General features: G+C 41.5%; 4 protein-coding genes, 1 long non-coding RNA gene and 3 pseudogenes across 8 annotated transcripts; 4 read left to right on the top strand and 4 right to left on the bottom strand.

Moving 5' to 3' along the window:
* The first annotated feature begins 12,487 nt into the window (after positions 1-12,487).
* On the top strand, positions 12,488-21,394 carry LOC125392366 (uncharacterized). Of its 3 annotated transcripts, XR_007229472.3 has the most exons (4): positions 12,488-12,979; positions 13,288-13,554; positions 20,238-20,319; positions 20,671-21,394. It is a non-coding gene; the product is annotated as an uncharacterized LOC125392366 (long non-coding RNA). The 3 variants fall into 3 exon arrangements; XR_015004829.2 differs by lacking the exon at positions 13,288-13,554 and having other exon boundaries at positions 20,671-21,393; XR_015004813.2 differs by lacking the exons at positions 12,488-12,979; positions 13,288-13,554 and adding an exon at positions 13,592-14,378 and having other exon boundaries at positions 20,671-21,393.
* Positions 21,395-34,565: 13,171 nt separating this feature from the next.
* Positions 34,566-58,568, top strand: Prdm9 (PR/SET domain 9). The gene is made up of 10 exons (XM_087896202.1): positions 34,566-36,177; positions 36,458-36,581; positions 36,795-36,902; positions 41,648-41,697; positions 43,507-43,663; positions 45,545-45,646; positions 46,082-46,353; positions 46,690-46,757; positions 48,012-48,205; positions 57,019-58,568. Exons 1-10 carry the CDS (start codon positions 36,109-36,111, stop codon positions 58,506-58,508), a joined length of 2,634 nt encoding a protein of 877 aa, XP_087752328.1. The 5' UTR covers positions 34,566-36,108; the 3' UTR covers positions 58,509-58,568.
* Positions 51,643-53,209, bottom strand: LOC146895763 (BRCA1-associated RING domain protein 1 pseudogene; annotated as a pseudogene).
* LOC125392061 (BRCA1-associated RING domain protein 1-like) lies at positions 54,157-56,830 on the bottom strand (annotated as a pseudogene).
* Positions 58,569-69,776: 11,208 nt separating the features above from the next.
* LOC125392210 (transcription initiation factor TFIID subunit 7-like) lies at positions 69,777-71,437 on the bottom strand (annotated as a pseudogene).
* A 9,462-nt stretch (positions 71,438-80,899) lies between these two features.
* On the top strand, positions 80,900-86,407 carry Pdcd2 (programmed cell death 2). Its single transcript, XM_048421982.3, has 6 exons — positions 80,900-81,244; positions 81,525-81,767; positions 82,519-82,650; positions 85,009-85,112; positions 85,936-86,049; positions 86,129-86,407. The coding sequence occupies exons 1-6, from the start codon at positions 80,968-80,970 to the stop codon at positions 86,297-86,299; spliced, it is 1,041 nt and encodes a 346-aa protein (XP_048277939.2). The 5' UTR covers positions 80,900-80,967; the 3' UTR covers positions 86,300-86,407.
* A 2,780-nt stretch (positions 86,408-89,187) lies between these two features.
* On the bottom strand, positions 89,188-105,327 carry Tbp (TATA-box binding protein). Of its 2 annotated transcripts, none has more exons than XM_048421698.3 (9): positions 105,224-105,327; positions 103,987-104,036; positions 100,479-100,647; positions 99,276-99,652; positions 97,194-97,281; positions 94,269-94,360; positions 93,202-93,369; positions 92,003-92,097; positions 89,188-91,079 (listed from the first exon to the last, which is right to left on the bottom strand). In XM_048421698.3, exons 3-9 carry the CDS (start codon positions 100,530-100,532, stop codon positions 91,000-91,002), a joined length of 954 nt encoding a protein of 317 aa, XP_048277655.2. In that variant the 5' UTR covers positions 100,533-100,647; positions 103,987-104,036; positions 105,224-105,327; the 3' UTR covers positions 89,188-90,999. The 2 variants fall into 2 exon arrangements, with proteins under 2 accessions (XP_048277655.2, XP_048277648.2); XM_048421691.3 differs by having other exon boundaries at positions 100,479-100,642.
* Positions 105,328-107,180: 1,853 nt separating this feature from the next.
* Positions 107,181-126,682, top strand: Psmb1 (proteasome 20S subunit beta 1). The gene is made up of 6 exons (XM_048421679.3): positions 107,181-107,348; positions 110,859-110,966; positions 111,821-111,902; positions 114,648-114,777; positions 125,136-125,242; positions 126,434-126,682. The coding sequence occupies exons 1-6, from the start codon at positions 107,239-107,241 to the stop codon at positions 126,617-126,619; spliced, it is 723 nt and encodes a 240-aa protein (XP_048277636.2). The 5' UTR covers positions 107,181-107,238; the 3' UTR covers positions 126,620-126,682.
* The last annotated feature ends 17,497 nt before the right edge of the window (positions 126,683-144,179 follow it).

Raw genomic sequence — 144,179 nt, 5'->3', positions numbered from 1 at the left:
TGCCACCATGGCTGAACTGTTCCCTCTTAAATGACGCTAGTCATTGTAGGAGGCTGTTCATTCATTTCCCGGCTGCCCAGACTCCCGAAATAATCACACAGAAACTATATTATTTAAATCATGGCTTGGCATATTAGCTCTAACCTCTTATTGGCTAGCTCTTACATCTTAATTTTACCCATTTCTATTCATCTGTGTATTGCCACGTGCCTATGGCTTACTGGAAAGTTTCTGGCTTGTCTGTTCCCAGCATAGTGTCTCACTGACTCTGCTGTCTTTCTCCCAGCATTCAGTTTAATTTTCCCTGCCTATCTCTATTCTGCCCTGCCAGGTCTAAGACAGATTCTTTATTCATTAACCAACAAAAGCAACACATTTATAGAAGGACTTCCCACACCAACTAGTGATTCTTAAAAAGTGAAATAACAATTCTTTCCTTTGTCTCTACAGTTTGAAGTTAATTTTCTTCAGAGCTCTGCCTGACCCAGCAACACAGCTGCTTTATGCTGTGTTTTCAGTTTTTGTTGTTCTTGTGATTTGTCTTATGTTTGGATGACTTGACAATCTGTGAAGATTTATTTATTTGTTTGTTATGTAAACACCTTTTAGTTTCTGGAAATACCCTATTAATCACCAATCTTCCATTTCTTATTTTTCTGCTATGGAAGAACTTGGTTCACTCATTGTAATCTGACCTTGTAAGGACCTGTGCACTGTGTCCCACACTCTCTGTTCATCTCTTATAGATTTTAATATTTTATTAACAATAAATTATTGGTCTATTCAATATCTTTATGATAGTATATATATTTATAATATGTATATATAATTTGGTATATATTTATCAACTTTCTTTTTCTTTTCTTTACTGTTTTTGGGGGGTTGAGCAGGATCTCATTGTGTACTGTGTCTCCCTGGCTGGCCTTGAACTCAGGGACCCACCTGCCTCTCTTTCCAAGTGCTGGAATTAAAAGCATGTGCTACCCTGGCATATTGGGTTTTTTAAAGAATTTTTTCTTCTAAACTCAAAGACTAATATAAGGGTTTACAGCAATGGGTTTCAGATTAGTTTTTTTTTCTTGGTATAACTTGGTTTTCCAACATAATACTTCTATTGATTACTTGGGAATTTCACACCCAATTTTTATTCTTCCCAGGTCCACCCTCCCACCTTGGTATAACTTTTATATGCTCGATATCACATTTTTAATAGTCACTGTCTTGTGAGGCATTATCTTGAAGAGTTTTAAATTGGGTGAAGTTTAATGTACTTTCAAAACTCCAAACCCAGCTAGAAGTTTTTAAAAAGCAAAATGCCGCGGGAACGTTCACGTGAACAGTCTGTTTTTGTTCAGAAATACTAAGTTGCAAGACAACCTCTGAACATTTTCCTAGTGAAAAAATTATTCAAAGTACTTACAATGCCAAATGCTTGGTTTTATACACCAATCTTAAAGAAGCCCCCACTCGCTTACTGTCTTTTCAAAATACTTTCTGAATGTCACTAATTACTTCCCTTTGAAATATAGAGGAAAAAATGTATTTCCTAAACTGAGTTTTCCCAATCTCATGAATGAAATTTTGAAGAACTTTAGCCAATAGTATGTTGTTTAGTCCATAGAGCAAGAGATAGCTAAGCTGAAGTTACTCTGATAGTTAAGTCCAGTTTCCCAGTGTGATGAGGTCAGTTGCTACATCAGCCCTACAAGGATGGCACAGGGTGGTAAAAAGTTATTTTATTTCTAGGCATAGCTTTTCCTGATCCATGTCTGTTATTGCACTATGCAGATTATTTGACTCATAATTTCTCAAAAAAATGACAAGAAATATGGAAATGTAAGATGTATTCAGTCAACTGAACATACGCACACAATGAGGTTCTCTATATACAAAACAAGATAATTTGACCAAAATCTTGGATAATAGATCTAATATTAAAGTCTTGCTATGGTCTTCTCACTACACTCAAACTACAGCCCAACCTCAACTTCCAGAGTATCTGGGATTCCAGGTGTGTCTCACCATGCCTTCATTCTAAATTGCGTTGTTTGAAGAGAGAACTAGGAGGAGACGTAGTTCCTGTTACCTGAAAACTCATCTTTAATTGGAGATGCAGATAATAGCCAGTAGCTGGGCCCACAGAAGAGACATAAAGTACCGCCATCTCTTTTCCTGCATCTGTCTTACAAATCCACTGTTTCACATTACACAGCACCTCTGTAGTGAACGGTACATAGTCTGGCATAATGTAGAGTGATGTGATGAGTCGGGACATAGCAATAGGTGTTATTTTTGTTCTGTTTGGCTTTGTTTTTCTTGCCTTCTACTTTTTAAATGCATTGCTGTGATTCATACCACTCTTCCTTGTGGTAGAGGCAGGCAGCAGGAGAAACAGGCTCACCTAAGAGACACTGATGTTTCTGTATCTCTGGGTACCATCTCTCCAACCCTAATCTTGCTCTTCCTCAGGTTTTCCCAATCCACTTATTTCCTAAAACTTGTAGTCACTACATTTGTGACTACATGTGTCAGTACATCTGCCTTCAAATAAACATTTGGACCAAATTTGTTCAATTTAATGTAGGAGTGCTTCCTATAAGCATTCTGGGAAATAGTCCTCCAAATGTTCTGGTTTGGACCTCATCAGCTGCTGGCTTAGTGTCTGGAAGTCTTTAGACAACAAAATGCATCTTGTTGTTGAGGGGATTAGACTCTAGTTGTATCGCCTGCTCTCCAGGGTGCTCACTCACTCATTTGCCCAATTTATACAACCAGAAGAACAATGTTTCTGCCTCCCGTAAAAAATTCTTCAAATTCCTTACACCAATGAAAGGAAACATGTCCTGTTTCTTGTAGAATATCTCTTACATGCTCAGAAGTAAAAGTCCTAAGAAGCCGGTCACAGAGTTTCTTTATCTCTTTGACCTTTAAAACCTAGTTTACAGCACTTTGGGAGATAAAACACAATTATCTACAGGCAACGTGCCTCCAGCGTGCTCTTAGTAATGAAGTAATGAGACCGATCTGGATGCTGAGACATTGACAAGCTGTATGACTTTGGGTGTTGCCTTCTGTCTTTTCATCCTCAAAATGAAACACAATGTTTAGTGTAATGTATCTTAAATAATATTTGTAATAGTAGTTAGCGTAATCTTTGGAATATATTACGTGTTTGATAAATATTAGCTATTGTTAACTGCCTGCTCCTCTTCTGATTTCATTTCCAAAATCTGAAGACTATTTTTAATTTTAAGAATTAGGATTATAAGCAATCTTGCATCTGCCATAATTTCACTGTTTGTAAAACTGAAAAGAAAAAATCCTTAGCTTGCCAATCCATAAAAGATGGAAGTTTGGGGGAATGGGCTGTCGCTCAATGGTAAAATGCTTGTCTTTGGGAGCCAGGGCTTGATTTCAGTACCCAAACAAAATCAGCCAACCAGTCAAACAAAATGAAAGGAATGGTTTGCCTCTTAAACATGCATGAGAAGGAGAAACACATGGATGAAAATATAAATACTGATTAATAAGTGGTTTTTCTTGTGGAGTCAAGTACATAAGTATGGCTGATAATTTTAACATGCATAAAAGGCTGGATGGATTTATTGATTCAAACAGCACCCTCATATTTAAAAAATGAGATACTATCTTTCCTGCTTCAGGAGGTGCACCCTAGCATTTATTGTCAGATCAAAAAGCTAGCATTATCTTCACTTAAAAATGGGGACCTGGAGGCATTCTCTCTCTCTCTCTCTCTCTCTCTCTCTCTCTCTCTCTGTGTGTGTGTGTGTGTGTGTGTGTGTATGTGTGTGTGCATACTGTTTCCAATTTTCAGGTGGAGCTATGTATGTTTTTCTTTAGGTTCACCTTATTACTTATCTTCTCTAGGATCAAATCTATATACTCAATATCCTTTATTTATAGATTGTAACCACTTATGAGTGAGTACATACCATAGTCATCTTTTTGGGTCTGGGTTACCTCACTCAGGATACTGTTTTCTATTTCCAACCATTTGCATGCAAAATTCAAGATGTCATTGTTTTTTACCGCTGAGTAGAACTCTAATATGTAGATGTGCTAGACTTTCTTTATCCATTCTTCGGTTGAGGGGCATCTCGGTTGTTCCCAGGTTCTGGCTATTACAAATAATGTTGCTGTGAACATAGTTGAACAAATGCCGTTGTACTATGATTGAGCATCTTTTGGGTATTGCTGGATCCTGAGGTAGGTTGATTCCCAATTTTCTGAGAAACTGCCATACTGATTTCCAAAGTGGCTGCACAAGTTTGCATTCCCACCAGCAATGGATGAGTGTTCCCCTCACTCCACATCCTCTCCAGCATAGGCTATCATTGGTGTTTTTGATCTTAGCCATTCTGACAGGTGTAAGATGGTGGGTATCTCAGTGTTTTGATTCGCATTTCCCTGATGGCTAAGATTATTGAACATTTCCTTAAGTATCTTTTGGCCATTTGAGATTCTTCCGTTGAGAATTCTCTGTTTAGGTCTGTACTCCATTTTTTAATTGAGTTATTTAGAATTTTGATGTCTAATTTCTTGAGTTCTTTATATTTTGGAGATCAGTCATTTGTCTGATGTGGGGTTGGTTAAAATCTTTTCTCATTCAGTAGGCTGGTTTTTTTTTATTTTATTTTGTTTTGTTTTGTTGTCTTATTGACTGTGTCCTTACTTTACAGAAGCTCCTCAGTTTCAGGAGGTCACATTTATTAATTTTGCTCTCAGTGTCTGTGCTACTAGGGTTATACGTAGGAAGTGGTCTTCTGTGCCCATGTATTGAAGACTACTTCCCACTTTCTCTTCTGTCAGGTTCAGTGTGGTTGGATTTATAGTGAGGCTTTTAATCCATTTGGACTTGAGTTTTGTGCTTGGGGATAGATATGGATCTATTTTCATTCTTTTACATGTTGACATGCAGTTATGCCAGCACCATTTGTTGAAGATATTTTCTTTTTTCCATTTTATAGTTTTAGTTTCTTTGTCAATAATCGGGTATTCAGAGGTGTGTGGATTAATATCCAGATCTTCAATTCAATTCCATTGGTCAACCTCTCTGTTTTTGTGCCAGTACCAAGCTGTTTTCATTACTGTAGCTCTGTAATAGAACTTGATGTCAGGGATGATGATGTCCTGGAGGCATTTTCTGAAATGAAGCTCCTCTTCCCAAATGACTCTAGCATAGATGACAAAACTTTCTTAAAATTTAAATGTAATGGATATTCATATGTTCTGTGATTGAAGAATAAGAAGGAATTAAAACCAGGCTTGATATATTTTATCTAAGGTGATAATATTGATAAAATTAAGAAAATCATTACAGACCAATAAAAAGGGGGTCTGGAAGCTGATCATGACAACACACCTGTACTCCCAGAACTCAGGAGACTGATTCAGGGAGATCTCAAGTTTGGATTTAACCTTGCCTACATAGCAGGTTACTGTCTCTGAAACAAAACAAGCAAATGATAAGTAGGAAAAGCTGGATAGTAGTATTTTGAAAAAGCACATAAACTTCGGAGGTGTCAAGGGGTCAGAAAGTTAAGGCAAAGAGGTAACTGTCGTATTTGCACCAGTGTGAGCGTGATAATGACCCCTGATGTGACTGCTTCCCAGGGGGTCATTTCTTTTGCTTCTCTTTTTCGTCTTATTATTATCTCGTTGTTAGGGCTGGACGAAGACATTTTATAGATAATTTAGGTATTCTAACATGATTTCTCTCTGGAGACCACTTGAAACATTTCAAATTTATTATTACTATTTTATTATTATTATTATTATTATTGTTATTATTATTATTAGTGTGAGGTGGAATGAATGAGTGCCATCCTGCACACATGGAAGTTAGAGGGTGATTTTGTAGAGTTGTTTCTGTGGTGGTTTGAATGAGAATGGCCTCCATAGGCTCATGTGTTGAATAGTTGGTTCCCAGTTAGTGGAACTGTTTGAAACGGATTAGGAGGTGTGGCCTTGTTGGAGGAGGTGTGTTACTGGGAGTAGTCCAGACCCAGTTTCTCTCTCTTTCTCTCTGCCTGCTGCCTATGTATCAGGGTGTAAAGCTCTCAGCTACTGCCTAAGTACCATACCTGTCTGCTTCCCTCCATGATAATGGGTTAGTTCTCTAAGACTGTAAGCAAGCTCCCACCTAAATGCTGGCTTTTTAAAGAGTCTCATTGGTCATGGAGTCTCTTCATAGCAACACCACAGAACTAAACCAGCTCTATTTGTATTTTTATATGGCTTCTTGATATTGAACTCAGGTCACCAGGCTTGCATGAAACATGGACTGGTGTCCCGCGCTACCATCTCGCCAGCAAGAACGACGCGGGACACTTAGGATCCTTCTGCAGTAAAGCTTTAATGCATCTTGAGAGGGAGAGCATCAGCTTACATGGCGGAGACCCAGAATGAGGGGAACCCAGCCCTTATAAAGGAAACAGTCCTCGCTTCTGACGTGTCGCTCTTGGATTGGTCCGCTGCCCATTATCCCAGGTGATGCCTCGGAAGTAGGCAGGGACGCAGCAGTAGAGAGTTACCAAGCACATGCGCTGGGATTAAAGGCGTGTGCTACAACACCTTGAATTCACAGAGATCTGCCTGTCTCTGCCTCCCAGGCATTGGGACCAAAGGCGTGTACCACCACACCTTGAGGTCACAGAGGTCAATCTCTACCTTTGTCCCTTGAAGCAATGGAGAATCTGGTTGCGGCCCTCCACAGACTGGCAAGTGCCTCTACCTGCTAAGTCATCTCACCCACCTTCTTGGAGACCACAATTAAATGTTAAAAGAACATTATTTTCTCAATCAGAAAAGAACATAGGACAGATTTTTTTTTTTCACGGCCCACTATAATAAGTAGTGTGAAACAATCTGATGCAAAATAGTATCAATGCTTTTTAAGACCCTCCTTTTTCTCTCAGTAACTGTTGAGAGAATTATAGTGTGCCACCTGTTGTGAAAGAAGTTGTCTTTGGGAAGTGTGTTTCACTTTAAGGATGAATTATATCTAGGACCAGAGGGAAGGGATTCTAACACCAACCTTCTTCAAACTTCTGTAAATTGAAGTTAGCATGTTTTATCACCAGAACTTTTATTGATCTAACTATGTTAAACCATTTATCTTACTGCCAGTATTGATGTGAAAAGATTAATCAATTTATACACTAATTGTTTTAAGATAGTATTTTTATTTGCTCTTTGAGATCTGTTATATATACATACAATATATTTTGATCATATTCACCCCTGCTCCACCCACTAACTCCTTCCACATCCACCAGCTACCTCCCCATCCCCTTCCAATTTCTTATCCTCCTCTTTCTCCTTCTCCCTTTCCTGCTTCTCCTCTTCCTCTTTCTCCTTTTTCTTTCTTCTTCTAGTTATGAAACCCAACTTGTACTGCCCATATACTCATGGGTGTGTGAGAATCCACTGGTGCTTGGTTGACCTACTAAGGACCATATCTTTAAAGAAAACTGACTCTCCCTCCCCAAGAAGCCATCAGTCATCAACAGTGCCTAGTTAAGAGTTGGGATCTGTGAGCACTGCCTATGCTGGAATATTGAATGGATTCACCTTTTGTAGGTCCCATGTAGGCAATCATAGGTGCTGTGAGTACATGAGCACAGAGGATTCTGTTTTTCTCTAGTTTTTCCTGGTCTCTAGCCCTTATAATCCTCCTTCCTTCTCCAATAGTTCCTGAACCTTTGATGGAGGGATATGGTGTAGGATGTCCTTCTGTATATGTGTTGCTTTTAGTGGATAATGAATAAAGTTCTTTTGGCCAATGACTTAGCAGAGTAAAGCCAGGCAGGAAATCTGAACCAAGATATATAGAGAGAGTAGGTGGAGTGAGGGAGATGCCACATAGCTGCCAAAGGAGAAAGAGGCCAAAAAACCTTATCAGTAGGCCTGATGATAAGGTTTATAACCTCATGGAGGTACATAGATTAATAGAAATGGGTTAATTTAAGATATAAGAGTTAGCTAGGAATATGCCTGAGCTACTGGCCAAGTAGTGTTGTAGTTCATACAGTTTATGTGTGATTATTCGGGTCTAGGTGGCCAGGAACAAAAGAGCAGTCTCTGTCAACAGGGGTATAATACAATGTTACATTCATGGCTGGGCACTGCACATACACTTATTCTCTGCACTTGGACCAGCTACAAGTTTATGAGTTAAGTGTTCATTGTACAAAGAAACTTTCTGGTGAGGTTTGAGGCCATGGATACAAAAATACAAATTTAGAGAGCAATTTGGTAGTGTGTGTCCACTCAGTAGAATAATACTAGTAGGTGGTATAGGAGGGTCTTCTTTCTGTGTGTTGCTTTCATTGTTTGAATAAAGAAAACTGCCTTGGCCTTTTGATAGGACAGCCCTTATGTGAGTGGAGTAGACAGAACGGAATGCTGGGAAGAAGGAAAGTGTAGCAGATGCCTTGCTTCTCCTGCTCAAGACGGACACTGGTTAGACTCATCCCAGTAAGCCACAGTCAAGTGGCAATACAGATTATTAGAAATGGGTTGAATCAAGATGTGAGAGTTAGCCAGTAAGAGGCTAGAACTAATGGGCCAGGCAGTGTTTAATTAATACAGATTTCTGTGTGATTATTTAGGGCATAAGCCAGTCAGGCAGCGGGACACAGCCCACCGCCGCTCCTCTTTACTACAGGTAGGTTCATGCATGGGGTCTATAAACTCTCAAAACATTGAGTTCTTGGCCAGATTTACAGTACCAGCTCCTGTGGTACTGACCTTAAATCCAAGCAGAAAGCAGGTGGCTGCAACATTTGTGACACTATTGCACCCACTGGCATATCTTGCCAAGCTGGTTCTTATTATATTTCTCAGTGTTCATAGCTGTAAGACTGTTGACCCCTGCTTTGAGTCTCTTGCAGAGCATCTTCTGGTATATGAAGGCTAGGCAGCAGGGAGAAAGGGTCCCACCCAATACCAACTTGATTTCTATATGTCATATGGCCAAAATATATGGTATCTTCAGTGATAGTCTCACAACAAATACTGGTGGACAGCCAAGAGCAATGGTAAAAGCCTGTATTATTTTGTTTTTCTCTAGGACACCCCTAAGAACTTGAGGGAAAGTATTCTTTTTCTCTAGCAACTTATGTCTTCTGGAAATATTATTATCCCCTGTATAGGGTAACTCATATTAAATTTTTGTAGGAATATATTGTATATAAATATGTATATGTATTTATTATACATATATTATAATACACATGTAATTATAATATATTATAAATGTATTTTATTATGCATGCTATTACATGTCTATTCTGGAAATTATAAAATAGTAATTTCTCATATAGTCTTTTCAAACATTCATATAGTTCATCATTCCTCCCCCTCCGCCCTCTCTTCCACACTACATTTGCATCCCCTTTCCTAGCCAAACCTTCCCCCACTTATTCTCTGACCATTGTCTTTCCCACTGTGGTTCTTGGATTCAATGGGTACTTCAAGTTAAACACACACTCTAAAGATTCAGTGCCAAAACCCATTCATCAGTGAGAACATGCGATGCTTGCCTTTCTGGGTTACCTCACTCAGTATGATGAGAAACAAAATTTGGAGTTTCAAAGTTATGAAATTGTAAATTAAGAAGAACTATTTTTACTGGTATGGCACATACCTGTAATTGTAGCATTTGAGAGGTAGTGAAATACGGAGGCTGAGACCAAGGCCAGTCTCAAAAAACAAGCGAATAAACAAGCAAGCAAACAATAACCAATACCCAACAAATAAATGTCTGACTGCTTTATTCTTTTGTGGTGAGTCACCACTAAACTTCAGTTAGTGTGTGACAGCCTCTATACCAAGGAATATACTTTCACTTCATATTTTATTTACAATGTGTATATATCTGCTCTGCATTATTGTTTCATAGTAACCAGTAGACGAGCAGCTTCCTGTGTTCCTTTCGGACTTATGATTTGATAAACTTATAACTAAAACTAACCTTGACTACACGTTGGTGAGTTTATTGGCCTGCACAGATGAAAGATAAGAACAACTTCGTCAATTTCAAGTTAATAAACATAGCTAGAACAGCAAAACTCATATTAGAATCAGTAATTAGCATCAGAAAAACATTCTCTCCTGCTGCTCAGCCCGACACTTGGCCTTTAGACTTTACTGACACCCCTGTGTGTGTTAGCATTTAAATGGTTATGAAACAAGTAAAGAGTAAAAGTTTCATTATAAACTAATATTCTAACCCCATCTTCTCCAATTCAATATATTTTCCTCCTTGAAACTCTGGCCCTGTTTTAAAATCCATGTTGTGTGCTGGTTGGGGGTTATATTAACTTCGTTTTTAATCTTATTTCAATTCTCTTCCACTTCCTGGTTGCTGCTATGTCTTGTCTCCACTGACCAGGTGGGTGGGGCAGGTAAGAGGTATAGTGCCCAAACGGGAGACAGAAAGGGACACTGTGTGGTATCACGGGCTCTGGAATGAGATAACTGGTGTGCAGCTTTCTGTGGCTATAACAGAATTCCTGAGACAACTGACTTAAAAGGAGGAAGTTTTATTTTTATTCAATTTCAAAAATTCAATTTATGGTTACTTGTTGCCTCTGAGCCTGTGGCATATCACAATAGAAATGTATGTGGTGGCAATGGTGTCTGTTTACCTCATGATAGTCAATGAAGCAAGATACAGAAAAGGCGAGGGGCCCCATATCCCCTTCAAGGACATAGGCCCAATAGCTTACTTCTTTCCACAAAACTTCATTTCCTTAAAGTTGTGATGCCATGGACTAGGACCAAGCTTTGAGTACACAGGTCTTCGGAAAAGACTTAAGATCCAAACCTGGGGTGAATTTTCCTCATCACAAATATTCAGTTATAATTTCATCTTAACAAATTTTTATGGTTATGAGTATTAAATGAGCTAGTTCAAGGCTCCACACATATTTGACAAGTGCTCCACTACTAAATGACAACCTCAAAATCCTTTTGTTTTGTTTTGTTTTAGTTGTTGTTGTTTAATTTTGCAGAGTCCCAGGTGGCCACCCCTAGTTCTGTTTACTTATATTATAAACAGAATGCCTGTATCTTTTATTTACTTATTTGTTTTTATTTTTATGTGCATTGGTGTTTTGCCATGAGTGTCAGGTCCCCTGGAACTGGAGTTACAGACAGTTGTGAGCTGCTATGTGGGTGCTGGGAATTGAACCCAGGTCCTTTGGAAGAGCAGTCAGTGCTCTTAACCACTGAGCCATCTCTTCAGCCCCTTGTTTTGTTTTTTAAAGACAAGATATTTGCAGACTAGGATGGCCTGGAAGGGAGTATATAGTTAAAAAATGGCCATGAGCTTCTGATCTTCCTGCCTCCACCTCTTAAGGCCTGGGCTCTTTACTTTGGCCAGAGTCCCTGCCAGTTGTCTTTCCCGGGACGAATTTGCATAATTTCAGCCTTTTTTCCCACCCACAGGCACTTATTCACAGTAATATCCCCATGTTTGCAATACAGTTGTTGATTGATGCTGCGCAGTCTCTTCCCCTATCCTAGCACTCATGAGCTTTGATGCCCTAGCAGACAGATAAATGAAAAAGACAAAACTCATGCATCCAGACCTAGTTCACCACCAGAAGAGCAGGCTACTCATTGTTGGTTGCACTGATGGCAACTTTTCTCTCTGCCTTTTGAGGCTATCCTGGATGTTCCTAGCTCACAGACTCCTTTGGATCACAATCTGTCCCCAGTCTGTACCTTCACATACACTTCTGCGTACCTGGAAGCATAGACCTTTTCTCCATGCTCTAATGAACATTCACATGTGGCTAAATTATTATTTAATTTGTGGGTCATTCTATTTGTATGTATCATGTCTAAAAATAATAATTTGGACACAAATTCAGAGAGTGACAGCTTATATGAGTTTATTGAAGAGAGGACAACTTTGAAATGAGTCTCCGGACCAATGTCACACCATCTTACTTAATCTGCTCTATAAGAAAGGAGACAAATGAATCCCAAAAGCAAGCCATGGAGAGGCCCTAAGAAGATCACACAGATGTATCAAGGTTCTCTGCTGGTTTCATTCTATAGGCAGAAATTGGCTGAGTAGCAAAAACATGTAAATGTTCATTAGAGACTTCTGTCTTCCCTCTCTCTCCCACCTGTCTTATCTGAAATCTAACTCATACTAAGACCAAGAAATAAGGTTTGGGGAAATTTAACTAAAGGAGAAGTGTATTATTTCTCATTTAAAAACAAGGTGTCAAGTAGCCTAGGCTTTCTTTGAACTTGCTATGCCATCAAGGATGACCTTGAACTTCTGGTCCTTCTACAGAAGTGATGACATAATTGAATTGATGTGTGTTACCAGGTTACTAAGTCCTGGTGACTGTATTCGGAACTTCATGCTTGTGAGGTAAGTTCCCTGCCAATTGAGCTACCAGTTTCAGCCCAAACAAAGGGCTTTTGTTATTTATTTTGTAAATATGTGTGTGTCACGTGCACCGTCGTTCACAGCTGGTTCTTCCACCATGGGTGTCCTGAAGTGGAACTCAGGTTGCAGCAAGCACCTTTACCAATTGAACCACCTTGCTGGCCTAAGATAAGAGTACTTTACTTAATAATGTGCCAGAGATAACTGAAAGGTGTTAAGCTTGCTATTGTGAAACAGTAATGGCTTCATACTGAGTATTTAAGACTGACAGCAGTGAAGGAACTTTTCCTCTGCTTTCTCCTCCTCTTAGCAACTGAAAATCTCTGGAGCAGCATGGCAGTGAAGTGTGGTGACCTAGAGAGGACAGCACAGACGGTGTGGAGTGGTGACGAGAATAGTGATCGTGAAAGTTAATATTATATCTCAACAACTTGATTGGACTGAGAAAGGCAGGGACTTGCCAAGTTCTCCTGGGTGTGTCTGTCAAGGCATGTGGGTAGAGAATAAAATCACCGGAGCGAATAGGGAGGTAGCAAAAGGAAGGTGAGTTCAGTGGGAGAAGCAGGTCACTGGTGCTCCTTGGAACTGTAGCTTCTCCTGGTTCTCCATGTATCTCCTCTCATTTCTAGCCGGCATGACTGAAGTGCTCTGCCTAGTCATGTCCTTCCATGGTAGACGGTCACTTCTGAAATTGTTAAGTAAGTCCTTCCTCCCCTAACTTACTTCTTCCCGACATCATACGTCAGAATAACACAAAAAGAACTAAGAGGTGATAATACAGAAGGCTGGAGAGGCTGTAGGAGGGACGAGATAAAAGACCCTCTGATAGAGAATTTTCTGTCTGTGCTTAGATTGGCCCTATGGAAAGGCTATAACATTGGAGGAGTTTGATGTGGGACCCTGAGTGGTTCTAACTACCCAACATTGATGTGTCTTACGTCGTCTCCAACAGTAAAAGTGGATATGAGTTATTATAGTACATAAACTTCTCCGTTGGCTCCATTGGACCTTCATGCCTAGCCTGTTGCTATGGTGTGGGGGTGTTCAAGCTACCCTATAAGCCGACAAGCAAGAAGCTGAGACCTCCTTCCAACACCCATGTGCAAAAACAGCTTTAGGTGAGTTTAACCTCAGCCAAGCCTTCAGATAATGATGCTGAATGATACTCTAATGTGTTATGAGACACCTTCAGCCAAACACCACCTGACCCCAAACAAACTATGAGATCATCCATCTTTGTTGTTTTAAGTTACCACGTGTTCAGGTAATGAGTTGCACCAAAGGAAAATTAGTACACGAGAAAGGAATTAAAAAGAGAATCTTCTGCAAGATTTCCCAGTTCTGGGGCTGGACATCTTGCTCAAACCCAAACTATTTGTTTCTTGTTTTCAGTTCCGTGCACCTGCTTGGCTTGTTCACAGTAAGACTTTGGGACTATGGACTTTACTGCCTCACCTGTCTATAACAAGGGGTGTGGTGTTCCAGTTAATTGTGGTGTTTGAGTTAATTGTGGTGTTCAGTTTAATGTACTGAAAGAAAACTATATAAGACACAACAGTCTATTGTAACTCATTAGCACCATTTACATATAAACACAACTAAATACAGTTACAAGAGACTGAAAACTGACCATATTAGACTCCACGGGTTTGCCGTAAAAATTGCCAGTTCATTTTCCTGCTGAAAATAGTTCCCCGATGCCACTGGCATTTCCTTTTGTTGTTAAAGACTTTTATTTAAATCCAATTGTATTGTACTTTCCACCATATTTAGTCTCCTCCCTCCTTTAAAAGCAATTTTTTAAAAGCTCTGTTTATAGGGCTGGTGAGGTGGCGTGGTGGACAGAGGTGTTTGTGCAGTTATGACAACCTGAGCTTGACCATCCCATCCCACTAGGTGGCAGAGAGAACTAATCCCTGAGAGTTGTCCTCTGACCTCCACAGTGAGTATTGTGGCATGAGCATACCTGAAACTAATACTCTCTCTCTCTCTCTCTCTCTCTCTCTCTCTCTCTCTCTCTCTCTCTGTGTGTGTGTGTGTGCGCGCGCGCATCTCTCTCTGTCTGTGTGTGTGTGTCTGTCTGTCTGTCTGTCTCTCTCTCTCTCTCTCTCTCTCTCTCTCTCTCTGTCACACACACATAGAAAGAGTAAATTGGGGGAAGAAAGTTTTTAACAGAGTGGTCTAAGATCTCCTTTGTATTTCTGCATCACAGCTGATTAGCACACCATGGTTTTATGTAAAATGTTGTTAATTTCAAGAAACAACACATGCTGATAAGTCTAATAATGGAAGTCATGGAGAGAGACAAAGAGAGAGTGAGAAGGAGAGAGATAATCATATTTAGCAAGGCAGTTTCAAACAGAATGACACCACTGCTTCTCTTATTTAGATGCAGCTGCTACAGAGTGAACAGTCTGAACCACTATGGAGAGTTCTACATTAACTAAACATTAGGCACAGTCAACACCAATCAGATTACACCTATTGCTTTTTATTTCCTCCTTCCATAGTCTCACCATACTGGGCTCCACAAATAGCATTTTAAAACGTTAGCTTCTTGCGCCCTCTGGTGGATAATTGTTAAGGGTGCTTAATCTTTCCAGTGGCACCTGTAACCACAGGCCAATCAGAAACAATGAATCATTTTCTTGTGTATTTATACTGAATGGTTTGAATTTCTGCAACACTGTGACTCACTAATTGTCCAGTCACAGAACGGAGGAACTGAGATACAGTATTGTGACCAGGAAGGAGAAACCAAGTAAAAGAGAAAAGCTAGACTTTTATACTTGTATTCCCTCACAATAAAATGAAGATTGAAAACTAAGAGAAACAAATCGCTCCAATAACTTCAGGTTCCGGGAGATCTGGGAGAGACTGAAGACATAGTCAGAGAACAGGGGACACCACACAGCAGTGACTCGAGTTTTGACTCTTACTTTTGTTTTGTTTTGTGTTTTTGAGACAAGGTTTCTCTGTAGCTTTGGTGCCTGTCCTGTTGACTCTTACTTTTTATCCAGGATGATGTTTCTATTAAGCAAAAAAAAAAAAAGGATGGCTTGGCTTGGCTGTTCCTTCTTCCCAAAGGCTCTTTAAGCTCAGATTTAGTAGCCAGTTCCTTTTCCCACTGAGCTATCTCTTCAACCCTTGGTTTCGTCCCCCCTAAAATATAGGGGTGCTATTATTGCCTGTCTTAGTTAGGGTTCTATTGTTGGAATGAAACACATGACCAAAGAAGAAGTTGGGGAGGAAAAGATTTATTTGACTTACACTTCAAACTTGCTGTTTATCACTGAAAAAAGTCAGGACAGTGCTCCGCCCGAATCTGCAGAAACCCCACTTTCCGATATGGGGCGCACTTCCAGTACCAAACCGCGAGCCTGGATCAATATCCTAGGAGTTAAACAGACATACACAGAGAGACCAGGTTCATTTGCCCAAAGGGTAAATGACAACTTTATTAAGCACATGTTGGGTATATATATACCTGGGGGCAGAAGGACGAGAACCTCCTCCCATCCGGGACAGGGAAAGAGGGTGTTAGGCAGCGCCACCGGCTTGAGAACTGAGGGGAGGGAGTGTCAGCAGCTGAGGTGTCAGATGTTTCAGGCGCCATGGTGGGAACCTTGCTTGCAGGTGGAATTACCATATCAAAAGAGGACCAAGCTCTCTCTAAGCTAATCCCCCAAACTGGTGCAGCGAGCAGAGAAGGCAGGAAGCTAGGAGAAAAACAGCTCAGCATAGCGCCTCGAAGAAAGGGGGGAAAGTCCGGGTACCAACAGGACAGGAACTCACACAGGGCAGGGTCCTGGAGGCAAGAACTGGTGCGGAGGCTATGAAGGAATACTGATTACTGGCTTGCTCTCATGGCCTGCTCAGCCTGCTTTCTTATAAAACCCAGGACCACCAGCCCAGGGATGGCACCACCCATAATGGGCTGGGCCCTTCCCCATTGATCACTAATGAGAAAACGCCTCACAGATGGATCTCATGGAGACCTTTCCTCAACTGAGGCTCTTTCCTCTCTGATGACTCTGGCTTGTGTCAGCTGACACATGCGTGCGCGCGCGTGCACACACACACACACACACACACACACACACACACACACCAGCTAGTACATTACCCACAAACACAGATGTGCAAGAAATACAACTTTTATTTTCTTTACCTGGAATTAATTTCCATTGTGGTGTTTAGTGTATGTATAGACTGAGTTAATTAAGGTTCACATATACAAAAGTCTCACTTTTTTTTTGTAATGCTAAGGTAAGGTGAGTCGGATCTTGTAAGATTTTGGATGTCATCATGTACCTCTACTGGTAGCAGCTGGGGCATTTCTTGACCTCCTTAGGGTTTCCTTATGTAACTAACGGTTTTTTCCTCATCCTAACTTGTAGTCCCCTTTAGAGACCCTACGCACTCTAGAGTTTATAAAAAGAATCATTGAAGAGGGACAAGATGGTTTCAGAAGGTCAAAAGACAACACCTAAGACAGACACTGTGTGGAAGTAGTGGGGACAGAGACTGGTAGATCTAACAGTGGAAGGCTCCGTGGGAATAACAATGGCACAATCTAAGATCTCAGATATGCCAGTAAGGTAAACAGTGGTGTGGGGGAAACAAAAGATACTATATAGTCTATGCATTTGAAAAATTTCAACACTAATTTAAGTAAAACATACACACTTGTTCACATTTGTGTTTATTTTATTTATTTATTTTTGAGAGACGGCCCCCCTTAGCCCAGACTGGCCTCGAATTATGTATCTGAAGATGATCATGAACTTCTGGTCCTCTTGCTCCAAGTTTTCAAGTGTGGGGATGACAGGTGTGTCCCACATTATCTGACTTATGTGTTGCTGGACAAAAAACCCAGGGCTTTATGCAAGCCAGGCAATCATACTACCAATGAAATTACATCCCTGGCCTGTGTTGCTTGTCTTTTAAAAATTAATCAGTTTATTTTATTTAATGTGTATAGGTGTTTTGTATGCATGTACATCTGCATACCTCATGCATACCTGGTGCCCAGGGAGGCCAGAAGAGGCCATCAGATACCCTGGAACTGGGTTACAGACAATTATGAGCTATTGTGTGGATGCTAGGAACCAGATCTGGGTCTACTGCAAGAGAAGCCAGCACTTAACATCAGAGCCATCTCTCCAGGCCACTGTACTGGCATTTTCTTTTTTTTTCTGTTTTGTTTTGTTTTGTTTTCAAAACAGAGTTTCTCTTTGAAGCCCTGATTGTCCTGGAACTTGCTCTGTAGATCAGGTTGGTATCAGCTTGAGACCCACCTGCCTCTGCCTCCTGTGTGTTGGGATTAAAGGCATGTGCCACCATCGCCCAGTCTGTTCTTGCATTTCTAAAAATAAGTGAGGCCTGTGAGTGTGGAAGGCTAATTGTATCTGTGCTGACTCATACTACGGTGATGTTTTGATGGAAATGTCAAAGCTCAGGACTGATACTAAAGTTTCAGGTAGAGAAACTCCGTTTGCAGGGGCTTCAGAACTTGTCCGGTAGTGAAGAACACGTGCTAGTTTTGAAGAGGACCAGAGTTTGGTTCCTGGCACCCATGTTAGGTGGCTCATGGCTTCACGTTACCCAGTTCAGGGTATTTGAGGCCCTCTTAGCCTCTGCAGTGCATACACTCCCCGCTGCATAATTAAAACAAAATTATCTTTTACAAGGGAAACTCCATTTGTGGACGGACCTTAGTGTCTTCGTTAGGGTTTCTATTCCTGTGAAGAGACATCATGACCACGGAAAACATTTAATATAAAAGAAAACATTTAATTGGGTGGTTCACAGTTCAGAGGTTCAGTCCATTGTCATCATGGTGGGACATGGCAGCGTGCAGACAAACAGGGTGCTGGAGAGGTAGCTGAGGGTTCTACATCTTGACAGGCAAGCAGCAGGAAGTGAAATATCTCAATGGATGTGGCTTGAGCCTATATTAGACCTTAAAGCCAGCCTCCACAATGACACACACCGCTCCAACAAGGCTATATCTCCTAGTAGTGCCAGTCCCTTCGGGGGTCATTTTCTTTCAAACCACTCCACTTAGCCAATAGAGGTATTGCAAACTTATCTTTAAGAAGCATCCTGAGTCTTCAGTGTTGAAGCATGAATTTATAGTAGATGTTATTCTTAAGGAAGATGCTTATCTACAGCTTAGTGGCAGCTAGTACCCACCAAAGGTTAATTAAGCTGAAGTTTTAAAATTTTAATTAGGATTTATTTATCGACATTCAATTTTATCATCTAGTGGATACTAGTGTGTGTGAATATTTTCTACTATTAAGGTTTTTTTTTAAGTATTAGGGCTGGAGATATTTAGAGGCTAAGAACATTTGTAACTCTTACAGATGACCAGGGTTCAAGTTCTAGTATCCATATGGTGGTTCAAAACCATCTATTACAAGTCCACTTCTAAATACCCTCTTCTGACTTCTCTGGGCATAGATGTGGTGTGTATATACAGGGAAAAACATTCATACACATAAAACAAATCTAAAAATATTTCAATTAATTAGTTAATTTGTATGTGTGTATTTGGGTATCTGCTAGGCCACAGTGCATTTATAGAAGTCAGAGGACAAAGTTGATTCTGTCCTCTACTCTGTGGTGGGTCCTGGGGGTTGAGCTCAGGTTGCCAGGCTAAGTAACAAACACCCTTACCCAATTGAGCCATCTTGCCAGTCCACATAATTCCATTTTTAAGTATATAGGCTGAAAAAAAAAGTTCTAATGTCAAATATTAGTAGTTAAAATACCTTACGTCCTTTTCAGAAGAGCATGGTTTGAAAACCAACGGCTCAAGACTGGAACGTTTTCCAGTCTTGGTGGCTGTGCTCTTACTATCAAGGAATGGAACATTAACTGACATTTGAATGAGGTTTTCGCTGTCATTTGAAATAAGTCAATAGGACATCAATAGGACAGCAAGTCAAGCACAGGAGAAAGATGGACAGACAATGACTTCAACAGAAAGTTCAGGTTCAGCCGGAGGCTGTGCAATCCGCAGGCTGGATGAATAGGGATGATGTCACTCCTGAGTCACATGACAAAAGTCTGTCAGAAGGAACCTGAAGGCTCGTGGTTGTTTTAACGAGAATATTGGAATTTGGAGTGATAGTCTGTACTTAGTATTATCTTTTGCTGAGATACTAATTATGATTTGTCACCTACTAAAATTTATCAAAGTTTTTCCTATTTCATGAGCTTTTTCCTAAATCTCAAAGGCACAAAATAGGGCTATGGAATACAGGACAACCAGGGTCTGGAATTTTCTACAAAGTTGGAAAATTCTCTCTCTCTCTCTTTCTCTCTCGTACTTTTTAAAAATAATTCAGCCAAAAATCTCACCATTCTTTTTTGTGCGTATAAAATTTATTGTTGCTATGTATTCACCATTAAGCTTTATGCCCTTGGGCTGCCCTCATCCTTGTATACCTTTGCATAGGAGGAGGACATTGCTTTCTTTGACACCAAAAGCAGGCTGGATATCAAAACCTGGATTTTTCTCAGGATTCTTCATCAGTTGGGTCCCAATGTAATTCCCATGGCAGGATTTAACGGACTTCCATCTTCTCCCCTCTCCCCTCACTCCCTCCCATTCTCCCCCGTTTCCTTTCAAGTTGGAATTGACCCTAAGGTTTCATGAATTCTAGGCAAGCACTCTGTCATTGAGCTATGTCTTCAGCCCAATTCATTCATTGTCCTGCACAATACACATAGAAAGAGTGGTGCCTTCAGGGCTGTGGGTGATTAGGTTTTCCTGTGTTGCTGATTGTAGAACTGTGATTCCCATCTGTGACCTCAGAAAATGATTATCCCACCACTTCTATGTGCTCCAGGGAATGGGGGAAATGGCAGAGGTAAGTTCCTTTTATGTTCTGTGTCTAGAACCAAGTCTTGGTTTAAACTCCTCCCATCTGATAAAGTTTGTGTTACCAGTCTTCTATTGATTAATTTTAGCATGTAGTTTCAGGAGATTTATCCTCTAACGGACTAGGATATGACATATGTGTTGAGTTCATCAAGAAGATGTACAATTTTATGTTCGACTTGTTTTGGCCACAGAATCTAGGTAGCATGTCTTAAAATAATATTTTTGATAATTTGAGATATGCATGCCATGTATTTTGATTATGTTCACCCCTATCCCTTACTATAACTCCCAGAGCTACTCTACCTTTCCTCAACTTTATGTCCTTTTTTTTTAACAGCCCATGGGATTCCACTTTCTGCTGCCCATACACTCACTGGTGGGGGGCCATCCACTGGACTATGGTTGACCTGATTGTCTTTCCCCTGGAAACCACCAGCTATCAAGAGCTCCTCAACTGCATGCACCAGGCTTATTGCTTCTTTTGCGGGTATTATAAATGAGATTTTTTTTTATTGTTGTTTTGAGACGGAACCTTGCTATGATCCCAAGTGCTGGGATCATAGGTGTACATCACCATAGGTGGTAAAGACACAATTTTGTTTTGTTTTTGATACAGACTCTAGGTATGTACACAGTGTAAGCTGACCTCAAATTCTTGGTGATCCTCCTGCCTCAGCCCCTCAAGTGCTGAAAATACTACCACACCTGACTCAAAGATCCATTTCTGAAAGCCTTTCTTATACTGGGATGATTGGTAATAACCTCAATATATTGAGGTAGCTGTAATTTACATAAACACACACCATAAAGCTCAAAATGAATGTGTCCTTGAGTTAACTCTTTCTTACCAGGTTCTGAAAACGCCACAGCTTCCCACATTGTCACTCTTCTGGAAGAGATATGCAATAGAGGAAAATTCAGAATGGAACGAGATCTTAAAATAAAATATATTATTTTTTACATTACCCAAAACTGCTTTGTCATATGAATATAGCCTTGGAAAGACCTCAGACAAATACAAAGCCCCCAAATAAACATTTCTGGCTACAACAGTTATGCAACAGTTCCTTTGCCCACTAAAAATTATGTTTTAGGGAGCTAGACAGATGTCTCGGTGGTTTAGAGTACTTGCTGCTCTTGGAAAGGACTCGGGTTCAATCCTAGAACACACATGGTGACTTGCTATTACCTGTAACTACAGTTTCTAGGTGTCTGTCACCCTTCTTGAGCCTCTGAAGGCATAGCACATGAACTGGTGCACATGTCTGCATTCAGGCAGAATAGACATACATATAAAATGAAAATAGATGCATCTTACAAATAAAAACTTACTAATGTATTTTCAAATAGTAGAGTTAATGTATGAAATTTTCCAAAATTAATTGTAAATATTTATATCATGAGCATGTAAACTGTCCGTGAATATTAAGTAAGGTACCCTTAATTCACAGACTGGCAGCAAAGATTTCAGAGTAGCTTAATTGAATATTGCATAGAATTTGGTTGTCATACAATAATTTCATTTCAGAATGACTCTTCTTTTTCTTCTCAAGAAGGGTAGGTGAAGCTACAGAAAAAGAGGAAATAGCGGGGCATAGTGGTGTACGTCTTTAACCCACCCCCCAACCCCCAACCCCCCACCCCCACACCTGGGAGTTAAAGCAAGTAGATCTCTTGTGAGCCTGAGGCCAATTTGGGCTAAATAGTGAGTTCCAGGCTAGTTAGGGCTATATGGTGAGATCCTGTCTGAAAAGATAAAAAGTAAAACTGCTGAGGTCATGTCAGAAGAAGGCTCTTCAAAAACCAAACACTTATATTGAGTCATTCGTAGTTAGAAATGATATAAAAATAAAATTACCATTGACTTCCAAATGTCAGTTTCGTGGGGAAGATGTGATAATTGTGTACTTGTCCCAGTGCCGAGGATGCTACTTCTGTGTTGTTAGACGAATGAGCATATAACCTATGGTGGTGTCCCAGAACTTTGTACTTCTGAGATCATAGTTCATCTATGTTTCCTCTGCTCGTTAAAAATGGTTGCTAGCGTTTCTAAACACTAACTGTAAGACAGGACTGTGCAGTCAGCTCAGTGTGGGACAGTCGAGAATGGCAAGTCGGGTTCTGTTCCGCTTTTGTTTTTCACTGGAGTGGAGATGCCCTCTATTAAGCCTTTCATTTGACATCGTCTTACTTGTTCTGAAGGAGGTTTGTACATGGACATGAGTCAGAATAAGTGGCATGCTGGTGCCTACCGCTGCTCCCAAACTTTCCTCTCAATGCTAATGTCTTCAGGAGATGGTACTACAGGTCACGTGACAAGTAAAGTTTTCCCAGGGTTTACACATTCAAGGTTCTTTCTTGAAAAACTCCAAGTGGAAATCCAGATACCTCACTGTGAAATGCTCTTGGTCCTATTTAAAGTTGGAGAAGATCAAAGTCCTTCAGTCAAGTTTCCTACTGGATAAGTCCATATGAGAGACCCCGCTTAACGCTACCTAGAACTGAACCACCCATCACACAGGAATGCAAAACCTAGCACATCACTGTGGTCTTCAACCCCAAACCTTTGTTACCCAAGGCAGCAATAGACAGAGGAAATTGAAGAAACATGCACTACTCCAGCCTGTGTGTCTATTGCTTGTTAAATGCCATTTTCAGGGCAGCTTATTTTTTTTAAGGACTTTACTATATAACCCTGGCTGGACTTGAACTCACAGAAATCTACCTGCCTTTGCCTCCCAAGTGCTAGGATCAGAGGTGTGCACCAAGAGAACATCTTCCTGTTAAACAGGTTTCCTACATCATCACAGACAATCTTGTTCAGTATTCTGCCGAGACAGCTTGTCTCACCTTGGGCAGGCAACTCTGGAGAAGGGAAGGATTACGGGAGAAAATGCCAACTACCCACTCCTGTCACTTCTATCCCTATAAAGGGTCACAGCCATTTTCCCACAGGTATTCTTAACGCGCATATGTGTTCCCATAAACAGTCTGATCTACCAAAGATCAGTCTGCCATCTCTTTTACTTCCTCCTGTTTCTTTAAGCTGCCTTAGAAATCTAGCATATGGTGCCAAAACTCAGGAAGGGAATTTGAAACCCACCAGTGGCCCAAGCCCTCCCTGGCTCTCATATGCTTGAGGACCTCGGGCCTAGTGGGCCTGGTAGGGCCACCATTTCTTAATACTCTCCGTTTATGACTTTCTGTCATTTACCTCTGTCCGGCTCTAGCTCAGTCTGACCTTCTATGTGGGAGGCCACACTCCATTTGACAGACAACACATGCAACACAGCCAAACACCAGGATGAGGTAACCATGGAACCTAACTCAGAGGCACCCCAGTTAGGTTGGGGCAGTGCTAGAGGAGCCCCCCTTTGTCTTGAGACTCCATACTGCTCTGGGATTCCACCACACCCAGAGCTGGAGTGCCTGCTAACCCTGGATAATATTGCTTATCTCGTTGTGATCCCTAGCTGAGATAGGAGAGACTTTTAGTTTTATGCCTTTGGCATGCCCTTATTTCTGTACCACCAAGCCTGGATATGTCTTTATAAGAGAGAAAAAATACTTGTTAAACTTTTTATGTTGCTTACTGTCCTCTGAAGACACACACAAACTGATTAAGGATATGAGATCACTGGATTCAGTCTTACAGAGATTCAAGAGTCTTTATTGGAAAGCTGTCTTTTGTTTAGGAAAAATAGACGTCTAAAAAAAGAGGGGTTGGAGAGATGGCTTATTGGTTAAGAGCACTGGCTCTTCTTTCAGAGGTCCTGAGTCCAATTCCCAGCAACCACAAGGAGACTCACAACCATTTATAATGGGATCTGATGCCCTCTTCTGGAATGCAGGCATACATGTGGATAGAGCATGCAGATGAAGCACCCATACACATAAATGAATAAATTTTTTAAAAAATCCCAGACCTTGGGAGGCAGAAGCAGGTGGATCTCTGTGTGTTCAAGGCCAGCCTGGTCTACAGAGTGAGTTCCAGGACAGCCAAGACTGTTACACAGAGAAACCCTGTCTTGGAAAAAAAGAAGAAAGAAAGGAAGGGAGGGAGAGAGGGAGGAGAAAGGGAAGGAGGGGGGAAGGAAAACTGGGTGTGCCTCATGGGCTGCATTAGTAGGTTCACATTAAGCGAATTGCTGTCTTGTCTGGTGACCTCATCAGAAGGGAAGCAACCATGTGCTCGACTGCCATCTTTGCTAATATCATAAAGAAGGTCAATGCTTTGTGAACTCACTGCCATTGGGGTTAATGTGACCATATGACAAAACCCAATTTATGGTATCAACTATTGAACTTCCTAGTTCTACTGAGTCATCTGGTTATCATTGTATCTCTCTCTCTCTCTCCTCTCTCTCTCTCTCTCTCTCTCTCTCTCTCTCTCTCTCTCTCCCCCCCCCCTCTCTCTCTCTCTCCTCTTTTTAAATTAGACTAAGGTGGCAGTACCAAGCCTCCAAGGTATTTTGGATAAAAATGGGACAAAATCATCATACAAAAAAATCTAAGAGTGAAAAATAATGAGTGAGGACAAAACCACGAACAAGGTTTAAGGAAGACATCACTTAGGAACAAAATTTGTTTGATAATCGAGCTTTTATCTGTTTGGTTTTTAAGAAACAGGGTTTCTCTATATAGCTCAGGCTGTCCTGGAACTCACTTTATAGACCAGGCTGGCTTCGAACTCACAGAGATTTGCCTGACTCTGACTCCCAAGTGCTGGGTTTAAAGGCATGTGCCATCACTGCCTGGCTAATGATTAAGTTTTATAAATTCCTAAATTTTATTCTATAATGGTCTATTCCAGCTAACAGAAACTGACTTAAAGATGTATCCTCTAATCACTTACATCTTTGCTAACTTTGTTAAGCTTTGGCTATTTGGAGAAACTGAGTCATAAAAAACCTGTGATATTTTGTAAGAGTACACTATAAAAGAATCAGAAAATGAGATTCTCAGTGTCTCTGTGAACTGTATTTATTGTTTAAAGTTTATTTTTATATTGAAGCATCTTCAGTTCAAAAATTATATATGTCTTAGTTAGGGTTTCTATTGCTGTGAAGAGACACCATGACCATGGCAACAAAGGAAAACATTTAATTGGAGTAGCTTACAGTTTCAGAGATTTAGTCCATTATCATTGTAGTGTGACATGGTGGTATGCAGGCAGACATGGTGCTGGAGAAGGAGCTGAGAGTTCTTACATCTTGACCCACAGGCAACAGGAGGTGATCTGAGACACTGGGTGTATCTTGAGCATAGGAAACTTCAAAACCCACCCCCATAGTGTAGGGCCCGGGCCTTCCCTTGCTTCCTGGGATGCAAATCAAGGACTGTTTTGGCTAACCAGCTAAAGCTTCCTGCTAAGTTCTGTGCTCATTCTGCTCTAGCCTGGTGAATTAGCCCAGGGTTTTGTTCTATCTTTGGTGTGGTAATTTCCAACTTGCCTGGGAGAGCTCATGCTGCCAAGGTCCCTCTCACCTGTCTGTCACTGCTCTCCGCCCCTCGCCCACCTGCCTACGGAGGAGCTCTCACATGGCTCCAGTTCCCCCAACCCCCTCTGGCTGGGAGGGATTTTCCGTTATTGGGGCCAAAGTATATTAACCCTGGATTAAGCTGAATAAATTGGCATTCGGTGACCTCTTATCGAATGATCCAGACTCTGTGTGTGTGTGTCTCTGTTTAACCCCCAGACCCTTGCCCAGCTTGTGGAGGTACGAAGAACGCTATCCGTACCGCGAGGAGGGAGGTGCAGACCCTGGGTGTTTCTACACCACAGTGACATACTTCCTCCAATAAGGCCACACCTCCTAATAGTGCCACTCCCAAGGAATTTATGGGGGCCAATTACATTCCAATTATCCATATATATACAAATATATATGGATATATATATATATATATATATATATATATATATATATATATATATATATATTGGCTTTACAAGACAGGTTTTTCTGTGTAGTCCTGGCTGTCCTGGAACTTGCTTGGAGACCAAGCTGGCCTCAAACTCACAAAGATCCACCTGACTCTGCCTCCTGAGTGATGGGATTAAAGGAGTGCACCACCACCACCCAGCTCAAAAATTATAGTTTTAAGGCTCAAACAGGGATAGAACTGTAACAGGGTAAGACAGTGCAAAACTTTCTCCATCTTGTATTCTTGCTGAAGCCATTTCAGGTTTAAGTAGAATTTGATCTCCCAACTCTGTTCTAGGAGTCTTAGGTCAAGATGCCCCAGCTAACTTGGCTTCTTTCTGTTAAATAGCTTGTTTATGAGGAACCTCCCTCTCCAGCTAATGGCTTATCTTAACTTCTGTCAAATTGCTTGCTTATGTGAAGCACCCTCCATCCCCCAAAGCTGCTGAGCAAGATGCCAGGGTGTGGCTTCTGCCTTTAAAGGCCCTATGTTCTAAATACTCAGTGTTGTGATCTGTATATGTGATTCAACCCTGCTTTAAAATATATTAAGCTGTTCTCCACTATTGTCAGTCCTATCAATAAGCTTCTGTTGCAAACAGTTTTTTTTTTTCTGTTAAGTTAAAAACCAGTACAGTCTGGGTTGGAGAGATGACTCAGTGGTTAAGAGCAGTGGTTGCTCTTCCAGAGGACCCAGGTTCAATTCCCAGCACTCACATGGCAGCTCACAACTGTCTGTAACTCAAGCTCCAGTGGATCTGACCCCTCACAAAGGCATGCAGGTCAAACACCAATGCATATAAAAATAAAAATAAAAAAATAAAAAAAAACAGTACAGAAAAGCTTGGACTAAGCTCTCAAGGCAGATTCTATACTATAGTTATAACTTATCTATACCCAATAAACAGCCCTCAACTGCTCAGAGATCTGGGGAATGGCGTTTAAATGTTTAATTATTAAAAGACTCTTCATAACAGAGAGACAGGTTGGCTCCTAGCATCAGCAATCTATTTCCTCCAAAGAAGACAGGTGGACACAGAACAATGTCTATCCACAATTCGCTTCAGCAAGTGAAAGCACTAAACACTGGACAAAGCTGTCATTCATCTAGGCTGAAGATCTCCAGATGTGGACAAACAAACAAATGGAATCGACAGCCCAGCTGCTCAGACCAAGGTAGGCTTGTCTTCCAACAGATTTCCTAACCCACAGGATCTTCTGGAGCCTGGCAGGCCCTGCTTCTAACAGCAGAAGACAAACACAGTCCTGATGCCCCTGCCCTCAACGATCATGGAGGACCCTGAGGAGTAGCTCTGGGTAGCCAATCAAGCAAGTTCTCTGTTGTTTTCTTACTCAATAATGCCTCAAGTAAAATTTTATCCTTCTCAAAGTTCTCAGATACAGTTTGACAGCTGAGAGGTTTTGTCAGTTTAAAAGGACAACCTCACCAAAAAACTTTCAGCACAACTTAACATGCTCTAATTAAAAGGTGTTTTAAGATATACAAATGCAAGTTATTAAAATGTGTACCTACAAGATATAAAGGTGTGAGGACAAATACAAGTTATCAAATTTCTCTCACTCTGCCTTTCATAGTCATAAAAAGATACTTTTTATTGTGCAAAAACATTTGTCACAGTCATTCTGACATAAATACGCTGCTCTTTATACCAAATATGTGTCTAAAACTTATGTTTTACAAACTCAAAAATATTCTTATGAGTTCCAAGGAGCCAAATTAAAAGATTCATCTTAAACAGGTTAGATACAGCCCTCTCAATTCTCTGGTCCTGAGAATTTTTTTTTCTTCCTAAACTTAACTTTGCCCTCTGCTCTGCCAACACCTTGCCAGGTCAAAGAGACACCAGACATTTCCACAACACAAATCCTGGACAGGAGTAAAGTGACCAGCACCCAGCTTTCTCAGGCCCCCCAAAATGTTGCCCACAAATAAGCAGGGAGCAGTCTCGAGAATCTGCTGTCCCAGTTCCCTCAACCTGCTATGGCTAACTTCCCACCTTTTTATTATAAGAAAAAGATGGGACTGTTAAAGTCTGCTGGCCTGGTCTGTCACCTGAATACCCTGTCCCTTTAAGAGACAAGCCCCGCCCACTCCCCACCCAAGGCAAGAGGAGGATCTCCCATCTCCTCCCTCCCTCCCTCTCCCTCCCCCCCTCTCTCTCTCCCTCTCCCTCTCCGTCTGCCCTTCTTCTGAAGAGGCAGCTTCTGCATCTCCCCCCCCCCCCCCCCCGCAATCTTCCATTCTCCCTTCCCCTTCCCTTCCCCCTCCATAACCCACTAAATAAGCTCTACACCCAAACTCTCTCTGCATGGCATATCTATCTGTCTGTCACCCTCCAGGGTTTCCCACCAGCAAGGGGTGTCCTGTCGCTGCCCCTCCTGGGACCAGCCTCAGGTCACCTGTGTTGTGTTTATAAATGATAACACTCAGGGCCACTGCTAGGGCCCTGAATACCTGAGTCCCAGCTGACAGGAATAAAAACTTTTTTTTAAATTTTTTATTGATTCTGGATTTCACATCGTGCATCCCGAATCTGTTCATCTCATCCCTTTGCATCCCTGCAACCCACCCCCCAGAACAAAATAAAATAAAATTAAAAGAGAAGGAAAAAAATCTTGTTGTGGAAGCTTCAGTGAGTCACACAATGGACTTTCCAGTCCACACATCTTTACTGGTAAATGTTCACTGCAATGAGTCAGTGGTCTGGTTTGAGGCCTGAGGCCTCTGATACACCATTGATTCTGGACCCTTAGTGGAACACCTCTTGGGCATCCTGCTGTTGCCTTGTGTCAAAGCCCTGCAGCTTTGGGTCTGCAGGTCAGGTCCCTTCACCCGCTCCAGCAGATCACAGATGGGGTGGATGTTAGTGGAGGACAACTCATCTCCCTGGTTCTGGACCTGGGTGGTAGCTGGGTTGGGCAGCTGGTCACCTCTCCCTCATCCCCTCACCAAGGCAAGCTCTGCAGCTGAACTCCAGTTAGCTCACCCTATGTAACAAGCCGCAAGGGGCAGGGCCGTTTCTCCTGCTCACAAGCCCTCGGGGCTAGGCTGTCTCTGCTGTAAACGTCTGTGATACCCACCTTCTGTAAAATTTTTGGCTCTCCTCAGTCTCTGCTGTGATAAAGCAAACTGTTTGGTTGTGAGCTACGCCACTGTCATGAATGTGGCTACCAGTTAGTGGGCAACTAAGCCCTCATAAATCAAAAGCCTGCAAAAGAACTAGATCCTACCAGCAGTAACTGGGATGAAGTAACATGGGTCAAGAAAGAATTATTATCCTTGGGTTATTTTCCTTTGACTCTATTATCTGGAGACCTGTATCGTTGTTCCGTGGCTCCGTTCCACAGAGACAGGCAAGGACACTTCCGCAGACCACAACACACGCCTCCGTGTACCAAGACTTCTGGGCAGGAGTAATTTCTTGCAACCCTTAATTTTAAGGATAACTTCATGCTTATCGTTTCCCACCTGGGGAAGTTAGGATGACAGAGTAAGGATCTGTGTCGTTATGTCCCTGGTGTTAAGAAAGGATAGGGATGATCTTCCTGCTGAGCTATAAGCCAGAGGGTTTTTACATTAAACCAACCAACAAACTTTGATGTGAATTGTGTTTTGTGTGAATTCTGGACTTCAATACCAAAGCAGCACTTCTTGCTGTTATCTCTTACTAAAAGCTAAATAAAACTGTTATTATTATTTTAAAAAACAGTCTGAGACTATGACAATGGCTTAATAGTCATGCGCACTGACTGCTCTTACAGAAAACCTAGAAAACCATTCTTAACACCCACATGACAGCTCACAACTGTCTGTAACTCTACTTCCAAGGCAACCAAGATCCTCTTCTGGGCTCCTCAGGCACCAGGCACACACATAGACTACAGACATACATGCTGGCAAAACACCCATGTACATGAAATAAAACAATAAAAGTATTCTTTAATTACAAAGCAGAGTAAAAATTCTCAAGCTTATAAGGTTTGCCTGGAAACTGAATCTTGCAGCCCACAACCATAATGGGGCTTTTTGGTATTTTGATAAAGTGTTTTGTGAAACCAATTTAATTGTAAGGCAAATATACAAATGAATCATTCTAAAAAGCCATACACTCTTGGGAACGACGTGGGTCATCTAATAAAGGGAGATAGACAATTTATCACCAACAAAAACTTGTATGTAAATATCATTAGCCTGAACCTGGACACTTTTGATAATGCTTGCCTTTTCTTTTAAGTAATGGAATGGAGTCTGGAATTCCCATGGCTCGTTCACCAATATGAAGCATTCTGAGGAAAGGTAAAACCTGGGTTTAAGCCCAAGAACGTCCATTGCTGAGCATCCCTGCCTATGATTCCCTTTGCCTAAGAACATATTGAGACAGGTTATTGCATTTTGTTTTCTTTCTCATGATAGAGATGTTCTACTGTGTTTATTGTGGAGAAATCTAGTTACAAGACAGCCTTCACTAGTAATCTAGTAAACATATTAATAACCGTGTAATCATTCAACGCTAGCCACTCCTCTGAATCAATAGTTTTACAATAACAGCAATGGCACCAATAAGCAAGTTTTGTACCACATATCAACCATAGGATCAGAATCCCTGAAATATCTGGATTATGAAATACAGATGTTCACCCCTAAGTAACACCACGATGTGACAAACTTATCCTGAGGAGAAACACACACACAATCTACTCACCTGGAGATAGGGACTCCACAACAGACCAAAGTCTAACTTGGAGAACCAGTGAGTTTATCAGGGTTACTTACAGGAGCAGAAATGACTCAAAGACAGCTCTATCATGAAAGCCCACCAAGCATGGGTGACAGCTCACAAAAACACTGGAAACCTCAAGCACACTACACAGCCTGAAGTTCCCTAAAGGATTGAAAATGTTGTTTCCAGATAGCTCAGTTGGTCCAGGTATCTGATCTAGTTGGTCTCTACTTCCAGGCAGCTGGGCTGGTCTTTGCAGCTTGACTTCTCTGAGAGCGACTGCAGTATTGTCTATAAAGACTATTAAATCTGCTCAGTTTCAGAGACTTCCTTAAACGGTTTTTAGCTGTTTACTTTCTGTTTTAAGTATCTTCCCTGGGAGATGGAATGTTTCGATCTCAGGAGAAACTTCCACACAACATTCCAGGATCCCAATTAGGCCATTTTGAAATTGTGTTTTCTGTTTGTTTTCTCTCTCAACCTAGCAGGAGATGAGTAAAACTCAAGGAGTCACTCTTTGCCAATGCAAAACACGGTGCTCACCTCAAAGGTAACAGATAGCTTATTATTTAAAATGTTTTACATTTTATTTAGCTCTCTCTCTCTCTGTCTGTCTCTCTGTCTGTCTCTCTGTCTCTCTCTCTGTCTGTCTCTCTGTCTCTCTGTCTCTGTCTGTCTCTCTGTCTGTCTCTCTGTCTCTGTCTGTCTCTGTCTCTCTCTCGTGTGTGTGTGTGTGTGTGTGTAACTTGGTCATCTCTTTCTCTCTGTCTCTCTGTCTCTGTCTCTGTCTCTCGTGTGTGTGTGTGTGTGTGTGTGTGTGTGTGTGTGTGACTTGGTCATCTCTTTCTCTCTGTCTCTCTCTGTCTCTCTCTCTGTCTCTCTCTCTCTCTGTCTCTGTCTCTCTGTCTCTGTCTCTCTCTCTGTCTCTCTCTGTCTCTGTCTCTCTGTCTCTGTCTCTGTCTCTCTCTCGTGTGTGTGTGTGTGTGTGTGTGTGTGTAACTTGGTCATCTCTTTCTACCATGTGAGTTCCAGAGATCGAATCCAGGTCATCAGTCTATTAGACAAAAACAATTATCCGTTGGGCCATCTTGAGAATCCCAAAATAGCTTATTTTATGAGTTGTGATGGCTAATCTTGGTTATCAACTTGACTACATCTAGAATGAACTACAATCTGGAAATGGAGGACACCTGTGAGAGATCTTTTGCTTGGTTTGAGGAAGGTGAATCCATTTCTAGTCCAGACCTTTGAGGTGGGAAGGCACACATCTTTAATCTGGATCTTGAGGCAGGAAGACATTGCCTTTAATCTGGGCCAAATCTTCAACTGAAAGTGTTGTAGCATCCTGCTTGTTCATTTCCAGGCCACCCACACCCCCAAAATAATCACACAGAAACCATATTATTTGCAATACCGTTTGACCAATAGCTTAAGCATATTTCTGGCTAACTCTTACATCCTAAACTAGCCCATCTCCATTAATCTGTGTATAGCCACGTGGCTGTGGCTTACCGGGTAAAGTTCCAGCGTCTGTCTCTGGCAGGACTACACTGCTTCTCTCTCACTCTGCCTCCTTTTTCCCAGCATTCAGGAAACTTCTGCTCTTTGCCTGCTTGCCCTCTGTAGAATAAAGGATACAAGCCCACTTTCAGGTTTGAAAAGCTACCAAAATCCACCAATCCCTGAGCATGAAATCCCACCAATACCTGGGCTTGGTTTGAAATCTCATCAGTTCTCATCCTGGAGATCTCCCACAAGAAATCCTATGTAAGCCTGTCTCCTGCTCAGTTCCCTGCTGCTTCTCACCCGAGCAGAGGCAGCCACCATCTTGTGTCTTCCCCCATAGTTTCTTGTGTGAGGTGTAAGTTTGTGGTGTTCTTTGGCTGCCAGGATACCTTTCCCCTTCAGAGCTGTATCTCTCCCCTCAAAGCTGAAATGTTTACACCATCACCTTGCTCGCAAGTCACTCCTTCACTGATATTAGAACCCACTTCTTCAGGACTCCAGCATTTACTGAAGACCAGCTGAGACATCCAGCCTTGTGGGATAAACCACTACTGGATTCTTGGACTTTCCATTCCAAGACAGCTGCTGTTGGATTAGTTGGATAAATCATTCCAATAAATCCCTCATATATAAAGAGAGTGAGAGATTCATTCTGTAAGTTCTGCTACCCTAGATAACCCTGATTAATACAGTGGTCATGGCCTGGGAACATCTGGTCAGGTTATCCTGGGTAGCATGTACTAAATATAGCTATAGATAATAATAAAGTCTCAAATCCAGGTGTTTTCAGACTGCAGTGGTGGAACAGTTGGATAGGGATGGTATAGAAAAGGAAGGAAATCCCTGCTATAGGACTCACATGTTATCTTTGGGTTCTCTGCTTATATGTTACAAAGACTTTTTTCCTGCCCTGATAGTGAAAACAGTATTGTGTCAGACACAAGAGTAGCCTGCAAATGACGACTGAAGGTACTGACCAAAGCCCAAGATAATTTAACTTTGGATCTGCAACATCTATCTGTCTGTCTGTCTATCTATCTATCTATCATCTATCTACCTATCATCTATCTATCTATCAATCATCTATCTATCTACCTATCATCTATCTATCTATCTATCATCTATCTATCTACCTATCATCTATCAATCATCTATCTACCTATCATCTATCTATCATCCATCCATCCATCTATCTATCTATCTATCTATCTATCTATCTATCTATCTATCTATCTATCTATCTATCTATCTCTATCTCTCTATCTATCTAATCTGAGTGCTCTACGTGCATGTGTGCCTTTATACTAGAAGAGGGCAACAGATCCCACTACCGATGGTTGTTGGTGGGCACTGCACTCGGGACCGCTAGAAAGAGCAGCCAGTGCTCTTAACCTCCAGGGTCTAATCGCGATTTATACTAAACAAGGCACTCTTAGCACTTCACGAAAAATTTTAAAAAACCTATGTGTTTATGTTGTTTAAATTATTATGAAATTGGTGGCTCCGTAAGTATCAAAAACCTTTCACAGCCTGACAGAGTTTTACGTCCTTTTCAGGAGACCCAGATCTGTTTCGTTTCATTTTGTGTATCTATCTGATACTAGCTACTTATCTCAGGGTGGACCTGGGCTCACTGAATCTGGACAAAGCTGGACTTCCGGTCCCAGAGATTTCCAACCCGACGATGGCTTCCCGGTGTCCAGCCCCAGCCGGAGACTGAATGAAAGAAACCCACGCGAGAGAGCCCTGAGCGCTCAGGACGCTTTGTAGCCTGGACACAGCTAAGGGGAACCTAGTTCGGCAAAAACAAACAAAAAAACAAAAACGAGGGGCAAGAGAAACGACCGCACAGCTGGGACGAGACCGCACCTGCGCACTGTGCCCCACTCCATGCGCGCAGAGGACGAGACTGCGCCTGCGCGCTGGGTCCCCATTCTATGAGACTGCGCCTGCGCGCTGGGCCCCACTCGGGGCGGGGCAGCCTGAGGGAAGCCCGTGACTGACAGGCAGAGCTCCGCCCTCCCCCTCCTGCTCCCGCCCCTCGGCCGGCTGGGTGCCAATTTCCTGTCAGTCAGTCTCGGAGTCCCTCGGAGGACGAACGTCGGCGGTGGCGCGAGTGACGGAGTCCGGGACCTCGAGCACAGGCGACGCCCTCGGGAGCCGGCGACTTCTAGGTTCAGTCGTGAGACCCCAGGCCCTACGCGCTACGTGACCGCGCGTCCCTAAGTTAGAGTCGAGTCCCCTCGGCGTGACACGCGCGCGCGGACACCTCAGCTTCACACACACGCACGGACACTTCAGCTACACACACACACACACACGCGGACACCTCAGCTTCACACACACGCACGGACACTTCAGCTACACACACACACACACACGCGCGCGCGCGCGGACACCTCAGCTTCTCACACACGCGCGGACACCTCAGCTTCACACATACGTGTGCGTACACATCAGCTTCAACACACTAACGCGCGCGTACACCTAGTTTCACATTCACACACGTACTCACGTATACACATACTCCACACGCACGCACACTCACATACACTCTTCAGTGTCACACATACAAGCACGCGCGCACACACACCTCAGCTTCACACACACTCATACACACACGCGCGGACACCTCAGCTTTACTCACGCGCACACGCACAGTGCCCTTTGGTTTAGTCCCAAGTGCACCTGCGCGGAACCAACCCACCCTCTGCCTGAGGAACCTGGGTAGCTCTCCACAGAGAGACCAAGTTTCCAGACAGGAACCCTGGACTCTCCCGAGCCCCAGAGACCCCAACACCCTCAGTACCGAGGACCTGTCTCTCCTTAAGATCCGGTTCCATTTCTCTGTGAGTTTGAGGCCAGCCTGATCTACAAGAGCTAGTTCCAGGACAGGTGCCAAAGCCATAGAGAAATCCAGTCTTGAAAAAAACAAAAACAAACCAAAAAAAAAAAAAAAAGATTTGTTTCCAAGATCCTAAATGCTCTCACTCAGCAGTACCCCAAATACCTTCGACATGACAAACCCCAAATCTTGACACAAGCCTGTCGAATCTTCTCAGTCTGAAAGTCCCCACGCCTTGTCTCTCACAGCCCAAGAGACTCCTCCCGCCTACAGATCCCAATTCCCTCAACCTGAGGGTACCCTAAATTAAAATCTCAGCCAGAGGGTCCTCAGATCTCAGAGGGACTCCAACCACGTGTCCCCAGGATTCCGATTCCAGACCCAGCATGTCAGTCAGAAAACAGATCTTCCAGACCCAGCTTGTCAGTCAGAGAAAGGCGCAAGTGCTCTGCCCTGATGGCAGGAGCAGGACTGGAACCCCATTCTGCAGATGCGGAGGGGAATCCTCCACTTGCTAACACAGGCCCTAACCCGGAAGTGGGGTCGGTGCCTAGGTTTAAGGCTCAGTCCAGATCCACTGTGCCTTCCTAGACGACAGAGGCTCAAACAAAAACCAACTGTGTTGGCTTGCATGGATTCCCACCTCCAGACACTTCCCTTGTGCTGCTGGGCCTCCCTATGCCTATGAGCCTTGGTTACTTCTCCATTCGTAGGACCACAGGAGCCTGGACCTCCCCAGGGAAATGTCCTGAACCATGAGCACCTACAAACTGGAAGAGAATAGTCAGGAGGGAGATGCAGCGAGACTCGAATGGAAGTCCAAGGTACAAGGTTGTCCTAGAGCCCGAAGTATCATGCGGTGTGTGTGCAAAGGGACCACAGACTCCTGGCCTGCACTATGGCACTGGTTTTCCTGTGACGGGAGGGTGTCCTAATATGTGAGAGGCTAAAAGGCTCATCAGCAACTGCTTTATCAGCAGTAACGTCCAGAGTTTGCTTAAACGAGCCTCTGGGAATGGCAAGAAAATTTGATCACTGAGACCACCACAGGGTTCCATGCTCTGCCCTGCACGTTCTGTTTTTTGTTCTTATTTTTTCTTCCAGGTCAAAGATGAGTTCAAAGATATTTCCATATACTTCTCCAAAGAAGAATGGACAGAGATGGGAGAGTGGGAGAAAATTCGCTATAGGAACGTGAAAAAGAACTATAAAATGCTGGTTTCTATAGGTAAAGAAAAGTCTTGGGTCAGATCAGCCTAGGTAAAAAGCAGTCTCCAATTCCCATGGAGACAAGCTTAGAGGACATTTTGGTGTGTGTGTGTGTGTGTGTGTGTGTGTGTGTGTGTGTGAATCCGGAGCCCACCTGGCCTTGTGATGTTTCTTTTGTTCCTTCCTCTAGGGCCTGCTTCCTTTTTAAGAGGAACATTTTGCTTCTTTTCAGGTCTCAAAGCCCCTAGACCAGCTTTCATGTGTTACCAAAGGCAAGTGATCAAGCCCCAGATAGAAGACAGTGATGATTCTGATGAAGAATGGACACCCAAGCAGCAAGGTGAGGGGTCAGGAGGATTGAGGCACCCTTTCAAAACCAGGCCAGATTTAGGTTTCAGAAATGTCTCAGAACTAGCTTCTGAAAACTAGGTTTTTCCCCCCTCAAGACTCAAAGGTCACCAAACAAACAAGATGCAATGCAAAATATACTAAAAAGTTATCTCTATACATTTTAAAATATCTGAAAATTGTGTACTATTTATATGTACAATAAGTTTGAAATATATACAAATCTGGGCGTCAACAAGAAGTGTCAAACCCAGAACAGTTAGCACAAGCTCCTTACCTAGTGTCTAGTCTATTTCTTGTTCATTATGAATAATGCTAATATGACCATGGATGTGAAAATGTTAAAGATCTTTTCACTTTTTATATGTACTATTAACGAATCAATCCCACACCAGTTATGTTTTAAGGGGTTATTTATTTGGCGGGGGGTAAAACTTACATACACCATAAACCGTCAGGAAGGGAGCCTAGTCGCTGGAGCAGGAGCCGGGAGCAGCAGCTGAGACCGAGCACCGGAACCAAGAGCCGGAACCAAGAGGGCCTTATCCGGAACTGCTTCTCTTTTTAAGAGAGAAATATACCACGCCCCAGTGGGCTGGTATTTCAGCAGCTATTGGCTGACGGAGCGGAAGTCGCTCCCCGCTGCACTGTGGGCTCCTGCTTCAGTGATTATTGGTTGAGGCAGCGGAAGTTACTCCCACAACACCTCCCCCTTTTGTTTAAGTAAGAGAGTTCTAAGCCTACTACGAAATTATATACAGTAAGTACAAACCTACACAATTATATACAATAAATACAAATATCCTATTTTAACTAGCTTAAGTCTTGTATAAGAAATAACTTGGCCACGTTATAAAAGGAAAGTAACTACGTTTATATAATCTTCAATCCCATCAAAGATCTGAGAAGGGAAATAGTTACCTAAGTAATTAGGAAGTGCAATCAAACTTCCAGAACATGTAACAAATCACAGAGACAACTGGCTACCTGGGCAATCATCCAAAATCACGTTTGCAGCGTTGAAGCAACCAACTTTGGCTAAGGCCTAACGTAACTGACATACCATTTTTAAAGGCAAGGAACTTTTCAAAACTATCTTATCCTGTCTTGGCAGGATATGACAGTCCTGTTTTATCCATTTACGGATACTCTGCAACTCTGTCAGTAGTTGAGGTATGGGCATTTCTTTACCCAAAGGCCAGTTCTATCAAGAAGAAAGGCTCCAGGTGGAGTGTCTTTGGTGCTCAACATTTTCTCGGGAATAGATCAGTGTTGCCAGGAAGGATTGTGTCTCCCTACCACAGAACTCTGAGTTAGATTAAAGGCCATTTTTTACAGCTCTTTGAAGAGGTTGAAGATTATCTATCTATATTGAATATAATCTCTATGTATCTAAAGAACCTGATTAGTCTAATTATAAATGACAAACTTAGATAACTATTGATCTATATTATTTTCAATATCTATCTAACTTAAAGACTGAAATAGTAAACAACTGTGCAATAAATGGGGACAATATGACCTCCAAATATAAACAATGTGCAAGTATACATTGCAATATGGTAAATATATATATCAATACATAAACAATATATAAGTATCTTAATCAGAGGTAGAAGTGTACAATGCAATATGGTAAAATATACATATATTAATACAATATATATATGTCAATACATAAAAATGTTTTAAACAGAGGTAGAAGCATGTATGCATAAAATAGTCAACATAATTTAACTTTGTATCAATATATAAGAATCAATACCAATATATTTGTCAAAAACAATAACTCACAAGTACAAAGCTATTATCCCATAATCCAATTAAGAACCGCCCCACATTGGGCGCCAATTATTAACGAATCAATCCCACACCAGTTATGTTTTAAGGGGTTATTTATTTGGCGGGGGGTAAAACTTACATACACCATAAACCGTCAGGAAGGGAGCCTAGTCGCTGGAGCAGGAGCCGGGAGCAGCAGCTGAGACCGAGCACCGGAACCAAGAGCCGGAACCAAGAGGGCCTTATCCGGAACTGCTTCTCTTTTTAAGAGAGAAATATACCACGCCCCAGTGGGCTGGTATTTCAGCAGCTATTGGCTGACGGAGCGGAAGTCGCTCCCCGCTGCACTGTGGGCTCCTGCTTCAATGATTATTGGTTGAGGCAGCGGAAGTTACTCCCACAACAATGTACATAAAGAAATCAGATTGAATCATAAAGTAATTCTATTTTAATTTTTGAGGGACTTACGATTTATGAGAGCTGCACCATTTTATATCCCCACCAAAGGTGATCAAGCATTCCAATTTGTCCTCATCCTTGCCATTACTTCTTTTGAGTTTTTTTTTAATAAATAGGCATCCTGAAGAGTAAAGATATGTCACTGGAATTTTAATTTTCCTTTCCCCAATGATCAGCTGTGTTGGTCACCTGTCTCTGCTTGTTGACCTCTTAGGTATCTGTAGAAGTGTGTGTTCAAATCCTTTTGTTGTTGTATTAGTTAGTCAGCTGAAGCTGCCATGACAAACCATCAGGCACTAAGTTTTTAAGCAGAAATATATTTCTTGCTCTTCTGGAGGCCAGAAACCCAACATGAGGGTTCTACCCTGGTCAGGTTTCAACAAGGACTTCCTTCTGTGAGTGTAGGGGATCTTCATTGTATGTTCACATGAACTCTGTGTGTTCATGGCTGGTAGAAGTGAGAAGCATCTCTTTCTACCTAGGAAAGAACTAATGTCTTCATGGGGCCAGTCCCAGGTCACCTTATTGTAATTAACTTTCAAATATAATATTAGGAAATAGAACTTATATACAAAAATAATTGATTTGGGAAAAACAAACGAATCTAATCATCTATTTTTAAGTTATTTTGTATTGATTTTGTGGTTATTGAGTTGTAGGAGTCCTTTATGTATTCTAGAAATTAACCTCTTACTATATATAGTCTTGGCAAATACTTTCTTCTAGTTATTAGGTTATCTTTTCATTCAGTTGTTTCATTTGATGTTATGATTAATGTAATCTTTATTTCTGTTTATGTTTTTTGTATTACATCCAGGAAATCATTACGTTTCCAATGTTATGAAGATTTTTGTCTAGTTTTCTTCTAATGATTTTATAGATAGTATCATGCCTTAAGTGTGATTCTTTAACCTGCGTTGAGTTATCTTAAGCTTTGTTCTTTTTCACAATACCCTGGGCTGTTCTGATTCCCTTAAGATCCTATATTGACTTTGATATTTTCTTTTTCTAAAAAAATTATTTATTATATATAGTGTTCTGCCTGCATGCATGCTTGCATGCCAAAAGAGGGCACCAGATCTCATTATAGATGGTTGTGAGCCACCATGTGGTTGCTGGGAATTGAATTCAGGACCTCTGGAGGAGCAATCAGTGCTCTTAACCTCTGAGCCATTTCTCTAGCCCCAATTTTGATATTTTCTTAATTCAGCAAAATATGACATTGGCATTTTGGTAGTGAATGCATTTAATCTGTAGGTCATTTGAGGTAATAGAAACTTTTGTAATATTGTTTTTTAAGCCATGAACACAGGCTATTTTTCTGTTTATTTCAGTCTTTAATTTCTTTTAGTAATGTTTTATTATTTTTGGTGTCCAAATCTTTTAAATCCTTGGCTAAATTTATGACCAAATATTTTATTCTTTTAACTTTTTAGATGTGCTTTTAAAATTTTTTTACTTCCCTGGATTGTTTATTGTTATTGTGCGTGTATAAAAACACAACTGATTTTTAAGTGTTTATTTTATATCCTGCAATTCTTAGTGGAACCTTAAGGGATGATTTCTGTATAAAAGACAATGTAATTTATAAAATTACTTCTTTCTTTTCAAGTTAAGACGACTTGTATTTCTTCCTTCTTTTCTTTCTTTTTTTCTTTTTGGGGGGGGGGTTTGTTTTTGGCTTTTCAAGACAGGGTTTCACTGTGTAGCTTTGGAGTCTGTCCTGGAACTTACTTTGTAGATCTGCCTGCCTCTGCCTCCCGAGTGCTGAGATTAAAGGTGTGCACCACCACCACCTGACAACTTGTATTTGTTTTTTTTTTTTTTTTCCTTCGAGGCAGGGTTTCTCTGTGTAACAGCCCTGGCTCTCCTGGAACTTTGTAGATCAGGCTGGCCTTGAACTCACAGAGATTCACTTGCCTCTGCCTCCTGAGTGGGATTAAAGGCACCTGGATTTGACTTGTATTTCTCTCTCTTTTTTTCTTTCTTTCTTTTTTTTTTTTTAGCCTTCTTATTCTAACCAGGACTGTTGGTATTATGTTAAGTAGAGATAGCAAGAATGGGAATCTTGGATGCCTGCTGTAACCATAGAGGAAAGATTTCCAACTTTTCACTGTTGAGGATGATACTGAAAATGTCCTTTGACTGCATGACTTTTATGTGTACTTAATTTCTTCTTGTTCTTGGTTTATTCAGGTTTTTTTTCTTCTTCTTCTCAGGTTGACTGACTTATTTACTTGAACATAAATGCAATAGATATCTTATGAACACAAAGAGGAGATGAGTTTTGCCTACTTTTGAATAAACTTAAAAGAAAATCAGCAATGCCCCCAATAGAAAATAGGGTTAATAATATTTTGAAACCAATTTCCATATCGCCCATGGGTCCTCCTTGAAGTCTTCATTCAATTATTCAGAATTCTCTGTTCTTGCTGAGTATCCCACGTGTAAAAATAAGCATCAAAACCAAAACAGTGATTTCTCATCACTTTTCAGTTAGTCCTCCTTGGGTGCCTTTCCGAGTGAAGCACACTAAACAGCAGAAGGTAAGTCCTTTTCAAATCCTACACACAAGAAAACTTTCCTTGTGGATCTAAGCACAGATAAGAGAAGAGACTTAGAGCACCCTGGGAACTGCTGCTTCCTAGTCTCCTCTGCATCTGCTCTCATCATCATTTAAATCAATAAGAACGTCAACAATAGCAACTTGATTTGTTTTATTTTCACAATATTTCAGATTGTAAACATTTTAAATTAGCAAACCCTTTGAGACAGGGAGTAAGTTAAAACTGCTTTATAGATAAGGAGTTGAAATGTCCAGTAATAATGCCTAAGATCATAGCAAGTAGGAGTGCAGTCAATTTCAGAATTCTTTCTCTGAAGCATGCACAAGCTCTTTACTACTTAGTAAAGTCATAGTGTTAGCCATTTTATGTCATGCACCTGAGTGCTTCTACCTCAGTTTTTTAGTGCTGTGTCAAAGTGGAAAATACACGAACATACTCTAAGGGTGGTTTACAGATATGAAGAGGATTTACCTTGGATGGCGCAGATAAAGGGGATGTGATCCTCCCCTCATAGAGACTCATTCTGATAAGAAAGAGCAGCTCTCAGTCCTAAGAATATTGAAGTTTGACAGCAAGAGATACACAAATAAGAAAATGACTTAGTCAGGTATGGTGGTGCATGCCTGTAATTAGGTGGGAAGCAGTATCAGAAGAACTCCTGTGAGTTTGATGCCAGCTTAGTCTACATAAGGGGTCCCAGGTCAGCCATGGGTATACAATGATATAGTGAGTCCTGCAAGAGAAAATGATGTAAGACTTCCATATAAGGAATACATTTTTCTATTGAAATGTCATCTGTGGGAGAGATTATGAAAAAAGCCATTAATCTCATATTAATATTGCATTCAATTGCACATGTTCTATTCAGTAACACAAAAAGAATTAGCATTATGGAGGCTGGAGAGAAGGCTCAATGTTAATAGCGCTTCCTGTTCTTCCAGAGGTCCTGCGCTTGGTTTCTAGCAGGGCAGTTCAAAGCTGCAATTAACTCCAACTCCAAGAGATTGAATGCCTTTTTCTGACCCTAATAGAACCTCACACTCCACACACACACACACACACACACACACACACACACACACACAGAAATGAAAATAAATCTTTAAAATGAACAATTAGTGTGTATACACATTTATGATTGAGAAAATTAGTGGATTTTCTGGAAAAATTAGTACAAGAACTAATTAATCTAATTCTAGAGTCAACCTAAGCATGATGGCTCAGATCTGTGATTCAGGCACTTGAGTGGCTGAGGTAGGAGGAGTCCTGTGAGTTTGAAACCAGCCTACAAAATGAGACCCTGTCTCAAACAAACAACCTAATTCCAGAGTCAGCTACTTCCAACACGCCACTTTGCAATTTCAGTATCACTTGATTCTATTCCCAGAGTTAAATTTCTGCTGTCACTTCCCTTTACAGGTCTGTTTTACCTTTCCTTCGTTTTCCACATTTCACATCTCATCAAGTATCTCCTGCTTTATGCCTTATTTCTCTCTGTAACACTTAATCACTTCATTTACCAACTTCATTGGCTTTCTAGCTAGCCTTCCCAAATATCCCTCCCTCCAACCTGAAAGAAGCCTGAATGGAGAGAGCCTAGGATATGGCCTCTTGCCCTAGATTTGCAGCCCATTTAGGTTCTTCTTTTCCTCTTTCTTATTCAGACAGTTCACACATGTGTCCAAGGATTTTTCACACATTAACTAAAGTAACACATGAAAATATGTGGAAAGTCATAAAGAGCTACAGAAATGCCTGTTGTGTTTTTATATGTGCCTCTAATTAAAGGAAGCACCTGGAATGCCATTAAGTAGTGAATCAAACGTGAAAAAAGTGCCTGGAATAGAAAATTTGCTGGATACAAGTGGTTCAGAACTTGCTCAGAAACCAGTGTCCTCTAATGGAGAAGGAAATGCCTCTGGACAGCACTCTGGACAAAAAGCAAGTAAGTGTAAATAATTTCAGAACTTTAATCTCTCTAGGTTACCTAGGAAGGTTGATAAGAATGGTTTAGAATGGTCTGTGTAGTGAACTTCAGATAGTTCTGAGCTTGGTCTTATCTAAGCTGTGGCTTTGAGAGTGGGAATGCTATTAAGCACTGTCAGGACATTGATTTTAAAGGCATACACTTGGGCTGTTATTCACAAGGAGGTACCAGGGCTTGGGCAATATGGAGATGGAAGTTTCTGTCCTGCCTGGTCCTGTAGTCATTCAGTCCCAAAGAAACACACAGATGCTTATATCAGTTATAAACTGTTTGGCCTATTAGCTCAAGCTTATTAATAACTAAGTCTTACAACTTAAATTAACCCATAATTCTTATCTATGTTTAGCACATGGCTTGGTACCATTTATCAGTAAGACATTCTCATCTTGCTTCCTCTGCATCTGACTGGTGACTGACTCTGCCTTTCGACTTCACAGAATTCTCCTAGTCTGGTTGCCCCACCTATACTTCTTGCCTGGCTACTGACCAATCAGCATTTTGTTAAACTAATATGAGTGACAAATCTTTATAGTGTACAAGAGCATTATCCCACAGCAGCAATCTGTGACCTTCTGAGTGTTAATGTGTGGAAATAAAGCTATGGTAGCTCCTGTGATGCTTTAAAACAGCAAGTGAAGCATAAAATATCTGATCCAGGCAAAGTGTCTGTATGCAGACTTTTCTATCCCACCAACCAGTTCCCAAATAACCAACCTGGAGACTTACTAGTAATTATAAATCCTTGGTCAATAGCTCAGGCTTGTTACTAGTTAACTCTTGCAACTTAAATTTACCAATTTTTATTAATATAATTATATATTATATTAATTTATATTAATGACATTCTGTCACATGATATCACCTCTCTTTCATATTGCTTCTCCTGTTTCTTCTTGGTGTCTGGCTGGTGACTCCTTTGGCTCCGCCCTTCTTCTTAGCAGCATTCTCTCTGCCCCGAAAATCCTACCTAGCTATTGATCAGTCAGCTTTTTATTAACAATGAGAGCAACACATTTTAATACTCTACAGAAGGATTATTCCACAGCAATATCCAATAAATCTTCTCTGTGACAATAGGAACCAAATTCTCTCAATGCTGTGTGCCCAGGCTTTGTTCAATGTCTAATCTTCAGCCTGCCCTCAATAAATATTTTCTAAATGAATCAACATGTGAATGAACTGTTTTTTAGTAGAAAAATGTGGGCATGTAGAAATTAAACCTGAAAAGTCAGAAATTAAAATTGGATTAGGCACTGGGTGGTGGTGATACACACCTTTAATCCCAGCACTCAGGAGGCAGAGGCAGGCAGGTCTCTGTGAATTCAAGGCCATTCTGGTCTACAGAACAAGTTCCAGGACAGCCAAAGCTACATACAGAGAAACCCTGTCTTGAAACTCCCCCTAAAAGTTAGATTAGGCATCTGTAGTCAGTTGAAGACAGAAACTTAGCTTCTTTAAACAGAAAGTTAAAGTGGAATCAGAGTATATAGAATGATAAAAGATAATTTTATAGCAATAAATTTCACATTTTCTTTTAAATTTTTTTAAAATAAATTTTAGTTTTTTAAATATTTATTTTTATATGTGAATGTGTGTCATTTACATGCCTTATTCCTGCAGAGACTGGAAGAGAGTGATTACCTAGAGCTGGAGTTATAGATGGTTGTGAGCCACCACTGTGTGGGTGCTGGTAACCAAACTTGGGTTCTCTACAAGAGCAGCAAGTGCTTTAACTGCTGGCCCATCTTCTCTACAGACCCAAATTTTAGATTTTCTGAAGAAACAGGGATAAATGCTCCAGGTTCACAAACTTTAACTTTCCTTTGTCCTCCAATCCAGAACCAAGGAGAAAGAAGGCTGAAGTGAAGATGTACAGTCTGAGAGAGAGGAAGGACCTTGCCTATGTAGAGGTCAGCGAGCCCCAGGACGATGACTACCTCTGTAAGTGTCCATTAGGACCTTCTCATGTAGAAGGCTACTATGTCCTGGTATGATTCATCTGGTCATTTGGAGTCACTACTGTAGTGACTGTTAATGTCATTTGGAGTCACTACTTTAGTGACTGTTAATGTCATTCCAGCCTGCCAAGCACTGACCCTTCCCTGGGGACGGTCAGGACCACTCCCACAGCAGGATCATGCTGAAAAAAGGAAAATGTGGTTTTGGGTTTGCATGTGTGCCCCCTCTGTCTTCCCCCTGCCATGCTCCTGGTCACCCAGGACGTCTGTCTATTAAACACAGGCATTTAATTTGGTTAAATTAAGTGACTTAGGTTCAAACTGAGAGGAAATGACATGGGTGCCATGGTCTTTCTGAAGACCTTTAGATCTGGGAATGTTCATATACCTTCCCTAATCACTGCTGTTCTTATCTTAGATTGTGAGAAGTGCCAGAATTTCTTCATCAACAGTTGTCCCAACCATGGGCTACCTATATTTATAAAAGACAGTGAAGTGGACGGGGGGCATCCCAACCGCTCAGTCCTCAGTCTGCCCCCTGGACTGAGAATTGGTCCATCCGGCATCCCTGAGGCTGGGCTTGGAGTATGGAATGAAGCGTCTGACCTGCCGGTGGGCCTGCACTTTGGCCCCTATAAAGGCCAGATCACAGACGATGAAGAGGCAGCCAACAGTGGCTACTCCTGGCTGGTGAGAAATGCCTCCTTTTCCTGCATCCTCTGTCTCCCTATTTCCTTCTTGTGCTTCTGGTGTGAGATACTAAGACATGGACAGGAGCCACATGCCTAATTTTGTGTACTGAATGGTCTTTGTACAATCATGGATGTCCTGCTTCAGGATCTGAGGGTGAGTAGGAATAGGGTGGTACAGAGACAAAGAGAACAGATGTGCACAGGATCCAAAGCATCATGTGGGGCCCCGTTAAGTGGCAGAGTCCAAAGCTCAGGAAGCACTGATGGGGGTGGAGTAAAATGATTTCATTGTTGTCATCCCGGAGCCTTAACACATCTTTTTTCTGAAACTCAGATCACCAAGGGGAGAAACTGCTATGAGTATGTGGATGGGCAGGATGAGTCCCAAGCCAACTGGATGAGGTAAGGCCATTAGGACTCTGGACTCCAAGAAAGGCTGTCCCACAAAACTTGTCCCTTTCTCTTTCATCATGACTCCTCTATGGTTCTCATACTCTGCATTTCTCTTCTCTGCACAGTATTTTTTCATTTTGTAAACAGTCAGGAAAAAAATAAGTTACTAATATTATCTTTAACTTTTATCAAAGCACAAATCTGCTCAGCAAAATTGGAATACCCAGCAAATCTTAAGGCGCCTACATTCATTGAAAACACTAGGTTTATAATTTATTCAATATTTATGAAGCATTTATTTTGTGTTCCAGTTCAGAAAACAGATTTGATTACCAGATCATACAACTTGTGTCCTTACAAGAGACATGTTACAGATATTTTACTATAGGAAAGTTTGGCTGAAAGTCTCCTTTTTTTTTTTTTTGAGAAATACACAGTGCTGAAATAACAAAGGACTTTCCGTCTGTGAGGGCAGGAAATGTCCTTAGCTTCAAAGACATCTGTACTGGGTTCTGGAAGGACTTAGGTTCGGATAATGTGCACCCCAGCCCTTTGCTGTGAGGGAGTCTTATTTGATTAGAAGATAGAAAGTCTAATTAAACTACTATTTTTCTGTTATCTTTCTTTTTAGACAAAGTAACATGGGTTCTCCTTAAACTCCCTATGTAGTAGAGGATGAATTAAATTTCTTATCTCCCTGACTGCATTTCCAGATTATAGGCATGCACCACCATATCCAGTTCTATGTGGTGCTGGGGTTGGAGCCCTACGTTTTGTGTATATAGGCGGGCATTCTTCCAACTAAGCCATATCTTTAGCCCTATTTTCTGTGTCATCCAGCTAAGAGACCTCTCAGGTTCTATGGTAAACTGGGCAGGTAGCAGGGAAAACTTTCAAACAAACTGGGAGTCAGTGTAGGATGAAATGTAAGACTCTAGAAACAGAGTACATGACTAGTGCCAAGCTCTAAGGTATAAACTGGGAGATTTAGAGTTTAGAGAAACAGACAGTCACTGCTTTGTCGCCAGTAAAGTCAGAAGTCTGAAACAGCTTTGAAAGCTGGGCTCTTGGTGAAAGAAAGGGCTCTAGGGTAGAGTAGCAGGACTTGGAGCTAGGATGTGTATAACATTACGAAAGAGATAGATGAGAACATAGGGTTCTTTGAAAAGAGAGGGGGAGAGTGAAACTTCAGAGCATGGAAGTATGGAGCACAAGTAAGGGGCTAGACGCAGATATGGAACCTTCCCTTTGTCTCTACTCTAGGTATGTGAACTGTGCCCGGGATGATGAGGAGCAGAACCTGGTGGCCTTTCAGTACCACAGACAGATCTTCTATCGAACTTGCCGGGTCATCAGACCAGGTTGTGAGCTTCTGGTCTGGTATGGGGATGAGTACGGCCAGGAACTGGGCATTCAGTGGGGAAGCAAGAGGAAGAAAGGACTCACAACAGGAAGAGGTAGGCACTGCTGTGGTTCCTTAAAAAGAAAACAAAGAAAAGAAGGAATTCTCCTTGAAAATTTTTGTGTTTCAACTCCTTTTTTTAAAAAAATTATTTATAGTAAAGAAAAGTGAAGTTTAAATCCATTGGAGAAAAATGAAAATTTCAAGCACTTCTCTAGGAGGCACAACCTCAAGTGTTAAAAAGCTTACCATAAACAAACCGCATAAAAATCAGCATCTAGGACACTCAGTAATACTAGTAGCGAAAAGGGCCAGGGGAATGAGAGAGGCAGGGTGAGGCAAGAAAATAAAACATAAGCACACTTTTAATCCTAGAACTTGGGAGACAGAGGCAGGTAGATCTCTGAGTTTGAAGCCAGCCTGGTCTACAGAGTGAGCTCAGGACAGCCTGGACTAAATAGAGAAACCCTATCTTGAAAAAGAGACAAAAAGAAAGAAAGAGAGGGGGGTAGAGAGGGAGGGAGGGAAGGAGGGAGAGGAAGGAAGGAAAAGAAAGAAAGAGGGGGAGGGAGGGAAGGAAAGAGAGAAGGAAAAGAAAGGAAGGAAAGGAAGGAAGAAAGAAGGGAAGGAAGGAAGAAAGAAAGGAAGGAAGAAAGGAGGAAAGAAAGAAAGAAGGGAAGGAATGAAGGAAGAAAGAAAGGAAGGAAGGAAGGAAGGAGGAAAGGAAGAAAGGAAAAGGAAGAAAGAAAGAAAATTAAACATGAACAGGATTCCTCAAAGTCATTTTTAGAAATAGAAATCCACAGCAAGGAACAGACACAAATCTCATCCACAAATGAGACTCTGGATACAACATATTTATCCCACTCAGAGGTGGAATAAATTGAAAAACCAAAAACTATAACTCACTAGACAATGATGGATCATGCCTTTAATACCAACACTTGGGAGATAAAGGCAGGCAGAGCTCTGTGAGTTCAAGGCCAGCCTGGTCTACAGAGCAAGTTCCAGGACAGTCGGGACTGTACGGAGAAACCCTGTCTTGGAAAAACAAATCAAAAAGCAAACAACAAACTACAACTCAAATATCCAGATTTTACATGGATTAATCCAGATGTTACCCACCCCAGATTCAGAATGAAATGTGAGTCACACAGGGAAAAGAGCTATAGACATTCAAAACTGTTCACCTTGAAAAGCCAATATCAGGAAAATACTATTGTGTTCACATAATATACCTGTTGACATGAAAAAGCAGTATGTCAAGAAGGATTAATGCAAGGTATATTTTCAAATGACAAGCAGAATCTCAGACTTTATAGTAAGTGAAACTTGAAATGATTAGCTTCACATCCTGTAATGTTCTGATTTGGGGCACTACTACCCAGTGGTTGTCAAGCTGCCTTGTTCTGCTTCTGACAACAAAACAGTTCTCTCAGTCCTTCTTTCTAAAAAATCAGTGCTACAAAGACTTTGATTTCTGGGAAGATTCATCAAAGAATCCTCTACATTAAAAACATCTTAGAAGTATAGCTCCTGTCCATTCACAATGAGACTACGTAGGACAGACAGGATAAGCTGCCAGTGTGTATGTGCTCAGGTGGTTCCCTCTGTCCTTGACTACTTCAGTATCAAGAGGAAGTTCTTCTTACTCATACCTCTATATTTACTTCCATGGCTTTTGTAGGATATGGTGAAATGTTGTGAATTGAAAAATCTCCAACTTTTGCCTACCCACCAAACTAACAACTTTATAAAGAAATTAAAACTGGGTGACTTCAAGACCAATGTAACTAACTTAGCAAGACTATGTCAAAATAAATACAGGATTGGGTATTGCCTGGCATGTGTAAGGCCCCCACCCCTTACTTTCAAAAGAAGAAAAGAGGGGACTGGAGAGATGGCTCAGAGGTTAAGATTACTGGCTGCTTGCTCTTCCAGAGGTCCAGAGTTCAATTCCCAGCAACCACATGGTGGCTTACAACCATCTATAATGAGATTTGCTGCCCTCTTGTGGCATGAAGGCATACATCCCAGAACACTGCATACTTAATAAATAAATAAATCTTAAAAAAAAAACTTAGCTGCAGATATAGTTCTGTGATAGGTAACTGTCTAGCGTGCACAAGACTCTGACTTCCATAACCAGTATCACAAATAAAAGTGAGGAAAGGAAAAAGGAAGGGAAAGAAACAAAAGAAAAACAAATAGAGAGGGAATTAAATCTTTACATATTTTATTAATGCCCAGAAAGATTTACCCCAAACGGATTGATTCTAATCTAACGAACTGATGTTTTAAATTTCTAAACTGGTAAGACCTTCTAAGAAATGACAACACTAAAATAAGTTACAGAAAATAGAGGTGTGCACAAATACACAGTAGACAGCAAATGTACACAATAAAAGCATGTACCATGAGCTTACTGCTGATTTTGCCACTATCATTCGATGGTTCAAATCATGATTTCCTAATACATACACGAGATTTTAAAAATAAATAAACATGAAGGAAGTCCAATAAAATGTAAGAAACTAAAAGACAATGTAAGAAAAAGATCACTGTAGATAGAACTTTTCATCTATGGCGACACATTTAGATAGATGTTCTATTTTCATAACAAAGGCAGAATAAATTATCTGACGATATTCTTTCTGTTTACTAAAGGATGCTAAATTAATAATAGAGCACTTACAAAGGTAGAAAATGGTTCTGATACCATCTCACTTATTAATGTTTGATAGGTGCTGATAAAACTGAAAGACATGATGCGCTGGCTAGTTTTATGTCAACTTGTCCCCAGCTAGAGTCATCAGAGAGGAGGGAGCCTAAATTGAGAAAATGCCTCCCTACGATCAGGCTGCAGGCTAGCCTGTAGGGCATTTTCTTAATTAGTGACTGATGCAGGAGGGCCCAGTCTATTGTGGGTAGGGCCATCCATGAGCTGGTGGTCCTGGGTTCTATAAGAAAACAGGCTGAGCAAGCAAGCCAGTAAGCACTCCTCTCAAGTCCTCTATATCAGCTCCTACCTCTAGGTTCCTGCTTCAATTTCCCTCAGTGATGGACTGTTACCTGGATGTGTAATCTGAAATAAACCCTTTCCTCCCTATGTTGTTTTGGTCGTGGTGTTTCATAACAGCAATAGCCACCCTAACTAGGACACATGATCAACCAAAAGCCACAGGCCACTTGTAAAGTGAAAATATCTTTGTTGTTCCCAGTGTGGAACCTTGTGCCTCATGCATGGCTCATGAAGACTTTACCAATGAGCCCCATCCTCCCTCAAGAGAACAAAAAGAGCCTTAAAAGCAGTTTAGGTATCTACATAAATTCCTAATCTAGCGTCAATTGTTTTATTTTGTAATTAAGAGAGGGGAAATGAGGATGGTTCTACCTATCCATAAGAATGTGAATGCTCAAATATATCCCAAAGGCTGGGTTTCCACAAACTATGTATGTTCACGTGAAAATCTTCACCTGGTATGACATTCATCAGTCAAGAGGAAGCAATTCAAAGGCTATTACACAGCTAATGTGTCAGGTGGAAGGAGCCAACCAGACTTTGCCCTCCTTGCCAATCCCTTTCTGGACAATAGTGAAACAGATTTTCATAGATGATGGATTTAGTACAGAAGCCATGATCAGAATCATGATTGGCATGACACACAACTGTATTGACATTTCAGAGTTGTATCAGTCTGAATTGGGCTTCTACTGAGGGCTTTGACCCTGATGTAGTCATGAGCATAAGAACGTGGTTCTGTGGACGATGTTTGATTCTCTCTTCAGAGAAAGTAGCCTCCATCAAACAACTCTGACTTTCTGAAGATGGCTCCTCTGTGGATCTTCAGGAACTTTGTACTTTTTCTTCTGTCCATGTACTTTGCAGCCAGGCTTTTACCCAATCAAACTTTAGGAGCCAGCATCCATTTGAGAATTCCAAGCATACACGGCATAGTACTTTGAGTTTCATCATCAAGAACAATGATATGCGATACTGTACTGTCAAACTCAGCACTTTTTTTTGTCTTAAGAACTTTCTCAAGTTTGCTGAGTGTTTTCTGAGGGTCAGAAGCAAGTTCATTGCCTGTAAGCATCCATACTTTTGCTGCCCAGCATTCATGGTCAATCACTTGTTAGTTGAGAATGATTCATTCTTCTCTGATAGCAGCAATAATGATCACACATTGTCTGTGAGGTGTTTTGAATAAGAATGGTCCCCATAGGCTCATATTTGAATGCTTAATTATCAGGAAGTGGAACTTTTTGATAGGATTAGGAGTCTGGCCTTGTTAGAGAAAGGGTGTTACTGGGGGGTGTTGACTGAGGTTTTCTGTCCTGCCCAGTTCCCACAATCATTAAGTCTCAAAGAAATCACACAGAGGTCTACATTAGATATAAACTGATTGGTCCATTAGCTCAGGCTTCTTATTAACTCTTATAACTTATATAGCCCATTATTAGCCCATTATTCTTTTTTTAATATTTATTTATTTATTATGAATACAATATTCTGTCAGTGTATATGCCTGCAGGTCAGAAGAGGGCACCAGACCCCATTACAGATTGTTGTGAGCCACCATGTGGTTGCTGGGAATTGAACTCAGGACCTTTGGAAGAACAGGCAATGCTCTTAACCTCTGAGCCATCTCTCCAGCCCCCTAGCCCATTATTCTTATCTCTGTGTTATCCATGTGGCTCAGTACCTTATTCAGCAGGGCAGTCACATCTTGCTTCCTCTGCGGTTGGGTCAGGACCCCTGAGGAATGGGCTGCCCCTTTCCCAGAATTCTCTTGTTCTCATTGACCCTCCTCTACTTCCTGTCTGGTTGTCCCGCCTATACTTCCTGCCTGGCTACTGGCCAATCAGTGTTTATTGAAAATATAATTGACAGAATACAAACCACTCTCCCACACTGGGGGGAGGGGGGATGGACTTTGAGGTTTCACAAGCCCATTTGAGGCCCAGTATCTTTCACTCTGCCTGAGAATCAGGGTGTAGCCCTCAACTGCTTCTCTAGTACCATGCTTGCCATGCCTGCCACTATGCTCCCTGCCATGATGATAATATATGTAAAAGGATGTTAGGGCCCGGTTCTAGCCCGGACCATAAATTATTTCTCTAGACCACATCCCAACATAAACTCTCTCGCTTGACCAGCGTGAAGGAGACAGAAATAAAGATACAACTTACATGGCTTAATTGGGAGGGAGATTCTCAGTGGTCCCTCATGAAGTCCTGAGTTCACAAACAGCTTTTATAGCAACACATAAACTGAGCGGAAAAATACACCAGCATTCTGTCTCCTAGGTAACCAGGTGAATGGCGTTTTGTCACGTCCGCATCTACCTGTCTGCTGTGTATGCTAGCTGTCACGTAGGCTTGAATCAGTATCTCTATAAGTCATTCTCTAAATTACAAAGAAAGGAGCAACAACATCCTGACCTTTTGTTGGGGTGGTGACAGCCTGTCTGCAGGGCTACATGACCACCTCAGGTGGTCCTATGGCTTTAGAGCCTGACTGCCACACCAATATAGAAATATGGGCCTACAAAAGGAGACTGTTCATTCATTTCCTGGCTGCCTAGACCCAAATAATAACACAGAAACTATATTAATTACAACGCTGCCTGACCTATTGGCTCAGGCTTCTTATTAACTAACTCTTAACATAGTAAATTAATCCATTTCTATTCATCTGTGTATTGGCACGAAGTTGTGACTTACTGGTAAGGGTCTGGCATCTGTCCCCTTGGGCAGCTACATGGCATCTTATGGACTCCGCCTACTCTCTTATATATACTTATATACTTTCTGTATATACTTATATACTCTCTTATATATAATTATACACTCTCTTCCAGCCTGGCTATATTCTGCCATGCCTTAGGCCAAAGTAACTTTATTCATTAACCAATAAAAGCAACACATATACAGAAGGACATCCCATATCATCTGTACTAACCTCTAAAACTGTAAGTTAGCCTGCCAATTAAATATTTTCTTCTATAAAGAGTCATGGTGTCTCTTCACAGCAATAGAACAATGATTAAGACAGTCTGTATAACCCATGGGCCACACACCAAATATGTCAGCAGCATTCCTGGAGGCACCACAGGACAGTATCCAACTTCCCATTTTTTTTGCATCATGGAATGGTAAGTTTTTCTGATAGCCAAGTGGTAGTCACCAAAGTGTTATGCTGGAGCAGCAATTCCACTACTTTTGAGTGACCATGACTGCAGGCTTCATACAATGGTGTCTATCCCGCGTGATCTTTAACATTTGGGTTATTTCCACTTTGCAAGAAGCATTCAATAGATTTATTGCCCCTAATAGAAGCATTATGAAGCAATCTCTCTCCTCTGTTATTTTCTTTCCCGGCCATAATTTTGGGTGACAGCTTTATGTGCAGGGGCTTGGCATCATTTGTCTGTGAGTTGAGCTCTTCGGCAAAGGTGGAAGTTGCCTGGTGAAAGACTAAGGGAGTCATCTGATATGTTACTATTTCTCCTGAATGTGATATTAACTTGAAGTCTGCCCAAAGGCAATGAAAAACAGTCATTAATATGTTTTCTGCAAGCACGAAATCTCTGCTGGTTCCTGGAATGTTGCTCCCACATCCCTTAGAAGTAGGACTGGGAGACCTGCTACAACCTTGAGGTTTCCATATGCCCTACCGAATGAAGATCTTTTACACAGACCTTCCTCTCAGAAATCTTTTCATGCTTGCTCACGGCATCTAAAGACAGTATATGCTCAGTCAATAGTAAAGAGACGTTAGACAAGCTTCCAGAATATTCAGATTCTGCAAGAATCAGTTGCTAATAAATCAGTTTCACCATTTTCTGGTGAACGCTCAACTGGTGGTTGGCTGCAGAAGGAAGCTCTCCTTCAATTCCTCTTTGGAATAAAATCTACTACCTTCTTTCCTGGCCTTAATTCCACTCCTGGTTGATCTCAGCTAAAGATTTCTTCTGCTGTCTTTTTGAGATGTTCTAAGAGCTGTTTTAACCATCTTAGAAACAACTTCATGAGGATTTGTAGAAACAGATTCATGCACTGACCCTTTCTAGGTTTTGTCATCGTTTTGAGGTTAGGTTTATACTGACACTTTATTCATACATATCTGACTCTCTTACTTCAAGGACTTTAAGATTAGAGGCAAAAGAAGAAGAGTTCTCAAGTACCCACCAACTCTTTTATTGAACTGGTTTATTCTGGTCCATTTTTTTAATTTCCTTCTTATTTGTAAATAATATGAATATGTCATCATGCATTATATCAATTAGTTGTCAAGTAAATTTTGGCTTTAGTTAGGAGGAAAAAATATAAAATTAACAAAATGATTGGAGTGCCAGCTCTTTGGAAGCTGACTCATAAGGTAGGGAAGCATGCATACTTGTACAGATCTGTGCAGAGTCAGGAACTGACTCTGGCTTTGAAGAAAAGTAATCCAGGAAAAATGTTTAGAAACCTGTGGAGTAGGGGTGAATATAAAGAATACTGAAGGAAGATAACATTTGGGAGGAACAAACAGTTGGTCAAAGGGTCTCACAGAGGAAGTAGCTTTTGTAACTGGCTCAATGCATGAAAGGTTTGGACTTTTGAGAACAGGCTGAAATCACTTAATGGAAGGAAGTAGATGACAGAGAAATGCGCATAAGCCTGTTAATGTAGAGCTTATAACTTGTGACTGGTTCCAGGACAGTGGAGAATGAAGCATGGGGTTTTCAGTTCTCCATTCTAAAATGATGCTTTGGTCGATTTTCTAAAATATAATGCAGTGTGCAATCACCTTAGCAATTGTTTCAGTCTCTGGAGATATGGGGGAAGGAGGACTGCATACAGAGAGTTGTGTGTCTAATAGTATTTGACTAAGGATGTGTTTTGAAACAGGATTTTCTGTTATATTCGAAGAGGAATAAGAGTAAATGGAATGAGCATGAATACTTGGTGTGAAGCCTGAGGGAAGCCATTAACTTTCATTTAAGATTTGTGGGTTACTGAGAAAGACAATTCATAGCCAAGTTGTGGCAACAGAAGTCAGGATTTTTTATTCAATAGGACCTAGCACACTCTGCCTTCTCTAACTTGAAGTCTACTTCAGGAGACTTTCCAGTTGAATATGTAGTTTTGAATGAGAAAACAATTTCAGATTCACTTGTGTTGCTTTTATCTACCCACTTGCCCACAGATGTCAATCTTCTATCTGGATGAACTCCAGTTTAACACATACATCCTTTTCCCTTCTTAGGAAAAACCATGAAAGGAAATTCCACCTAAGTCAGGAAGTGTTACTGTGTCTCAATAGAATGAAATAGGTGGAGAGAGTGCATGGGGAAAGGTGCTCAGGGATCTAAGTAAATGAAACTGGGTAAGGTAGGATATAACCTAGAAGACACTTGTCATTTGTAGGGCATGCTCACTGCTGCACCATTTAGACCAGAAGTAAAACTGCCTCTGATCTTACTTGGAGGACCATAGTCTGCATAGTCTGGCTGACATGTAATGTGAGCTTTTATAGATTTTTGTAAAAAATGTAGAATATGGAATAAGGGAATGCACTCACAATTTGCACCTGATGGAGACAATTTGTGTTGGCTGTTGTTTGTCTTGAGACAAAATTTCACCCCATAGCCTACCCCAGATTGTCCTTGAACTGAAAGTGATCAGTCATGAACCATCAAACCCAGCTGAGTTTGTGTTGTTAACACATGCAGACTGAGTAGTGGAATAGGCCTGACCACACACACACACACACACACACACACACACACACACACACACACACACACACACAAAAACAGATGTGTAGGCAGTTTGTTTATTATGTTCACTCTAACCAAAAACTTCATCTTTTCGCAGAATTAAGGACAGAGATCCATCCTTGTCTTTTGTGCTCTTTGGCCTTCTCGAGTCCAAAATTCCTTAGTCAACATGTGCAATGGAATCATCGCACTCAGATCTTCTCAGGAGCATCTGCAAGGATAAACTCCAAACCAGGGGATCCCTGTCCAGATCGGCTTCAGGAACAGCAACATTTTGATTCACACAACAAAAATGACAAGGTCAGAAGTCAAGATGTCAAAGGAAAGTCCAAACCCATGCATAAATGGACAAGACAGATTTCAACAACCTTTCCCAACACACTCAAAGGAAAAGTGAGATCTGAGGAAAGTAAGAAAACTATGGAAGAAGAGCTCAGAACAGACCAGAAAACAAATACAGAGGATGTAGTCAAATCATTTATTGGATCAGAAATCTCAAGAGTTGAAGGAGAATGTGGGCAATGTTTCAGTGATGAGTCAAATGTCAATGAGCAACAGAGGACACACACAGGGGAGAAACCCTATGTTTGCAGGGAGTGTGGGCGGGGCTTTACACAGAAGTCAGTCCTCACCCATCACCAGAGGACACACACAGGGGAGAAGCCCTATGTTTGCAGGGAGTGTGGGCAGGGCTTTACAGGGAAGTCAGTCCTCACCCGTCACCAGAGGACACACACAGGGGAGAAGCCCTACGTTTGCAGAGAGTGTGGGCGGGGCTTTACACAGAAGTCACACCTCATCCTTCACCAGAGGACACACACAGGGGAGAAGCCCTATGTTTGCAGGGAGTGTGGGCAGGGCTTTATACAGAAGTCACACCTCACCCGTCACCAGAGGACACACACAGGGGAGAAGCCCTATGTTTGCAGGGAGTGTGGGCAGGGCTTTATACAGAAGTCACACCTCACCCGTCACCAGAGGACACACACAGGGGAGAAGCCCTATGTTTGCAGGGAGTGTGGGCAGGGCTTTACTTGGAAGTCAGTCCTCATCAGTCACCAGAGGACACACACAGGGGAGAAGCCCTACGTTTGCAGGGAGTGTGGGCGGGGCTTTACACAGAAGTCACACCTCATCCTTCACCAGAGGACACACACAGGGGAGAAGCCCTATGTTTGCAGGGAGTGTGGGCGGGGTTTTACACAGAAGTCACACCTCATCCTTCACCAGAGGACACACACAGGGGAGAAGCCCTATGTTTGCAGGGAGTGTGGGCGGGGTTTTACACAGAAGTCAGTCCTCAGCCGTCACCAGAGGACACACTCAGGGGAGAAGCCCTTTGTTTGCAGGGAGTGTGGGCAGGGCTTTACACAGAAGTCAGTCCTCAGCCGTCACCAGAGGACACACTCAGGGGAGAAGCCCTATGTTTGCAGGGAGTGTGGGCGGGGCTTTACACAGAAGTCACACCTCATCTGTCACCAGAGGACACACACAGGGGAGAAGTCCTATCTTTTCAAGAAGGATGAGAAAGCCAATAGCAATAAAAACATACCTCAACAATCACAGGAAGACAAATGTAGCCTCTAAACATCTCACTTATTCTACTAAAACTGACAAGTCTGATTTTTCTAAACTCAAGAATATAAAATGGTTGGACAGACACACCTTTAATCCCAGCACTTGGGAGGCAGAGGCAGGCAGATCTCTGTGATTTCAAGGCCAGCCTGATCTATAGAGCAAGTTCCACGATAGCTAGGGCTTTTACATAGAGAAATTCTGTCTCTAAAAACCAAATATATATATTCAGAAAAATGTCCATTTTCTTTTTTCTTTCTTTTTCCTTTTTTCTTTTTTCTTTTTTCTTTTTTTTTTTGGTCTTTTTTGTTTGTTTTATTTTTTGGCTGTTGTTAAGTCTGGAGCATAGCCTCCAGCCCCTGGCATGGGAGTTGCATTAGTTTGGACTCCAAATCCCAGCATACTCCCATAGGGTATTTAAGTGGGTTTCCAAAGGAGAAACACGTGGATCCGGGTTTGCATGGGCTTTCCACTGTCCTGTCTCCCAGCCATGTGCTTGGCCACCTGAGAGCACCATACTTAATAAAACAATGGGCATTTTGATTTGGTTTGATTTGACCTAATTGGATTTCTTTGCGTCGGCAGAGCAGCCCCTTTTTATTATTTTTTCTTCACAGTTGTGTTTTATCTTTTGGGTCTTTGTTTGTTTGGTGGTAGGTTAGTTGGTTGGTTGTTTTGGTTTTTCAAGACAAGGTTTCTCTGTGTAACTCTGGTTGTCCTGGAACTTGTTCAGTAGAGCAGGCTGGTCTAGCAATTGATCTGCCTACCTCTGCCTTCTGAGTGCTGGGATTAAAGGCGTGTACCCCAGTACTACAAATTCCCATTTTCATGACATGAGATGAACCAGAAAAACAAAACAGACAGACAAACAATAAACCAGATAAAGGTTCCCTGGGTATTCAAAGGATATTTCACAATTCTTTCACACACAAATCCCTTTCAAATTTTATTTATTTATTTATTTATTTAACTTCCTAGTCTAATAAAGCTTGTCTCCATACAAATCTGAAGCCCAAGTACCTCATTCTAATCACTGGAAGCAGAAAAGGTCAGAAGGGCATTAGAGAACTCATACTCTGAGTTTAGGTGTTTGTGTAATTTTAATTCTGGGAAAGGTACAAGTCTGAGATCACTATAGTACTGCAGAATTATAGCCAGGCAGGTGTGGTGGTGCACACCTTTAATTCCAGCGCTTAGGAGGGAGAGGCTTTTCTCGACTCTCCTGTCAGACTCCTCCTTTGTTTTCGTTTGTTTGTTTGCTTGTTTTCTGGGGTTTTTTGTTTGTTTTTAACTAAGTATCTAAAGACTCAGGAGCCAGATACTGTGGTGAAAGCCTACTAGCTCAGAGAGACAGAGAAAGCACTCAATTGACCATCTTCCTCAGTGTCATCCCTGAAAGAACACTCTCCTATGCCTTCTGAAACAAAAGCTCCTCTAACCAGATATCCCTCCTTCTACTTCTTGTGTGCCTCTCTCTACAGTCTCCTGACTTGCTCTTATTCTCTGTGGATTTTTCCTTATCAACTAGTTGCTTGCTCCACATCTTGACCTATGGTTGAGTTTATTTAATCCTGTTTACAATATTCAAGCAGCAAAACTCTTGGATTAAAGGTGTGTGCTAGGGCTAAACCATACCACAGCTAGAAGCATGTTTTTCTAGGAAATAATGCAATCTCGGGGTTCACAGTGTTATCAAATATTCTACAACAACTCTTAGCTTCTTTCAACCTCTGTAAACTCAGAGATGAAATCCAGATAGGGTTGTATGTGCACATGTATGAGTACATGTGTGACTGTATTTTATGTACTTTACATGCATGTATGAAAATGTTTATGGATGTGACCTAGGTGTGTGCAAATGTGAGGGCCAGACATAATAATCTAAGTCTAGGCAGAAAGGAAGTTCTTTACTTCCTGCAACCATTATCACTTGAGACTCTGGCCATGGATAAATTTAAATGGAGCCTAGAGTCTCTGTAGTTTACCCCAAGACAATACCTGGCAGGCCGAGATTACCTGACCCCCAGCCAAGAACAGACCATTCAAAGAAATTTCCTGGCATTCCAAGCACTGTAGATAGAAACACCTGCCAGCACTAAAGCAGGACACCCCTAGACAAATGTCAGCCAATCAGGGTTCCTGAACCTCAGAGATCCCTCACCCCTTTTATGATTTTTTTAAAAATGTTGCAAGATCTCTGGTAGCAGTAGGCAGCAGTAATGCTGTAGGTCCCAAATGGTGGTAGCGGGCCATGTGGCAGCAGACAGCAGGCCCTGGGAACAGCCAGTCCCAGGCAGAGATGGCTGCCAATCCCAGAATGGTGGCCTGAGCAGTGGTGGTGGGCCATGTGGTGGCAGGCAATGGGCTCTGGGAGCAGCCAGTCCCAGGCAGAGATGGCTGCCGGTCCCCGAGCAGTGGCTTGTCCCAGTCAGGTAGACACATGGTGGGAGGGCGGGCAGGGGACAGAGACCATGGATAGACACAACATGCAGAGTTGCAGAGTGAGATTGAATATTTATTCAGGGGGTTATGGAGAGGGAAGGGAGAAGGGGAGGCAGAGAGAGAGAGAGAGAGAGAGAGAGAGAGAGAGAGAGAGAGAGAAGGGGGAAGCGGAGAAGTGGTGAGAGAGGCAGAAGCAAAGCTGCCTCTCCAAGAGGAAGATGGAAAAGAGAGTGAGCTCAGGCGGGAAGCTGAAGATCAGCCTGCCTCAGAGGATGGGGGAGGGAGTGGGCATGGCTTGTCTCTTAAAGAGACAGAAAACCATTACATTCCCATCTTTTTTTTTATAATAAAAAGTGAGCAGTTAGGCACCACAGGTTAAAGGAATTGGGCCGGCGGATTCTCAAGGCTGTTTTCTGCTTATTTGTGGGCATCATCTTTGGGGGGAACCTCAGAAGGCTGGATGCTGGCCATACCCTGGCATAGCTGGTCTCTTTGCTCCTGTCTGGTGTTTGTGGCATGGAAATGTCTGGTGTCTCTTATACCTGGTTAAGGTATTGGCAGAACAGAGGACAAAGTTAAATTAAGGGAAAAAATGTTTTTTAGGACCATGGAATTGAGGGGGATGTATCTGACCTGTTTAAGGTGGGTTCTTTAATTCAGCTCCCTGGAACTCACAAGAACTCCTTGGGTTTGTAAAAACAGAAGTTTTAGATGCATACATTGTATAATGACTGTGACATATTTTTGTACAATGAAAAGCATTTTTTATTTGGTGAGGTAACCTGGCAAAATCTCTCAGCCATCAAACTGTCAGAGATCTTTGAAAGGATAAGATTTTACTTGAGTTACTGATTAAAAAATAACAGAGAATTTACTTGGTTGGCACCCAGAGCTACTCTTTTAGGGTCCTCCATGGTCACTGAAGGTTGGATTTGCCTTTTGCTGTTTAGCACAGGGCCTGCCAGGCTCCAGAAGATCCTGTGGGCTAAGAAATATGTAGGAAGACAAGCCTACCTTGACCTGAGCAGCTAGGCTGTTGATTCCAGTGATTCTGTCCATGTCTGGAGGTCTTCAGTTTAGGTGAAAGGCAGTTTTGCCCAAAGGTCAGCATTCGGCAGTTGAAGTGAACTGTAGATGGATGCTATTCTGCAACTGCAGATGGACATTGTTTTGCGCCCATTTGGCTTCTGTCTTCTTGGAGGAAACAGATTGCTGCTGCTAGGAGTCAACCTGTCTCTTTTCGTTATAAAAAAATTTTTTTAATAGATAAATATCACATTCCCCAGATCTCTGAGCAGTTGAGGGCTGTTTATATTAGGTATAGCTGCAGTATAGAATCTGTCTGGAAGATTGGGTTAGGGTTCCGTCCAAGAGGAAGACGGAAAAGAGAGTGAGCTCAGGTGGGAAGCTGAAGATCAGCCTGCCTCAGCGGATGGGGGAGGGAGTGGGGATGGCTTGTCTTTTAAAGAGATAGAAAGCCATTACAACCCCCACCTTTACTATTATAAAAACCCAATTCTGCTCAAGAATTATGGTCAACAATTGACAGGCCAGTCTTTATGAAACTAATATTTTCTGCACAGCTAAAGAAGCAATCAGCCAGGTGAATAGGAAGCCCACAGAATGGGAGAGATCTTTGCCATTTATATATCTGACAGAGGTTAAATATCCAAAACATATAAGGAATTCAAAAACCAAAAAGTCAAAAAAATAACCATTCAAAAAAATGGACTGTCTAGGACCAGTCTCGACAAAAATACTTCTTACTAGGGTAGGGACATGGGAATTTTTGGAATATAAGTAAAGATTATGAAGACGCATAAAAATAATAAGACAGAAAACATTGAAAGTATCGGGAGGGCATTCCAGTGACTGAAATCCTGAAATTCACCAGCATTTATTTTTCTACAGCCTTTATACTCAAACGGGGAGGGGGGCAACCAAAGACTTTATTAACATGATACAAAGGATAACTCACCCAGTCAATGGTTTTACCACTCTGAAACACCAAATCATTAGCATTCTGTTGTCTAGGTAGCTAAGGTGCTCTAGATCACACATTCTGAAAACCACCCTTCCCTAGGTGACCTCATAGTCACAAACAAAGAAGCAGAAGTACATTTATGGAGGCAAAAAATGCAGGTCCATTTCCACATTGTCTGACAGTCAGAGAGTTTGGAGATTGACAAGTATAGTGGCATGTCCTAACTCAGAAGGTGATTGCTTGGTTCTTTTGAAATTAAGATAGCTCATTCTAACTCCACACCATCCTGACAGATGGCAGAATGTAGATGAATATAAATGGGTTAATTTAAGTTTTAAGAGCTAATTGGGAACACGCCCAAGCTTAGGTGAAGTTTTCCTAAATAATAATAGGTTTCCATGTTGTTATTCAGGGACTGGCAGTCCAATAAAAGTTCAACTACAACTATTGAAAATAATAACATAAGTATTATTAAAATCAAAAAGAAAAAAAAAAACATTGATACAAGACCCAGCCCAACCCAGAGAGACTTCCTCTAGGCTAGGGTGGGATCATCCTTCCCTGTCTTGTTGGGTCCAGAGGGGTCGCACAAAGATGAGAACACCACCAAGTCTAATAAACCAGAAGCAAACTTTATTCCAGAAACCAGATCCTAGGAAAACCAGAAGCAAACTTAAAAATAAAAAATAAAAATAAAACACCGCGGGGCACAGAAGCTTATCAGCTAGCTGAGACCACAGCCAGAGATGGTGTTTGTTAGGCTGTGGCAAAAGGCCGGTTTTTGACCCCACCTTTTATAGTTAGGACACCAAGCATTAGGTCTGGGTAAAGAAATTTTTACAACCTTGCCCTGACCCTTGGGTTGGTCAGCGGAGACCCTAAAGAGGGGAGTGAGTGCTAGTGTCAATGAGTAATTAGGCAGCCATCATGAAATATGCTTTAGGGGAGATTACAACGAAAGTCACTAATTGCGAGAAAACAGATATCTTTAGCAATTCATCAGAAAAGGGGCTGCTTGTAACACTAGAAGGTTAATAAATTAGGATTAACTGGTTCTTGGACTGAGAACTTAGAAGAAAAGTCTTTCACATTATTTTTAGGTAAATTTTCAGATATTGACTGCCATACTTTACAATCTCCATTATCAGAGCTCATTAATTAAACCTTTTTATTTATCCACTGTCTCCTGGTACCTCCGGGTGTAAACTGAGGTCATGCCTCTCCTCTGGTGGTGCCAGTTTCCCATAACAGAGACGGTGTCTGACCCAGAGGTCACATATCTCTGTCTCCTAAAGGTTAAACTCAGTTCACATCTACTGTTTATTAAGGATGGTCAGGACACTGCTCTTAATTTGTAGAGAGACACTCTGACCTTGTAAATAAAACAGCCAGTTGTAAAATGACCTACGCTTCCCAAGCATCTGAGAAAATAGCTCACTGTGAATGAATGATCCTTGATCTGCTGAGAAAGCTGCTGATAGTCTGTTCTCATTCTCCTAGACTTATAACTTTATATTTCTTTATTTTTACATTTTTATTTTCTTATGCCTGGACTCTTCAGTCTATTCAGTCACTGCTTCAGGACCACATTCAGTGAATGCTGACTTTGAATGCACTGTTCTCTAGTCCCAGCCGTTTGAGTCCTGGGACTTCAGGTATGAGCCATTGGGATTCAACTTTTAAAAGCTTAGGTTTTACTATTAATGTAATGGTTGTTCTGCCTCTTTAAGAGACAAGCCACGTCCCCTCCCTCCCCCATCCGCTGAGGCAGGCAGGTCTTACTTCCTGTCTGCAGCCTTAGTCTCTCTCTTCTCTCTCTCCCCATCTCCCGCTCTGGAAGAAGCAGCTTCTGCCTCTCCCCACTTCTCCCCTTCCTTCCTTCTCTCTCTCTGTTTGTCTCTCTCTCTCTCCCCTCTTCTCTCCTTTTCCCTTCCCCTCCATAATAAATGTCCACCTAATAAATGTCCAACTTCACTCTACATGGTGTGCCTATCTGTCTGTCTCTCACCCGCTGCTGCCACGTGGCTCGCCATCCAGGACCAGCTGCCTTTGGAGACCTGCCGCGTGGTCTCATGTGCCATCCTTGCCTGGGACTGGCTGCTCTCGGGACCCACTGCCCTCTACCTACCACCACTTGGGGACCTGCAGCGTTTCTGCTGCCTGCCACCGACGGTGATCCAGCAGCAGCTGGAGACTCACAGCACTTTTAATTTTTCCATTATATTGGTGCGGAGACTTGGGAGGCTCTCCCAGCCCAAGTTCCTCTCCTGGGGACAGGATCCTGAACTAGATTTTTTTTTTCCACAACCATGTGTTCCATATGTCTGAGTGAGATTTCTACAGTGTGATTTCTACTCACACCACCAGCTTCGATTGGTGAGTTTCCCCCATTTTGCTATGGTTGTTTCCCTTAGTTAAAATTGTGTTTAGACTGACCCGAGGTCAGTCTGCCCGCAGTAGCACTGCACATTCTGTGTGGTACATTTGACTGAGGGCCCAGGGTCCCTCAGATTCTTCTTTCTCTTTTTTTTTTCCATTTTTTTCTTTTTGTCCCTTGCCGTAAAAGATCACTCAGAGAGGCCTCTGGCCTCTGGCTTCTGAGTCATCCCGACCCGATCCAGCCAGGCCACAGCACCCCACCTGGGGTCAGGGGATGCCCAGCCACGGGTCCTGTGGCATTTGTGCCGATTTGCACCCCACCTATAGAGGGAGACATCCCGTTATAGGCCTTGTGGTGCAGGGCCCGTGTCTACTCCTGCTCCTGGGGTTCATCTTGAGGACATTCTGTTTGTTCCTGTGCTCCCTCTGCCCCGCCTGGTGATTAGCTGTAGGGCATTGTTTACTCCATCTTGGGTATGACAATTTCCTACCTGCCTGGGGGGAATTCCTTGTGCAGCAGCTAGGTATATAAGGATTTCCACAAAGTTGAATAAACTTGCCCAGCTTGCATACGGTACAGTGGCATGAACTGTACTGAGGGGGTAACACAGAATCGGGTGTTACACTGTGGTGTCACCATTTCACGGGTTTTCACAATTTCATCTGTGGGTAACAAGACATCCATGTCCGTCCCCCCAGGGAAGGATGCCTTTTAGAGGCCCTAAAATCCCAGGCCTTAATGCCCTACTTCTTCAGCTCCCACCGTCACTTGTCAGTGTCTCACCAGCTTCACTTTTATGTGAGCTTTCTGACTACTCGTCAGCAGGAGCTTTCTGACTGCTGTCAGCACACAGGCAAATGGACCCTGCCACGGTTACTGCTGCCAACAAGATTGGTTGAATCCACGAGACGACCCTTTTCAATTCCAGTCTTTTGCTCCCCTCTGCGGCTTGTGGCATGGCGGCTCAGCCACAGGGCGGATCACACCTCTAGGCCTCTCTTATTAAGCTTAAAATCCCTGCAACTCAAAAATTGTGGCTTTTTCATACAACACGTGACCATTTTGACTGGGGTCAGGTGACTTCATCGCCATTTTGGCTGAGAGCCAGGTCAGGTGACCAAGTTCTGCCATCTTTATTGAGGTGTTTCCTGCCTGGTTCCCCAGTGTTAACTCTGTTACATGGATGACCTTACGGCCATCTTAACTGAGAGCCATGTCAGGTGACCAGGTTCTTCCATCGTTACTGAAGTATACCCTGTCTTGTCTCCCCATTTACTTATGTTTTTTTTTATTTCACTAAATTCCTCTTGTTGACTCTGTTGCATGTGTGTTTTGCGCAGTGGCATGCCTTTGGTAGGGCCCACCAAGAGCATCCACCTTCCAAAATTTCTATTCACTCTCTGTGTGTTGATACATGTAACTTAAATACACCTATGCTTAATGTTATATTTGTTCATTGCATCTCATTTCAGACTACAAAAACAATAAGTCTCATGTTTTAAACTGGTATGTACTTTTAAGTCTCTTACAAAAATATATTTAATCCAACCCTCATTTAAAATATATTAAGCTGTTCTCTACTATTGTCAGTTCTGGTGTTAACTTTCTATTGTAAACAGTTTTTTCTTCTTTTTGTCTTTTTATGAGTGAAAATCTTACCTGTTAGGTTGAGAGCCAGTACAGTCGAGCTCAGACCCAGCTCTCCAGGCAGATTCTATACTGCTGTTATAACTGATAAACAGCCCTCAACTGCTCAGAGATCCAGGGAATATGGCATTTAAATATTTAATTATTTAAAAACTTTTCATAACAAAAAGAGACAGGTTGGCTCCTAGCAGCAGCACTCTATTTCCTCCAAAGAATACAGAAAACAAATGGGCACACAACAGCCGTCCATCTGCAATTTGTTTCAACTGTCAAGCACTGACCACTGGGAAAACTGCCTTTCATCTCAGCTGAAGATCTCCAGACATGGACAGAATCACTGGAATCGACAGCCTCGCTGCTCAGGTCAAGGTAGGCCTGTCTTTTTATAGATTTCTTAGCCTACAGGATCTTCTGGAGCCTGGCAGGCCCAGTGCTAAACAGCAAAAGGCAAATGCAACCTTCAGCGACCATGGAGGACCCTAAAAGAGTAGCTCTGGGTGCCAACCAAGTAAATTATCTGTCTTTTTAATCAGTAACTCAAGTAAAATTTTATCCTTCTCAAAGATCTCTGATGCAGTCTGACAGCTGAGAGGTTTTGTCAGTTTAAAAGGACAACCTCACCAAACAAATTTCAGTAAAATACAAATACAAGACCTTCAAATTATAAAGGCGTGAGGACAAATACAAGTTATCAAACTTCTCTCTCAGGCTGCCTTCCATAATCTTAAAGATACTTTTCATTGTACAAAAATATCTGTCACATTCATTCTGAAATAAATATGCTACTGTTTATACAATGTATGTGTCTAAAACTTCTGCTTTCACAAACCCAAAGAATTCTTGAGTTCCAGGGAGCCAAATTGAAGGATCCACCTTAAAAACCTTCAATTCCTTGGTCCTAATTTTTTTCCCTAAACTTAACTTTGTTCTCTGTTCTGCCAATACCTTAAAGGTGTAAGTGACACCAGATATTTCCATACTACAAACACTAGACAGGAGCAAAGAGATCAACTATGCCAGGATGTGACCAGCACCCAGCCTTCTCAGGTTCTCCCCAAAGACGACACCCACAAGTAAGCAGGAAGTAGCCTTGAGAATCTGCCGTCCCAATTCCTTTAACCTGTGGTGCCTAACCTCCTGCCTTTTTAATATATATATATATATTATATATATATTTATATATATATATATGGGAATGCAATGGTTTTCTGTCTCTTTAAGAGACAAGCCACACCCTTACCTTTCCCATCCGCTGAGGCAGGCAGGACTTCCTTCCTGCTTGCAGCCTTAGTCTCTCTCTCTCTCTCTCTCTCTCTCTCTCTCTCCCCATCTCCCGCTCTGGAAGAAGCAGTTTCTGTCTCTCCCCACTTCTCCCCTACCTCCCTTCTCTCTCTCCCTTCTTCCCCTTTTCCCCATACCCTCCACAACCCACCTAATAAATATCCAACTTCACTCTGCATGGTGTGCCTATCTGTCTGTCTCTCACCCACCTGCTGCTGCCACATGGCTCACCGACAGGGACCAGCCACCTTTAGAGACCGCTGCTCTCCTGACCCGATACCCCCTGTCTGCCGAACTTTGCCTTTGGACCACTGTAGTGAGCTGCTTTGTGCCGCACCTTAAATATGGCGTGGGCCTCTACACTCCACCCCTGGGTGGAATGTGCTTTCAGTTGTGAATAACTCCATACATGGCTAAAGCTAAGGATCTGGCTTGTTTCTGTGTACCTGGGCCTATCTGTATTTCCCACGTGGCTTGCTGGAGTTGGCTACCCAGGGGCTATTTTAGATGTGGGCTGGCTTTCCCCGGGGTCAGAAGATTATTCAAGGTTTCCTTATTAAACTGCAATTGAGAAGAATCCGGTGTCGCATTTTCTTTGCTGGCCAAAGCTACGCAACAGACCACTTCAAACCTGATTTTTTTTAATGCAGAATGAATCCATAGTCCCTCATTTTTTGTGGAAACAAAAGCAAAACCTCTTCTCCAAAGTAGCATATCTTTTGACTTACATTTTAAAGTCAAAGCATTTTTCAATAAATATATGATTAATCCAGCAGCATTTATAATCAAATGTCTTTTAGCAGCTTTTGCTCCTTCCTCAGCCATCAATTTAAAGACAAGACAATAATATACAGTATCCAGACTCTCTATGTATTTTTCATCTTTACATGGCTTTATTTTAACCTCTATTTCTTTTATTTTCCTTTTTAATTGTGGCTTTTTGAGACAGGGCTTCTCTGTATCTTTGGCTGTCCTGGAATTCACTCTGTAAACCAGGTTGTCCTTGAACTCACAGAGATCTGTCTGTCTTTGCCTCCCAAGTGTTGGGATTAAAAGTGTGTGCCCACACACCCAACTACTCTTTCTTTCCTACATATTTTTTTTAATGTGAAAAGTAGTAGCTTTTATTGTGCAAGAAACAACTTTATGCAATAATTTACATTTCTACACATGGAAAGTTGCTGAGTAGCTAATAAAATAGCTACTGTATACATACATTAAAAAATTAACTTCACTGCATAGACAAGCTTCTTACTGATCTTAGCACCACAGAATAGGAATAAAAACTTCTGGAAAAGAGACAAATGTAATAAAGTCCTATGGTGAATGATTGAAGCTCGACTGTTCACTTCACTAATCTTACAACTTTCCTACATCTGCCTATGTAACCCTACTTCCTAAAGAATGAAAACCTTGTGCAATGGTTCTGAAAACAACCAACAAAATCCAACAAAACTCCTAACATTACAGAGAATGATTTTGAGATCGTATTATGAAAATAAAAGTTTTCTCAAGCTGATCAGCTGAAGGACGGATATCAACATTCTCACTTCTCTAGGAGTGATTCTAGCTCTTATTGTAAAGAACTAAGCTGCTCTTTTTCTCGTCTTCCTTTTGTTTGAGTTCATCCAGAACTGCTTGAAACCTGTGAGAGCCAAGTTTTCTACTTTGATGATGAGATCCTCCTGGTCCTTTGCCCTTCATGTTTTCAATCTGTTTCTGAATTCCCATAACCAACGAATGGGTTTCTTTATCTCCTCTGTGTTGTTCATCTGACTCACTGAGCTTGTCTTGTAACTGACTCTCCAGATCTTCCTCATCTTCACTATTGCTGCTGAGGTCATTGAATATCTCTCGAAGTTCATTATGTTCTAGTGAGTCATGGCAACCGCTTCACTTCTTTTTAGTTTTTCAAGACAGGGTTTCTCTGTAGCTTTAGACCCCGTCCTGGAACTAGCTCTATAGATCAGACTGGCCTTGAACTCACAGAGATCTGCCAACCTCTGCCTCCTGAGTGCTGGGATTAAAGGCATGCACCACCACCACTCAGCTAAATGTATGGTTTTTGTTTGTTTGTTTGTTTGTTGTTTTGAGACAAGGTTTCTCTGTATATCTTTGGCTGTCCTGGAAGTCATCCTGTAAACCAGGCTGACCTCAAACTCAGTGATCCACCTGCCTCTGCCTCCTGAGTGCTGGGATTAAAGGCATGCGCCACCATCATCCAGCCTGCTTTACTTCTTTTTCCACATTGGGAGATTCAATATACTTCTTTGCTGTCTTCCAGAACCTTCTCTTTCTGACATATTTTAGAAGTAGAGTAATTCCATGGTTCCAAACTTTTTCTCTTTTTTCTTATCTTTTTTTCTTGCTTGCTTTGAGAGCAGTTCAACTGGCTCCTCCAGAGGAGGGTATAGGTCACCATCTACTGTGGATACAAGCATCTGGCAGATATCCGCTGTCTTGTAAAAGTTTTTTTTAATCAATGGCTTTCAAGCTTTCCATATCATGAGGCAAATCTACCAATTTTGAGGCCAAGGAAACTCGATCCACTCTGACAATTCCATGACACCCATCAGGGTTTAACTCAATGGTCGGTCTGTCCTCCTACCTATATTTTTATACACAGTGTAAATTTGGTTTAGAGGAAACCCAGAAAACCATGGTACCTCATGAATCAGGTGTTTGCACCTGATGCTGTATTGTCAGAAGCTTCTATCAGTTTGTTTTGAGATATGGAAATCTACTAGCTAAAATGTAAATATAGGAAGAAATAAAGATGCAGAGAGGATGGCACTTTAGTTCACTGGAACTGAGCACCCTGCAACCTCAGAGGCTAAATTCATTCTCTATGTGTCTCTGAGTCTTCATTTCATGGATTCATGTGAAGTCACATACCTGCGCTGAAATATTTTTGACAAGGGCAAGCTAGAAATAATGAAAATCTTTTTTTTTTCTGCGTCCTTTCCTGTGGGCTGCTACCAGAAGGTATGGTACAGATTTAAAATTCATCTTCTGCCAGTCAGCGGTGGCGCATGCCTTTAATCCCAGCACTTAGGAGGTAGAGGCAGGAGGATCTCTGTGAGTTGGAGGCGAGCCTGGTCTAAAGAACTAATTCCAGGACAGCCAGGACTGTTACACAGGAAAACCCTGTGTCGAAAATCAAAAAAAAAAAAAAAAAGACAGGATTTATCTTACCCTAGTAACCATAGATGCACCGTAAACCAACCCCCCAGAGCCATCTGTTCATGGAAATGTTCTATTTCCATTGTTCCAGGACCCATTTTCCTTAACTGCCTGACCCCGTTTTTGTAAACATGTTTACATTCAAAAGCCGCTCTCTATGGTTTTGTCCTACAAAAAGGGCCTGTTGGGTCTCTGAGTAGGCCTGCAGGCGTAATAAAGATGAATTCTCCACAGCATGAGAGTGAAAGACCCATACAACAGGGCTCACATGGAGGGGCTTTTTATTAGGGGAAAGGGAATGGGAAAAAGGGGAGGGGGAGACCAGCCTTTAATGACAGGAGTAGCAGAAGAGAAGAAAAGAGGGGGTAGAGAGGAAGAGGGGAAGATAGAGAGGGAGGGAGGAGGAAAGGGAGAGGGGGGCAGGTGGGAGATGAGCAAGGCACACCTTTTAAAAAGGGAACACAGTAAATGTGCACAGGAGATGCTCTTAGTGGCTGCAGCTGAGGACGCATCCTGTCAGGACCCTAAGGGCAGGCCAGTGCAGGTGCCTGAGTACTAACACTCCTCCTGTGGTTTAGCCTCAAAGGTCTGATTTGTAATATATGGAAATGTTGTCTCTTAAGGAAAAAGGAGTAAGAAGGAGGAGGAGAAGAAATAAAATTACCTTAAATTGAGCAAGACCAGAAGTGTACTCTTAACAGCATAAATGTTTAGAAACGAGCTGACCCCTCTATGAACATATATGTCACTACTGTGCTCTCCTTGCCTGCTGAAATTAATCTTCACTCTTCCTGGCTGTGCTTAATTTGGCTCTGCATACACAAAGATGGGAACCCACTGCATTCAGTTACAGTACTAATGTTGACACGAAACTACAGCTTTCACCTCAAATGGGGTTAAAATTTGTTCTGGACGCTGGGTAATGGTGAAGCACACCTTTAATCCCAGCACTCAGGAGGCAGAGATAGGCAGATCTCTGTGAGTTCGAGCCCAGCCTGGTCTACAAAGCGAGTTCCAAAACAGACTCCAATGCTACAAGCAAATGAAATGAGAAACAAACAAAAAGTTTATTCTGGAGCTAAATTTGAGTGATCATAGCTTGCTGCAGGAGCTCCTTCCGCTCCTTCAGCCAATAGCCGCTGAGATACCAGCCCATTGGGGCGTGGTCTCTTTCTCTTTAAAAAAGCAGTGGCTGTCCTCCACTCTCTCTCTGGCTTCCGGCTCCATTTCCAGCCCTGGACTTCTTTCCTGTTCGCACAGAGGGGCTGTTGTTTGGGACGGTAATCTGTAAATTTTTTCCCCTTTGAATAAATAACCATTCTATTAATCATAATTCTAAACTGGCATGGGATTGTTTGTGACTTACGCCTTCATCTGGCGCCCCACGTTTGGTTGTAGAACCCCCTTTTCCCCCCCACTCAACTGCTTGCTGCCAGCTCAGCTAGTCACGAGCCCTCCCTCAGCTACGGCCTGTGCCCTGTGTGTGGAGCCAGCAGTTCAATTAAACCCCATGCCTCCCGAGCTCCACAGGCTTGGCACAGTCTCTGCCTGCATGGTTTGCTCTTTTCTGAGTTGTTTTTAAATCTCCCTTGCAAGTGCGGCACTTGAGTGGTATGAATCAGAAACAAGTGGTTGCCAAAAGCTGCAACCCCTCGGGGCAACTCGGTCACGTGGAGGTATACGCGGCTTCCGGGTTGCTCTTCTCTACCCCTGGATTCTGGGTTTCTGGTTCCGTGTACAGAATTGATTTAATTACATTTTCTTTGTTGAGCAACTTATATTTCCTAGTTTTTAACAAATACTAAGGCGGACACTGAAACAGGACCCCATTTCCATCACCTTTGCAGTGGTTCTAGTCGCGACTTGGCAACAGCGCTGCCTACTAGACAAGAGGTAATATGGCAGTTTTTGTATCCAATGCCAATTTTACTGTTTTCTTTATTAATACAATGGATTATGTCATGCAAGGTTTATATGACTATGGGGATACATTAATTTACTTGTTACTAGGTTTCAGTTTTCTTTTCAATATTTTATCATTAAGGAAGATACGATTTTTATGGACTAATAATGAACAACTAGTTGAAAGGATTAAAATTATTGAAAATCAGGGGTTATCTGAACAAGTGGATATTATGATAGACAAAATTGACTCCATATCCAAGGGTACTAGAAAGTTACCTGAAAGGGTTCAGGCTATTGAATTTGACGTTCAGACGTTACCACAAAGTTTGGATAAGGTAACAGATAGACTGTACCTCCAGAATGGGAATCAAAAAACTGATTCCTTAGTGAAATTCCTAGAAACACGGGTAGGTCAGGAGATCCAGGACTTAAGAGAGACAATGATAAAAAGATTAGAAATGATTGAAGAAATTATTGGAGCTGGTGAACAGAGTAAGAAGGCACAAGGACAGGATACAATGCCACCACCAGCTGTTAGAACTGGCTTACCCAGGGTTCTAACGACATACCCTGTAATTTATTCTGACAAAGGGTCAACGTCTAAAGGCTCAAAGGGACCATGTAATGATGAATTACATGTGGAGAATGAGTCAAAAAATTCAGTAGGACAGAGTAAACATATATTTTGGCAGACTGCTATTAACGATCAAAGACCAAAGCTAAGAGTCTGTAAAAATGGCATTTTTATTGAAGGTTTATTAGACACAGGTGCGGATGTAAGTATCATTACTCCAGAATCTTGGCATCTGAATTGGCCTCTTCAAAAGGTAGATGTTCAGTTCCTGGGAATTGGAACCCTATCTCGTGTAAAACAAAGCACAAGATGGGTGGAATGCATAGGACCTGAAGGGCAAATAGGAAGACTAAGGCCATATATAGCCAATATTGCAATAAATTTATGGGGCCGTGACCTGCTACAGCAATGGAATACCCAGACTAACATTCCTGCAGTTCCAGAAACTCACAGTTCTGGGAAGGATATAATGAGGTATTATGGAAAAAGATCACCAGCCATTCATGTTGTACAAGAACATACAGCCAATAGCAAACCTTTAGAGGTACCAACAGCCCTACCTTTAAAATGGCTAACTGAGAAGCCAATATGGATCAAGCAGTGGCCTCTAACTGAAGATAAATTACAGGCTTTGGAACAGCTGGTACAAGAGCAACTAGATGTCAACCATATTGAAGAATCAACCAGCCCCTGGAATTCTCCTGTGTTTGTTGTAAAAAAGAAATCTGGTAAACAGAGAATGGTGACAGATCTAAGAGCTGTCAACAAGGTAATTCAACCTATGGGTCCACTACAATCTGGAATTCCTGTGCCTTCTCTATTACCAAGAGGATGGCCTCTTATAGTTATTGATTTGAAAGATTGCTTTTTCACTATCCCTTTGCAAGAAAAGGATAGAGAAAAATTTGCCTCCACAGTGCCTACTTATAATAATTCTCAGCCTACTAGGAGATATCAATGGACTGTCCTCCCACAGGGGATGCTCAATAGTCCCACATTGTGCCAATATTTTGTTAATAAGCCATTGGAAATAATTCATAAGCAATTTCCCAAGTCCATAATTTATCATTACATGGATGACATTTTATTATCTGATTCAAATAAAGATACTTTGGAAAGTATGTTTGAAGAAGTAAAGAAAGTCTTGCCTAGCTGGGGATTACAAATTGCCCCTGAAAAGATTCAAAGAGGAGATTCTATTAATTACCTAGGTTACAGAAGAGGGTTAGAGAAAATTCGAATGCAAAAGGCACAAATTAGGAGAGACCGGTTACAGACTCTTAATGACTTTCAAAGATTGTTAGGAGACATTTCCAGTTTATGACCAGCTGTTGGGATAACACCTGATCTAATAATTCATTTTAACAAAACCTTAGATGGTGATAAAGATTTGAATAGTCCCAGAAAATTGACAGTTGAAACAGAAAAGGAACTGACAATGATTGAGGAAAAATTACAGGAGGCACATGTGGATAGGGTGAACCCGAATCTTAGTTCCATCCTAGTCATACTGCCTTCCAGAATTTCTCCTACAGGGATTTTAATGCAGAGGGAAGATATTATTTTAGAGTGGATATTTATACCTCATAAACCAAGTAAAAAATTAAAAACTTATGTAGAAAAAGTCTCTGAATTAATTATAAAAGAAAGTTATGGGAAGATAATGGACCCTGGCAAAGAGCTTGTGCTATTTTTTTTTTTTGGAGAAATAAACAGCAACTATCCCAAAAGTGATAGACTTAACCTCATAAAGAGAACTTCTTGGATTCTTCCTAGAATTGTACATGATGTTCCAATAACTGGAGCCCAGACATTTTATACTGATGCAAATAAATCAGGGAAAGCAGGTTATAAATCGGGAGAATTGAGTAAGGTGGAAAAAAGCCCTTATAATTCTGTCCAGAATGCAGAATTATATGCCATTCTTTTTTTTTTTAAAATTTATTTATTACATATACAATATTCTGTCTGTGTGTATGTCTGCAGGCCAGAAGAGGGCACCAGACCTCATTAGAGATGGTTGTGAGCCACCATGTGGTTGCTGGGAATTGAACTCAGGACCTTTGGAAGAGCAGGCAATGCTCTTAACCACTGAGCCATCTCTCCAGCCCCCTATATGCCATTCTTATAGTGCTAAGGAATTTTAAAGAACCTCTTACTATAATTACAGATTCCCAATATGCAGAAAGAGTTATCTTGCATATTGAAACCGCTGAATTCATACCAGATTACACTGAATTGACTTTAATGTTTATCCAGGTACAGGACATAATTAGAAATAGGCTTTATCCAATGTATATAACACACATCCAGTCCCATACTGGTCTGCCTGGCCCTCTAGCACAAGGTAACGCTGAAATTGACCATTGTTGATTGGAAGCGTGTTGCAGGCCTCAGAATTTCATAAAAACATCACATCAATAGTAAAGGCTTAAAGAAAGAGTTTTCCATTACATGGCAACAAGCTAAGGACATTATAGAGATGTCCTACTTGTTCTTTCTACAATCAAACACTGTTGCCTGCAGGGAATAACCCAAAGGGTACTCAAAGGAATGAAATCTGGCAGATGGATGTGTTCCACTTTATGGAATTTGGTAAATTAAAATATGTACACCACACCATAGACATATATTCAGGTTTTCAATGGGCAACTGCCCTGAGCTCAGAAAAGGCTGATTTGGTAATCACACATTTATTGGAAGTTATGGCCATCATGGGTATACCTGCACAAATAAAGACAGCATATAAATAAAGACAAATAAATGGTCCAGCATATGTATCTAAGAAAATGAAATGCTTTTTTTGCTTATTATAAAATAAAACACATTACAGGTATAACAAATAATCCTACAGGTCAGGCAGTTATAGAAAGATCAAATCGTACTATAAAGGATATGATGAACAAACAGAAAGTGGCGAAAGATACCCCCAGAAATAGATTGCATAATGTTTTATTATCCTTGAATTTTCTTAATGCTAATGAGAAAGGAACAACAGCAGCAGAGAGGCATTGGATAATGGAAAAAACTTCTGAACTAAACCAACCTGTTTATTTCAAAGACGTGCTGACCTCTCAATGGAAGCTAGGAGATGTGCTACGTTGGGGAAGGGGTTTTACTCTTGTTTCCACAGGAGAAGAAAAATTGTGGATACTATCAAAATTAATAAAGGTTCGATTTGAAGAGGAGAAACCTCTTGGAAAGGAGAAATGACAGCTCATCTACAATGATGATATTCATACAGGATGGTAAGAAAAACATATAGAATGGAGGCAGGGTTCTGTTCTTATCTCCACAGGAAAACACTCATCTTTGAAAAATTCAAGGGACCCTGGATATTTGAATACTGACAGATGGAAAATAATGGCCCAATAGGGACTATCAAGAAAACTGAATAGGTTCTGTAAGTAAAATATACTAAATCATATTTCTAAATTTATAGAGCTGGTTTTGGAGTTGGACTCTGGCTCAGTCCCTCTCTAATTCCAAGCCTGTTGTTAAAAGAAAAACCCAGAGTTTCTGAAGTTTCTGTCTCATGACAAGAGCCATGATATGGGACAGAAAGAAATATGAGTTTAGAAAACATCTTTACTTTTCTTCATATCTATCATACCTTTCATTAAATATATCTATTATGCCTTTCATTGAATATATGTATGTCTGTATATGTCTATATGAATACTGTTTAAGTTTTCCACAATGAACAATGAGTTTTTCCTGCAGTGACATTTGAAGTTTCCAGGAAAAAGATGGGGCCCCATAACAACAACTCCACCCGGTTGATATGACGTCATGATACTGATAGCGCTACTACAAGACCTGTTTTGGGTACCAGCTGCACAAGACGATTCCAACGTGGTTAGCTGAAATGGTGCACATCTTGTACAACATTCTGGCCAGACCTCCACAAAATACTCAGAGACTATTTGCAATTTTAAAAGACATTGATCTTGAAATTTAACCATCATTTTACTTTCATAGGATCCCCCAGAAAGAACGTCACCCCCATGACAGCTGGAAGTAATTCTAGAGAATGACGTACCTTCTCCCAGTAAAGTTGGTCCTTGGGTTTAGGTATATCATTTAGGGGTTGGTTATAATTAGTATACAGTTGAGGGTTGGGGGAGGAATTTTATAAGCGCAGGAATCTTTAAAAAAAAAAAAGAGGGATAATTGGATTATGGGATAATAGATTTGTACTTGTGAGATTGTTTTTAGACAAATATATTGGTATCGATTCTTATATATTGATAGTTAAATTATGTTGACTATTGTATGTATGCATGCTTCTACCTCTGTTTAAAATATTTTTATGTATTGATATATGTATATTTACCATATTGCATTGTACACTTCTACCTCTTATTAAGATACTTATATATTGTTTATGTATTTATATATATATTTAACATATTGCAAAGTGTACTTGCACATTGTTTATATTTGGAGGTCATATTGTCCTCATTTATTGGATAGTTGTTTATTGTCTCAGTCTTTAAGTTAGATAGGTATTGAGAATTATATAGATCAATAGTCATCTAAGTTTGTCATTTATAATTAGACTAATCAGGTTCTTTAGATACATAGATTATATTCAGTATAGATAGATAATCTTCAACCTCTTCAAAGAGCTGTAGAAAATGGCCTTTAATCTAACTCAGAGTTCTGTGGTAGTGAGACACAATCGCTCCTGGCAACACCAATCTATTCCCGAGAGAATGTTGAGCACCAAAGACAATCTACCTGGAGCCTTTCTTCTTGGCAGAACTGGCCTTTGGGTAAAGAAATGCCCATACCTCAACTACTGACAGAGTTACAGAATATCCGTAAATGGATAAAACAGGACTGTCATATCCTGCCAAGACAGGGTAAGATAGTTTTGAAAAGTTTCTTGCCTTTGAAAATGGTATGTCAGTTTTGTCAGGCCTTAGCCAAAGTTGGTCGCTTCAACGCTGCAAACGTGACTTTGGGTGTTTGCCCAGGTAGCAAGTTGTCTATGTGATTTGTTACATGTTCTGGAAGTTGTTTGATTGCACTTCCTAATTACTCAGGTAACATTATTTCCCTTCTCAGATCTTTGATGGGATTGAAGATTATATAAATGTAGTTACTTTCTTCTCATGATTTGGCCAAGTTATTTGTTAAACAAGACTTAAGCTAGTTAGAATAGGATATTTGTATTTATTGTATATAATTTCGTAGGTTTGTACTTATTGTATATAATTTCGTAGTAGGCTTAGAACTCTCTTACTTAAACAAAAGGGGGAGATGCTGCGGGAGCTCCTTCCGCTCCTTCAGCCAATAGCCGCTGAGATATTGGGGCATGGTCTCTCTCTCTTTAAAAAAGCAGTGGCTGTCCTCCACTCTCTCTCTGGCTTCCAGCTCTTTTCCGGCTCCTAGACTCCTTTCCTGTTCGCGCAGAGGGGCTGTTGTCTGGGATGGTAATCTGTAAGTTTTTTCCCCTTGAATAAATAACCATTCTATTAATCATAATTCTAAACTGGCGTGGGATTGTTTGTGACTTACGCCTTCAATAGCTCGGGAACAAATATTCAGGTTGTCTCAAGTACAATGTTCCAAGGTAGAACAGTTTCATGGAGCTTTTACAGTAACAGAACAAAGAAGATTTAAAATCAAGGTATTCTAAAAACATACTGGGGGAGACATTAGCCAGTCACAGGCAGAGAAGTCTCACCTGTAGGTCCTAGAGCCATTCGAACGCATTCTTAGCCTTTTGATTGGTGGAGAATAGCATTTTAACGCATTCCAATCGTCTTTACCTGTTTTTCAGGATGTTAGGTGTGACACAAAGGTTGGGCAATAAGAACTCTTTATGGGGCTAAAGATAACCTAAGAGAAATAGTATCAGCAACATTCTAAACTCTTTAAAGTCAAAAAACATTTTATTAGTTGACCAGGCTATGAAAACAGCTTCCTTCTACGAATTCTGGTTTACACCAGCTAATAACACACATTTGTTTTGTCTTTCCATTACCCAGGGATCCTGTCTAAATCCAAGACACAGGACAATGCGTATGGGAGCACCCAACAACGTAAAGCATTTCCATAAGTTTGTTTCTAATGCTTATTCTCAACTGTATCCGTTAATCTTTCTCTTCCACAGAGTTCTGAACATCTTTTAGGTGCAAGAAGGCAAGTTTCAAGGCTCTGTGTTTGTTTGCCCCAACCTCAATTCTCCCGCAGGATAGCAGACCCTCCATTGGGAAGAAAGGAGGAAAGCAGCAAACTCTAACATTAATTATGCTTAACAACCTTACATAGGGGTTGGAGAGATGGCTCAGAGGTTAAAAGCACTGACTGTTCTTCCAGAGGTCCTGAGTTCAAGTCCCAGCACCAACACGGTGGCTCACAACCATCTGTAATGAGATCTCGTGCCCTCCTCTGGCATGCAGACAAACATGCAGGCAGAACACTGTGTACGTAATAAATAAATTTAAAAAAAAAGCAAAGAGAAGTAAACACTCAAAGATATACATATACATACATACATATATATATACAAATATATATATTTTATATATATATATATATATATATATATATATATATATATATATATATATATATATACAACCTTACTTAGGATGTGATACAACAGAATAGAACCAAACTACAGATCTCAGCCTTGGGAAGTCTGCTTGTCCCTCGCTCCTTTGAGGAGGAAATATACATCTGTTCTCCTCCGGGAAATGATACCACCCATATCCAGTTAGACAAGTTCTGTTTGCTAAAGATAAAACCGTCTTAAGAGAAACCTGCAAATTTTCAACTTACAAACTAATGTTTCTCCTTTATTTCCAAGTGCTGAGAATGTCCCACCTGCCTCAACAGCCTTAGGATCTAGAATCAACACCTTAAACTCAGAGACCCCAAATATCCTTAAAATGCGTCCAGTCGCCGCGTCCCCGGAAGTAAAGACCAGCCCTGGAAGGCTGCGGTTGGCCCCGGCTTTCAGCCTGCTGCGTTCATTTCCGCCTTCTGTCACTCTTCCGGTCCCACGCGGACCACGCTCTTCCGGTGCGGAGACTACACAACCCGACCCTTCCAGGACCCCATGGCTGCTATCGGGCAGGTGGAGCTGGGCTTCGCCGAGGAGGCACCGGCCTGGAGGCTGCGCAGCGAGCAGTTCCCAAGCAAAGTGGGCGGACGGCCCGCGTGGCTCGGTCTGGCGGGGCTGCCGGGGCCCGGGGCGCTGGCGTGCGCGCGCTGCGGCCGCCCGCTGGCCTTCCTGCTGCAGGTGTACGCGCCGCTGCCCGGCCGGGACGACGCCTTCCACCGCAGCCTCTTTCTCTTCTGCTGTCGGGAGCCGCCGTGCTGTGCCGGCCTGCGAGGTGAGCGGCACGCCCGGGAGCAGGGCCGAGGTCAAACCTCGGAGTGGGATGAGTCGGGTAATACAAACTGTCTCTTAGAAACGAGCCCTTACCTACAGATTTTCATAACTTAACTGTTAGGCACGAACTCTTCCCGGTTTTATCCCCTCTCCTGTAAGAACTCCTCCCTGAAAGAGAAGACTCCACTTTTCCTCTTTATGCGGAGGTGAAGAAGAAGGTTCAAATGTTTGGATTTTGTTTCACTGAAAACCTTTATACTTTCCATACCTCCTCGTTTCAGTTTTTCGTAATCAGCTACCGAGGAAAAATGTGTTTTACTCATATGAGCCACCTTCTGAGACGGGAGCTTCAGACAGTGGAGAATGTGCGTGCCTCCAGCTTAAGACAGGAGCCCATCTCTGTAGGGTTTGTGGCTGCCTGGGCCCTAAAGCGTGCTCTAGGTGCAAGCAGGCACATTACTGCAGTAAGGAGCATCAGACACTGGACTGGCGGCTGGGACACAAACAGGCTTGTGTACAGTCAGGTAAGACATCCGTTTCCAGCAGTTTCGGTGCCTCAGCCAACCCAGATACTTTTGTTTCTGATTAAAGTTGAAATTAGAAAACAAAATACTTTAGAAAGTTTTAAGATTTGGTAACATCAATACTTTAATAATGAAATCAGTGTTGTTGAAATCATATGGACATCTTGTATTGGCTTTTAGACTCTCTAGTCAAAAATACAACCAGCTAAACAGCTAGTTAACAGCAGTCATGTATAGTGTCACTGTCTTTTGGTCGATAGCACATACACCCCTGATCTAATGAATTCTTTAGTGACTTGGTAGACTGTGATCTCATCACTGTTCATGCTTGGGGCTAGTCTCAAGAAGTTGTGTATAATATCCAGTACTTTGAGAACAAGTAAGTGTATTAACAGTTGGTATATTTATTGTACCATTTAATCTTTAGCCTAACATGTATTTTAAAAATATTGATCCAGTGGTGGTGACACCTGTCTGTAATCCTAGCTCTCAAGATGCAGGAGGAGTTTGAGGCCCATCTGGGCTAAACAGTGAGATCCTGACTCAAAACTAAGCTTGCTATGTTATACAGGCAGCAGTTTTACACATTTAATGCCCATTACTTCACTAGATGCCTGGTGTCAGGCTACACAGTGATTATCTTATGCCATAGTGACTGATGTTCAGACTGATGAAATGCTTTAGAAATGGGAAAATTTTAGATCATCTTAAAACTAAATGTTTAGTAATGATGCTAATAACTTTCTTGTAGATCCTTTAAACCAGACAATTCCAGATCACAACTTCCTGTTTCCAGAATTTGAAATTGTAACAGAAGCAGAAGATGAGATTATACCCGAGGCTGTAGAAATGGAAGATTATTCTGACGTCACAGAAAGCATGGGTAAGGACATGGCATATACATTTTACAGTACTATGACCAAATACACTTTAGGAAAACCACTTGAGAGAGGAGAGCCTCCATCAGTGTGTCAGTGGTGGAAGACTGCAGATGCAAACAGTAACTGCAGAATATATGACAGGGCCATTGTAACAGTCTTTTAATTCTACTTTTAGATCCATACTTTACTGTCTCTAGAGTTCATGTCCTAGGGCTGTGTTGTGGCTGAAGTAGTGACCAACACACGTGTGATCATGAGTCCAGCTTTCACACTCTGTCTAAGGTTGCTCATGCGGGCTCACGGAACACTTTCAGGGTGGACACTAAGTTCTGGGTATCATGTGTTTGAGCAAAGAACTTAAGTTTTATAGTTTGATTCTAGGTCTTGCTGACAGTAGGATTTCAATGTGTCTACTTGTGTATACTGTTGATCACGTTATACAGGTGGCAAGTCATGAAAATGAAAATGTTTTCCTTCATAAAGGAAGTCAACAGGAGGGATGGCGTGCTCAGGAGTTGTGACTGTAGGACCTGACAATCATTTATGAGTGAACATTATATAAGAAGCAATCATAAAAGAGTTGAATTTTATATCCACATAATTCTACATGACTTCACACCAGTGATTTGACAGATGTGTATCTAGTAAAATATATTTCAAGAGTGGGGAAAAAAGTGATGGGCATATTTTTCTTTGGAAGCAGGTCCTCATGTAGGCCAAGCTGGCCTTGAACTCTTTCTCCTGATTGCAAATAGTACAGGTGTTATACATTTTATATCTGACTGCTGGTATTTTAAGTAAATTGATATATTGGGTCTGAGAAAATAGTACAGATTTGCAGAAAGTAAGTCTGAATTTTTATTGGAAGATGGTAGCAACTCATAAGTACTTTATCTACAACAAAGATTTTTAAATCTTTAGATTTTTAAAAATTGTTAGATTGTGAAATTTTTAGAAATTGTTAGATCATCTCTTTTATAGTTGGTACTCCAGATCTATAAAATGATCTATTTAGAGAGGTAACTGATTCCAGAACTACTGAGGAAATAAATAATGAAAGAAAGTGGTTGTTATCAGAAATTGAAGAAGTTAATAGTTAAGAATTCAGTTATCACAGCTCTAACCCCAGTACTTTGGAGGCAGAAGCACGTGGATCTCTGAGTTCAAGAGCAGCAAAGGCTGCTGTACAGAGAAACCCCGTCTCCCCCCCCACCTCAGTTATCAGTGGGTCCTAGTGGTACAGACCTACAACCTCAGCTACTCAGGGCTTCTAGGTCTACCAACTGGGGTCAAGGCAAGCCTGAACAAATTCATGAGACCATATTTAAACGAATAAAAACAGGATGGGCTTTGGAACTCAGGACATTTTGCCCAGCATGTATCAGGCTCTACATTCAATTCCTGATTCAGAAAAGCAGAAACTTCATTAATCATCAATGGGGGAATCTTGAAATTTGATTTGAAGCTGGTTCTTCATACTTAAAAACTACAGCACTTCTACTTTTGTGGATGTTCAACATTCACAAGATAAACGTTTTCAGAATGCTTCCCTGAAGTGACTGTCCTAGCTGAGAATTAGTTTGGGCTGCAAGGAGAAAGAGATTGGAAGAGAAGGAAGGGACAGGGACACCTGTGGAGCAGCTTAAGGCTTTGCTTTTTTAAAAAAATTTATTTATTTATTATGTATACAACATTCCTTCCATGTATGCTTGCATGCCAGAAGAGGGCGCCAGATCTCATTACAGATGGCTGCAAGCCACCATGTGGTTGCTGGGAATTGAACCCAGGACCTCTGGAAGAGCAATCAGTGCTCTTAACCTCTGAGCCATCTCTCCAGCCCAAGGCTTTGCTTCTTCCTTTGAGAGAACACCAGTGTGAGGGAATGTACATTCTCCATGCATCCTGGCTAATGCCTCCCCCAAATTATCAAAATGGTGACATTGAATTTCAGCTTATCCGACTCAGGACATCAAGGTCGTATTTTGATACACATTACCACACTTTGTGTTGGCAGCCACTGGTCTGCTGGAAAACTGGCTGTGGAACAGGAAATGGCACTGATGGGTGAGATGGAAGGAGGCTTAAAGGAAGAATCCAGATGGTTTGAGCACAGCAGTGATGAGGACCCCATTGCAGGGAGCCCAAGATGCACTGCTATAGTTCTGAGCCACCATTCACATTATAATTTGAAGCCTTAAAGACTAGATCTATAATGAGTACATGTTACCTACAAATAGTCACTAAAATTACTTGAACAGAGGATCTAATTATGTTAACAAGGTTCTCCATACATTTGATTGGCTAAATTGTGGGGATTATCCCAGTATTTCATAATTATTGTGTTGGGTTTTTCCCCCCAGGGAGAATACCTGAGGAAGAACTAGATTCCATGGCAAAGCATGAATCCAAGGAAGATCACATTTTTCAAAAGTTTAAATCCAAAATAGCCCTTGAACCAGAACAGGTAAAATGGGATTTATACCTCTTCACTGTGTTCTCAAAATGACTATAACCCCTACTTTCAGCTTATAAAACCAGTATGATTCACGTGCCCATACACTGTGTACACATTATATATGTACAGAATTCTAAAAAAAAAGAAAAAGAAAAAAGCATAAACAAAAATCCCTAAAGGCAACTTCCTAAACACACTGGAACAAGTAAACATCCAGGGTAACAGGAAGCTTTGGTCTGTCTGTAACACTAGGTGGTTTTTAGCAATGGTGATACAAGTTAAACAAAAGAGAGGAAAAACACTCTGAAGCTGATTATAGTGAATTTACCCTTTTTTAAACAATTTAACCAAACACTGTCTGACTATGTACATCCCTTTTTAAGTATTTAAGGATCTTGACTATACGTGAAGCCAAGTATTGACTGCTATGGCCACATTTTGCACAGACTCACACAGTTGTATGGTAACGAGTTATTCTTAACTTCCTTTACAACGCAGTGATAGAACTGAGATTCTAACACTGTGGGGCCAGTGCCTGCTGCTGAGCCAGATGACTGAGTCTGGTCCTGGGGACCCACATAGTAGAAGCAGTAGAAGCAGTTGGCTCTCAAAGGTTATCCTCTGACCTCCACGAGTGCTGCCATGTGTACACACAATTTTTAATTGTTTAAAAAGGTCCTGACATGTTAGGGAAGAAATAAGCTAAAATAATGGCTTTGAGGTTTAGGGGTTGGTAGTGTACAGAAGCACGTGGGGATTTCCTCTAACTGGTCCTTATACCATGTTTCCATTGGGAATTCTTAGATGAGATGTACTCCTTGTTACCTTCTAGATTCTCAGGTATGGAAGAGGTATTAAACCCATCTGGATTTCTGGTGAAAATATCCCTCATGAAAAAGATATTCCAGATTGCCCCTGTGGTGCCAAGAGGATGTTTGAATTCCAGGTATGACCTTAAATAATGACCTTTTAAGAAAACTGGACCAAAATATAGGTATTAAAATATTATTCTGTCTTCTCCCCAGGTCATGCCCCAGCTGCTGAACTACCTCAAGGCAGACAGGCTGGGCAGAAGTGTGGACTGGGGCATCCTTGCCGTCTTCACCTGTGCTGAGAGCTGTGACCTGGGCATTGGCTACACAGAGGAGTTTGTGTGGAAACAGGATGTGACACCTGAACAAGGGTTAAATTCTTAAAAATGTTCCTTATGCCTCAGGACCCCACAATTCCATCTCTAGGACTTTATCCTAAGAAAGTAGTTACCAAAGACTTATATAAGTGTAAAAATGTTGCTTGATACACTATTTACAATGTCTCTGTATTACTAAAACAAGTGTCCAATGATGGGAATTTCATTTTTTGTATGTCCATAATGAAGGGTGATACCGTTAATGCTACAAACATACATGGATGCCAATAGGGGTATAGGGTATAAATACCAGGATGTCATTACTGACGTTCATGGTATGTTAGTTTTGTAGGAATAGACATACATATATGTGTGCATAGAAATATGCTGGAGAGATGGCTCAGTTGATTGTAATTACTATTAGTTATTTTTTTTGCCTGTGTGTTATGTGCACCACATACATGCCTGGTGCCTTCAGAGGCCAGAAGACAATGCTGAGTTCCCCTGGAACTGGACTTAGACACTTGGGAGATGCTATGGGGGTGCTGGGAATCAAGCCTGGGTCCCTGTAAGAACAGCCAGCGCTAGCTCTCCAGCTATTAAGAGGGCTTGCTACTCTTCCAAAGGAGCCAAGTTCAGTTCCTAGCACCCAAATCAGGAAGCTCACAGCTGCCTGTGTCACAGCTCCAGAGGATCTGATGACCTTTTCTGGCCCCTGTGGGCACCCAATACACGCGGCATAGCTCATACAGGTGCATAAAACGTACAAATAAGCAAAAACTAAAAACTCAAAGAGTATCTGGGAAGGAGCCCTGTGTTTTCCTTCTGTAACCCGCCACATGGCAGCACTCCCCACCTCCATGTGGGTTAGAGAGGGAGGGAGGGAAAACGGGCAGTCGGTACTATCTAGTTTCAGAACAAGGAAAAACTGAACTTTATTAGTCTGAGTAGGATGAAGGAGCCAGTAAAGAAGTCGTGGTACCAGGCTTGGTAGGAGCCTGGATTTAAGAAGGCCCAACTTCACCTGGCCTGCTGATAGAGACTGAGAAACAAGGGCTTTGTCTTTCCTTTACAAATACTCTGCACAGACTGTGTTCACAATGACTGAGGAAGGTGAACAGAGAAGGAACTGTCCAACAACCTGACTGACTGAAGGGAGGTCCTGGGGCCATCTTTCAGGTATGGGATGTTCCATATGGTTCACTGTCAAGCCACGTGGCTGAATCTTAAGATGTGAGGAGGGCTTCCAGTCTTCATCCATTCACAAGTGAATTCCCACACCGAGACAAACCTGACAAAGCTGTTGTGTTGTCGTTACTTTAGCATCCTTGTTCATCCTGGTTTGTTTTCGAGACAGGGTTTCTCAGTGTATCTCTGGCTGTCCTCGAAATACAGAGATCCACCTGCCTCTGCTTCCCGAGTGCTGTCACCCTGAATCTTAATCTAGCAATCTTCTAAATTTTAGGAGGTTACATCACATTCTACTACCATTGACATATTATACAAAGCATATTACACAAAGTCCTGGCTTATGAGTTCATACCATGTATGTATGTGTACATTAAAATACACATACAATCATTTAGAGGTTTCTACAAGGGTCATTTGTTACTCATTTATCAAGCTACTTTTAAGGAAAGATGCTGTTCATTTTTACTTGAAGTAACTAAAGCACTAAGAAAGAACCACATAGAACTGGTATTATAGCACACAGCCATGGAAGGCATTGGCATCAACTTGTGGCAAACATGTAGAAACACACCTACTCAGGAAAAGACCAGGACAAGAGATGCCAAGTCTGACTTCACATCCCAAATTATCAGTAATCCTGGTCTGAATGCTGAGACTTTTAAAAGTCAATATACTAAAGTATTTATAAATAGCAAGGGCTATTATTTGGGAACATCCCCAGATGGTATGGACATAATATACCCAGCCAGGTGCACTCAGGAGTACGACCTTGGAGGCCCAAGGATTCAAGGCCACCTCAGGCCACAAACTGAGTGCTTGATCAGTCTGGGCTAGATATAGCAAGATCCCTTCCTACTACACTATCTTGATTGGTTTTTGTCAGTTTGACACAAACCTAGACATAACTGGGAAGAAGGAATCTTGAGAAAATAGTTCCATAAGATTGACCTGTAGGCCAGTCTGTGGGGTACACTCTTGATTGATATGGGAGAGCCTAGCTCAGTGTGGGTGGTGCCACCCCTGGGCAGGCTGAGTGAGTCAGTGGGCAGTGCTCTTTCTACCCCGTCTTCCCTTCATGAAGGATACAACTATAAGCTGAAATAAGCCCTTTTGTCCCCAAGCTGCTTTTGGTCATGGTATTTTATCACAGCAACAGAAAACCTAACTAAGACAGCCACTTTCCCAGAAAGACTGCTGCATGTGTAATCTAGGTACAGTACACTTTAGTGCATGCTAATTTGCAATCCCCTTATGGCCTAAAGAATTAAAGGGTTCTACTCTGGGGGTAGGTCAGTCACAGAGGTCATTCTTTGCAGGCACAAATCCTGTGTTCTAGCCCCAGAATGTTAAAAATAACAAGGATAAAAAATATGCACAATACAGAAATGGTTAAATGAAAACCTTGGCAAGACACAGTGGCTCATGAGGCTTATCATCCCAGCTACGTGAGAGGGCAAGGCAGAATCACTGAGTTCATGGCCACTTGGGCTGTAGGAGTCTAACCGTGTCACCCTGTCCCAAACAGAACAGGAAAGAAGAAAGAAAGCAAGGCACTTTAAAGTCCCAGCCACTGAAATATTAAAAATAAATACCAGAAAGAAGAAACAAGATTATTACTTTTCAAAATTACCACATGCCTAGAACTTAGTGTTCCAACTGTTCAACTATTAACAGCAGTAACAGGAGCTCAATAAATAGATTGGAAAAAGTTAAATATAAATCAGTATTTTTCCTTAAAGTGTTATGAAAAAATAAGAAACCATGTTGAAATAATTAACTTTTATGACATGAAAATGGTCCATATAAAAAGAATTATAAAACTTAAAAAAAAACCATCTTGGAGAAACGTACTAGAATGATATCCTTCTCAAACATCAGTAACGCCTGGTAAGTGCAGGAAAGGGTACTTTGTATACTTTTGGGGGGTTGGGCTCTAGTACTGATTTGTCAAAACTTGGAATACATAAATGGTTTATATCAATTCCCCTTGTAAAAGTATACTATAGAAATTTATGTATTCAAAATACACATATAACAGTGTGCACTAGAGGTGACAAGGACTGTGACTAAGGGAATGGTTCAAATCAAGGTATTAGACATTCCATTGCTGTTCTTGGAAGTGTAACTGTCACACTGACTGTAAAAACAAAAAAACAAAAGTCACCAAAGTATTCAATATTTTTCCAAAACCAAGATAAAAAGTAGCTCCTAAGGACAGAATTGCAGATTAAAAATTTAAAAAGCAACACACCTTAACACCCTAGGCCACAGTTCTTTCCCACACTTGGTCCTGAGTGGCATGGTAACTTGCAAGCACTGAGGACTGAAGCCTTATTCTCCCAACTGTTGGCATTCAGTGGAACTCCTCTCAGCCTTGTTACCTCAGGAGTACCAGGGGCTAATGCCACTGAAAACAGTCACTCGTTGGTGTCCCCTCTGCCTGCTGCCACATCAGGTATACTGGAGAGCTCAGGCATCATCTAGGCGAGGGTGAAAAGACACTCACTAATCTGGAAGTTACCTGGGAAAAGAACAGCTAAGGATGGAAAGAAAAAGACTTCTTTCTGATTGCACATACTCTGAGCTGTGCACAATGTACTTTTACAATTAAAAAAACAGGACATAAAATGCTCCCAAATAACCCAAGGCTTCATAAGTGTCCACCTTGTATTCAAGAGAAAATAGCCATGACAAAAATGCTACATCAGAGAAGTCAGCTATCTGTAGACAGGGCGCCAGCTTCCACATCTGAAATACTCAGAGCCCTCTGATGTCCCTTACCAGCTATGAGGCCCCGGTAAAGGCTGAAAAATGAACAGAACATAACTAGTTTGGTGAAGATCCAGACACTATAGAGTATCTAAGGAATAAGAGGGTGTTCAGTGTGGATCATAAAATCAGTGGCATGGCCATTTTCACTGCAACAGACAAAAACAAACAAAGACAAGCAAACAAAACAGTGGTCTCAGGCATTATATCTAAAATAAATCTCTTGACATGATCACATGACTCTTACAAGGTTTCGTTTATAACAAAAATCTAACAATTTACAAGCTGCATGTTTCTGTGCAGAGTACTCTGGAGAAAGAAAATATGTACATTTATTTTGATTAATACAACTATTCAGTTCTGCAATACTGGGAAGGCGGAATGTATCTGGCACAAAAATAACTCCTTAGAGTTACAAACTAGAAAAACAACACTTTTAAAAAAAGATTTTTTACTTTTCTGGTAGAAATATAAAAACTGGCTTATGTGGGAAAAGTTAAAATAAAAAGTTCAATTGTACAGGTGGCTTGAACACTTAAAAGTTCTGTCCCTTAAACCAGCAAATTCATCAACAGCAGTGTTTAAAATCTAAATATAAATAAGTGGGCAGTGCTGCCCGAATAGCAGCACAGAGCAAGCGACTCACAGTGATGCTGCAGGCGATCTCAGTGCAGAGGAGGTAACCTTTCCAGTGTCCTCAGTAGGACACAGTGTTACTTCATGCTGCCACCTGTAAGTGAGTGCCCTTCTCACAAGTGTACCATCAGCGGCACCAGAACTGACGGGGGCAGTAATGCATGGCAGCCACTATGTGGTCTTCCTGAATCCCTTTAAGATGGGGTAGATGTTTTCAAATGCTTCATAAATTTCTGCTCTAACTTTAGCACCTACAAAGACACATTGGAATAGAAATGAGATGGTTAAGTAACATTTCTTAAAATAGAAAGTAACATCGCTGCCTTAAAATAAAGTCACAAGTACAGTTCTCTCCACACCCAGTTAAGACAAACCTGCTGTGTAGACCAGACTGGCCATGCTGTGCTCTCCAGCACTTGTTCTTAATAAAACCTTATTTATTTATTTATTTATTTATTCATTCATTTATTTCAGTATTTTTTAAAAAATGAGATTAGTAGAGATGGTGGTGCACACCTTTAATCCCAGAACCCAGGAGGCAGAGGCAGGAGGATCTCTGTGAGTTTGAGGCTAGCCCAGTCTACAGAGAGAGTTCCAGGACAGGCCCCTAAAGCTACAGAGAAACCCTGTCTTAACAAACCACTAATATATATATAATAAAAATAGACCTGGTGACTTTTAACACCCTAGACCACCATTTCCTCACCACAGTTGGTCCTGGCTAGGATCCACAAGTCAGCAAGGCAATACCCACCCCCTAGTCCACAGTTCTTTCCCACACTTGGTCCTGAGTGGCATGGTAACCTGCAAGCACTGAGGACTGAAGCCTTACTCTCCCAACTGCTGGAGTTCAGTGGCGTTCAGTGGAACTCCTCTCTCAGACTTGTTACCTCAGAATGGCACCTAGTAACCCCAAGTTCCAGGGGCTAATGCCACCGAAACGAGTCTCTTATTAGTGTCCTCTGTGCCTGCTGCCATGATGCATACTCAGGCTGAAGACTACAACTGCAGCAGGACTCTGCGGTTCTCACTCTTCCCCTTTTCATGGAGGTCAGGATGGGAAGCAAAATGTAAACAAAAACATCCTTACAAGAGGCTAGACAACTGTCCCAACACAGAAATGCTATCCCAAAATTCTCTGCAATTTTGGTACACTACTTTCCTTTTAACTTACCTGTTAATACAACTTTTCCAGAAACAAAAATAAGGAGAACAATTCTTGGTTTGATCATTCTATAGATTAATCCAGGAAATAATTCTGGCTCATAGCTAGAAAGGAAATGGGAAGTCATCAGTTTTTTGTATAAACTCAATGAGGCCTTGTGAAGTACTGGAAATACTGAGTGAACAAGCCAGATGTCTACAAACAGGACACACGAGATGAAAACTCTTTCACCAAGCAAGAGCCTCATGTCATGGGCATGACGACCAACTACATGCTCTCCTATCACGTAATGCTGTCTTCACAGAATTCACATTTTTCTGATAAAGACAAGAGTTGTACACTCATGTTCTCTGATCCTCATTAGATTCACTCTGGGCAAGTCTAGGGATAGTAGTTTATGAAAAAAATCTCACCACTCTTCTTAAGAGCTGAGAGTGTCAGTCAGTCAGCCTGTCAGTGTTTCTAACAGGGTGACTTAACCAGAGTGATAACCAGATGTGAGCTCGAAGATGAGCCTACACCCTGAACTGACATTAGTTATGAAATTCTAACCTAGTCATTTTGGGTTTATTAGTTCAATCTGATAAAGGACCTGTCTGTTTTATGTGTAACCTGGAAATAAATGCAGGGCAGGCCTATATGAGGAAGAGCAACATTGAATGGATATCTAAAACTCAAACAGGAGTTTCTATGTTGAAAATTGAACCTAATGATCAGGTAAAAAACTGCCCTGTGCAAAGGGCCTGAAGCAAGAGGAGTATGGTGAGTGTGGGGAGCTCGTGCGGCTGCAAACAGGAACCAGATAACAGACATACTGTGAGCAGGGATGCTGAGGAAGTGTTCACCAGAGAACGACAAGCAATCATAACGGGCAGCTCAACCCTCATGCCCATCTTACCTTCTGCTAGTACGCTGACAAAGAAGAGTCAAACTGGGAGAAAAGTGGTAGAAGAAACTACAAATTCATGTGTTTAAATGTTTTTACTGACTAACAAAATGATAAGGCATACAGCAGTGGGGCATCTGGGTGTCACTAAGTGACTAGGGGAACAGGAGCTGTGAAGGACAACAGAAAGTGCAGTATAACTGCTTACTAGTACCACATCCAACTTGCAACTACATCATAGGCTTAGAAACTGAATGTCTTAAATGTGCTTCACCCTCTATGATGCCTGAGGAGACTATCAATGGACTCCTCTCAGACCTACCTACTGAACTGCTGGTGGGTCAACACAAGGCCTTCCAGCCTTATGGGGAACTTCACATCACAGCTTCCCACCATGTTTTGGATCTTGAAGTCCAAGAACTTAGCTGGGAATCCCAACTTCTGCACAACTCTAGCATATTTTCTCGCTGCTAATCTGGATTGTTCTTCACTGCAGGAAGGATAAACAGTGAGTTATGTGCACAACCCTTAATGGAATAATTAAGAATAACTTAAACAGAGTCTAAATTAGAAAATGAATTAAACTATCATTATGTCTTTAACAGAAACCATATTCTACCAAAACATCAGCCATGAACTTACGACATTACTGACAAGTCCTAGATTTAAAGGACGTGATGTAGCATATGATTCAGTTAAGATCACTGTTAACACATTCTGACCCACAAATTTCTACTGAGATGAAAACTTCATTTTCATAAAAAAAAAATTACTAAGGTCGGATGGTGGTGGCTCACACCTTTAATCCCAGCACTAGGGAGGCAGAGGCAGGTGGATCTCTGAGTTCGGGTCAGCATGGTTTACAGAGTGAGTTCCAAGATAGTCAGGGCTACACTGAGAAACCCTGACTCAAAAAAACAAAGCAAAACAAAAAACCAAAAGCAAAAATAAAAATTTTTTAAAAAAAGTATACTAGTAAAATTTACTACTGACAAATATACAAATTCTATCTTCCCTCACATCAAATTTCTGTCCGTTCTTAGGACGCCATCATTGGGGGAGTCTGTGACTTTCCAGCTCACAGAGCGCTCATCTGAAAAGCAGGATGCAAATACAATGCTACAACCAAAGTATCAGGGTAACAAAGTAAGAAGATGCTATTCAAAGTGATTAGGACAGTCCAGCTGGCCAGTGGTGGCGTATGCCTTTAATTCCAGCAATCGGGAGGCAGAGGCAGGCAGATTTTTATGAGTTCGAAGCCAGCCTGGTCTACAGAGCGAGTTCCAGGGTAGCCAGGACCACACAGAGAAACCCTGTCTCGAAACAAACAAAACAAAAGCGCTAGCCTGATAAAAGCAACCCCAGAAACAAAGAAACCCTCACGGCTACCTCTTGGCTCCAGTGCACACCATTTTTCCAGAGCTGAAAATCAGCGCAGTTGTTCGTGGCTCTCGTATTCTCATGATGACAGCAGCAAACCGCTAAAATGGTCAGAAAGAAGCATTAAAGCTGCACTTTTATTTCTGGTTAGTTTCTGTGAGTGAAGAAAGCTCAAGTATTGTATATCCTGGGTGAAACTCTCCTGGCTACACCAGACATTCCTGTCAATGTATTTAAAAAGTTATCTTTGCGCACGCCTTTAATCCCAGCACCCAGGAGGCAGAGGCAGGTGGGATCTCTGTGAGTTCAGGATCAGTCTGGTCTATAAAGTGAGTTCCAGAACAGGCTCCAAAGACTACACAGAGAAACCCTGCCAAACAAAACAAAAGTATCTTTTAAAATGTTTTTGTTTCTTATTCCTTTCCTCATACTTATCTACGTTTTTTGGGTATTTCTTTATTGGGCAGTTTTTAAAAATCTCCCAATCTTTTCTCCTTTCTGCTCTTTTGAATTTTCCAAGTTTGTCCAAAGAAAGCACTGCAGAAAATACTGACGGAATGCTACACACAAAGTAAAAGACAGTCAGACGGAGAGCTCAGGAAAGAATAAGACTCTTATGAGGAACAGATGAATAAATGAGAACCAAGAAAGAATCAATCATGCAGATTCAGTAAACTAACTCCTAGCGATGATAGTTGAGAAAGCCAACCAAGAAAAACAATCAACAAAATTCTAGAAATCAGATAGTATTTTTTAGTAAGAGTTCTAAATGTAAATGGTCTTACCTATCCAATTAAAAGACAAAGACTAGTTGTTTTTCTAATCCCACCATTTGCTGACTGCAAGAAACACACCTCAATGGCAAGGACACTTGTAAACTGAAAGTAAAAGCAAGGAAAATGATATATAAAGCAAATGGAAACAGAAAACAAACAGAGGTAGGCTTCAAGCCAAAATTAGACGAGATGAGGCTACCATCTTGGTATGGTGACTGATTCAAGAGTTGTATATACTAAAAATAACAAAAACTTGGTTAGCTAAAAGTGAACAGTGGCCAATCTGAGTCTTTGTAGTTAATTTTCTGGTTAGCCTTATACTCAACTAAAAACCTGGCTATGAAGTAGGGCCCACATGTTTCCTACATTTAAGACAGTTCTTTTCCTCAATCTAGATGCTGTCACATTCAAGCTGACACACAACTGATGAAATCATAGTACAAACCTGGGCACAGTAAAAGGTACTTTTAATTCCAGCATTCAGGAGGTAGAGACAAAAGGGTCTGAGTTTGAGGCCATAAAAATGAAATCATAGTATAAAGCAGCAACCCTATTACAGATAGAAACACAAGGCAGGCAAGCATCGAGAACAGTTTTGAAACCTGGGACCTCTCTTGGTTTGGGCTATGCACCTGGCAGCCCAGGACCCTACCTGCATGAAAAATACATATACAGTCCTCTCCAAACCTAGAACGACTCCCACCTACGCAGACACACACACACACACACACACACACACACACACCACACAAACAGTGGACTAGGTTTCTCCTTCCCTTGATGATCATCAAACACAGTCTACTCAATCATACTCCAGTTGTGTCCAAGTACAAGGCAGGGAGGTGGGTGGAGCTGACTGATTCAGCCTAAATGTTTTGGGTGCAATAAGGCAAACTGTGTCCTCTGAGTAACCTTTTAAGGGGAATCCCCTACTGCCACCTTCTGCCCACGCAAAACTGGGCATGCATGTCATTAATACCAGTTGTATCACGGGAGGAGACAACAGGTAAGTTACATAACTTGAATCTCATATCAAATAGAAAACCACACTCCTAACAACAACTCCCTTTCCTTCAGAAGACCCTATAAAATAGTGCCCCAGAAGGTAATCTGGGACTCGAGTCCTTTCACACTCATGTGGCTGATCTGTACTAATGCCTATAAATGAATTCCACCAGGATCAGAAGTGTGAGGCTCTTCACAAAAGGTCACCTAAGGAGCGGTGACAGGAGGAGTGTGAGGAGCTCCCAGGAGGATGCATAAGACACTCTCACAGGAAGAAGTCAGAGACTCTATGGCCAACCTCAACTTACAGGATACAACAAAGAGGGAGAACTGAGACTCACTGGTGCAGACAATGGACAAAACTAAAGATAGGGTACGGAAACCAACAGCCAGGTGAAGGTCTAGGAAACTGTAAGGCTTCCTGGGACTTTACTAGAACTGTGTGTTCCTCAATGACTTATCAAACTGTAAAAGGACAAAAAGCCTGATTACAATCAAAAGTCTTTGGCCTTCCCAGACCAGTGTTCTACCACCAAGCCAGACTCTTAAATTCCTGTAATTTCTCTATCAGAAAAGCCATCTGTGTCCATACCACCACACGTAATTTTGTCTATCAGCAAAGGTGGGAAAATGAGCAATAAACTTGTACTTACAGCCAACAATTATTAATCACTGACCAATCTTTCTCCACCCATACAATCCATCCCCAGCTCTCCCACAGGATCACTGAAGTGGGCACCACAGATACGTCATCAGACATGCTTCAGGATACAAATGGGATATTCTGTTTTCCAACTTCTTGTGGTACCCTTCACAATGTAGGTGTATGTAAACTTAGGTTATATATGGATTTCTACATGTGGAGGGGGATATACATAGTAGGTATTCAATAAAACACAAGTTATAGAACTGAGAATGCAGCTCAGCAGGCAGCACTGCCCTAGTGTGGCTGAGGTCCTAGTTAAAATCCCAATACTGCAAAAACAGGAAAAAAGTCCCAGAATGAACTTTTCTGAGACACTAATCATGAACATAACACTACTCATTTTGCCTGAATCAAGAAACAAGCACAATACAAACTTTCTCACCTATAGATTTAGGAAGAATTTTCTGTTTATCTTATATAATCTCAAACACATGAAAAGGGTCTGACCTTGGGATTATATTCAGCATTTCGGGCACGAAGTGCAATGGTCTTTAGGTCAAGTTTACATCCAAGATTCACCGTGGATACAATATTTCTATAAGAAATTTAAAAACATAATTACTTAAAATATTTAACTTTTAAACAAACAGGAGAATGGTCTTTAGGTAAAGTTTACAACCAAGATTTGCTATGAATATAATATTTCTGGAAGAAATTTGGAAAGAAAACATGATTTAGATTGATGATCCATTATTTTTCACCAGGCTTTAGTAATAATAATAATAAAAATAACAAAACCAAACAAAAAACGCTGCTGACTCTAAATGTCTTAAAAAGTGCCGCATACCAGATATTCCCACTTAATACCCAAAACATACTATGAAGTGATAACTGCTATTCCCATAATCAGACAAAGCAACTGAGCCTCCATGGAATGTACTGCGTTTGGCTTGGGATGCACATGACTCCCAAGTGGAGGAGCCAGAACTTGCATGTCTCAGGAGCCGTGCCTTCCTGAGCTCTCAAATACTACCAACATTAGCTCACTATTAAGTCAATATGGTAAAAACAGGAAGATATGGATTTTCTCAATCTTCCCAAAATGGAATTCAATGTCTTTAGCAAGGGAAGAAAATATCTGTACTCTGTTCTGTAGTTACCACTGTAAGTCATGTTAAATGGAATCACCATTAGCAGGCTAGGGAGACAGCTCCACTTGTAAAGAGACTGTGGAGTTCAATCCCCAGAACCTGTGAGAGTGGTAACGTGTACTTGCAATCCTAGTGCCAAGGAGACAGAGACTGGCAGATTCCTGAGGCTCACTGGCTAGTCAGCTTAGCCCAACCAGCACTGACAGATCCCATCTTAAAAACCAGGGTGGAGATAGGATTCTTGAGGTTCTCCTCCAGCATAGATAGGGAAGTGCATGCACACATGCACAGAATTTATCACTCCCCACCTGGGTCGAAAAGACTGTTTCATGCCATTGTATCCCAGTCTCGAAGCATTCTATGCAATAACAGGGTTTCTCTGTGTTCCCTGGCAGTGCTGGAACTCACTCTGTAAACCAGGCTGGCTCTGAACTCACAGAGATCTTCCAGCCTCTGGCTCTCAAGTACATGCTCTGTGGCTATGAAAATAAGTGTATGTCCTAGGCTGGTTCTAATAGATGATTTTAATCAGAATACAAAGCAGAATGCCTGTGGGAGTCAAATAGGCATGAAAAATTAGTTTGGAGCAGTACAGACTTTGTTTATACTTTAGACTTTGTCTAAAGGACAGCTAACAGGGCTTATCTCTCTAAAATTATAAAAATCAAAAGTTATCTTAAAATTGTATACAGGCAATGTGTAATAGTCAAGAATCATGATTATATACCACGTAGCTTAAAAATGATCTGGCATGGCATACAAATGACAATTATGCATGTAAAAGGAAAATTGAGTGTAGCTAGGAAACAGATCTCAAAGTAGGAGGGAGGATCAGCAAACACAAACTGAACAGTGTTGTCTGAAAAGAACCTTTAGTCAGGCTACAAGCTTCCTTAAATAAAATCTACATACTTGTTACTGAGGAGTATCTAGATTTGGGTTGTTTCAGGAAGAAATAAAAAAAGCCCGGGCCTCCTACCCCTTAACATGTGGGAACTATTTCACTTAAGCAGAAACATTTATCAAGACAAGAACTATCATCCTCACAAATCTCCAAAGATTGGACAAGCCTGTGATACAACTGGCTGTAACTCAGACAATTAGCCACAGGGAAATGTCCACAGTGTCTATGAAACTCCATTTCAGTGGCCCCAACACATAAACACAAGCAACTCCATTTCTAAGGAAAGGCTCTGCTGAGAACACTGACTCACTCTGTAGCTTCAATTCCTTGCCAAGAGCAGATAAAGCTGCACTATAACAGAATTACCTTAAGTAAATCCACTGTCTGAAAGCAAATAGTGTAATACCATTGAGAGCCTCCTCTGGTGCAGGGGACAGAAGACAGGAAACAGAAACATAAAAAAACATGTGTGCACATGTGTGCACACACATTGAAAGAGGAAAAGCGAGAACACACACGCTACGAGGTACTCACTGCAACTGTGGTACAATCCCAGAGCTCTCAGAGGCTGGTGTGGCAGGAGTGATCGGGGTCATAGGGGTCATTGGTGAAGGATACAAGGGGGTGGTGCCTGGCAAGGGTGCAGTGGTCAGAGTCTGGGAATGGAAGATCTGTGGAGTCTGGCCTGAGGCACCCTGTGTGGGCTGCTGAGATGTGGATTGCTGAACCGAGGCTGCTGCAGTTGCTACTGCCTGCTGCTGCTGCTGCTGCTGCTGCTGTTGCTGCTGTTGCTGTCTTTGTTGCTCTTCCAAAATAGAAAGACTATTGGTGTTCTGAATAGGCTGTGGAGTAAGTCCTGTGCCATAAGGCATCATTGGACTAAAGATAGGAATTCCAGGAGTCATGGCTCCCTGTGGAAAACAAAGAGAGAATGATTAAGACATTAATGTTTAGTAGTATAGGCTCTTTCCTAGTGGAATCCGAGTAAAGTGTAAAACCTGGTGCTTTCTGAATATAATAGGTCTTGAATTACTAGGAAAGAATTTGATACCCTGAGATACATCACTTTTTTTCTGTGGTACTAAACATAGCAGATGAGTACTTAGCATATGGAGTCTGTTATTTATAATATACAAGACAGATGCTTAGCCACCAAAGCATATCTAGACCGTAAGGACAAGGCATATCCCTATGTAAAGTGCAACCCAGTCTAGGAGGATTACCTACCAAAGCCTGTTAAATATTGTTAACTGCCTTTTCTATGCTTCTGTCTTACAAGCATTGCTAGATTTAGTAGCTATTTATGTGGAAGTAGGAAGAAAAAAAATGGCAAAATTAATACTGAATTAGTAACAAATAATCTCGGTCTAATTCTATTGCAACCACACACATTTTATATAAAAATTAATGTTTAACTTTGTAAGCAGATTTTGTTGTTATCTTGGGCTAGGGAGGTGACTGCAACAGAGTCAAGAAGGAATCTTCTTGAGTAAATGAAATAAATGTTCTACAGCTCTACAGCTCACACAGATGGAAGTCTTCTAAATTAGGTTCCAAATGAACTCCCCAAGCAGAAACGCATCATGCCTACCCAAAGCAGAAACTTCCACAAAGTAAAACAAGCTTGAGAAACATACAAATCCATGTTCAAATCTGGGTGGCTAAAGTATACCTTCTTTTGCTTTCTCTTAATGGGACTATGTCAGCCCTCCTCGCCCCCGCTTCTTGCTCTTTTACCTGTGGGGAGGCCAAGCCCTGAGCATAAGGAGGAAGGCTGTTGTTCTGGTCCATGATCCTCACTTCCTTCAGTGTTCAGATTTTTCCTAGAGCATCCTCTGCAATTCTCCTTAGAAACGTCCTTAACTTTCCAGATTATCTCCAAACACCATGAAACAGTGATGCTGTGCTTGAAAAAAAAAATGCTTTAAGTTTAAACAAGATTCATGTGCATACAAAATACACACACATGCCGAATGGTGGTGGCACACGCCTTTAATTCCAGCACTCAGGAAGCAGAAGCAGGCAGATCTGTGAGTTCGAGGCCAGCCTGGATACAGAGCAAGTTCTAGGACAGGCACCAAAGCTACAGAGAAATCTTACCTCAAAAAACTTCAAAAAACAAACAACAAAAACAAAACACATATACAAGTTATCTTGGAGAAATATATATTCTTTAATTCCAAAAGTCTAGGGATAATATATTTTTTAATCCCAAAAGCCTAGTCCATATTTCCTGTGACTCATGTAAAACTGCCAACAAAACTATGTTACTATGTAGTTAAATATTCTAATAGTACTTAAAAATAAGGTGTTAAGATCAGTAATAAAAACTTTTGGAAAAAGGATTGCCAAGAAATGGCTCAGCAAGTACAGGCTGTCAATTCTGACACTAGGAGTTCACTCATATGGTGAAAGGAAAGAACAGATTCTCACAGGCTGACTGTTGACATAAATGTAATTCACTTTATATTTTATATGTATTTTGCCTGCATGTATGCCTGTGTACCACTTGCATGCCTGGTACCAGCAGAGGCACACAAGAGAGGGTCAGATGCCCTGGAACTGGAATTAACAGATGGTTGTGAGCCACCATGGGGTCATATATATACTTAAAATAAATATGGGTCTTTGGATATACAACTTGTAACTTTGAAACCTGTATGCTATAAATGTTTAGATTAAGATCAAATTGTAGGGCAGGAGAGATGGCTCCAACCTGGGTTCTCTGGATGAGCAGGCAGTACTTTAACCTCCAAGCCATCCTTTTTAACAGTCAGAATCAGGGACCAGCCCTTTGCAACAACCCCTCACCCCACCCCCAGCAAAAGATCTTTTTGTGGGTATGGGGGAACATCTAGGGAAAACAAATTCCTAAGTGAACTGTATTATCAGAGAACACTTATTAAGTACTGTTTATATAGTACTATTAGATCAATGCTGGTTTTGAAATATTATGCTCTGTTTTATACCCTTCCCAATGTCTCAAGCATAAAGTGGCATAAATATTGAACTGGATATAATATGCTTTTGGTAATCATTTTTTTGTGTTCCAATTTTAATTAAAGACAGATTACACAATTAATTTTAGAAATGCAATGTTCTTAACTCCTTAGAACGCATTAATAAAAACTATGCCTGGAACTTGGCTCCTTAAATAATCATCTCCTTGGTGATCATGGATATGCAGTATGATTATGGATTAAGAGACTATGAAGAGCTTTTTTAAAAATTTGTAGTGGTAGCAACAAACAAGAGCCTCATAAATACCAGGTAAATGCCCATCCTCAATTCTTTTTTTTTTTTTTTTTTTTGATTTTTCGAGACAGGGTTTCTCTGTAGTTTTTGGTGCCTGACCTGGAACTAGCTCTTGTAGACCAGGCTGGCCTCGAACTCACAGGGATTCGCCTGCCTCTGCCTCCCAAGTGCTGGGATTAAAGGCATGCGCCACCATCGCCCGGCCCATCCTCAATTCTTTATAGACACTTTTTTTAAAATCAGTTCAGTTCATGTAGACCAGTAACTTGCTCAGATATGCCATAAGGACTGTATGAACCAACAATGGATGAACAAACTGAATTAGCTATCAAATCAAGATGAGTCTAACTGCTGGGCGGTGGTGGCACTCGCCTTTAATTCCAGCACTTGGGAGGCAGAGGTTCAAGGACAGCCTGGTCTACAGAGCAAGTTCCAGGATAGCCAGGCTACACAGAGAAACTGTGTGTTGGGGGACGGAGAGGAGATAAGTCTAACTATAGACACATAGCAAGCACAGGACAGACATTAGTTATTGCACTTAAATCTTTATAAAAGGATTTTTATTTTATGTGTAAGAGTGTTTTGTAAGCACGGATGTACGTGCATCACATGTGTGGTGCCTGCAGATGTCAGAAAGATAGTATTGGATTCCCTACAACTGGATTTTCAGATATTTGTGAGCCACGATGAAGGTGCTGGGTACCAAAATCAGGTCCTCTACCAAGGCAGCAAATACTCTTAACCATTGAGTTATCTCCCCAGCCTGACAATCAGATCTTATTCTAAACATTTATCATCAACTAATATCACACAAGACATACAGGCTTCAAAGTTACAAGTTGTATATTCAAAGGTCTGCAGTCACGTTAAGAACATGCTGGTTCAGGCCTTCTGAGGTCCAATGAAAGAATGTCACAGTCACTCTGAGAGGACAATGGACCCAAAAGATTTTCTGACTAAGTCATTATTGAAAAAATGAAGAGATGGGCTGAAGAGAAGGCTCAGAGGTTAAAGCACTGTGTGCTCTTCTGGAGGTCCTGAGTTCAATTTTCAGCGACCACATACATGGTGGCTCATAACCATCTGTAATGAGATCTGGTACCCTCTTCTGACTTGCAGGGATATATGCAGGCAGAACACTGTATACATAACAGGTAAATCTTTTTTTAAAAAAGAGAGAAAAAGAAAAAAAATGAAGAAATGCCCATTTCTGAGAGATACTAGATATATAGAGATACTAAGGTTACAAGAAAATTACATTTTTTTCTGATATCACCAGAAAAATGTATTTATTATTCTCTAACAATAATGTTCCAGATACAGAGATAAAGAAGATGCAGTCCTTATCAATATAAAAAAATACATATAACTATAAAAAGTTAGCAACACTAAAATCACAGATATTTACTAAGGCAAGAAGCAAGAAAGCTGCAATCAGCACACATGTCTTCAGAGCTGTGCCTGGTATGCAGTATATAATCATCACACATGTCTAATCAGCACACACATGTCTTCAGAGCTGTGCCTGGTGTGCAGTACATAATCATCAGTAAATGCTATGGAAGGAAGAACACAACTAAAGTCAGGGGTTGGAGAGATGTTCAGCAGTTAAGAGCACTGTTTCTCCCCAGAAGGCCTCGGTTTGAGGCCTAGCACCACATGGCTGCTCAAACTAGCTGTAAATCCAGTCCTGAGGAATCTAGTGCCCCCTTAAGTCTTCCATGGGCCCCAGGCATTCATGTGGTACACATACAGGCAAAAGCATTCACAAACATAAACCTTTTTTTGTTTTGTTTTTTTTCCAAGACAGGAGACAGGGTTTCTCTGTGTGTAGCTTTAGAAGTAGCTCTTGTAGACCAGACTGGTCCCGAACTCAGAGATCCACCTGTCTCTGCCTTCTGAGTGTTGGGATTAAAGGTGTGTGCCACCACCGCCTGGCTCACATATGTAAGTCTTCTTAAAAATTAAGAAAAACACTAAAGTTACATACCCTTTTGAGAGGCCAGATCTTTCCCAAAGCAGGAGCAAATTAACACGGATCTAGCAAGAGGAACAAAAACATACAAATCAGCATACATACAAAAGTGAAAGGCAGACAGAGACTAGGAGAGCATGTAGAATGTGACGTCACTACAGGAGGTGACACAGCAGGTAGAGGTGGGTTACATAATTCGGAGTGTTATTACACAGGCAATGGGATTAAGTTAAAGGATTTGGAAGTGTAGATGGGGAGCTCCTTTGTCAAGAGAAGATAAATCTGAGAAAACTGGAGACTGAAAACTCAATTTCTGAGGTCATTGCTTTAGTTGAGCCAAAAAGAAAATGAAGGTTGAGTTTAATGTCCAAAGTATAATCAGTGATTTATCGAGATCACTTTGTGCAAATGAAGTTTACTGAACCGGTTGGTTATTATTATTTATTATTATTATTACTATTTGAAACAGGGTTTCTCTGCAGCTTTGGAGCCTGTTCTGGAACTAGCTCTGTAGATCAGGCTGGCCCTGAAGTCAAGAGATCCATCTGCCTCTGCCTCCCAAATGCTGGGATTAAAGGTGTGCGCCACCACCGCCTGGCTGAACCGGTTGATTATTCAAGACGAATATTTGTCGTATGCTATGCAGAGGTCATCTCACACCTGCAGACGATATAAACCATCTTTCCTCAACGTGTCATAAAATCGGAATAATCACTACATTAACTTATTTTTAGGCTGTTTTCCAGTCTTCATCTTTTGGAAACTAAGCCATCAAACTGAATATTTGAGAAACCTTATTCTGCAGTCTTTCAAGTGTCTGCCTAATCCTGTCAGGCGTCCTTTCCCAGAAAAGCCTACCCAGAGTTCTGGAAAACCACGCTAACCTGAGCCTAGAGACGGTGAGCACAGTGTAAATAAAGTAGCGCGTGTTTAATACGTTGATCTCAAGGCTTCCGACGAGAATGTCCCTTAATGAAGGAAAAGACGCGGGGACGCAGGCCTGGGTAAAACGGTCTCCTAGCGGAAGCAGAGGAGGTGTGCGGCGCAGCCCGGTGCCAGCCCCCAGGAAACTCTCACGCTTGGCACAGGGTTTCCAGACCCCGCCGGAGCGGTGGCCCGGTGACTGGTACTCGCCGAGCCGCCACAGCACGCGCGGAGCGCTGCTCCCTGCTCGGCCGCGCGCCCATGCCGAGTCTCCTCCGGCTGTCCCGGGGACCCCCTCAAAGCGGAGAAAAGGCTGACCGACCGTTACCTGGACCGCAGAGACCTAGCCAAACCGCCAGCAGGGACCCGCCACCGCTACCGGACTCGACCCCGCCGGAGCCCGACGCAATCTGATGCCGTCACTTCCGCCCGTTGTGATCCGGCCTGGGAAACGAGGGGGCGGGGCTCCCAGCAGTTCCGGGGCGGGGCAATCATTCCGAGCTGGTTGTTGTCTAAGGTTGGAGAGATGCCGCGAGTGTAGAGGTAACAGTTGGAGATGTGGCTTTAGGGATCAAACTCAAGCAAGCATTCTATCACTGAGCTACAGCCTCAGTCTTCCATGCTTTGTTTTTAGAAAGTTTCTCTGGATATCCCTGGCTGTCATGGGATTTCCTCTGGAAAAGGCGGGCCTTAAACTCAGAGATCCTCCTGCCTCTGCCTCCGGAGTGCTGGGATCAAAGACGTGGGCTACCACGCCCTGCTAGTGTACCACGTTTTTAAGCTCACGGTGTTACCAAGGGTACTTGGAGAGCTCACCTCCTCCTCTACTTAGTACCATAAAGCTGAAAGATAGTAGTAGTCGCCTCTTAGAAACTTGTGAGGTCGAAACGTGAATAGCAAGCAGATACTCTTTATCACGTTCTCAGTGAAAGATAACTTGTGTCTAAAGAAAGACAACAAAACATGCGTCTTTGTTACATTCAGTTACATTTTAATTCTGTACCTATCAGCCCTCTTCCTGACTGTTCCAAGAAAACATTTGTTGTTGTTGTTGTTATTGTTTTTCCACACAGGGTTTCTCTGTAGCTTTGGAACCTGTCCTGGAACTTATTCTGTAGACCAGGTTGGCCTCAAACTCACAGAGATCCGCCTGCCTCTGCCTCCCTAGTGCTGGGATTAAAGGCATATGCCACCACCTCCTAGCTAGGTTGCTTCTTAATGCTTGATTGAATTACAATATATCTTGATTTCTATTTTCTGTGGTTCATCTAGGCATATACATGTCTGTTCTGCTGGTTCTGCTTATGTCATTTCCCTTGTACTTTGCACTATCAACGAGTTAATGGGCTCCTTTAGTGTCTCTCTCTCTCTCTCTCTCTCTGTGTGTGTGTGTGTGTGAGAGAGAGAGAGAGAGAGAGAGAGAGAGAGAGAGAGAGAGAGAACGTGTGTGTTATGTGTATAGGGTGTTGACCTATACATGGACTCTAATAAGTACAGTAGCATTATATAGCTATTTTCTCCTTAATGAAACATTTTCTCCTGGAGGGACAGGGAACCCAGTAAGACTTAGGAAATTAAGAAAACTTAACAATGGCTTGACAAGAGGAAACTTAAGGGAAGGAGGGTTCATTTTGACTTATAGCTTAAGGGGATACAGTCCATCAGGCAGAAACATGACGCCTGGAGAAGGGGAAGCCACATTGCATCTGCAGACCGGAATCCCAGTCACGTTGTGTCCACAGACTGGAAGCATAAAGAGATGAATGCTAATTTTCTTCTCCTCCTTCTCCTCCTCCTCCTCCTCCTTCTCTTCTTCTTCTTTTTTATTTAGTCCAGAAAGCCAGGACATGAGATGGTGCCACCTATATTTAGGTTGGGTCTTCCCTCCTCAGCTAAACCATCCTGGAATAGCCTGCATAAACATGCCCATGGGTTTTTACTAGGTGATTCTGGATTCTGTCAAGTTAACAATATTAACCATTAGATTCTAGCCAGGGGAACTTAGTCTTGCCACCTGGGTCGGGTGGCTGCGTATAGCACACAGCCTTCAACCCAGCAGGAGCTGCTAATTCTCAAACACCAATGTGACAATTCGAGTTACCGTTGCTCTATAATTGGGTTAATTTTTTGGTATACTTTTGATTCCCCAAAATGTTTTCTCGGGGTTGGAAAACAGGTCCCCAGAAGTCGATGGATCAATGATACGCGGCGGGATGCAGGCGGAGACCTCCAAGAGCAATGACGATTGCAGGCTAGAGGAGCCCGATGGGCGGGGCCAGATGGGGCCGGAAGTGGACCTGCGCCGGCGGCCATCTTGCAGTGAGACAGCAGGAGTCAGGCGCGATGCTCGCCATGAATGCTTACCGACGATTCGACCGAGAGCTGGCATTGGAGCCTCAGGGCTCCGCCGGCCCCGTGAAGATGCGGTTCTCGCCTTACGCCTTCAATGGAGGGTAAAAGCTCGGGTCTGCTGCGCTCACCTTGGTCGAGCCGGGGTCGCGGCGGGCGGGTGTGGGGTGGCGGGGATGCAGCCTGCAGCCCGAGACCCGGACGGTGCACGACGCCCTTGGTGCCGTTTGCTCCAGGGCGGGCTCCAGCCGTAACCGTTTGCTCCGTGGTCGGCTGTGTCGTGGGGCTGGCGGGCAAGGGGCGATGTTCTTGTTAGCATTGGTTCGTCCCGGTTGATAGACGGCGTCGGTGTTTCCGTCGCTGAGCCGTCTGATCCGTTATTATTTCAAATAGAAAATAACGTTGGTTAATTAGACTTAATTTGTGGATCACTGATTTTTTTCTTTTAATGCTTGTTTGATTTAAGTTTCGGGGTGAAATATAGAGGGTTTTGTTATACTGTGGGACACGGCCTACTGGGCAGGTTCTACTGAGCTATGTCCCCGGCCTTAGACGGAGTGTGTGTGTGTGTGTGTGTGTGTGTGTGTGTGTGTGTGTGTTTTCTTACTCTCGGATTGCTTGTGCATTGTAATTATTCACTGTATTCGAAGGGATGTTTTTCCTTCGAATTTAGGACCCTTGACAATACAGGGATATTTTTCATCAAAATTTGTACATTGAAACAACTATTATCAAAAAATGTGGCTTGTTAAGAAAAGCAAGACAGCCGGGAGGTGGTGGCGCACACCTTTAATCCCAGCACTCTGGAGGCAAAGGCCAGTGCAGCAAGTTTCAGGACAGCCAGGGCTACAAGGAGAAACCTTGCATCCAAAAAAAGAAAAGAAAATAAAAAGAAAACATTAGTTATGTCTTTGTGAATGTTGAACGTTCACTGTGTAGGGAGTGCAGTATTGACTGTAGCCTTGGCTGTGCCCTTTGAAGAATGTGTGCTGTGCGGCTCCTATCGGTTTCTTGAATAGTGACATTTTTGTAAGCTGCGAGCAGTTAAGTGACTGTTTCATAGTCTTTGTCCTTGGCTCTTGGCATTTAGACAGCTCTGTCCAAGAACTGGTGAGAATTAAAACTGGTTTTAAATTCATAGCTTTCGTTTTCCAGTGTGCTGTTTCACTCTGCGGGCGAACATTAAGTGCTGAGTTGTGAGGCCCGTTAACTTCAAAGTGTTCTGAACGCAGTACTCATAATTAGCTTTTTAACCGCTTATAGTTCCTCTTAATCCATTGCTCTCCTCATAGTTACTTACAGCTCTCTAGTAACTCACCCTTGTCCTTTTTTTTTTTTTTTTTTTTTTTTTTTTTTGGTTGCAACTGGCCTGCCAAGTAGCCTCTGGTTCTGCAAAATGATACTAGTTTCTTTGTGGCTTCCAGATTTTGTCACTTAAGACTTTTATATGCCTCATCCCTGGGAATATAATTCTCAAGTCTGTTTCTGTAATTTTATTTTTCCAAAGTCCCCTCAATTCTGGCTTCTTTGGGAAAAGATTTCTGAGTGCACTCTGTTTCATAACTCATGTTAGTAAACAAAACAAACGGGGTGATGATTCCTTTTGGTCACCTCTGCTCCTTCAGGATACTCGTGATTATGTCATAACTGCTTATGTCAGTGTAAAGTCGGGGATGTCCTAGTTGCTTTTGCCACTCAACATACATGAAAGCTTGGTTGCATACAGTGATGATGTATTATCCTTTTTGTCCCCTTCATCCTGCTTCCTTGCTGTTACATCTCTTATTGGAACAGTATTTATTTCACACACTATTATTGCCATAATTGTCTTACAACCTCACTTTGCAAGTGGAGCTTTTCTCATTATTGTTTGTATAACCTTCAGGACACCTTGCTGAGATCTAAAATCTAGCTTGGGATCTGCAACAGTTCATCACAATGTGTCTGTCCCTAGGTACACGAAAAGGACCGCCTTAAGTTGCTTGAGCGGACTGCTGTGATATTTTTTTCCTTCTGTTTCTGTTCATGGTTTGTGGAATGCCATTCCTCTCTGCTTTGGAGCTTTAGTACAGAACTTGTTTCGCTAAAAATACTAGGTAATGTTTTCTGGGTTTATTTTCTAGAAGGACCTATGCTAGATGCTTTATGTGAATTATGTTGACTAATTCTCACACTGTAACACATCAGGTACTGTTGTTACCATCAATTTGAACATGAAAAATTTATCCAAAATCACACAATTAATAAATGGCATGAGTGGGCCTCTCCCTCAAGTAATTCCAGTGCTCAGGTGCTTAGTTATCACTGGTACTGTCCTACTGTATGGCACAGTGACATTGTTCGCTCCCTGGGAGAGCAGTCCTATAGCAGGCAGACGTCAACTATTGAATCCTTACAGCATGCTAATGTGAGATAGTTACTGTTATTTAATTATCTATTATTTATTTTAAAGAAGTTCAGTAACTTGCTTGGGAAAACACCATTAGGATCTAGGTTCTACTTTTATGGTTTTGCTCTGGAATTCTTCAGTAAGTGAAACTGTACAGCAGGAAAAAGATAACCTTGCTCTTTGAATGCAGTGTGACACCCTATTCCTGGGAAGACATCACACACACACACAAACCTGCTCCATGACTGACAGAAGTTTAGCTTGGAGACTCAATACATTTTTATTGGGGTTACTATATCAGGAGTATGGGCTAGGAGGTACTTAGAGAAGCAAGGATGGTCCAGAATTAGAAAAGTTGACCCCAACGCAGTCGATGACTTAGAAAAGCTGTGATTCTAGATCTCTGTATGATTTGTAGGTAGCTCACAATTCCTGAAAATTCAGAAAATCTCTTACAGCTTGGCTGGTCAGAGCCTCCTCCCAAACAGTTAAGACAGGGTCTCACATGAAGTCCTAACTGGCCTGGAACTCACAGAGCCCGCCTTTCCATCTCAGATGCTGGAATTCAAGGTGCATAAATTGGGGGCGGAGGTGAGGGAGGTCCAAGAATTCTCAGGTTTTCATGGAATGTTATTTTGCCTCAAATATTCTCCTTATGACTCTCATGAGTCTGCCCCACCCCCCAAAGGATGCTTCCATCCAGAGGAATAGACATTGCCTAACAGCTCTCCTACAAAGAAATAGATGTGGTCCTGAATTCAGCTTGCTTGTAGAATTACTATCTATCTATACCTGGTCTCCAAGAGATAAATGTGTTGCTTTGTAATACCAGTGCTTTTTATACATGAATATTTTTGATCTTTAATGATGAAGGTTGATTTAGTGTTTTTCCTGTTACTGCTTCCCAAGGAGATACTAGAACAGTTCCATTTTGTATTCTGTGTTGTATTTTTGAGAAAATTGAGGCTGTCAGTAGTTAAGTTGCCCTCAGACTTATAACTGCTGAATGGGGAGAGTGCCATTAGAAACTAGGTTAGGAACTTTCCAAGATGACATGTAGCCAGGGATCCTTTCCTCCAGTCTTCTGTCTTTCATTTGAATTCTATTCTTATATCTAGTAGATTTACCTAGATAGGTCCTGTGGAGCACACTCCTATGAAGAGAGAGAGTTGCCACCCTGAAGAATTAATGTTTTTCTCTCTCTCTCTCTCTTTTTTTTAATCAGTACTGTATTAGCAATTGCTGGAGAAGATTTTTCCATTGTTGCTTCAGATACTCGGTTGAGTGAAGGGTTTTCAATTCATACCCGAGATAGCCCCAAATGTTATAAACTGTAAGTAAATCAGCCTTTCTTTCTAGATTTATTTTATTTGTATGTTTTGTGTGTATGTATGTCTGAGCTTCCTGTATGTGCAGTGTTCACAGAGGCCAGAAGAGGGTATCGGGTCCCCTGGAACTGGAGTCGTAGTTGGTTGGTAGCTGCTGTGAATTAAGCCCTCCAGTTCCTATGGAAGAACAGCCAGTGCTCTTAACCTTCCATTGAGCCATCTCTAGCCCATAAGCAAATATTACTGAAGACACACTTCACTTGCCTTTGTGGTAGCAGTTGAAAAGGTGCATGGCTAATTGCAAAACTTGTTAAACTTGCAGTAGAAATAAACCCAACAAGGCTTAGAATCTTTCACAGCTGTTTAAGGTAACGTGGAGTAGAAAATAAAGAAGGCAGCCTTGGCATATTTCAGTCCTAGGCATGGCTCACATCTTACCGTGAGAAGCAGTGAAGTTTGTCTTATCTTCCCAGTTCCCAGCTACCCAACTTTTCTACCTCATTGGCTGTTTTCCCATAAGGAGATTAGAATTAGACTTTAGTTGTATGTTCATATATTTTTAACTTCTTTTTTTCTGTAGAAGTAGTCAGATTTATGAAATTTCTATATGACCCATGGGCTACATCATGTTTCCCATTTCCCAGTTCTAGACTGTAAAGTAGTCATCCTTATTTTCTTTAGCCTGTTAGTGGTTTATCTTTGACTTACCGAAAATTCATTTGGTGTAAGACCAAATGATATTGGTATGTAGACTCCAATGCTGCAAAAGGACTGACTAGCTGTTAGTTTGTGTGCCTTGTTTTTGTTGTTGTTGTTTTGTTTATAATCAAATAATTTTCCTGAAATTGGCTTTTTACAGAACAGACAAAACAGTCATTGGCTGCAGTGGTTTTCATGGAGATTGTCTTACTCTGACGAAGATTATTGAAGCAAGATTAAAGGTAGGTGCTTTTGTACATGTCTACCCTGTCGAAATAATTCATAAGATTTTTCTGAGCCTCAGTATAACATATGCATTAGAGCATTAGAGAGAGAGCAAGTTAGCAGGTGGAGTTAACATATCCTAGAAATAAAGCAGTACCACTGGTGGTTGGGGGTCACACAGGTAACAAGGAACCGCAGCACATCAGTCTGTTCACACCCCTGTGCTTTGTCGTGTTGTCTGTTTTCTGGAGGTGGCCCGAGGACTCTTCTGGGACTTCTCCTTCTGAAGTATCAAGTCTGCTCTGGCAGAAAATAGCCCAGGTACCATAGACAGGAGCGTAACTAATCTCTGGAGCATTGATGAAAGGTGGCAGCTTCAATAGAAATCACCAAGGCATGATGTGATAGGAACATATTAGCAGGGATGACCATATTCTTTGTGCCTACTTGGGTCACGTAAGGAGATCCCGCACATAGTCATGAGACAGTTACTCTACTTACATTTGCTATGTGTGGGGCTGTGTAGAAATTAATCCATTGTGTATTTTAGAACATCTAGTATTGAAAGCTTCAGAAATTTACATTTATTAGCAGACACACCATGCCTTCTATTCCATCCTATACAATAACTTAGAAATTCGTCTGTATTTGTCTACTTTTTGTCATACAGCTTACCTGTAATTGTTCAGGATTTTGACCTTGATTTACAGCACTTAGGCTTTACTTTAGAAATGCTTGCTGTGTGACTAACAGTGGTGAACTCAGCCAGGCATGGTGGCATAGGCCTTTAATCCTAGCACTCTGGAGACAGAGTCAGGTGGCTCTCTTTTAATGTCAGTGAGTTCCAGAACAGCCAAAGCTGTTACGCAGAGAAACCATGTGAAAAACAACAAAAATGGTGAACCTAAACCCATTTCATGTTATAATTTTTGTGGATAATTTAAAGTTTTTAAGGATGTAGTATATCAGGATTACGAAGTTCCTGTTTTGGCATCCTAAGATCTTTTTTAACCTGATTATTTAATTTCATTTACTTATTTTATGTGTATGGGTGTTTGGTCTACACATATGTATGTTCACTGTGGGCATGCCTGGTACCCAGGAAGGTCAAAATGGTGTCTGAGCCCTTGGAAATGTCTGTCAATAGTTGTAAGCTGCCGTGTAGGTGGGTGCTGGGACCCAAACCCAGGTCTTCGCAGAACCAGCAAGTGCTAATAACTCTGTTGAGCTAATCTTTCTAGTCCCTATTATCATGGTGGTTTTTTTTTTTTTTTTTTTTGAGACAGGGTTTGGTGCCTGCCCTGGAACTAGCTCTTGTAGACCAGGTTGGCCTCGAACTCACAAAGATCTGCCTGCCTCTGCCTCCTGAGTGCTGGAATTAAAGGCACCACCATCGTCTGACTGATCATGTTTTTGATACTGTTTTCCTTGTAGACTTGAGAAGTAAGGCCGCAACAATGTGCTTGTCTAGCAGTTTACGAAGAGTGGGACCCCAAATAATACAGTCCAGTAATTCTGTTTGTTTTTTGTAAGAGACCAGTTCATAAATATTTTAAGTCTCAAGGGCCATTGCATTTCTGTCACAACTACCCTGTTTTGCTGTTGGATTGAGAAGGAAGCATAAACAACATGGCTGTATTCCAGGAAATTTTTACTTAAAGAATCAGGTAGTAGGTCAGATTTGACTCCTGGTGCTGATACCATTTGGGGTGCACAGTGCAGGAACGAGATGCATTTGGAACATCTTCCTCAGGCTCACCGTACGTGTCCTGCCTATTACAGTGTTGTCGAATTAGTAGTGTCGGAAACGAGAAGGGTAGGGTAAACCAGTATTCTTCACATCCTTCCCTTAAAAATCTTTTTGTTTGTTTGGAGACGGTTTCTGTGTAGTCCTGGCTTGATGTGTAGTAGACCAGGCTGGCCTCAAACTCATGGAGGTTATTCTGCCTCAGTCTCCATGAGTGCTGGGACAACCATATATTCATTTAGTATAGGGAACCAAGTATAGATCAGAATAAAAGTTCTACCAGAGTTCTACTGTATGGACCATTGAACTTATTGAGGTTCTTTAGATGACTATGGATGAGGGTTACTTAGAGGAGCATGGGTACCTGAAAAGCAGCTGCATCACCAATAAGCCCACCAGAGCTTGGGTGACAGCTCAGAAGGCTGCTTAGCTCTCCATCAGCACACAGGCAGCTGAGTGATGCAGTCTTCTTCTCAGTAGTTGTTTCCTGTCCATGTAACCTTGAGAATGGCCCTCTTGAATCGTAATTTTAGCTGTCCTGGAATTTGTCAGGATTATTCATTTTCTGAGTCTTAAAGAGTCTGTTCTTTTTTCCAGGAAATGTTTCTATTCTGAAAAACTTGTTACATGATAACCACCTCAAATATATGTAATTAAACTATCATTTTATGTTATAATACTATGTTATTTGGTCATGAAAGAAAAAAACTTTTGTCAGGCAGTGGTGGCGCACGCCTTTAATCCCAGCACTTGGAAGGCAGAGGCAGGTGGATCTCTGAGTTTGAGGCCAGCCTGGTCTACAGAGTGAGTTCTAGGATAGCCAGAACTGTTTCACAGATTAACCCTGTCTCAAAAACAACAAACAGACAGGTAAGTAAGCAAATAAATAGTAAGTGAATGAATGAGCTTTTGTGTTTCACTAAGGAACGCCTATATTATATACTGGTTTTCATTGAAGTTTGACAGGTTCTGACTCTGTTCTCCTGTTTTTTTGTTTGTTTTCCAAACCATGAAGATGTACAAGCACTCCAATAACAAGGCCATGACAACCGGGGCAATTGCTGCAATGCTTTCCACCATCCTGTACTCACGGCGCTTCTTCCCGTACTATGTGTACAACATCATCGGTGGGCTCGATGAAGAAGGTAGCATCTTGCTCTCTGGCAAATGCAAAAGTGTTGTTTCATAAATGCGTATGCTTCTGCCTGAAGTTGAGCCATCTAGTGCAGCAGCTTTGTACTCTGATCATGAAAGTATAAGAAACTAAAGCTGAAAGGAATAAATTACATCCAGAGGCATAAGGTACCTGGTGAAGGTGTCACTTACATTTTCTCAGGATCTGAAATGTGTTGGTAGTTATTAGCTTTTATCTTACAGATTTGACCTACAGAATTTGGTGTATGGTTACATAACAGATATAGTTAATTCAAAGAGTTCTTGAAAAGGAATTTGTGGAGCTGGAAGAACTTGTGGTTAAGCACAATTACTGCTCTTGCATAAGACCTGACTTTGGTACCCAGCCCTGACCTGGTGGCTCACAACCATAAACATTTGTTACTCCAGTTCAGGGGACCTGGTGCCATCTTCTGACCTCTGAGGGTTTCAGGCAGGCATGTGGTGCTCATCCTGTTGTGTAGCGGGCTTTTCCTGGGGAGACGTAATACATGCACTCTGCTCACCTAGATATGTAGCCAACAGCAGACCAATGTGGATACCATCCTAGTCCAGCGTGGTGAACTAGTGAGTTTTGTTGGGGTTCCTTACGGGAGCAGAAGTGACTCAAGGAAACCTGTATGGCCTGCAGGTTGTTCGATAGGTTGGAGAGTGTCACTTCTAGATAGTTGAACAACACGCTTTCAGGCAGCTCAGCCGATCTCTGCTTCTATTTTGCAGCTTGGCTTGTCTGAAAGGGACTCTCAACATTATTTATTGTTTTCTTTTGAGAGAGAGGGGTCTTGTAAATCTGATTAGTTCCAGCTCCTTCCTGAAACTATTTTGAATCTACCTTTTTTATAGGATGGAATGTTTTAATCAGGGAGGAAGCTGCTATACAATATAGTCGTGCAGGCAAAAGACTAAGACACATAAAATAAAAATAAAATTTTTTAAAAAATATTTATTTATTTATTATGTATACAATATTCTTTCTGTCTCTGTGTATGCCTGCAGGCCAGAAGAGGGCACCAGACCTCATTATGGATGGTTGTGAGCCACCATGTGGTTGCTGGGAATTGAACTCAGGACCTTTGGAAGAGCAGGCAATGCTCTTAACCACTGAGCCATCTCTCCAGCCCTAAAATTTTTTTTTTTAAAGTAATTTCTTAGTCTTTGGAGCTGGACATGGTAATACATGCCCATAACCCCAGCACTTGGCAGCTGAAGCTGAAGGATTGTATCTTTCATGTTCAAGACCTTGTCTCTAAAAGCAAGGATGGTTTGGGTTAATTAATACCTGTATTTCTCACAGTGTTCTCAGAATAGGCATCTTTAGATTTTTCTGTCAGAGTAAGGTAGGATATATTTTTTAAGACTTTTCTTAGGCGGAATGTTGTAGCACATACAATGCCAGCACTCAGGCATAAGATCTGTATACGGAGTCCCAGAGATTTTTGTCCCAACTGCCCGGTCCCCTTCCTGACAGCTGCTTCCAAATTACCACATAGAGACTTAATATTATTTATAAATGCTCAGCTGATAACTCCAGCTGGTTAAACTTAAATTAGGCCATGATTCTTTTCTGTGCTAAGCCATGCAGCTTTTTTATTCTCATCTTGCTCCCTCTGTGCCTGCTGGTAACTCCTGACTCTGCCCTTCTTCTTCTGCCTGTACTTTCTGCCTGGCTCCAATCAGCATTTTATTAGACCAGTTCAAGTGACAAGTCTTTACATTCTATGAGAGGATTATTCCACAGCAAGGGTCTCTTTGAGGCTAGACTGATCTACATAGCAGGTACCATGACAGCTAGGACTTCATAGAGATCCTGTCTCAAAAAACAAAACAACAAAAAAAGGTGTGTGCGTGTGCATTTACTCCCCCTCCTCACTGTCATTAGTTCTTGGAGCACTTTGTATAGTATATTTTGATCATAGTCGCCCATCTCCCAAGTTCCTCCCAGGTATACCACTCCCTAATCTTCTGCCCACCCAACTTCGGGGCCTCTTTGTTTTCAGGTTTTTTGTTTTGTTTTTTGTTTTTTTTTTTTTTGCCTCAACAAGTGCAGTTTTTGCTACTCATACTCTTGATGTGTGGCTTCCACTAGGATGTGGTCAGCCTGCCAGTATGCCAGGGGACATACCCTTAAAGAAAACCAGCTGTCAGTTGACAAAAACTCTTTTGCTAGAGGGGGAGCTAATGCCTACGTCCCTTCTCTGAGTTGCCTTGAGCTTGCTGAGGTCTTGCTCATGAATCACACTGCTGTGAGTGCTGATGCTCAGGTGTCCCTCAGTGTCCAGAAAAGGGTCATCGTAGTCGGCACACCATCTTTTCATCCACACAGGTACACATAATAGAAACTCTTAAGAAATCATTGCACATTATTCTTTGATTTTGTGTGGGGTGTGATATGCATGTTTGTGCGGATGCCTTCAGAGATGTTGGGAACTCCCCGCAGGTGCTAAGGGATCTTAAACTTGGGTCCTTTGCAAGAGCAGTAAGTATTGTCTTAACCACTGAGCCATCTCTCCAGCCCAGACTTTTGTTTTTTTAAGATTGCAATGTCTTAAGAAAAATAACTCTGTGGGAACTGGAGAGATGGGTCAGCAGTTAAGAACACTGACTTCTCTTCTACAAGACCTGAGTTCAGTTCTCAGCCACCACATGTTGGCTCACAACTCTCTGTAATGAGACCTGATGCCCTCCTCTGGCTTAGCCTGCAGGTGTACGTGCAGGCAGAACACTATATACATAGTAAATCAATCATTAAAAGAAAAATCAGTCTGTGTATGTGTGTGTGTGTTAAAGTGCATACATATATGTGTGTATAAAATTGTCAAAGAACAAACTTAATTATAAAAAATTATATGACTAAAAGCTACAATAGTTTTTAAAAAGTAGCAACTTTTAAAAGAAATTAGTCTCTGTGACTGATGTGTCTTTCCTTCGCTAGATCCAGGCAAGGGGCTCTGGAGATGGAATGTAGGTGAGGCATTTACCTCGGGGTTAGTGCACTTCACCTCCTGGCCTTCTCCTCTCCCCAGGGTGGACCCACTCCCCCACCACAGAGAGGAGTCCTATGCCTTGCCCCTTGCTTAGTCTGTGTTTCGTGCCTGCTTTTCCTCAGCTCGCTTTGGTATTTTACAGTGGCTCTCTGGCTTCGATTTCTTCTCTTCCTCCTCTTCTTCATTCTCCTTGTCTGTCACTCCCTATTATTTCCATAACTGCAGCTTAGTTATATTGCTCATTCTTACTTTTTTGCCTTGTGAATAGTTCGTATTTTTTCTTGTCCTGCATTTTGGAAATTCCCTCAAGGATTTTTTTTTATTTTGTTTTATTTTTTGTTTTTTAAAATTCTGTTGTTGCTTTTATTTCTGGTGTCTTAATTTTTAATGACTAAGGTTTTTTTATTATTATACTAATTTTGTTACTTTTTATACTTTATTAGAAATTTTGTGTTCTCTTCATGTTTTTTTTCCTGTATTTCATAATAGAGCCGGTAATTATAATGGCCTATTAATTCAGGGCTGTTTCTTCATAATGAAGAGTGATGTACTGTCTCAAACTAGCAGTCCTTAGCAGTATCCTAGTATACTGCTATACTGCTGTAATTAAACTATCATAGTTATTACTACTATAATTTTTAAAATTTAGTTCTTTGATAATTTCATACATGCATATAATACATTAGAGGTTCCTTGTACTTTTTCAGCTTACATCTGGAGCCTTTTGTGAGGGTCAGTTTTCTGTTCTTTCCTGCCCACTCAGCCTAAAACCCCAAGTCCGCTAAAGTCTCCGAAAACTTGCTGTGCTGTCTTGTGTGCTAGGATGGGAGCCTGGAGCCCAGTGCTTCCTGTCAGGACCTGCAGGGTCTAGATGGTGTTTCCCTGATGAGTCCGCCTTTGTCTGTGGCTTTATATGTTTCTCTACTCTGTCAGTGTGCTCACTTTGTTCTGTTTAGAGGGTTTTTTGTTTTGTGGTTTTTTTGTGATAGGGTTTCTCTGTAGCCTTGGATTTTCCTAGAACTCACTCTGTAGACCAGACTAACCACAAACTTAGAGATCCTCCTGCCTCTGCCTCCTGAGTGCTGGGATTTTGTGTGTGCCATCACTGCCCAGCCTTGATGTCGCTTCTTAATTCTGGAAATTCTTCTGTTAGGATTCTTTTAAAAATGTTTTCATTGCCACTAGAACAAGTTCTTCTGTGTCTCTAGCTGGTGTCCTCAGATGTTCTGGGATTCCCCCTGGTACCTTCTTAATATCTTATCTCTGTTCGTGGGGGATTGTTACAGTTTTCTCATCTTGTTTTCAGCTCAGGTGACTGTGATCTCCATGATCCATTCTGTTGCTGAGACGTTACAGTTTTATTATTAACTTCTGTGTTTTATTTCTGGCATTCCACATTGCTTTTTCTTCTTTCATATAGGCATCACTGCCTACTTGATTTCTTTGTTAAGATTTATTTTATATGTGTAATTATCTGCATATATTTATATGTACCACATGTATGTCTGGTGCCTGCAGAGGCCAGAAGAGACCCTGAAATTCCTTGAAACTAGTTACAGAGTGTGAGCCACCACGTGGGTGCTGGAAACCAAACTTAGAGCAACAAGTGCCACGCTGTCTCCAACCAGAACCCCCCTTCCTTACTTCATCCAACTCTTTGTTCCTTTGAACATACTTATTATTTTGAATTTTCTCTTTGGGATTGCATTTAACTCACTGTGATTAGATGTAAATGCTATCAGATTGATTTTTTTTTTTTTGAAGTTGTGTTGGTTTTCTAGTTTCTGCTTACTGCATTGTGAATTGCATGGCTGATATGTTTTGGTGATTTTTGTTTGTTTACTAGCTATATTCTTTCAGTTGGAATAATTGCAGTGTTCAGGTGGTACTTGGGTTTGGTAGTTTATAATTTACAAATAGTTCCTTCAAGAACTCTGGGTTCTTCATTTAAGCTCCATCTCATGTCCTGAGTGTGATACTATATTACTCCCGTACAGTTGTTCTATTAACCACTTAATAATGGTGTCCTTTTAGATTTCAATAACTGTTGGAGATAATCACCAAGGGTAGTATACAGTATACTTTTTTGGGTTTTAGTTAATAAGATTAGGAGTGGGAGGGAAGTAGGGTAGGTAAGGATAAGATTAAGTATTAGGTCAACTTTGGAAAGAAAAATAATTCAAGGTGGATGAAGTAGCTAGGAAGGGAAAGCATAATATTGTTAAGTCTGCAGATTTTAGAGATTATCTGAGTTATGGAATTTAAGGATTACGTGAGAAGAGACAAGATCAAGGATGAGAAGATGTAGGAGTAAGAGGAGGGGATATGAGGGGTGGCTGAAGAGTAAAAAAAATTGCCTTTGTAAACTGGGTTACCAGATGCAGGTCTTACAAGCTAATTTACACCCAGGCAGTGGTAGCACATGCCCTTAATCCCAGGTCCTGGGGAGGCAGAATCTCTGAATTTGAGGCTAGCCTGGTCTACTGAGGGAATTCCAGGACAGCCAGGGCTACTGGAGAAATCCTATCTCTAAATACTGAAGGGGTGGCGTGGGGAGGGGGGAGCCTAACTTACGTACAAATGAAAGCTAAACCATTATGAAACATATGCTAGAGTAGAGATTAAATTAAAAAGATAAAATTATACTTGTAAAATGATTGCTGGCACATATATTCTGAGTTGAAAGTTGAGATTCTTAAATCCCCCTGGCTACAATAGGTTCCTCTGCTGTGGTGCTGTGTGGTGGGAGGGAGAGTGGGAGAGTTTCCGCAGCCTTGGTGTTGTTGGGGACCTCAGGGCTGTTGAGGCTGGAGGCTTCTGTGGTGGTCTCTGATTTCACCAGGGATCTGGTCCCCAGTATTACCATGTGAAGTCAGACCCTGTGAATGGTCCATGGTTTGTTGGAGTTTGGGGGTTTTGTTTGTTTTTTAAGATGATTTCTCTCAGTCTGTAGCTCAGGTTGACCTTAAGTTTGTTATGCTTCTCCTATCTCAACTTCTCAGCTGATGGGGTTACAGTCAGGAGTCATCACTTGGCTCCACAGTTTTTAAAAGACCTCTTCTAGGGGCTTGAGAGATGGCTTAGCAGGTAAGAATACTTGGCTACTCTTTCCCAGGACCCAGGTTCAGTTTCTAACCCATATGACAGCTCACAAAGGTCTGTAACGTCAGTTCCAAGGGATTCCATGCCCTCTTGTGGCCTGTTCGAGCATGCACACACGCCGTGTACTTCCAGGGGTACAGACAGAGACTCGTACATGCACACACGCCGTGTACTTCCAGGCGTACAGACAGACACTCGTACATGCACACATGTCATGTACTTCCAGGGGTACAGACAGATACTCGTACATGCACACATGTCTTGTACTTCCAGGGGTACAGACAGAGACTCGTACATGCACACGTCATGTACTTCCAGGGGTACAGACAGATACTCGTACATGCACACATGTCTTGTACTTCCAGGGGTACAGACAGACACTCGTACATGCACACATGTCGTGTACTTCCAGGGGTACAGACAGACACTTGTACATGCACACATGTCGTGTACTTTCAGGGGTACAGACAGACACTCGTACATGCACACATGTCGTGTACTTCCAGGGGTACAGACAGACACTTGTACATGCACACATGTCGTGTACTTTCAGGGGTACAGACAGACACTCGTACATGCACACATGTCGTGTACTTCCAGGGGTACAGACAGACACTTGTACATGCACACATGTCGTGTACTTTCAGGGGTACAGACAGACACTCGTACATGCACACATGTCGTGTACTTCCAGGGGTACAGACAGACACTCGTACATGCACACATGTCGTGTACTTCCAGGGGTACAGACAGAGACTCGTACATGCACACATGTCGTGTACTTCCAGGGGTACAGACAGACACTCGTACATGCACACATGTCGTGTACTTTCAGGGGTACAGACAGACACTCGTACATGCACACATGTCGTGTACTTCCAGGGGTACAGACAGACACTCGTACATGCACACATGTCGTGTACTTCCAGGGGTACAGACAGACACTCGTACATGCACACATGTCGTGTACTTCCAGGGGTACAGACAGACACTTGTACATGCACACATGTCGTGTACTTCCAGGGGTATAGACAGAACACTTGCACACATTTTTCTAAAGATCTTTTCTAAAATTGTAGTGATGTTTTCTTTGATAAAAACTCAAGCGATACGTAAGCATATTGGACCTTCCACTTCTCCTCAAAGATAGCCAGCTACAAGTAACGTTATACACATTGAACATGCAAGGAACACATGCATTTTACTAAGAATGACCCCTATTTGTTTTATTTTATTTTATTTTTTTTTAAAGTAAATTTTATTAAATTATAAAAGTTTCCATTTCCGCCCCTCTTCCCAACACCCTCCCACTCCCCCCACTCCCTCTCCTCCTCCCTCTTCGTCCCTTAGGGTAGTCAGGGTTTCCTGCCCTGTGGGAAGTTCCAGTTCATTCCCCCTCCCTCCAGGTCCAGGAAGGTGAGTGTCCAAACAGACTGGATCCCCAAAATCCAGTATATGCAGAGGAAACAGGTCCCACTATCATAGTCAATGGCTTTTCAGAAAGACTTCGGGCCAGCCACAGTCAGAGAATCCGGCCAAATTCCGAGAATCTGGTTAGATCACCTCCTCGTTCAGTCCCAGTCCAACTGGCCTTGGTAAACTCTCATTAGATCCGTTCCCTTGTATCAGTGGGTGATAGCATCCCTCGCAGTACTGATTTCGTTTTTCATGTTCTTCCTCCTTCTGCTCCTCATTTGGACCTCGGGGGGCTCAGTCCGGTGCTCCAATGTGGGTCTCCGACTGTATCGCCGTCCTTCGCCAGATGAAGGATCTGGGAATTACTTGTTTGAGCTGGGAGCATTGGCCATGGTGCAGATGGGAAAGTCAGAGGACAGTTTTCCAGAGTTGGTACTTGCCAACCACCAAGTGGGTTTTGGAGATCAAGTTCAAGTCAACCAACTTTGCAGCAAGTGCCATTACCCTCTGATCCGACTTTCTGGCACTATGTCTTAGCAATATGTTAGCTCACTCTAAGCACTCTACCAGGTTGAGTATATAACTGAAACCAACAGCCAGACCAGACAGGTTACAACAGGTGGAACAGTCTGGCTCCAAGAGTTAGGTGCTTTCTTTAGGTTTTTTTGTTTGTTTGTTTGTTTGGTTTTGGTGGAGGGAAGCAGGGAGTTGTTACTATCTTAGTGGGTTTTTTTTTTTTTTTTTTTTTTTGGAGACAGGATTTCCCTGTGTAACAGTTCTGGCTGTCCTAGAACTCCCTCTGTAGACAAAGCTGGCCTGTGCCTCCATGTTTAACCTTTTCTCCCTCCCTCCCTTCCCCCTTCCTTCTTTCATCTTGTTTTTTTTTTAAACAGTGTTGTGCTTCTGTTTTGAGTGAATGCCACTTTTCTAATAACTTAAGATTTCTGTAATTTTTTGCCATTTTGAGCATTGCAAAAATATCTGCCTGACTTATATCAGAAACAAACAATGAATAATTTTATTCAGTGTTTCACAAAGAAACACACATAGTCAGAGTATCTTGGCAAGGCAATTCTGTTTGCAAAAGACGCACCAGAACCCAAATGAGGCTAGCAGCACAGCAGGGCCAGCATGGGCCCATTTTTATTCCTGTGACTGTACCTCATCTCCTTGATGGGAGCTCAGCCTCACTATCTGACATAGTTGGCTAGTGGATGCGAGATTCAGAAAAAATGAGCCCTTATCAGCTACCTGTAATTTAATTTTTTTCTTATTCACTTGTAAAAATTTATATTTACATTTTTTAGGATAAATCCTGTTCTGCAAATGAAATTATTTTTGTGTCATGGGTATGGGCTTCTTTACATTGGACAGATACTAATGTCAAATTGCTTTTCCAAAGACATAATTTGATTTCAGTGGAGTCTGTAAGGATCACTGGTTTCTTACGTTTCTTTCTCTCTCTCTCTCTCTCTCTCTCTCTCTCTCTCTCTCTCTCTCTCTCTCCCTTTCTTTTTAAAAAGTTACTTGGGCTGGAAAGATGGTTTAGTATTTAGAATTCTTGCTGTCCTTCTAGAGGACCTGAGTTTGGAGCCCATCACACACACATTGGCCTGTGTTGTACAGTTGCCTATGACTCCAGCCCCAAGGAATCTCTTGGCCTCCATAAACATTTATACATATGATGTGGGCATTCACATGTGAATATATTAAATATATATAATATATTAAAATAATCTATTTTTAAGTTATTCATTATTCTAGTAGATCAAAACAAGCTATAACATTTTGGGAAAATAAAACTCTTATTGATAACATTTGTGTTTTGCTAAAACCCTTCCTTTATTGAATATTAAGTAAATGATTAAATGTTACCATTAAATTGGGTTTGCTGGTGTTTGGTAGCGGGTGGTTCTCACCTGTATTAGAATCTGGTCATAAATTCACTATCCTCCTGCCTTAGCCTAAAATGTGGTATCTTAGGGTTTCTGTTTCTGAAGTGAATCACCATGACCAAAAAGCAAGTTGGGTAAGAAAGGGCTTATTTGGCTTACATTTCCATCATTGCCGGAAGTCAGGACAGAACTCAGAAAAGACCGGAATCTGGAGACAGGAGCTGACCTAGAGGCCATGGAGAGATGCTGCTTACTGACTTGTTTATCATAACTTGCTCAGCCTGTTTTCTTATAGAACCCAGGACCACCAGACTAGGATGGCCCCACCCACATTGACTGGGTTCTCCTGTATCAATCAATTAAGAAAATGCCCTACAGGATTGCCTACAGCCCAATCTTATGAGGCATTTCCTCAGTTGAGGTTTCCTCCTCTTTGATGACTCAAACTTATGTCAAGTAAAACTAGCTGGTACACATGAATTGTACAATATGTTGGTAAAGAGTATGTTTACTTAATAGTAAAAAGATAAACAGTAAGTTTTTGGACTTTTAATTACATTCAGCTCTAAGAAAAATTTTAACTATCGGGTCTATGCTGAAACTACACAAGCTTATTTGTTAGTATGAAGATTTTGATTAGAACTTCAAATAAAGGCCCGTGATCGTTGCCTAATGTGTCTGAATGGCCTGCTTGCTCAAGGCCATGAAATGGTTGTCAGTGACATTAGTTCTAGGCAAGTTGGCCACAATGTTGGGGTATCAAGATGTGAACCTCTTATCTCTGACCCCATTCCATAAAGAATAGTCTGTTGGGTTCCACTGCACAACAGTAAATGTATTCTGACCTTTGCCAAAAGTTTGGCCAAATCGATAACACTCTGTATCATATTCTGACTATTTTTCATGGTGAAATGTGTACTTTTTATTCTTTAGGAAAGGGAGCTGTGTATAGCTTTGACCCAGTGGGCTCCTACCAGAGAGACTCCTTCAAGGCTGGGGGCTCAGCAAGTGCCATGCTGCAGCCTCTGCTTGACAACCAGGTAATGTGACGTGTGGGCCTCTGCCTGTGGGCTCTGCCTGTGGCAGCTAAAGCAGCTGTGGTGTCCTCCAGCTTTTTCATTCTGCTGAGATGCTGCTAAGGTCTTCTTGGTTGGTTTTGCCTACCAAACCATTTTTTCTCTGTTCTTCTGGTACCCTTTTTTTAAAAGCTGCCCTGTGGCTTCACAGACTCTCTGCAGTTGCTGATCATGGCTTCGGTCTTGTCCATGCTATCTGTACCTGAAATCACATAAATGCCTCCCTCATTACCCTTACTGTTTCTGTTTATCCCTATTTTATATTCCACCTCGATTCAGACCTGCATTTATTGAGTTTTCTAATAATTCTTTGATCCTCCAAGCTAATTATCTAATTCATGCTGCTCATGATTCCTGTCCTCTGCCCTCTGCTGTTTGTCTGTTTGTCTGTTCGTCTGTTCGCTCCTATACCACACCCAGCCATTGCTTTCACCTGAAATGGTGTCTTCTACCTGATCCACACTTTGGTCAGGAATAGCTCATGCTCTTCAATTTCGATGTCTTCTCCTAGTTTTTTTCCTGTGCCATTAAAAAAGTACCACGACCAAAAGCAACTTGGTGAGGAAAGGGTTTATTTCAGCTTAGCGACTTGTACTCTGTGGAGGGAAGTTGGGACAAGAACCTAGAGGCAGGAACTGAAGCAGAGGCCTGGAGGAATGTTGCTTACTGGCTTGTTCCCCATGACTTGCTCAACCTGCTTCCTTATACAGCCTAGGACCACCTGCCCGCAGTGGGCTGGATCCTCCTACATCAATCGTATCTAGAAAATGTCCCACCAGACTCATCTATATAGACCAGTCTGATGGAAGTATTTTTTCAGCTCGCCCCCGCCCGCCACACCTTCCCAAGTAACCTGCACAAGTTTTTCTCATGAAATTGCCTTTTACCAGACTTAATTAATGGCCATTCTGGATGGTCTTGGCTCCCCCTCCCCACTTACTATGATTTTTTTTTTTCACAGTGTCTGTGTCTCAGTGTTTGTGCTCTTGAGAAGTTGGGAGCTTTGCCAGATTTCTGTGTGTTTAAGCTGGTACTAGAATATTCTTAGTTTGAAAGATATCCTAATGTAACCTGTTCCATCCAGTACAAATCCTGGGACACAGGGAGTGTGCTGTGGGATGTTGGGATGCTTCATACGAGTTTCTATCTTTCCAGGTTGGTTTCAAAAATATGCAGAATGTGGACCACGTGCCCCTGTCTCTGGACAGAGCTATGCGGCTGGTGAAGGATGTCTTTATTTCTGCAGCTGAGAGGGACGTGTACACTGGCGATGCCCTCAAGATCTGCATTGTGACCAAGGAGGGCATCAGGGAGGAGACTGTTCCCCTGCGAAAAGACTGATTGTGAGCCGTGGATTGGATTGGGGCACAAGCTTGTTTTTATTAAAAAGAAGCATGAAACGTACTCATTTTCTTAGTGTCTTCTCTAAGTGTGACAAATTGGCAAGAATTTCTTCCTTTGAGGCCCTCCTCTGTCCTCAGTAGACACATACACATAATTATGTATAATGAAAAATAAAATCTTAAGTAAAAAAATTTTCTTTATTTGGGTTTGCTTATTTAAGAGTTACTTTACATTTTGTATGTGCTTATGTGAATATATGCCACATGTGTGCAGATACCTGTGGAAGCCAGAAGTGGATATCAGTTCTGTTGGAGCTGGGTTACAGGTGATCAGGAGCTGTCAGATGGTGCCATCCAAACTTGGGTCAGCTGGAAGAGCCATACGCCCATCTCTCCAGCTCTGAAGAATGACGAAAACAGGACTAGGGAGATTTTGGTTTGGTTTAGTTTTTTGGTTTTACAAGACAGGCTCTCTCTGTAACCTTCTATCCTTGACTGTCCTGGAACTCGCTCTGTAGACCAGGCTGGCCTCAGACTGCCTCCCAAAAGTTGGGATTAAAGGTGTGTGCCACCACCCCCTGGCTAAAGAATTTTCTTGTCGACTAAGATTGTTTGTATCTGTGTTTGTTGGCATATATGTGGAGGACAGAGACAACTTGCAGATGTTGGTTTTCTTCTACCAGGTGGGGGTCTTGGGTTATTGTCAGAGACTGCTCGTTCATTTTCCAGCCCCAAAATAATAGCACAGAAACTATATTAATTGCAATACTGTTTGGCAGTAGCTTAAGCGTATTTCTAGTTAGCTCTTAAATGAACTCATTTCTACTAATATGTGTATCGCCTTGTGGCTGTGGCCTACCGGTAAGGTTCCACCCGGAGTCTGTCTCCTGCTGCAGCTCTTCAATATGGGTTGCCAGGCTAGGCAGCAAGCACCTTTTGAGCAAAACTGCATTTTAACCATCGTAACACTTGAATAAACTGAACTGTAAATGTTAGGACTCACCCAGCTACAGAGCTACCTCAAGTGTGGCAGCATTTACTATGTTAGTTGGTAATATTTGTTAAAGAGTTCAGTAGTTTATAAAAAGGGGAGACCACATCGTATGGAGTGTTTTTGACAGTTAAATGTTACATATGCAGGTGTTTTAAGAATGATAAAAAGCCAGACAAATTTCCTTATATTTATCCCTTCCAAAAAAAAATTACCCAAACTGGTAAATATGTCAAGAATCTATGAATACATTTGCCCTGTGTCTTCCAGGCTTTGGAACACAACAGATGTTGATGTTTATGTGTGCTAGGCTCTTAAATGGACCAAACAAGAAGGGATTTATTAGGGGAGTTGATACAAAACTGTCAAGGCCACAATAACATTCTCCAGAGTGTAAGCATAGTTGAGGCTCAGCTGAATAGGACTTCCAGAGTACTGTTCTTCTCAAACAGCTTTATTCTGGAACCCAGGCTGATGTTAAAGTCATCTTTCTGCTTTTGCCTCCCAAAGTGCTGTTATTACAAGTGTGAGCCAAGATGCCTGACTGAGAACCTGTGTTCTGATGACCAGGGGAGGAGGAGACTCTGTTCTGTCTCTGGAGAGATGGCAAATTGCCCCTATTCTTGCTTCTTTTTATTCTGTCCATCTACCTATTTATTTTGAGGCAAGATCTGACGTATACCATATTGGCATCAACCTTGCTATGTAGTTGAGGATCTCTGTTCCTACTTCTACCTTTAATTACTGGAATTAAAGGTGCTCACCACCACACTGTTTATGCTGCAGCTATACCTAAGGTCTTGTGCCTCCTGAGTGTAATGACTAATCTCAGTTGTCAAGTTGAGTGCATTTGGAATAAGCTAAAAACTCAGGTTGCTGGGTACTAGGTGACCCACCAAGCCACAAAGTTGGAGGTGAAGAGCAGCAATACATTATCAAATGGAAGTGGTTTGTACCTGATCAGGTCCAAATAGACAGAGAACAAGCAAGTTACATGAAGTTGCCCAGCTATCTTTTTTTCTATTCCTGTTACATTGTCTTCTGTTCCCAAGCATGTTCTTACAGCTTCATGGAGTATGCTTTATGATTGGCTGACTGAAGAAAAGGTAACTTGGGCCTGATTTTATGGTTACTCTGCATGCTGGGCAGGCACCACCTAGAAGTGGGCAGCTGCATCGTTACAATCATGACAGATACTGGTGAAGGGAAATTTTAGCAATGGGTAAAACCTCAACCAAAGCACATGGTCGTACATTTTGTTTGGATTGAGAAATGGTCAATTGTGTAATTGTATTCCTGGGCTGAAACATGATTTGGCTGGATAGTCAGGGATTGAAAGGAGCAACATGAGAAAGTGAGGCATTTGGGGAAGAATTTTTGACTAACTGTTGCTGGTAGCTGAGGTATGTCAATCCAGGATATTTTGTGTGTCATGTGTGTGTGTGTATGTGTGTGCGCGCGCGCATGCTTTTAAGTAAGCTCATCCTGAGAAAGGCTCAGGTCCTGGACATCCAATGCATCCAATGTAGTCACTTGCTGGCTAATAAAGACTTTCTTGGCTTGAACCTGTGTCTGAATGGTCTTCTGTAGTGGATACCTCACAACAGCAGATCATATAAAGATTGTATTTGTCAGTGTCTTTTAATTCTCTTTAGCTATAGTTTATTTTAACACAATTTTTGAAGCCTTTTGGCATGACCTTGTTGCTGAGATTCAGAATGTGTTGTCATGTAATTCCTAGAGCTAACTCAATTATCTGGGTGGCTTCTAATGAAGATTGTAAACACACTTTAATCAACCTCCAAGGTGTTGTTTGAAAAGCTACCTCTATATGGATGATTTTATTCTTGCTACATAAAATGGAAGGGATTGAGAGAACCTAATGGAAATTGTTGATTTAAAAAAAGAAAACTTACTACTTTCTGGAGCTAGTAGCCATGATTCACTCTGATGGCCAGATACCAGCGTTTGTCATGGACTAAGTGATTCTCTGCCCAGAGATGAAAAGATTCAGAATCTAGCAGTTACTGAGGGAGCTGGGATTCCTAGTGGGTTGTAACACCTTGCCTTGTACCTGTCCATCTTCTACATCTGAGGCCCACCCACACAGTTGCTCTGTTTCATCAGTGGTTTTCAATACACCACAGACAGTTTGTCTCTTAATTGCTGTGGTTAATGCTCTGTACACTGTAAAGATTTATTACTCACAATGATAAAACACTGGCTGGCCAGCCAGGCAAGAAGTTTAGGTGGAATGATCAGACTAGGAGAATTCTGGGAAGAGGAAAGGCAGAATCAGAAAGATTCAGAGGAAGCAAGATGAGAATGCCTCCATGAGAAAATGTACCAAGTCACATAACTAAGCATAGATAAGAATTATAGGTTAATTTAAATTGTAAGAGCTAGTTAATAATAAGCCTTAGCTACTAGGCCATCAGTTTATAATTAATATAAGCCTCTGTGTGTTTCTTTGGGACTGAACGGCTGCCAGACTGTTTGGGATAGGACTGAACGGCTGCCAGACTGTTTGGGATAGAAACTTATGTCTACACTTTTAGATTCCACTACAAGTATCCACACTCTATATTCAACTTTTGTGGCTAGCTGAACTGCTTTTTTGCTAAGTGCCATCTGCATTTTTAAGATGTGTGTGTGTGTGTGTGTGTGTGTGTGTGTGTGTGTGTGTGTACAGGTGCCTACAGAATCCAGAAGAGAGTATTGAATTGGAGTCTAGACAGTTGTCAGGCACCCTATATGGTTAATTTGAACCAAACTTATTCTTAACCTCTGAGCCATCTCTCCATCCCTATACCATTTTCATTCTTAATTCAGTGATTTTACTGTTGTCTGACTGTATATACTGTCCATGGAAACTTTTCAAACTATACTCTTTATGATCCACAAAGTACTTTTATCTTAACTGGTATTTCCCCAACTCAGCATTTCATAGGTTACTTAAGAGTACCAATGAACTTAACACTCTATCTTATGTTAATTATATATTAATTTTTAGCTAAATGATAGGTCATCTGTTGCTGCCTGCTGCCTGTTTCTGGCTGTGCAAGAAACACTGAGTCTGTGTGAAGCTCTAACTCCTTTTCCAGAGTTTCTGATAGCTGGTTTGAGTCTCATCTGGAAGGAACTTCTCTTCTGTGAGGAAGTGGCAACTGTGTCCATGGACAGTTTGTGCTTTCAGGGTCCTGAGGTAGGCAGGTCTGGAGCCCACGCTTCTAATCTGCACTCTGTTCCCCAAGATCAGTGATATGATATACTGTCTCATCAACAAGATGACTATGCATTTGTTAGCATCAGTGGATCTATGTGCTGTTCAAGATTGCATCCGTACGTTTATTTTATCCGAAGGAAGGAATAGCCTGTGACTGTGGCTCTGCGCACTCTCAGACAGGCTCAGCCCCTCTGCTCAGTGGTCGAGTCACATGTCTGTGTCTTACTGTAGCATGAGTTCAGCTACCATGTTGTTTTTTAATTTATTTATGTGGGAAAGGTGTGAATGTGCCACAGCACGCATGTCTACCTGCTGCCATGCTCCACTTCATGATGATCATAGACTCACTCTGAAGTGTAAGCAAGCCCCATTTAAATGTTTTCTTCTGTAAGAGTTGCCTTGGTTGTGTTGTCTCTTTACAATATAATAACCCTGAGGCAGAAGTCAATGACTCCTCCCCTATCAGCCATCAACTGCCAATAGCTTCGTAGAGATATATCAAGACCCTTAGCTCCTCCCCAAACCATGATGTAAGTTTTTACAGACTCAGTCTTGTGCCGGCCCTGTACAGTCAACTGTAGCTATGAGAATTCATGAGTGCTCTGAGCAGGCCATGCCCAGAATGCAGCATCTCACCACTCTCTTTGATCACCCTCCAGCCCGTACATTCTTTCCATCCCATCTAGTATATGGTTAAAGAGACTTGGAAGGGAGAACATTGCTGCCTCATTAAAACTGATTGCTCAGCACTTACTAGCATGGTGACCAGCCATGATGACTCTGTATTAACTGTCATCACTGCATAAAGCTCATCTGACCAAGGCTCAGGTTATTAGTCTATGAGTATAACCATAAGTGTCCAAAAGGCCGTTTGACAAACTTGTAAAATTGCTGTAGTGGAGAGTGAATCTATTATGTCTGTGTGGAAACAACTCTGTCTCCTCCCTTAAAAGTTATCCCAGGCGTATAAAACAGGGATTTGGATAAGGGAAACACCTAAGACAGCAGATTCACCTACAATAATATAGCTTTCCTTCCCAGAGTTCCTACTCCACAGTATGGTCCCTACTAGCTACCATGAAGTTCTGTTGAGTCTGCTTACCTTATTAGGTCCCAACCCAGAAAGGCATAATTATTTCTTTGTCTTCTTTTTGAGATGGTGGCCAGAGCTTAAGGATACTCTGACTCCCCAATGCTTTGGGCTTCCTTATTCTCTGAGCCCTACCCTTGTCGTTGGCTACCACCCTGGCTTACTTTCTCTAGTCCCCTCCTCTGGGCAGCTGTGATATTAATAATTTGCCTGTCTTGGTATCTTTATTTTAAAATCTAATAAATGATCCTCAATCTTAAAATAATAAAAAAAAAAAAGAGGCAGTCTGAAAACGTTCTTTTGGCAAACCAGAAGCAATAAGTTCACCTTGGCCTGTGGCCTCCTCAGTCATGGACGTTTGGCCAGGTCCACAGTACCAGTCATGAACTCCCTCCTGAGGGGCAGATCTCAGACCCAAGTAGAAACCAGATGGTTATCCCTATAACTGTCATGCCACTATTGCACCAGTGGTCACACCTTGATTGGCACATTGTTATAGCATGCCAGGTCCACAGATGGGCAGACCATTTTCCTTCAGCTGTTTGGGTAGCGACTCTCAGCACTATGGAAGCTAGTCAGCAAGGAGGAAGCTTCCATCTTAATTCTAGGAGGATTTCTCCAAGTCCTGCATCCACAGTATATGGTGTCTTCGACATTAGGATTTTACTATTTGACTCTGGTGGGCACTAAGAGCAATGGGAACAACAGCTTGTTGTTTTGGGGGTTCCTTAATAACTCATAGGAAGTTATCCCAAGCCTGGCACTGGGATTTTTTTGTTTAATAAACCATTTCTGGGATCATCTATCCATGCAGGGTACCTCCTTTCAAACTTTTTGATACTGTATTTTTAATTAGCTTATCAAATAGTTGGTTTCTCTCTCTTATGGTTTTTCGAGACGGTTTCTCTGTGTAGCCTTGACTGTCTTGGAACTCACTCAATTGAGCAGGCTGACCTCAGATTCACTGAGATCAGCCTGCAAATGTGTGTAGGTACCCTTGGAGACTAGAAGTGTCAGATTCCCTGGATCTGGAGTTACTTCTGATGTGAGTGCTAGGAACTGAACTCAGTTCCTCTTGGAATGCCCTTAATTGTTGAACCATTTCAGCTGGTTGGAATTGGCACTGGAATTTTTTAAAGACTATGGGGCTTTCAAAATTGTACTGTATTTTATATTATGATACTACGTGAGAATATGTTGACAAACAAGAAATGAAATGTTTAACAGTGATTTGTGTGTGTTAAGTTGGCAAGGAGGGAGCATCCTGATTCTTTTTCTTGTCAACTTCATACAGCCTAGAATCATCTGGGAAGAAGGAACCATAGTGAAGAATTACCTGATCAGACCAGGCTGTGGCCATGTCTGTAAGAGATTGTCTTGATTGGTGACTGGTTTGCAAGAGCCCAACCCACTATGGGCAGCAACATCCCTAAGCATGTAGGCCTGAGCTGTCTAGTAAACCTCGCTGATTATAAGCCCCTGAACAAGCCGGAGAACAAACCAGTAAGCAGTATTCCTCCAGGATTCCTACCTTCAGGTTCCTGCCCTGAGGTCCTGCCCTAACTTCTCCCAGTGATAGATTGTGACCTGGAAGTGTATCCTGCCTGATTTTCTGCCCTAACTTCTCCCAGTGACAGATTGTGACCTGAAAGTTAAGCCAGATAAACCCTTTCCTCCACCTTTTCATCCTGATGTTTATCATGGCAACAGAATGAAACAAAAACACTTCCATAACCAATTTTTTGTTTTGTTTTGCTTTTGAGACAGGGTTTCTCTGAGTTGCCCTAGCTGTCCTGGAACTCACTTTGTAGTCCAGGCTGACCTCGAATTTGTAGAGATCCATCTGCCTCTGCCTGGAATTAAAAGTGTGCACCACCACTACTCGGCTAATTAACCAACTTTTAAAAATTAGAATGTTGGGCTAGAGAGATGATGCAGCCATTAAGAACACTAGCTGCTCTTCCAGAAGACCCAAGTTCAGTTCTCAATACCCACAATGGTAACTCTTGACAAACTGTAACTCTAGACCCAGAGGATCAATTACCTTCTGGTATTGCATGTGGTATACAGGCAAAATACCAATGCACATAAAATAAACTAGAAGTAAAAAAAAAAATGGGTTCTTTTTAAAATTAGTTTTGTGTGCTCACACTTGTTCTCACGTGCCATGATGCAAATGTAGAGGTCAGAGAACAATGTATCAGTTCTCTCCTTCCAGGGATGGAAGTTCGTTAGTGTGTGGCAATTTCCTTTCTTATTGAAACATTCCATCCTGCGGGTAAGTGCTTTAAGACACAAAATAAATCAAAATTCCAATAGGAAGTCCCTGAAACTGACCAGATTCTCTAGGTTCCTCCCTCCAAGACTAAACAACAAAGACTGTTGAGAGTTATTCTCAGTCAGGCCAAGCTGCGAAGAATTTGAGACTAGACCAGTTACCTGAACGAAGCAGAAACCAGTGGATCCTTCTGGAAGAGGCTTAGTCCAACTGAGGCACCTGGAGAGGACATTCGCCAACCTGTTGAGCTGCCTGCAGGCTGTGCAGACTGCTCCAGATTTCCAGATTTTGTGAACTGTCATCCGTGCTTGGGTGGGCTTTGATGATGCAGCTGTCTTTTAGTCGTTTCTGCTTCTATAACTAACGCCTCACCCATGTTCCTATAAATAACCTCAATAAAACTCAATGGTTCACCAAGGCAGACTTTGTGATGTCCATACTTTGGTCAGTTGTGGACTCCCTATCTAGGATGAGTAGACATGTATGTTGCCTCTCTGAAGGAAAAGTCTGCCATGCAACAGGTGCTCAGCCTTTACTCACTGCTTTCTTGGTGTGTTTTTGTTGGTGGTGGCCTTTGTGTATTCTAGATAACAATCTTCTACCAAGTGCACAGCTCTCAGAGATTCCTTATTCTGTGGACTGCTCTTCTCTTGGTTGGCTGTTGGTTGCACAGAAGCTTTTTATTTTCTCAAGCTCTCATTTGTTCATTGTTATCCTTATTTCCTGTGCAACTGGAGCCCTGTCATAACCTCCTTACCTATGCCTATGTGGTGATGCATACTCCCTATTTTATTTTATGTTTGCAAGTGTTTTGCCTGCATATATTTCTGTGCACCATGGACATCAGAAGAAGGTATCAAATGCTCCAGAACTTGAGTTACACAGATTGTGAGATAGTTTGTGGGTACTGGGAATTGAACACAGATCCTCTGGTAGAGCAGTCAGTGATCTCAGCCACTAAACCATTTCTCTCTAGCTCCATATACCCTTACGTGTTGCTATAAAAGTTTCAGATTCTAAGTTGAGTTGTTTGATCCATTTATAGCTAATCTTTATGAAGGATAAGAGATAGGATCAAGTTCCATTCTTCAACAAGTGGATATCCAGTTTTCCCAGCAGCATTTGCTGAAGAGATTGCCTTTTCTCCAATGTATTTTTTCATCATTCTTGAGACAAGGTGACTGTAGATGTGTGAAGTCATATCTGTGTCCTCTATTCCATTCATCTAGATGTCTGGTTTTGTACCAGTACTATGCCATTTTTATTACTGTGGTTCTGTAGTGTAACTTGAAATCAGGTATGGTGATTTTTGTATTTTTTTTGTTCCAAGTTTTTTGCGCAATTTCTAGTCTTTTTGTGCTTCAGTATTAATTTTAAGATTGTTTTTTGTTTGCTTGCTTATTTGTTTGTTTGAGAATTTTTACTGAAATTGTGTTGCATCTGTGTCTTATTTTCTATTGCTGTGATGAAATGCCATGACCAAAAAGCAAGTTGGGGAGGAACAAGTTTATTTTGCTTACACTTCCACATCTGTTCAACAGTGAAGGAAGCCAGGACAGGAATTCAAACAGCAAGATTCTGGAGGCAGGAGCTGATGCAAAAGCCATGGAGGGGTACAGCTAACTGGCTTGTTCAGCCTGCTTTTGTTTTGTTTTGTTTTGTTTCTCTTCTTTTTCGGTTTATTGAGACATGGTTTCTCTGTATAGCCTTGCCTGTCCTGGAACTCGCTCTGTAGACCATACTGGCCTTGAACTCCTAGAGATCTGCCTACCTCTGCCTCCAGAGTGCTGAGATTAAAAACATGCACCACCACTGCCTGATTTTCTTATAGAACCCAGGACTTCCAACCCAGGGATGGCTCCACCCACAATGGGCTGGGCTCTTCCCTATCAATCACTAATAAAGAAAGTGCCTTACAGCTGGATCTTATGGAGGTGGAGACGTTTTCTCAATCATGTTTCCCGCCTTTGAGGTAACTCTAGTTTGTCAAGCTGACATGAGACTAGCCAGTACACATCTGTATGTTGTTTTTCTGTAAGACAGTCATTTTGATAATATCAATTCTGCCAATCCCTACACATGGAAGGTCTTTCCAGTCTTTTTGTCTCTTCCTTAGTTTCTTTCTTCTGTGTCTTTATAGAGGTTTTTTGTTTCCAACCAAGATGGGGGGGACAGGGAGAGTAGAGAGTTTGTGTATGGGAGAGGGTGAATGGGACTGTTCCCCTGATTCTTAGCATGCTTATCATTGGCATTCTGCTTTTTCATATACTAATTTTGTAACCCGACACTTTAAAAGTGTTTATCAACTCTAGTTTTCTGTTGGCATGGATGACATCTCTTACATTGAAACTGGTCCTGTAGCCTTCAAGTCCCAAAGAACCACACAGAGGTCTACATTAATTATAAACTGGTTGGCCTATTAGATCAGGCTTCTTATTAACTAATTCCTATAACTTACAATAGCCTATAATTCTTTCTTGTGTTAGCCACGTGGCTTGGTACCTTTTTCTCCTTGATTTGATTTTGGTAGTCATATACACCTAGAATTCCATCCATTTCCTTTAGATTTTTTTCAAATTTAGTGGAATACAGATTTGTAAGATATGTTCTTATGAATTTCTGACTTTTAGGGGCTATTGTCGTGATGCCTTCACTTTTCATCTCTGATCTTACTAATTTAGCTCTGCACTCTGTCTTTCGGTTAATTTAGCTAAGGGTTTGTCAGTCTTATTTATCTTTTTAAAGAATTAACTCTTCATTTCACCGATTCTTTGTTTTTTGTTTTTTGTTTTGTTTTGTTTTGTTTTGTTTGGTCATTTCTGTTTCATGAATTTCTACTCTTAAGGGTTTCTCCTTATCTACTGATTTCAGGTTTGGTTTGTTCTCATTTTTTTTTCTGAGGCTTTAAGGTGCATCGTTAAGTATTCAGTTCTCTATCTCTCTCTTTTTTTAATGTGGGTAATCAGAGATAAAAAGTTTTCTCTTAGGACTACCCTTTGCTCTTGAGTGGTTTCTAGAGCTTGTGGATTATCTTTGGAAAATATTTCTTCCACAAGAAGGGAATATTTATGATATGGAAGGTAGGCTTTCTGTCCGTAAGACTGATAATTTGGTGAACACAGCTGATTTGAACTGTGGGCTCCATTGTAGCCTCACACAGAGCCATGACCTGACTCCTGTTTTGTAATGTTCCACAGAGTTGGCTGACGTCACTCTTTCAAGACTGCCAGACGTCCTGTCACTCTGCCAGAGGCCACCAGATGGCACTGTGGATTTGCCTCTGATGCCCCCTGTTTGCTGCCCTCAGTCCCCAGGGTTGAGTTTAGTTTCTGTAGTAGGTAGGAAAAAGGAGAATTTGAGCTCAGGGGTGAATCTTGTTCTTTGTTAACTTGGAAAAGGGACAATTTGTGGATGCTTTTAATCTCAGATTACTCACATATTAAATAAGTGCAAAGGACAAAAGAGATAAACTCAACAAACCTGTTGATAACTGTACTAGTTATGTGCTTATTCTGGCTTAGTTATGTGTATGTACCTATGACACAAAAATCAGAACACTGGATTTATTTGGAGCTTTTTTTTTTTTTAAGATGGGTTCTCACTATGTCTACAGGTCTTGCTGGCCTAGAACTTGCTATATATACCAATTTCAAACTTACAGATATCCTTCTGCCTCTTCCTCCTAAATTCTGGAATTAAATCATGCCTAGTTTTATTATTATTTTTTAAAATTTTTTTATTTAAATTATTTCAAAAGCAATAGGTAGATCATGTTTTCTTCCACATCTCAGTTCTCATCGTATTGGTATTTGTATCTGCTTTTTAGAATGGATTGTTGAGCATTCATTTTAAGAGCTAGGAGGCAAGAGCATTGCTACTCTGTGGTAGTCTTTACCAATTTTTCACCTCATTTAGAATATTAGGAACACACATCTACAGCCCAAACATGGGCTAACTCCACCCGTCTACTGTTAATAGTCTGTTCTCTCTGCCCTTGGGAGTATAACTCTCAGAGTCTCTGCCATTTTCTCAAGCCATGGCAGGGCCTACACAGCACTTGGAGTCCAGGTAGGGCTCAAAAGTCTTAAAGAAACATGCCCTGGAAAACTCCTCAGTAGGAATGTGTTTCCTATGTGCAGTGACTCTCTAGGAACCAGTGTGAGCCAGAGGCAGGAGAGACTAGGACCAGGTCTTGAGCAGCCCTGGTTAAGTAGAGCCACATGACCACAACAGCAATTTCCAGAGGCTCTGGAAAGCATGTAAATTGCAAAGCGGTTTAACTTGGTGTTTCTGTCCTATTTTGTTAAAAATATGTTTGTGCAGCCATGAGGTGGTGGTGTACATCTTTAATCCCAGCATTCAGGACACAGAGGCAGGTGGATCTCTGTGAGTTTGAGGCTAGCCTGGTCTATAAAGTGAGTTTCAAGACAGCCAAAGCTGTTACACAGAGAAACCATGTATCAGAAAAACAAAAAGAAAAAAGAAAAAAAGAATATGTTTGTGCACATAAATAAAGCAGATATTTGTATTTTCTTTCCCATTTCTTTATAATGTAATGTAACAAACTGAGATAGTATAGCTATTATCATATTTAATTTATGAAGCCCCTAAAGACTAAGCATTCCTCAAGGAATACTGATCCCTATTCTAAACTATCTAACATGTTTTTGGTTGTATTTGATATAGTTACAGCCTGTTAGGTATAATTATGACCTGACTGCTGTTTTCATTTGGAAATTAAGCATAGCAGAAGGCTATGTGATTGTGTGTCAAGTTGAGAAGGGGCTGTACTTGTGATAACTAATCTTTGTTGTCAACGTGACAGCATTTAGAATCAACTAAAACGCAAGCAGCTGGGCACACCTGTGAGGGATTTTCTTTCGTTTTTATTTTTTTTTAATATTTATTTATGTATACAATATCCTGTCTGCAGACCAGAAGGGGGCACCAGATCTCATTACAGATGGTTGTGAGCCATCATGTGGTTGCCGGGAACTGAACTCAGGACCTTTGGAAGATCAGGCAATGCTCTTAACCACTGAGCCATCTCTCCAGCCCCATGAGGGATTTTCTTGACTGGACCATTTGAGGTGGGAAGACCCACGCTAAATCTGGGCACTCCTCCCTGGTGCTGTGAACATAAAGGGACACTGGAGAAGTAAGCTTTTGTTTTTCCCATGCTTGCCCTCATTCCGATGGGCAACCCCATCTGTCCTGTTGCAGAGGCATTCCCTCACTAGTATCAGAACGCGCTTCTTCTGGATTCTGGTGCAGACTGAAGACCAGCCCCTCTTCAGGAGTCTTCTGGGACTACATCTCCAGGTTAGAACTATCAGGACGTGTAGCCTTGTAGACTGAAAAACAACCGAAATATATATATTCGTATGTATATGAACGACATGGCTGAGAGGTACCTGGGGGTTACTGTGCCAATCTCTATGTCATTTGTATGTATGTATGTATCTTATATGTTCCATGATAAAAGACAGAGGTGAACCAATAAAGATTCAGAGAAATTCAAAGGAAAAGTGTCTTGTGCTTAGTGATGTTTGCAAACAAGCACACTCGGCGTTTTAGTGATTAAAAAGTTGGATAATGTTGTCCACTCCACAAGTATCCAGTTTAGACATGGCCTATCTAATGACGGTTATATACTGGTTAAAGTGAATACTTAATACTTTAAAATGTGTCTCTTATCAACTCAAGCCAAGTGTGTATATACATATATACATATATATGCCTGGTAAACTGACTTAATGTTGGATAATTTTTAAATTTTATATTTTTCTTATATAATGAACCTTTATCATTCATTTTTAAATTTTAGAATAATAAAATTAATACAGGTATATGTTTATTAATATACATATATATAAATAAATATCTGTTCATTCTTTCTACCAGTTCTGTTCCCTCAGAGAACCCCGACTAATAGGGTGAGTGGCAATGCAGATGACGAACATTAAACATGTTCACTACATGGAATGTTGTGTAGCCGCTGGAGACAGAGGCATGGAGGGCCTTAGAGCAACTTCACAGAACATTAAACATGTTCACTACATGGAATGTTGTGTAGCCGCTGGAGACAGAGGCGTTGAGGGCCTTAGAGCAACTTGACTGGACGTTAAGGACAAGGGAAACGAAATATCCAGAGCACAGAGTTGTGCAGAGCGATCACAAGTGTATGAAAACATAAATATGTTAATACAGAAGAAAAAGCCACTCAGATGAACAGAGTGGCCTAATATTGGACAATTTCCCATTTTATAGGTATTGTTATCATTTATTTTTACATTTTAGAACAGAAGTTCATAAATTTAGAATTCCATATTTTATACATATTTCATACAATGCTCAAACTTTATATGATTCCAAAAGAATCTACCAAATTTCATAAAATATTTTTAATCATTGTGGCTATTGTCTGTTAATCAGTTCAGCTGGCACTTGGCTTGAGTTGATAAGAGACATGTTTTAAAGTATAATAAATATTCCACTTTAACCAGTATATAACCGTCATTAGATAGGCCATGTCTAAACTGGATACTTGTGGAGTGGACATTGTCCAACTTTCTTATCACTAAATGCCAAGTGTGCTTATTTGAAAACATCACTAAGTAGAAGCCACTTTTCCTTTGAATTTCTCTGAATCCTTATTGGTTCACCTCTGTCTTTTATCATGGAACATATAAGATACATACAAATGACATGGAGACTGACACAGTAACCCCCAGGTACCTCTCACCACATCGTTGGCTGGTCACAACTAACCTTGCCTCGGTCTCCACCAGACTATTTTAAAACAAATCTCAGAACGTCTATAATTTTATCTTGTAAATATTCCAGCGCCTCCAAAAGATCATGACTATGTTTTATAATCATGTCACAGTATCATAACCACACTTTCAAGATTAACTGTAGTTCCTCAGTATCGAATATCCCATCTGTTAAAATGCCCTTGATGGTTTCAGAAGTGTCTGTTAACAGGTTGTTCAGATTTGAAGTCCCTACCCCCTTATGCCTTCACTCACTTGCAATTTACTTATCAAAGAAACAAGGTGGCTCCTCGCAAAGTCCCCATATTCTTGTGTCTCTAGTTGTTCTCTTTTCTTGTAAATGGATAGATTTAGAGACTTGATTACCTTTGTTTGGTTCTTTCTCCAACTGAACAAGTCTAATTATTTAGAAGAGTGGTTTAGGCCTGTTTCTACTATCTAAACAGTAAGGGAGTGGGATGGAAATCTTTAAAAATAATTAGATTTATTTATTCTATTTATGTGTATGAGTGCTTTAGCCTAAATGTATGTATTTACATCATGTTATGTGCTGGTGCCCACGAGGTCAGAAAAGGACATTAGATCCCCTGGAACTGGAGTTAAGGGTAGTTGTGTCCCACTGAGTGGGCTCTAAGGACTGAACCTGGGTCCTCTGCAAGAGCAACAAGTGCTCTTAACCGCTGAGGCCATCTCTCCAGTCCCAAAAGATCTGTTTCTTAATTAAAAATTAAAATTTCATAAATATATTTCCATGTAGCAAATTGTTGGACTATCTTTGGACCACCAGCCTGCAAATAATGACCCAGAGACTTATTATTAACCATGAAAGTTTGGCCTCCGCTTTAACTTTCCCCAACTAGCTCTTGTAACATAATTAACCCCTATTTTTTTAGTCTATATTCTGTCGTGTAACATGGTTACCTCTTAGTACAGACTTGTTCCATGTCTGCTGGCAAAATTGCACACCTCGATTCCTCCTCGTGGTCTCGTGGTATCTCTCTCTCTCTCTCTCTCTCTCTCTCTCTCTCTCTCTCTCTCTCCTTGGAAGTCCCACCTATACTCTCCTGCCTAGCTATTGACTGTCCAGCTTTTTGTTGCACCAATCACAGAAATGCATCTTCACATGGTGTATAGATATCCTACAACATTTCCCCTCCACCAACTCCTCCCAGATCCTCACTGCCCTACCCACTCAACATTTTTTCTCTCTCTTTCTCTCTCCCTCCATCTCTCTTTTAAAAAACAAAAACACTCAACAATACAGAAAACCAAACCAGAATTCTTTTATTTTCTGTGAATTGGTGTTTTGCCTGGATTTCTGTCTGTATGTGGGTGTCAGATCCCCTGTAACTGGAGTTACAGACTGTTTTGAGCTTCCCTGTTGGTGCTGGGAATTGAATCCAGTTCCACTGGGAGAGCAGCCAGTGCTCTTAACAGCTGAACCATCTCTCCGGCCCCAGAAATATTTTTGTAGTATCAGAGTATCATTTTGTTTTGTTTTCTTCTGTTTATGTCAACAGGCAATAATTTGCAGTTTCTAAGCAACTTGTCCTATTCCCTCAGAGGATCTTCCTGCCTGTCTGATGAGAGCCTCTTACAATCACTCAGCAGTCCAATGGGTGTGGTTTGTCAGGAATCTCTATCTCATCTCAGCTTCTCCAAAAAAAAAAAATCATCTTTCATATTTCTACCCTGTCATCTTACCTCTGTGTTAGGTATAAATATCACTCATATTCTCAAGTTTTTCACAGTTATTGGTTACGATGGTTAGGGCTTTTTAAGATTTATTTTGTTATTTTAGTGTTTTGACTTATATATTTATGTATTCGATGGCGGCTGAGTATGCCGTGACACTGTGGAGATCAGCAGTGGGAATTGGCTCTCTCTTTCCACCACGTAGATCCTAGGCATCAGACTCAGATCCTCCGGCATGTTGGTGCCTTTCCTTACTAAGTCACCCCACCAGCCCAGTTATGTGTTTATGTGCCCAAGAAGGTCAGAAGGGGGCTGGATTACCGCTTGAGTCATAGGCGATTGTAAATCACTGGACATGGGTACTGGTGACAAGACTTATGTGCTCTGCGAGAGAAGTTTGCACTCTTGACTGCTAAGCCTTTTCTATGGTAATGATGGTGAGTTTAAATCCTCAAGTCAACCCACTTAGAATCACAGAGGAGAGTCTTAGTGAGGGATTGTAGTTCAGTGTGGTCTTTGAGTGTGTCTGTGGGGAATTACTCTTGATTGCCTTAGTTCATATGAGGAGACCCATTCTGAAAGGAGATAGCACCATGCCTTGGATTTGGCTGCTGGATTGTGTAGGAGTAGGAACTGGCCATGCCCTCAGCATGTGTGTAATCATATCTCTCTATTTTTTTTTAAATTAAAACTTAAATTCTTTAGGTTTGTTTTGTGGGTCAGGGGTCTTGTGTAGAAGTCAGAGGACTTACAGGAGTAGATTCTTTCCTTCTACTATGCGGGTCCCTGGGGTGGAATTAAGATCCTTAGGCTTCCTGAGTGGTGGTGGCACACGCCTTTTATCCTAGCACTCAGGAGGCAGAGGCAGGTGAATCTCTATGAGTTTGAGGCTAGCCTGGTCTACAAAGTGAGTTTCAAAACGGCCAAAGCTGTTACACAGAGAAACCATGTATCAGAAAAACAAAAAGAAAAAAGAAAAAAAAAGAATATGTTTGTGCATATATATAAAGCAGATATTTGTGTTTTCTTTCCTGTTTCTTTATCATGTAATATAACAAACTGAGATAGTATAGTTATTGTCATATTTAATTTATGAAGCCCCAAAAGACTAAGCATTCCTCAAGGAATACTGATATCTATTCTAAACTATCTAACATGTTTTTGGTTGTATTTGATATAGTTACAGCCTGTTAGGTATAATTATGACCTGGCTTCTGTTTTCATTTGGAAATTAAGCATAGCAGAAGGCTATGCGATTGTGTGCCAAGTTGAGAAGGGGCTGTACTTGTGATAACTAATCTTTGTTGTCAACGTGACAGCATTTAGAATCAACTAAAACGCAAGCAGCCGGGCACACCTGTGAGGGATTTTCTTTCGTTTTTATTTTTTTTTAATATTTATTTATGTATACAATATCCTGTCTGCAGACCAGAAGAGGGCACCAGATATCATTACAGATGGTTGTGAGCCACCATGTGGTTGCTGGGAACTGAACTCAGGAC

The sequence above is a fragment of the Myodes glareolus genome, chromosome 1 (assembly GCF_982192425.1).
Source record: "Myodes glareolus chromosome 1, mMyoGla1.1, whole genome shotgun sequence".
NCBI lineage: Eukaryota > Metazoa > Chordata > Mammalia > Rodentia > Cricetidae > Myodes > Myodes glareolus.
Note: the sequence above shows the minus strand (reverse complement) of the source record. Positions and strands in the feature narration are given on the sequence as shown.

Bases quoted from the DNA above. Each gene is read 5' to 3' on its own strand.
- Pdcd2 (XM_048421982.3), top strand. From the start codon at position 80,968: ATGGCTGCTATCGGGCAGGTGGAGCTGGGCTTCGCCGAGGAGGCACCG. The intron at 82,651-85,008 runs GTAAGGACATGG...TTTTCCCCCCAG, and splicing joins TGACGTCACAGAAAGCATGG to GGAGAATACCTGAGGAAGAA. The intron at 85,113-85,935 runs GTAAAATGGGAT...GTTACCTTCTAG, and splicing joins TAGCCCTTGAACCAGAACAG to ATTCTCAGGTATGGAAGAGG.
- Psmb1 (XM_048421679.3), top strand. From the start codon at position 107,239: ATGCTCGCCATGAATGCTTACCGACGATTCGACCGAGAGCTGGCATTG. The intron at 107,349-110,858 runs GTAAAAGCTCGG...TTTTTTAATCAG, and splicing joins CCTTACGCCTTCAATGGAGG to TACTGTATTAGCAATTGCTG. The intron at 111,903-114,647 runs GTAGGTGCTTTT...CAAACCATGAAG, and splicing joins TTATTGAAGCAAGATTAAAG to ATGTACAAGCACTCCAATAA.
- Tbp (XM_048421698.3), bottom strand. From the start codon at position 100,532: ATGGACCAGAACAACAGCCTTCCTCCTTATGCTCAGGGCTTGGCCTCC. The intron at 93,370-94,268 runs GTAGCCGTGAGG...TCCTTCCTGCAG, and splicing joins GTGTGCACTGGAGCCAAGAG to TGAAGAACAATCCAGATTAG. The intron at 92,098-93,201 runs GTAGGTCTGAGA...TTTCCTTTCTAG, and splicing joins ACCCACCAGCAGTTCAGTAG to CTATGAGCCAGAATTATTTC.
- Prdm9 (XM_087896202.1), top strand. From the start codon at position 36,109: ATGAGCACCTACAAACTGGAAGAGAATAGTCAGGAGGGAGATGCAGCG. The intron at 43,664-45,544 runs GTAAGTGTAAAT...CCTCCAATCCAG, and splicing joins GCACTCTGGACAAAAAGCAA to AACCAAGGAGAAAGAAGGCT. The intron at 46,758-48,011 runs GTAAGGCCATTA...TCTCTACTCTAG, and splicing joins TCCCAAGCCAACTGGATGAG to GTATGTGAACTGTGCCCGGG.